The 121,896-nt window shown below is 42.6% G+C and overlaps 2 protein-coding genes across 12 annotated transcripts; both read left to right on the top strand.

Moving 5' to 3' along the window:
- Window positions 1-15,741: 15,741 nt before the first annotated feature.
- On the top strand, window positions 15,742-53,296 carry ARFGAP1 (ARF GTPase activating protein 1). 11 transcript variants are annotated; one of them, XM_078392002.1, is made up of 14 exons: window positions 15,742-15,878; window positions 26,891-26,954; window positions 30,635-30,744; window positions 32,151-32,322; window positions 32,941-33,041; window positions 34,354-34,440; window positions 35,219-35,315; window positions 37,496-37,552; window positions 38,951-38,983; window positions 40,320-40,349; window positions 42,134-42,190; window positions 44,667-44,726; window positions 46,626-46,702; window positions 48,415-53,296. In XM_078392002.1, exons 2-14 carry the CDS (start codon window positions 26,895-26,897, stop codon window positions 48,773-48,775), a joined length of 1,302 nt encoding a protein of 433 aa, XP_078248128.1. In that variant the 5' UTR covers window positions 15,742-15,878; window positions 26,891-26,894; the 3' UTR covers window positions 48,776-53,296. The 11 variants fall into 11 exon arrangements, with proteins under 11 accessions (XP_078248128.1, XP_020665042.1, XP_078248130.1 ...); XM_020809383.3 differs by having other exon boundaries at window positions 34,351-34,440; XM_072996743.2 differs by lacking the exon at window positions 15,742-15,878 and adding an exon at window positions 26,196-26,767 and having other exon boundaries at window positions 34,351-34,440.
- An 8,127-nt stretch (window positions 53,297-61,423) lies between these two features.
- LOC110087581 (DEP domain-containing mTOR-interacting protein) lies at window positions 61,424-107,138 on the top strand. The gene is made up of 9 exons (XM_020809382.3): window positions 61,424-61,784; window positions 71,030-71,208; window positions 85,508-85,631; window positions 89,342-89,520; window positions 91,143-91,328; window positions 94,006-94,146; window positions 97,972-98,042; window positions 101,575-101,679; window positions 105,989-107,138. The coding sequence occupies exons 1-9, from the start codon at window positions 61,699-61,701 to the stop codon at window positions 106,112-106,114; spliced, it is 1,197 nt and encodes a 398-aa protein (XP_020665041.2). The 5' UTR covers window positions 61,424-61,698; the 3' UTR covers window positions 106,115-107,138.
- Window positions 107,139-121,896: the final 14,758 nt, after the last annotated feature.

Below are 121,896 nucleotides of genomic sequence, written 5' to 3'. Positions count from 1 at the left end.
AAGAGATGTACAGGAAATGGAAAGAATGCCAGGCCACCAAGGAAGAGTATACACAAGTAGCAAGAAAATGCAGGGATGGCATTAGGAGGGCAAAAGCTGAGAATGAGCTGAGGTTATCTAGGGACGCTAAAAGCAATTAAAAAGCATTACTCAGGTATGTGAGTAGTAAAAGACAAACAAAAGGCATAGCAGCACAGCTCCGCAATGGAGATGGAAAAAATGATAACAGAGGACAAAGAAAAGGCAGAGGTTCTCTATTCCCGTTTTAGTTCCATCTTTTCCGATAAGACAGGCTATGAACTTCCAAACAAATTGGAAGTACAAGTGGTGGGGGACAGGATTGCACCTGGAGATAGATAAACAAATAGTCAAGGAATACCTTACCACGAGTTCAAATCTCCAGGGCCGGATGAACTGCATCCGAGAGTATTGAAGGAATTGGCTGAAGAACTCTCAGAACCGCTATCCATTATTTTCTTGAAATCATGGGCAACGGGGGAAATGCCAGGGGATTGGAGAAGGACTAATGTTGTCCCTATCTTCAAAAAAGGGCAAAAAAGAGGAACCTGGGAACTACTGGCCAGTCAGCCTGACATCAATTCCAGGCAAGATTCTGGAACAGATCGTAAATCTCATGATTCTATGAGATTTCAGCTGGAATTTTGAGAGCTAGCAATTGTAGCTAATTGACACTGAAGATCTACCCAGAATTTCTCAATCCCTGATGTAGGTCACCATTAATATTCATGAGTGCTGAATATTCCCATGTGAAACAATGCTTTGTTCTTGTTTCTGACTGCTCTCTTGTGCTTACTTCCCTATCGCCTGCTCTCAGTTCCCGCTGCTAGCAGCTGGTCCTCATCACAAGCTGTTTCCTTGCTTGCTTTTACCAATCTTGGAAACAGTGTGTGTTCGTGGATCTAAAGATAGCAAAAGCAGGAGGTACCACTGTATTGTTTTGTTCGATTTCTTTTCCAAATCTTTCCTGGAGGTGAATATGACCGAATGATTTCGATCCCCACATCTTATCCTAGGCACAAAGACAGTTACCTTTAAAAGCAATTAATTAGAGTTATCTTCCCAAAAAAGAGTGAGTTACCCATGTAGATATAATTTTTTAAAAGTCACTTTTCAACTTCCAGGGTCTCAAAGATAACTAAAACAGTCACCTTTGAGTTGCTTAAAGACAGACATAGAAACACACACACACACACACACACAAGTGGTCTCTTAAATATTACAAGGTACTGACTGATGGTATAAATGCATTCTGCCCCTCTGTCCACTTCTTGTCACCTCATCACCCATAACACAGCATGAGATAGCGGCACCAGCCAGCACTTGAACCATGTAATCTTCCTCCTCCGCCATTTGGTGAAGCCACTCCCCAGAACAGTGTCATTTATAGGCACAGATACACTACAAAAGGAATAAGGTTAGTTCCCATTAAGTTAGGATAGTAGTTATAACTTAAGGATAAACCTTCGCTGGGAAAATGAATTAAAACATGAGTGACTATTCTCCCCCTTCCCCCCCCCCACTGCCACCTTAGAGCCCTAGTCTACCACTTCATGATGGCATGGAGGTAGTCCTAGAGCACATTTTACCAATCCTGTAATGGGTTAAGTGCACCTTTGGTGACAGACTGAACACCTGCCCCCTGTTGCCCACCAGGTGAGAAAGTGGGCATCACAACTATGACCCAAGTGATGGTATGAAAAAGTTCTGATTTGTCTCTTCTTCTTCTTCTTCTTCTTCTTCTTCTTCTTCTTCTTCTTTTATTATTATTATTATTATTATTATTATTATTATTATTATTATTATTATTATTATTATTATTATTATTATTATTATTATCATTATTATTATCATTATTATTATTATTATTATTATTATTATTATTATTATTATTATTATTATTATTATTATTATTATTACTAGTGCTGCTGCTACTACTACTATTGCTATTACTATTACTATTATTATTTGCCGTCAAGTTAATTCCAGCTTAGGATAACTCTTAAAGGTTTTTCATTTAAAAGTTATGTGAGATGGTCAAGGAAGGGTTTGTCAGTGTACCGTCTCCCATGACTGAGCTGGATTTGAACCCACAACTCCTGAGTCATGGTCTGACACTTATCCACTACATCAACTCACCTGAGTCCTGGAGTAATTGCTCTTCTTCAATAAGCTGAGCAACAGCTGGATTCATTCCACTAGCCTAATATTAAATACGAAATATTCTTGCAGGTTTGAAATCTCAAACCTTCAATGTATTTACAATCATAGGAAGAAGTTGCTTGCAACTGGTTACTTCCAAGCTAAGTAAAGCTAGCCTTTATGACCATCATCTTAAAACTTTCAGCTCACGCAGCAGAAGGATCCTGTATTAATTTAGCGCTATTGCTAGCTGTAACCAAAATGTTGAGTGTGACCAATAGGTAATTCAACACAGATGACAAGTCTCATAGAGTACTAACATAAAATTATTGTTCCACAGCTCCATGAAACTGTGACCATTTCCCATTTGTGATATATAATCCCCAGCTAAAAGTGTTTGGGTGAAGACAGAGAAAAGAATCATGTTTTTAACAAGCTATCAGTTCTGGGAGACTGGGATGTTGGCTACCTTATAAAATTGTGCTTGTGTGCTTCCAGGTCATTCTGACCAGGTGAGAATCTGGAGGTGTGTGATCTTGTGAATTAGATGAACTGAAGAAGCTAGAAAGCTAATAAAATGGTACAGTAGGTTCTCCGATGTTTACTGTAATTAAAATGCTTAGAGTTTTCCAACGGAGTCATCTCAAAAATGATAGCCTTGAGGTGTGACAGGTAAGGCTTGTCAAGGGGAATTTAAAAGATTTCTGCCATAATCTCAGGCAACAGGTGGAAAGAAGAATGTGCTCCTAATGTCCACCCCTTAAATGTTTTCTTTGGAGTGATTCTGATTGCTCATGAAACATGTCACATGAATAAGCATGGATTCCACTTTCATGCATGGAGAGAAGTGGGTGGGAAACTATCTTCACATCCTTACAGCGCAGTTTTTCTGAATAGCCTTGGGTATGTTCCGTCTTTAAAAGGGTGGAAATAAACGTGTGATTCTCCTGCATCAGGCATGGTTGCAGAGTTCTGAATTTCTGATAAAATTCAATTTCATTACACAACAGAAGTACAGAGATTCACAGAGGAGAATAGCGACAAGCTCCCCAGATAGTCCACCCCTTTCTTATTAACTGGCACTTATAGGTGTCAGTAACTCACTCTGAGACATGTGTTGGAGAAAGAATAAAAAACTGTTTCATTGCTTTCCGATCAAGAGCAAACAAACAAACAGGTTCCAAAAGACTAAGAAGAGGGGAAGGAACACTCAGCAAAGGGCTTTCTTTAAATTCAGATTGATTAGTGCTGGATAGACTGACAGTAATTCCAGCTGAGAAACGTCCCTCCTAGTCAGAGGCAGCATGCGAGGTTGCAAATAAAACTCCAACAAGCATCTTACAAGGTAATCATGGATTTTAGTCTAGATTTCTGTCAGCGGGCCCAAGCTATCTTGCACCCTAAATTATCACTCCATGCAACGCTGCAGGCTGTCAGGACAGAGTGTCTTCTTCCCTTTCAGGAGGAGGGACAAGCCCTCTGTTTTCTGGCATCATCAAATTTGGCCAGTGCATTTGCATCATGATCACTGGTAAGAGGGATTCATGGGGGAAAGGGCAAAATGGCTGTGGGTTATCCACCCTTCTGTAGGGGGTCACCTAAGCCTCATGAAACTGCAGGGTGTTGTCTAGTTCATTGTAGAGTGCCAAGAGCCATCGACTCCAAAAGGACCTTAAGGTCATCAAGTCCAACCCCTGTATTCTTGCCAAATGTCTGCTTAGATACCCCCAGCAAAGCAAGGCCTGTCACCTCCTGGGTTCTCCTTGAAACATATCTTCCCATTGGCTAAAATCTCTTACCATTAGACAAAATCTGACTTCCCATAAATTCAGTCCACAAGTTCTAGTCCAACTGCCGTCTTCTGGGGAAAAGAGATCAAGTCTTCTCCAGCGTTCATCTGGCACTCTTTATTTGAAATGTGTTATGTTTCGGTCCACTCTGCAGGTAAGCTAATTTCTCCTCCTCCCTGATACACTTCCCACCAGACCACCAGTTCTACTTCTAACCTGAGTTCAAGTCTCATTTCAGACTCTGGGTCAAACTACACATCACAGCACATAATTGCATCTAATTGTGGTTGCTCTTTTGAATGTAAAGAACGACTCCCTCTGCAAATCTTGTTCCTCAGATGTGAAAGTGTGTTGGAATTACTTGTCTGAAGCGCTAATATGGTTTCATCTAAAGTGCTGTCTTATCCATAAGGTATGAATTGTCCCTTGATAGAAGTTGTAATTGTATCCAGAGCTTTGGAACAGATGGAACAAGGATATTTCTTGCTGCAGATATAGTGAGAATGATAGGTGTGCATCTAGAAATACCTGCACCCAGGTGTCATAGAATGACTCATCAAGGTTCCCTGAGAGGTGTTTAAGGGTGCACACCGGCTGTACACACTTAAATTCATCTGTTTCTTTTGTTGTCCATAGTATTAATCTCTTTTCTGCTTGCCAGGGATCCAAAAAGCCATGTTGAATAATATTGGTCAAAAAACCCCCCACATCTTTAACAACAAATGAAAAACTATTTGAAAAGGAGAATTTAAAAAATTTAAGGAATGACATTTGGAACAATATCATCTTTGCTGCCTACCAGAAGCTGAACAAGGATGGATCTAGTCAGATTTCCCTTTCAGGGCAGCTCCACAGCTGACGTGCCACTATAGAGAAAATTCTGGCTCCTATATTTACCCAGCTATCCTCTTGGTGGTTGTTGTTTTTTTCCAGGCACACATCAGGTTTTCCATCTCTCAGGTTCTATTGAAGGATAGTCCTTCAGACATCCTGCTCCCAAGTAATGGGTTAGGTAAAGGTTCCCCTTGACATTTAGTCCAGTCGTGTCCGACTCTAGGAGGCGATGCTCATCCCTGTCTCCAAGCTGTAGAGCCAGCCTTTGTCCATAGACCGTTTCCGTGGTCACGTGGCCAGTGCGACTAGACATGAAACACCGTGACCTTCCCACCGTGGTGGTACCTGTTCATCTACTCGCATTTACATACTTTCAAACTACTAGGTTGGCAGGAGCTGGGACAAGCGACGGGAGCTCCCTCTGTCACATGGATTCGATCTGATGACGGCTGGTCTTCCAACCTTGCAGCACAGAGGCTTCTGCAGTTTAACCCTCAGCGGCACCACGTCCCTTCTGTAATGGGTTGCTGAACTACAAATTCCATCATTGTTTACCAGCACAGAAAGTAAGGAGAAATGCAGAAAGCATAACCAACTTTAGGAGGGCTCTAGTTTGCCTATTCCTGACATACAGCAGGGAGCCACAATTCTGTTGGCATATTGCAAGATATAACATTCTACCCATTGTGTGTTAATATCCTTAAAGACCTCACCGGTCCCTTGTAATCAATGAGGCTCTATAAAGCTTTGTCTCTCTCCCTCCCTTTCACTGGTGCTGACTGAGTGAGCGAGGCAGGGACCGTGTGTGCTTGCCTGAGTTTGTGGGCATTGCCTGAGCTTCCGTCTCCACCTGAATTCCTTTTACTGTTTGGTATGTTTATGACCACACTCCGGGAGGCGGTGGAAGACAGGAGAGCCTGGCTTGCTCTGGTCCACGGAGTCACAAAGAGTCGGACACGACTTAACGACTAAACAACAAAAATGTTTTTGTTATGTAGTTTTAGAAGTTTTATTTTCTTAGGATGTCCTGTTGACCCTTTTCCTAAGAGACCTAGATAAAGATTATTATTTATATTTTGTCTCAGTGTCTCAAATCATTTTTCCAACAAATTCAAAGAGATTTAATTTGTCCCACTGGAAAAAAATCAGTACAGTATTTGTTTGAGTGGGTGGCATGAAAGATAGCAGTGAAATACAATTTACTGTGTTATAGTTACTTGCAACTTTATACTTGACCTAGGATAGTCAAAGAGTGGCTGTCTATATTTATTTATTTATTTATTTATTTACAATATTTTTTTAGCCGCACCATTGCAGTTTTTGTGGTCTGCTGGAACACTGTTACATTGATTTTTTTAAAAATCACAGCCAAAATTGATCCATCACTGAAAATCAGTAGAAACTAAAAAGTGACCACTAGAGAGCTATGATTGTCTCTCAGTGCTCTTGCAGTTGTTGTTCTTTAAGTCAGTTCTAAGCCCGTGGCAATCCAGATGTTTCATTTTTCTGCCCTGGCCCTGTTATTGTGGAACAAGTTATTGTTGGGGATTCAAAAAGGACCATCCCTTCTTACCTGCAGAAATATGCTAAAAGCTGAACTCTGGAGGCCAGCTTTTAATGGTCGAACACCTGTGAACACTTCTCCACAGGGATATCGGCAAGTCTTTGGGACCAAGTCCCGAGTCTCAAGTCCAAGGAAAAACAAGTTTTTTCACCCCAAGAAAAAAGTGGAAGGGGTGGATGGGCTCCAAGTCACAAGTCAAGTCTGAGTCATTAAAACAAAACAACCAAGTCAAGTCCCAGTCGAGTTGCTGGTGCAACGTAACTCCAGCTTGACCGTTTGTCCTGCTAGTCATAGCATTCATCGTATTATTCTAGAGTTAGGTGGTTAGGATGTTAGTTTGAGGTTTCCATATTTAAATTAGTTACTTTCACTTCAGCAGAGGAGATTATTCCACTTGTTTATTACAGTCTTCTACCTATTTGTTGATTATTAATATACTTAATCTTTGAGTTTGTTGCTATTCTTTGTAACAGGATGCCCTGGCTATTGGCATACCAGCCAGAGACTGCTTGTTCACTACGTTATGCGCCATCAAATCAGAAATGATTTATTACAACCCTCATAGGCTTTCAGGTTAACTGAGATCTTTGAGAAATGGCTTTACCATTTCAACTCCCCCAATGAGCTTTACCAAGTGGTAATTTGAACCCTGGTCTCCACTCTGTCCAGCACATCACACTGGGTACTATGTGGTATTAAACGATAGATAGATAGATAGATAGATAGATAGATAGATAGATAGATAGATAGATAGATAGATAGATAGATAGATAGATAGATAGATAGATAGATAGATAGATAGATAGATAGATAGATAGATAGATAGATAGATAGATAGATAGATCTATGTGGTATTAAATGATAGACAGACAGACAGACAGACAGACAGACAGACAGATAGATGTGTGTGCTCTACATGCTTAGACTCAGAAAACAGCTTCCTGCTTCATCTGCTCCCATCAGTCCTTGCTACTAAAAGTAACCACTCCAAGAGAGGCCAAAAAGATGACAGCCAAGAATCAGGTCTTCTCGGTAGTGGCCCCCAATCTTTGAGACAAGTTTCCAGTTGATGTAGGCCAAGCTCCTTCCCTCCTGATGTTCACGAAATCAATGAAGTCAGAATTATAGAAAGCTGTCTTCAATAACATATCCCTGGATGCTGTTAATACTAATTTTTAATTTTGTTTTTTTCTTCTTGTGTTTTCTTTTCCTTCTTGCATTGATTTTAGATCTGGATCAATGAACAATAAATTTAGTGTTACACATTTAAACAAATGTGTAAATGTATAAAAATCAATTAAATGAACAAGCAAATAATAAGTCTTTAGTTTCTGAATAGTACTAATGGTAAATAGAGTTTAGAATCCTTCAGTCTCGAGAGACTATGGTAATGTGCTCTGAATAGAGGTCTTGGAACAATGTCTAGTGTGGCTGAGAAGGCCAATTCGAGAGTGACCATCCATTCAACACTGAAGACAAATAAAATCTGTCCCCTGCCCAGCTCCCTGATTTTGCTGGTTTTGGGACAGCCTCTTTGCCTGGGCCTGCTGGACAAGGGTCTCTTCAAATTGGGAGAGGCCATGCTGCACCACCTGCCTCCAGGCTGAATGCTCAGATATCAGGGTTTCCCATCTGTTGAGATCCATTTCCAAGGCCTTCAGAACCCATTTGCAGATATCCTTGTATCGCAGCTGTGGCCTCCCTCTGGGGCGATTTCCCTGCACTAATTCTCCGGACAGGAGATCTTTTGGAATCTGACCGTCAGCCATTCCCACAACATGCCCGAGCCAACGTAGACGTCGCTGTTTCAGTTTGGAGTTGGTGAACTGAAAAAAAAAAAAGAATTTCATTTTCAGAGAATGAATAATGTTTCAGAATTAAAAATAGAGTTGTTTTTTTAAAGAATTTATATTTATCTTTTGTTTTCAGTGTTAGCAACATCTTATGTCTGTGTGCATCTTTTCCAGACAATTTGTTAAAAGAAATACTAAGACTTGTGGGCTAGCAGTGCCAATACTGGCCAAGGGGAGCTAATTCTGTTTTAGTGGTCCAGGCTGCATGGGAATATCCCTGGCAGATGGAGAGAGAAAAGTGATGCTCAGAGAGAGGAATGAGAACAGCTGCCCAGCACTGCTCTCTTGAGGCTACTCAGACGAACTGTGCCATTTAAAGCTCACTCGACAACGTGGCTTGTCTGCGCAGCGAATCTGGGAAATTTCTTCAGGCCATGGTAGATAGGAAATTCTGGAGCTGCATCCGTTCAAAAAGTAGCTTTCCTGGGTCATCATAAATCACAATCACAATCAAACTAAAACTTGATAGGTTCTCATGTTGGTATACCCAAAACAGGAATAACAGCAGCAAAATCCAAATATAACCATTGTAACATTATTGAATGAGTCAACCTCATAATTAAACTCTGCAACTCACAGCTATGTAGCATAGCTAATATGCCTTTATTTGTGCATAGTACAAAAGGAGACACTTATTCAAGCCCAGAGGTAGCACATTTCATGCCCACCTTGCATTTCATTGCTCCCTCCAAAGCAGAAATGTTTAGCAATCCATTATCTTTTCCATGTAGGAAGGAGACACCTGCATGTGTAAATGTTATCTAGGATGACAGCAGTCTCCTTCGAAGCTGAAAGAGAAAAACAGGCTATTGCCACATGTAATATCTAGGAGGTAAGGCGTTTGATGACCTGACAACAAACCAATTATTTGTCTGTGCATGTGTGTGATGCAAATGGTTAACGCAGTACCAATTCCATGTGAAGATGATTTCAGAGAGGCTGCTTTTTTATATAAAAAATGAGTTTTTTTTAAAAAAAAGCTAAATATTGAACTCTGAACCTACTGTTGGCTCCTGAACCTCCTGGAGTTTGGTCAAAGTCCTGTTGGTTGCTTTGATGACCCTGTCCATCCATTGCGTCCTCTGTCGTCCCCTTCTCCTCTTGCCTTCACACTTTCCCAACATCAAGGTCTTTTCCAAGGAGTCTTCTCTTCTCATGAGATGGCCAAAGTATTGGAGCCTCCGCTTCAGGATCTGTCCTTCCAGTGAGCACTCAGGGTTGATTTCCTTCACAATGGATAGGTTTGTTCTCCTTGCAGTCCAGGGGACTCTCAAGAGTCTCCTCTGGCACCACAGTTCAAAAGCATCAATTCTTTGTCGGTCAGCCTTTGGAAACACCATAGCTTTGACTATGCAGACCTTTGTTGGCAAGGTGAAGTCTATGCTTTTTAAGATGCTGTCAAGGTTTGTCATTGCTTTTCTCCCAAGAAGCAGGCGTCTTTTTAGTTTCGTGGCTGCTGTCTCCATCTGCAGTGATTATGGAGCCCAAGAAGGTAAAATCTGTCACTGCCTCCATATCTTCCCCTTCTATTTGTCAGGATGTGATGGGGTCAGTGGCCATGATCTTAGTTTTTTTGATGTTGCGTTTAAGACCGTTTTTTGCACTCTCCTCTTTCACCCTCATTACAAGGTTCTTTAGTTCCTCCTCACTTTCTGCCATCAGAGTGGTATCATCTGCATATCGGAAATTGTTGATATTTCTTCCGACAATCTTAATTCCGCCTTGGGATTCATCCAGTCCTGCCTTTCGCATGATGTATTCTGCATATAAGTTAAATAAGTCAGGAGACAATATACAATCTTGTCGTACTCCTTTCCCAATTTTGAACCAATCAGTTGTTCCATATCCAGTTCTAACTGTTGCTTCCTGTCCTACATACAGATTTCTCAGGAAATAGATAAGGTGATCAGGCACTCCCATGTCTTTAAGGACTTGCCATGAAGCAGATGTTTTTCTGGAACTCTCTGGCTTTCTCCATAATCCAGAACATATTAGCAATTTGGACTCTAGTTCCTCTGCCCCTTCAAAATCCAGCTTGTACTTCTGGGAGTTCTCGGTCCACATACTGCTGAAGTCTACCTTGTAGGAGTTTGAGCATAACCTTGCTAGCGTGTGAAATGAACCTTGATATCTAACACCAATTCACCCTTCCATTTTACAGCAGTGTAATTAACCAACAACTGGTTGGATAGCTCAGTGAGAGGCTGCAGAACCAGAGGTTGGGAGTTTGATTCCCCCACTGGACCTCCAGCCTGGACAGCCCTGGGCAAGCTGCACAGTCCCAGGGCACCCCCCCCCCAAAAGAAAGAAATGGTGAACCACTTCTGAGTACTCTCTGCCTGGAAAACCCTGAGAAGGGTCACCAAAAGTCAGAATAGATTTGATATAATTATTAAAAAATAATAACTAGCAAACAGGATTTTGGCTGCTCAATATTAACTGCAGAAAAAGAAGAAGAGTAGGAAATATATGTTCAAAGTACTATCTGTATTTGTTTCTATACTGTGGTAACTATAGCAACATTATGAATGCAGGTGAAAGAATTATTCTCCCCCCTCTGCTTTTTTAATCTGGAAAAAGATTTTTGTTTTTGCAATGATGTGCGTGTGGGGGTATTGACTGTATCTCTTCACATTTTTTTGAAGTGTCTCATTAATTCCATATAATATTGGTACTGTGTGTCCGTGTATCAAGGAGACAATGGGGAATATCCACAGACATCTCCAGGTATTACAGGCTGACAGACGGCATTCTTTTCCGCAGAACAAACTGGAAATAGCATCTAGTTTGAACTCTGCAGAGCTTATGGTTGTTGTGGGTTTTTCAGGCTCTTTGGCCGTGTTCTGAAGGTCGTTCTTCCTGACGTTTCGCCAGTCTCTGCACACGGCCAAAGAGCCTGAAAAACCCACAATAATCATTAGATCCCAGCCGTGAAAGCCTTCGTGAATACATCTGCAGAGCTTATTTCTGAGCAGATGTGCTTAGTATTGCATGGTTAATCAAATGTTTGGTTTTGATCTTTTTCAAAAACGGAGATGATGAATCAACGATTGACGTCCAGATGCTGAATAGCATTTCCATCTACCTAAAGGTGATGCCTTTTTAGGAGGGAGGGAGGGACGTGGTGGCGCCGCAGAAGCCTCTGTCCTGTAATGCCTGGAGATCTTCAGCTGTAAGATCGAATCCACATGTCGGAGTGAGCACCTGTCACTTGTCCCAGCTCCCGCCAACCTAGCGGTTCAAAAGCAATGCAAAGTAGATAAATAGGTACCACCTCGGTGGGAAGTTAAACGGCGTTCCATGCCTAGTCGCGTTGGCCATGTGACCACAGAAGATTGTCTTCGGACAAAACGCTGGCTCTATGGCTTGGAAACGGGGATGAGCACCACCGTATAGAGTCAGACACGACTGGACAAAAATTGTCAAGGGGAACCTTTACCTTTACCTAAAGGTGATGCCAGATTCTAAATACGTTTACAGTTTCTAGAGTGGTCGTAATTGACCAGATCGTTTCGTTTAGTCGTGTCCGACTCTTCATGACCCCATGGACCAGAGCACGCCAGGCCCTCCTATCTTCCACTGCCCCCCGGAGCTGGGTCAAATTCATTTTGGTTGCTTCGATGACAATGTCCAACCATCTCATCCTCTGTGGTCCCCTTCTCCTCTTGCCCTCACACTTTCCTAACATCAAGGTCTTTTCCAAGGAGTCTTCTCTTCTCATGAGATGGCCAAAGTATTGGAGCCTCAGCTTCAGGATCTGTCCTTCCAGTGACCACTCAGGGTTGATTTCCTTTAGAATTGATAGGTTTGTTCTCCTTGCAGTCCAGGGGACTCTCAAGAGCCTCCTCCAGCACCACAATTCAAAAGCATCAATTTTTTGGCAGTCAGCCTTCTTTATGGTCCAGCTCTCACTTCCATACATCATTACAGGGAAAACCATAGCTTTGACTATGCGGACTTTTGTTGGCAAGGTGATGTCTCTGCTTTTTAAGATGCTGTCAAGGTTTGTCATCGCTTTCCTCCCAAGAAGCAGGCATCTTTTAATTTCATGGCTGCTGTCTCCATCTGCAGTGATCATGGATCCCAAGAAAGTAAAATCTGTCACTGCCTCCATATCTTCCCCTTCTATTTCCCAGGAGGTGATGGGACCAGTGGCCATGATCTTAGTTTTTTTGATGTTGAGCTTCAGACCATTTTTCGCACTCTCCTCTTTCACCCTCATTGCAAGGTTCCGTAATTCCTCCTCACTTTCTGCCATCAGAGTGGTATCATCTGCATATCGGAGGTTGTTGATATTTCTTCCGGCAATCTTGATTCCGGCTTGGGATTCCTCCAGTCCAGCCTTCCGCATGATGTATTCTGCATATAAGTTAGATAAGCCGGGGGACAATATATAGCCTTTTCGTACTCCTTTCCCAATTTTGAACCAATCAGTTGTTCCATATCTAGTTCTGACTGTTGCTTCCTGTCCCACGTATAGGTTTCTCAGGAGACAGATACAGTGGTGAGGCACTCCCATTTCTTTAAGGACTTGCCATAGTTTGCTGTGGTCCACACAGTCAAAGGCTTTTGTATAGTCAATGAAGCAGAAGTAGATGTTTTTCTGGAACTCTCTGCCTTTCTCTACAATCCACCGCATGTTAGCAATTTGGTCTCTAGTTCCTCTGCCCCTTCGAAATCCAGCTTGTACTTCTGGGAGTTCTCGGTCCACATACTGCTGAAGCCTGCCTTGGAGGAATTTGAGCATAACCTTGCTAGCGTGTGAAATGAGTGCAATTGTATGGTAGTTTGAGCATTCTTTGGCACTGCCCTTCTTTGGGATTGGAATGTAGACAGATCTTTTCCAGTCCTCTGGCCACTGTTGGGTTTTCCAAACTTGCTGTCATATTGAGTGTAGCACCTTAACAGCATCGTCTTTTAAGATTTTGAATAGTTCCACTGGAATGCCAAAACTTCCACTGGCCTTGTTGTTAGACAAGCTTTCTAAGGCCCACTTGACTTCACTCTCCAGGATGTCTGGCTCAAGGTCAGCAACCACATTGTCTGGGTTGTCCGGGATATCCAAATCTTTCTGGTATAATTCGTGTATTCTTGTCACCTCTTCTTGATGTCTTCTGCTTCTGTTAGGTCCCTCCTATTTTTGTCCTTTATCATGTCCATCTTTGCACAAAATGTTCCTGTAATATCTCCAATTTTCCTGAACAGATCTCTGGTTTTTCCTTTTCTATTATTTTCCTCTGTTTCTTTACATTGTTCATTTAAGAAGGCCCTCTTGTCTCTCCTTGCTATTCTTTGGAAGTCTGCATTCAATTTTCTGTAACTTTCCCTATCTCCCTTGCAGCCACTTTGCTTTCTTGCATTTCCTTTTCTTTGGGATGGTTTTTGTTGCTGCCTCCTGTACAATGTTACGAGCCTCTGTCTAAAGTTAGGCTGGATATAATTCCTGTTTTACGATTATTTAATCGATTGCTGTCCTGCATTTCCTTCAGTGACCTCAAAAGAATATAGATACAGTGGGGTCTTGACTTAAGAACGTCTCGAGTTAAGAACATTTTGACTTAAGAACCACTCTCACAGGAAAATATTGACTTGACTTACATACTTAGATTTGAGTTAAGAACTGAAAAAAAACCACGTGGGAGGCTAGGAAAGTGCAAAATGTGAACTTTCAGTTAACTGTTGGCCAGTGAAAAGGGTGCCTGTCTGCTTCCTCACTCCTCTCAGTGTTTAGAGAGTGGATTGGGAGACAGTCTTCAGACTGCCTGGTACTGTACTGCCTGGACTGTATCTTCCCTGCCTTCCCTGAACCTTTCTGGACCTAAGAAAAAAAGAAACAAAATATCCCCCTCTAGTGGTCGAAGGCGGAATAGCAGCTTCCCATTAGTTTCTATGGACGGAAAAGAGCAGATACGGATCAAATGGTTTTCAATGCATTCCTATGGGAAATGCAGATTTGACCTAACATTTTGACTTGAGAACCGCCTTCCAATACGGATTGAGTTCTCAAGTCAAGACCCCACTGTACTATACCTCTACTTTACCCTCACAACTCTCTTAGACTGAGAGGAGACAAGAGACCCATCACTTACTGACATCCATGGCTCTGTGGGATTTGCTACTCAGGTCTCTGGTTCCAGGCCTGTTAAGTACTATACAACATCGGATCTCACAAAGATTTATCCAAAAGTTTTAAAAACCAGTATAGTTCCATACCGCCTACAGTGGTCGCAATGACTAGATAGGCGGGGTATAAATGGAATTAAATAAATAAATAAATAAATAAATAAATAAATAAATAAATAAATAAATAAATAAATAAATACATAAATACATACATACATACATACATACATACATACATACATACATACATACATACATGCTTTATCACAAAGCTTAGATTGATCACCAGTTGTTGATGGCAATATAACAGCGGTTCCCAACCTTGGGCAAACCAGGTGTTAATGGACTGCAACTTCCAAAAGCCTTCACCACTAGCTGTGCTGGCCAGGATTTGTGTAAATGTTATCAATGGATAGATCTCCTTCAGACCTATGGGTTTAGTTGTTTTTAAAGCGGGGACAGGGTGCCAAAACACTAGAAAGTAATTAAATTTCAGATAAAGTTGACTTCAACTAGTGGTCCTGAAAGACCATGGGGAAGGGGTTAAGACGGAGAGAGGCAACTCCCAGAAATGGTATAGGATGCAAAATTGCACAGGCTGAAAGCCACGTCTTTATAAAAGTGCAAAAATGACTACTTAGTCCTGTCACTGAAACAGTCTGAGATTGTGCAAAATATTGGATCATTGTGAAGTTAAGACGTTCAAGCTCTCGAGTCGTCCAGAAAAAAATGACTTAAAATGTGGAATGAAGGGAAATAATTTTAAATCAACCCTGGCAAAATGGAGTTTAGATGCCACATGAGGGTGAGATGACACAAAATACAGTATAACTCTTGTTGGGTGAATATCTGCGGACAAAAGGCTCGTTTGCTTCACGTGCCCATGGCAGAACCAGTTTTGACCCAATTTTTGCCTTCACCCCAACTTTTGTACCATCGTCACCTAATAAATGACGTTTTGAGAAGTCGAACTGTGAGATTTCCTATAAACCGCACTGTAATATAAACCACATAAATAAAGCCCGTCTATGCGTTCACACGAATAGTGGGAGAGCACGTGAACTATAAGCCCGCTGTTCCCTCCAGCCTCCCGCGTCGTAGCCAATCAGCAGCCGTTCCGGCTTCCCCTGCCCTCCCCCTCTCCTGCTGTCCATCACCCACCGCCCCCCCATCCTCCTGCTCTGCGTATCGTCGTCACTCTAAGAGGGAGACGCGTCAAGAAGACGCCCCTCAAGGCAGAGGGGGAAGATGTGCGCAGCCGCAAGCCCCGCCCCCGCCCGCTGGGAGGAGGCCAGGCGCGTGCTGCTGTACTGTAGCCTGCATCAGCCTCCTCTCGTATTGCCCACAATGCTTTGCGAAGTGGCAACGTAGCCGGCTATGGCGGAGGCGGTGTCCGCGCATGCGCTTTGAGGGGAATAAGCGTGTTAAAAAAAAAAACCCTGAGAGCGAAAGAAGCCGGTGCCGGTGAGGGGCTGATTGACGGGTTCATTGACGGCAACCGCGCCGCGCCCGCCGGTTCCGGACCAGCCGCTGCTCCCCCTCCTCCTCCCTCAGGTACGCCTCAAACTAAAACCGGCTGAGGAACCGTGGCCGTGCCTTGGCTTTGTTTTGAGGGAAGGGGCCGGAAGCCGGGCGCTCCTCCCACCCCCACCCCTGCTGGTACCTCAGGCCACATCACCACCCCTCCCCCACCCACATATTTGTTGGGGGAGATGGCGGCCCCTCTCCCCCCACCCAGGGCCCTGAATTGGAATTCTGGTTTTCCTCAGGTTTTTGACCGGGGGGGGGTCGAATTCCGGTTTCCCCGTGTGTGTGTGTGTGGGGGGGGTGGCATTGGTGGTTGAGGCAACCCCCCATGAAAAGTGGGGGTGGGGTGGGCAACTTGCGGCCTTCTCCAGAGGTTGTTGCGCTGCGGACACCCCCCCCCCCAAATATCACCCTAACCATCCCAGTGCTTTACACTTCTTCCCTTTAGCTCAAGAATGCTGTAAGAATTCGTTTGGTTGTATTTCTTCATTATAGTCCTTGCCTGCCTTTCTTTCTTTCCTCTCCCCTTCTTCCTAAACAATTGCACCTGATTTTGTCTCGTTTTTACCTGTACTTGTTTTGTGATAAGCCCCCTGAAGTGCCAGTCCTTGGGAGAAAAGGAGAGATACAGGTGCAGCTGCTAAATGAATGAATGATGGGAGTTGCAGTCTAACAAAATTAGGATGTGTTATGGACTACATCTTTGTCTCTGTAATTTTAAGCCAGGAATGGGCAAAGTGCAGCCTCCCCCATCACAGTTTTTATTGGATTGCAATTTACATTATTCCCCTCCATTGGTAAATCTCACTGAGGTGTCTTCATTTCAGTTACAGTTCAACAAAAGCTGGAGGGCCAAACTTTGCTTGCTTATATTTTAGCCAACTTGCAAGTAAAGGGCTGATTCTTTATCACTTGGGAGCTGTTTGGTTGCAGGATCTACCATTAAGACTTATTCTGCTTAATAAGAGTATACTATATCTAAATGGACCCCATATAAATGCAATCAATCAATCAATTTCACTTTCATTCTCTCTTTTCTTCTCTGCCCCTTCCATGTTCACAGCATCCCATTGTGGCAAATGGAGGGCGGAAGGTGATTTAAAAATTCATTGGGGTCTCTGATCTCTGTATCATGTTGGTTTGTTAAGGCATCATCTTCCTCCATCCCCCCCCTTCTCCATTCAGAAATTCACAGATAGTTTTTTTTACAGGAGAAGCAGATAAATTAGGACTTACCCCCAAGTTTTCTACTTGGGAGTAAGACCTGTTGAAATTATTGGGATGTTTGAAGAAACATGTATGGAGATGGGTTCCATTGTAGTTTTAATTATTGTGAGGTACCTTGGGTTGCCTGCAGTCTATTTTGATTACATTTTACTTCCTGGCTACTGCTTTCATTTGATAGATTTATTCACTGTCTTTATATCCCATTTTCTATGCTTTTCTTTCTTTCTTTCTGTCTTTCTGTCTTTCTTTCTGTCTTTCTTTCTGTCTGTCTTTGAACAAGGTTCAGAGTTGGGAATCTCCCTTATAGGCATTTTTACTCTCTCCTGCTGGTTAATTACAGTCATACTTTGATGCTCTATCATTGTTCTCTTCTCAGGCTAAGGCTTCTCTGGCTGTATATAAAGTAGTTGTTTCTAATAAACATATAGCAGAATCCCTAATGTGAAATGTAGCAAAACACTATATTTCTTGTTCAAATAAGTCTCAGCATGTTTTCTTCTTTACCTTTGCCAACTATTTTTTCTTCCTTTTGCTTATATTGATAAGAATCTACACAGAGGCTGTGTCATACACCTTGATTCAAGGCTGTTCCATTTCCAAATCTTTTAAAAATATGTATAGAGTTGGAAACTATATTCAAACCATTAACATCAAATCGATAGCATCCTGATGAACAGGTATCAGTGATTCTTTGAGATTTTCTTTTTTTATTGAAATCACTCCGTTGCCTAACTGCATACAGCATATTTCCAAGAGGAATATTGAAACCTTACAGAAAAATTAACCAACTCATGGTAATTTCCATAAAGTCAGCTGTCAAGAAGTGATTTTACTTGGCTGAGGCTCTGAAGAAGAGGGGGAAATAATGCTTCCAGTATTCAGAACCTTCCCTGTCTGCTGACTGATGATGTTTACTTTGTCCTATAAAAAGTCAAAGTTCTTGAGAAACTATCATTCTCCGGGTTCTGTTTGTTGATTGTGCTAGAATTTTACCAAGAGCAACTCTGGGCCTTAAAAAGGGTCATGTGGCAGACTTCTCCCTATCCTTCTGAATCTTTTAAGGTCAGACATATACATTGGTGCCCCGCTTGATGATAATGCATTCCAGCAAAATGGCTGTACAGCGAAATCGTCAAGTGGAAAAAAACCCATTTAAAACCCATTGAAATACATTGAAAACTGGTCAATGCGTTCCAATGGGGGAAATACCTGGTTGTGCAGCGAAGATCCTCCATAGGGCAGCCACTTTCCGATGTCTGTAAAGCGAAATGAGGTTAGCAAAACAGCGGGGAGCCATTTTGAGAGCCGCCGACCAGCTGTTTGGAAATCATCGTTAAGCGAAAAATCAGTTCCCGAAGGAGGGAACCGATCGTCGTAAAGCGAAAAAACCCCATTGGAATCATCGTTTTGCGATCGCTGTAGCGATTGCAAAAAACTAGTCATCAAGTGATTTCGTTTAACGGGGTAATCGTCAAGGGGGGCACCACTGTATTTCTGATATAGAAAACTATTAAGTTATAATTCTGTTCTATTGCATATCTCCATCACTGTTTGCTTCGCTAATTCAGTTTGTCAACTTGTTGTGGTGCTTTTTCATCTACCTAGCATGCAGAATATTCTGTCTGAGGAGGTGGATAAGACAGAGCATTCTTGAGTAGCACATACAAGTGTGAGTGATGTGTAGCTATATATGTGACTAGTCATTGACTTAATGCTTCAAAGCAAATGATGCTCTGGGCACTTAAAATTAGTAAGTTAGCTTCTCTCAGCCTGTAGATCCGTTGTTGTTGACAATCAGTCTTTTGAACTTTGGCAACAAATAGCATCCTTGTAGCTGACTCCAGAAGAGAAGCATCCAGGCTAGAAACATTTGGACCATTCCAGACATTTATTGTTTTGACTATTGCTTCCTGAACCAGGCAGCATGGTGATCTGGAGCTTTGATTAGTTTTTAAGAATAGGTCAATTTAGAAAGACTCTGATCATGACAGGGGATGAGCTACCATATTTTCCTGAAAATAAGATAGGGTCTTATATTAATTTTTCCTCCAAAAAATGCGTTAGGGCTTATTTTCAGGGGATGTTTTATTTTTTTTCATATACAACCATCTAGGTAAGATAAAGGTTTCCCTTGACAATTTTGTCCAGTTGTGTCCAACTCTAGGCGGCGGTGCTGTTCTCTGTTTCCAACCCATAGAGCTAGTGTTTGTCCGCAGACAATCCTCCGTGGTCACGTGGCCAGTGTGACTAGACACGGAACGCCATTTACCTTCCCACCGAGGTGATACCTATTTATCTACTCACATTTTTTGCATGCTACATTTATTCAAATACAGTCATGCCATCTTCTTCTGGTTGCTGCAAAGTGGTGAAGGGCAGGTTTCACTTAACTGCAGCTTATTTTGGGGGGTAGGGCTTATTTGATGAGCATCCTGAAAAATCATACTAGGGCTTATTTTCATGTCTTATTTTTGGGAAAACAGGGTATATGGAATAGTGTCTAATTTAACATACTGAGTAGTGACCTCTGAACTATGTGAGGGAGACCCATAGGATCTTAGAACAGAGTTGTATAGATTATTTGTTCTGTGGCTTTTGGAGTGGGAATACTATAGTCAACATCACCTTCAGTATATGGTCAATTATATCATTAAGGGAGGCAGGATTAACTTGCTAGATTTACTAATGCATTGGCTGAAATCCTGTTGCTTATTGTAGTAAGTCTAGTAAGTCACAATAGAGTTAGGCCAATTTACTCAGTGGGGATTTAGTCGGTCAAATCCTCCATACATTCTGTTGATTCAAATGAAAGTCTTTTGGTTGCTACTTACTATATTAAAGTAAGCCACAATTAGAATGGGCCCATTTGAAGCAATGGAACTTACAGAGGGCCTGATTTAGTCAACCTGTTCTAATGCAAGTTACTTTACTAAGCAACAGAATTTTAGTTGTTTTTCTCAGATAAAAGCATTGTAGGAAGGTTGTACTTCCTTCATACAGCACGTTTTTCATGTACAAGACTCCAGGTTCACTCCATGACGTCTCCAGGTAAGGCTGGGAAAGAGTCATCTCTGGAACCATGGAGAGCTCCCGTCAGTTAATGTTAACAGTACTGAGTTAGATGCATCAGTAGCTGAGCCAAGTATAAAGCATGTTCTCAAATTCCTAGTGTCATAGGCCCCTTTGCTTGCTCAGAAAGCACAGTCCCAGTGTTGGCTCCTGTTGAATGACCAAAGAGAATGAGAAACACTATCTTGGCTATTTTACAGTTGTATTTTGGAGATGGGATTATTTGTCTCTTTTTTCTGGAAGCTGATACAACTTACCTGAAGCCAGTTTACCTAAAACTGGTAAACAGAAGCTTTATAAGAAAAGCCATTATTTCTTCTATAATACAGTATTATCAAAACTTTACAGTTTGTAGATTCATCCTCACTGCCACAAACCACTTCCAATGATTCTTCACTTTGTTTAGAATTTTTCTTTTAAACTTATTATCAAATGCACACATTCCTTTCTTGTTATTCTTTTGTGTTTCACTGTCCTAGACACCCACTGAGAGCTTAGCAACCCACCCACAAAGCTGCTTCAGACTATCATTCGGAAATCACCAGTTGATAATTTGTAATATCAGTGCCTACCCCGAACCTAATAGATGTGAATATATTTTTATATATTGGGTCCTTTGGGAGAGAAAGATAGGATAGAAATATTTTAAATAAATAAATAATAAATATTCTATTAATTTATTAAGGAAAGTTTGTCTTAATTTTTGTTTTATTTGTTAAAGTTTGTTACAAAATTTAAATTTAATGAGAAATATGCTTAACCTAGCATCCTATTTTCTTGAAACATCATGTATTTTTTTTTACTGTGTACTATAATTATGGGATACTGAAGCTGTACTTAAAAATTCAGGAAATAACTAAACTGAACTCAATTGAGGTTCAAGGTTGACTCAGCCTTCTATCCTTCCAAGGTCAGTAAAATGAGTACCCAGCTTCCTGGGAGTGGGCAATGTGTAGCCTGTATAACTAGTAAACTGCCCAGAGAGTGCTTTAAGCACACTTTGCTACAACAAAGTATAAGTTGAACAGTTGATAGGGTCAGTCAGCAGAATAGCAAAATATTTCATTGTATTTCTGCCTAGTTTTGCCCATATCACCTGTTCCAGGTGGCTGAGGGTCCTAACGGCGAGACAAAGGAAAAAACTAAAAATTGGGCCTTCTCGGCAATGGCCCTTCATCTCTGGAACAACTTACCTGTAGAGATCAGCCTGGCCCCCTTGCTGAGGCCCTTTAAGACCAATCCGAAGACATGGCTATACAGGCAGGCCTTCCCTACAGCCATCACTTAGCCTATCTCTTTTTTCCCTTTTCCTTTCCATTTTCCATCTTGAATTCTGCTGTTAATTTGGGTCTTATTCTTAGTACATATATACTTTCATAGTTTATTTTTATATTTTGTGTAAATTGCCCAGAGTAGACACATTCTATTTGGGTGCTCTATAAGTTTAAATGAATAAATAAACTACAATTGAATGTAGAGAAAATAGCTTTGCTTGGTTCCACAAATGGATCATGTCCACCTATGTTTCTTCTCAAGCTTGCAGACTCCTTGGCAGTAGCATTGTTGTCAACCTCTGGTTTGCACACTACATGTGACATGAGGAAGCATGCCACACTTTGGGGGGGAAGTGGGAACCAGCGCCTACGAGGCAGGGAGGAAGCCCCACACTTGCCAAGTAGGTACCACCGCTGCTGCTCCTGCTCCCGGTTGGGCTGAAATTAGAAGCCAGGCAGATTTTCACAGTGGGTGGGTGTGTCGCGCTTGCGGGTAGGTGTGTTGTGCTTGTGCACATGCGCGCATGCTTGACATGCCCCTCCACAAGCACAACACACCCATCCACGAGCGAAACACACCCATCCATGAGCATGACACGGCCCTCTGTGAGTGCGACACGCCCACCCATGAGCACGATGGTGCCCACGCCCCCCCAAATGGTCCACGGTCCCAAAAAGGTTGGTACCACTGCTTTAGACCAGTGGTCCCCAACCTTTTCCAAACTGCGGATTGGTTGGGCGGGGCAGGGTCCATGTGCGGGGGGCAGGGCACCCCTGCGCTCGTGCATGGTTGGGGCTTATGCATGCAAGGGTGGGCAGGGAATGCTCATGGGTGGCTGGGGCGCACACATGCGTGGGTGGCTGGGGGACCCTGTACGTGCGGGTGGGCATGCATGGGGGAGTGCGTGTGGGGAGCGGGAGATCTCTCTCTGCAGCCTAGTCCTGCCAAGGCCACGCCCCAGTATCGGGCCGCAGACTGGGGATTGGGGACCCCTGGTTTAAACCACACATTCTCAATGGGGGCCATATGACCCCTTGGGGGGCCCTGACATGTTTGAAGGAGGCCACGGACTGGAAACAATTCTTCACACACTACCATATAAAGTTAATTATGTGACTTAAACAATTCTGTTTCTGCATATATTTCTTTCATAATTTTATTTATAGCCATGGGCGAAAAAGGTTGAGAATGGCTGCTTTAGACACACCAATAACAGTTATTCTCAATATGCTGCTGTATTTTTAAATTATTGTTTGTTTGTTTATTTTATAGTTACTTTAACTATAAAACCTAACCAATGTGTTACAATTCTCAGCTGCTAATAGAATTCTTATTTTTGTAATGCTGCGATTTTTCAGCCCCCAAAAAGGTGAATTTTTTGTTTCCATCAGGATGGAATTGGTGGGATATATAAGAAGTGTACTCTTGAGGAACAGTGATCAAAATCATGTTGGTGTAAATTAAGCTGGCAGAAGCTGATGATGTCATCAGTTGGGGCTGGTAAAAATTAAATTGATTAAAACTTTGTACAGGTCCTTTAGGTTTTGAGGCAACCTTGGGTTTCCTTTTGGCCTGGGAAAGCCTTTGGGGCCATCAGAATTAGAGGGGGAAGCCTTTAATAGCCAAAAATCATCACTGGATCCTAGCAGTGGTAATCTGGTCGCAAATTTTATTGATTAAAGGCTCCGCATCCCAAGGCTTCCCCAGGGCAAAAGGGGCACCCTTTTAGTTACTTTTAGATTTTATCAGAGCTAGTTGATGACACCAACAGCTTCCACCAGCATAAATTTACACAATGCAGTTTTGCACTGTGATATCTAAATTTTTAGCCAGCTCTTACATATGGACGAGAGAAGTTGGTTGATAATGTTATATATCATGTATGGTTAAAATGAAAGGAAGTGGAGATGCTCCATGATAGAAAATGGCAGAAATATTGTTTAAACAGCTATTTTGTGTAAGGTTGATGACATCATCCCATCATCAGCTGCGATAATTTTTTGGAAATACCCCTCTCAAAGAGTGTCTCTTTTTTAAAAAATTCTTGCTGTGGATTTAATAATGACAAGATTCTCCCTAATGCTTCTGACTTTATTCTGCAATTGAGTAATTTCTTCCTATTTCTTTTCAAAGGCTCCAGTCCTATTTCGTCCTTGTTCTGCTAGCTGCCTATGATTCAAAGACATAACTAGTACAGTGGTGCCTCGCTTAGCGATTGCCTAGTTTAACGATGTATTCGCTTAGCAATGAGGTTTTTGGAGTGATCTTGCACTCCGTTTAGTGATGTTTCCAATGTGGAAATTTCGCATAGCGATGTTCGGGACCTTGCTTCGCTTAGCGATGACAGTTTAGGTCCCCCTGTTTCGCTTAGCATTGTTTTTGACAGCTCTGTTTTCGCTATTTTTAAAAGGTGTTAAATTGTTTAAAAGGGGTTTAGAGTGCATGAAATCGTTAGTGCACTTAATAAACCCTTTGTTAACCAGACATGGCTTAATTCTGACTCTTTTTGAATTTTTGGTGATTTTTTTCTCCCCCATTGAAATGCATTGAAAAGGTTTCAATGCATTCCAATGGGGGAACCGTGTTTCGCTTAGCGATGTTTCTTATGGCGATTTTCGCTTAAGGACGGTAATCCGTTCCCATTGGAATGGATTACAGTGGTGCCTCGCTTAACGGGCGCCCCGTTTAACGACAAATCCGCATATTTGGGCTCTCCCACCGTCCTTCTCAAGCTCCCGCCGGTCAGCTGGGGGAAAATGCAGGTGGGAGCTTAAGAAAGACCACGGGGGAGCTCTCTTCCTCTGAGGAGGCGGCGGTGGCCGCTCATCTGAAGGCCGGCAGCGAGCGGCGCTTCGGCCGGCTCTCTCCTCCCGGGCCGTGCAGGGGGAAGAGGGAAGAGAAAGAGCCCCGGGCCGGACGCCTGGCTCCACCTCCCCTTCACCACCTCCTCTTCAAGCCGGCACCCGGCCGGCTTGTGGCTTGTTCCTTCCTGGGGCTGTGCAGGGGGAAGAGGCTTCCCTCTTCCCCTTGCACGGCCCCGGGAAGGAACAAGCCCCGGCGCGACTGGGCGCCTGGCTCCGCCTCCCCTTCACCACCTCCTCTTCTTCAAGCCGGCACCCGGCCAGCTTGTGGCTTGTTCCTTCCCGGGGCTGTGCAGGGGGAAGAGGCTTCCCTCTTCCCCCTGCACGGCCCCGGGAAGGAACAAGCCACAAGCCGGCCGGGTGCCTGGCTCCACCTCCCCCTTCACCTCCTCCTCTTCTTCTTCAAGCCGGCACCCGGCCGGCTTGTTCCTCCCAGGGCTGCGGCGGCGGCGGCAGGGGAAGGGAAAGGGCCGGGCGCCTGACTCCCCATCTCCCGCTTCACCTCCTCCTCTTCCTCCTTTTCCTGGGGGGGGAATGCCAGCTGATCGGCGGTTGCAAAATGGCACCCCCTGTTTTCTGGATGGATTCCTCGCTTACCGAGGCGGGGAAAATGGCCGCCCCTTTGGAGGATCCTCGCTGAACGGTGAGTTTTTGCCCCATAGGAACGAATTAAACAGGGTTTAATTCGTTCCTGTGGGGGTTTTCTTTCCGTTTAGCGATGTTTTCGTATAGCGACGTTAATCCTGGAACGGATTAACGTCGCTATGTGGGGCACCACTGTATCTGGTTTTCAATACATCTCTATGGGAAAACATGTTTCGCTTAGCGATGTTTTCCCATAGCAATGAATTTTTTGGAACCAATTAAAATCGTTAAGCAAGGCACCACTGTAGTTGGTTTCTTCTGTAATTCTAGTGGTTAAAACCACTGTACTGCAGCCAAAACTGTGCTCACGACCTGGGGTTCAATCCCGGGTAGCGGCTCACGGTTGACTCAGCCTTCTATCCTTCCGAGGTCGGTAAAATGAGTACCCAGCTCGCTTGGGGGGGCAATGTGTAGCCTGCATAATTAACTTGTAAGCCCAGAGAGTGCTTGAAGTGTTGTTGGGCAGTATATAAGTAGCACACTTTGCTTTTGCTTTCCTTTTCCTCTTCCCCACCTTCCTGCTATGAAAGGGCAAACTGAATGTCTAGCTTAAAATCTTGTTTCAAAAGTATTGTCTGGTAGAGCAATAGTTATCTTTTGATCTCCATCTATGATCCCAAATATTCTCTTTCAGGGTGGATTTGATGTAAATCCATTAAAATAATGATTTATTTATTTCAATTTTACACTTCACATCTACTATCCAGGCCACTAATCTGGGCGGCTTAAGGTTAGGAAAGAAACATAAACATAGAGTAAAATTAAATAAGAGTATAAATTATTAAGTAGAAAAGCTCTCCCCCCCCCCAAAAAAAATTTGATTTTAAAAAAATTCAAATCAGTTTCATTTAAAAAAATCATTGATTTTTATCCACCCTAATTGTTTGTTTGTTTTTAACTTTGAATAATGGTTTGGAAGAACTATTCCTACTTGAAAATTTTGCTTATCTGATAATTTGCTATAATTTATATTGTCCATGTTGCTTAATTCAGTGCTAATTCAATTAATTTGTGTAACAAATTACAACAGCTAACAGCAGTATATTGTGGTATTTGTCCTTACTGAATGTAAATGATGCTTTAAGAATCACCGCTTTGCATATGTTTATTTGACAGGTGGAAAAAAGAAGTTTTAGATCTTTGTTTCAAGGATAGGGAATGCTCCATCAATTTTTATAATTGTTCTTGTAAATAACTTGCCAGTAGGACATTAATTTCTGGTTTTCGCTTAAGGACGGTAATCCGTTCCCATTGGAATGGATTACAGTGGTGCCGGCAACACTTTATATTGCTGCTGATTTTAAAGTAAAATAAGGTAGAAACTAGAGCATTACCTAAAACTATAATATAATAGTATTATAGGCAATACAAATAAACAGTTTTATTGTATAAAGGCAATAGCTAAAATTTACATTTTTGATACACACATGCACACCCAGTTGAGAACATGCTTCACTTCAGAAGGGATTGTGTCAGGTAAAATATCTATTGTCTTGGGAATACTAAAAGGTACGTTCTATTGATAACTGTAATGGCTTTGCTTAAAGAATTGTTTTGGTTGACCAGTTAACCACCATTGTTCTTTAATAACTGATACTCTTTTGTTCAAAGTTCTATAACATTTTTGATCCATGTTGTACAAGTGAAACATTGACTCTATTAACACAACAGAGGTCCAGTACAGATGTAATACCATTGCCCTGTTAAAATGCTATTTAAACATTGCAATCCATTCCTGAGAATCTGCCCTCCTTTTCCTTCTCTGCCTCACCATTATCAATGATTTGGAACTGCGACACCTATCTATGCTTAACATCAATGGTCCTGTTGGGGTAGGGGGTAAGTAATGTTTTTCCAGCTGCCTTCTGGTTGGCAAACTGTACTTAACCAGGTCCCACTGCTGGAGTGCTATATACATAGTTTGATGCTGGTCTCTTTATTTGTCTTTTCTTTCTGTTCTAGAATCATGGCAAGTCCAAGAACAAGGAAGGTCCTTAAAGAAGTGAGAGTGCAAGATGAGAATAATGTAAGCAGTTCTGTGTGTACTCTTAGAAGCATATGATTCGGCAGCAGCGAGTCATCTTCAGCTCATATTAGAAAATCCCCTTTACTTCTTACATTAGGGTAGTGCAAGAATACACAGCCTCTGGCTGGTGGGCCTAATCCAAGTTCCCCATCTGGTCAGTCTTCTTCCCCAGCACCCACCAACCCTGTTACTGAGGATAGGATGGGTTCCCTAACATGCCAGCCTGTTCCCTTCCAAATGGGAAAATAGCTGATGTACTAAAAGGTCTCCTCATCATTACCTTCAGTCACAGATAACAGTTGGGACTACCCTTAAAGTGCCACTCATTGTCTTGCATGTCCCAACCATGGTCCCAGTTTGGACAACGAGTGGCATGTGAAACAATGAGTGTGCGCAGCTAGTACTCCTAGAAGGTCCTGCAATTCTGAGGTCTGCGCTCGCTTGGCTTCTGGAAAGGCTGAGCAGGTGAGCTGTCTTCCTCTGCTATTTCCCCAGAGTTTCCTGAATCTACCCTTGTACAGTATGAAATAAAAGCCTGTTTCATGTTAGCCAGTTTCTAATCATAAGGGAGGGTGGAGATGTTGACACAATGTAGATAATACAGGAATTAAGAGGCCACTATATTTAAACTCTTCATAAAGAGCACAGCTTACTAGTGTGTATAATTCTGTTTTTCCCCATCACTGGGTTTTCCTTTCAGTATTCTGTTTTCCAAATTTATAACAAAACAAAAAATCTGAGAAGTTTTAGCATTTCTGTGACGCACTTGGGCAGTCTTCTCATTTGTATATGTGTCTGCACATGCAGCCTTTGTTCTGTTCATTTTCTTCTATTAAACAGATTGATATTATGCAACTCCACAAGGTATCATAGATAGCTTTCTTAAATCTTTTACTATGATTTGATCCTGTGCAGAGCTGCCTACTTTGAACTCCCACAAAATTTCTATGTTCCCTAAGCCTGTTTTTTTCTGAGCAGTGGAAATTACAATTTTTTGCCCATCTGATTATTAGATATATACAAAACTATTTTGGAACGTTAGGACTCTGAGGCCAAAATTCCAAAAGGAGGACTTTTGATTTGATTGGCCAGAATCCTGCTATATCTTCAGACCAGCAAAAGTGTAATGACATGTCATGGCAGAAACTTGCTGCTAATTAGCTGACTGTTGCTTGCATTCCCAAGGGTATGCCATTGCTAGGAGTATCAACAACAGCCTGGTAATTAGCAGCAACTTGTGACGGTGATTTATGACACTGCATTTATGCTGACAGAAATCCACAATAGGAGTCTGTCCATTGAATTTAAGTGCTTGATACCTTCCATGACACTGTGATCCCCAGAGTGATGTGCAGTTCAGAATTCAAAACAAATAATGAGAAAACAAAATGAGAAAGACAGTTTGTAGCCACAGGAAAAGCAGCTAAAACGAAGTTGGAAAATATCCAAATTGAAGGGGCTGATACAATAAAAATATCTTCACCTAGTAAAAATTAATTCAGTCCTGACCAAACTACTTAGAGATTTTATGATGTTAAGCAATGTGCACCCAGTGTGTTGTATTGGATAGAATGACAGACTAGGACTCTAGGGTTTGAATCCCCGCTCAGCTGTGGAAACTCACTGGGGGAGTGGAACTGCTAAGACCACTCTTTAAAAATCTCACTTATCTTGAAAGCTCAATTAGGGTCACAATAAGTCAGTTCTGACTTGATTGCACAGAAGAACAACAACAAACAATGTGCAAATGCCATGAAGAAATACAGCTCAGATTCCAATTGGACAAAGTCCTGCTGCTAGCAGAATACACGTATGCAGCAGGTAATGTCTGTGCTGACTTGGTAACTTTCACTACAAAATTCCCATGGTTCACCATTTATGTTATGCCAGCAATAGGATTTTGTTCATGGGTTGCTTATGGCAGCGTAAGAGCAATTGCATAAATCACAGGGATAAGTTTCTGCGAATTAATTACCATATTTTTCCATATATAAGAAGCTCCCCACTTTTCTAACCCAAAATTAAGTAACCTAAATGGGGCTTAGCAAATGTAGGGTAAAAAGGATCAAAATGCTGCATGATGGCTTTGATCCCTGCTTTCTCCCTTTGTGCTAAGCCCCGCCTGGCTTAGCAAAAGGAAGGGGAAAGGGATCAAAGCAATTCCACTACTGCACAATCATTTTGATCCCTTTCCCCCTTATACAGCATTGGGATTGCTTTGAACCTTCCCCCCTCCTTTTGCTAAGCACCATGGAAAGCAGGGATCAAAGCGATCCTGCAGCACTTTGATCCCGGCTTTCCTTTTGCTGAGGCTTAGCAAGTGGAGGGGAAAGCAAGGATCAAAACCCTGCAGGATCACTTTGATCCCTGCTTTCTCTTCCATTTGTTTTTTCTCTCCTCAGCTTACTTCTGTATATAAGACAACCCTCAATTTTTAGTCTAAAGATTTTAGAGAAAAGTATAGTCTTATACATGGAAAAATGTGGTATCAATATTTGTGTTCCTCATATCTCACCAAGGCATACTGCTGGTGTAAAACAACTTGTTGACTATTATGAATTCATCACTATTTTTGCCGTTGCACTTGTGCCATCTTAAAAAGCCAGTAGGATTTTAGCCACACAACACTTATAGGAATAAGAATTCAGTAGTTATGGGATTTCTCGTGATGGATGCTGAAGGATCTTATTTGGGTGTGGTATTTATATGGGTAAGGACAAAATTACTACTTGGGGCATTTTAACATATCATTATGTAAAAAATTGTTAGAATCTGTGACAACCCCAGACCTACTGGAGTGTGCCACACTTTAATTAAGCTGCCACCAACCATTCCCTATAAGAAGTCACACAGACCAGGAATGGATTTTAACAAACAAAAGAACAAGGTTTATTTAAATAACAAACAGGGTAAATAAAATGATCAGGTAAATAAGATACTGTAACGTGGCGTAGTCTCAATCATGTACATACAACAGTTTGGTTCACACAGAACCCTTTAAAGTAAAGCACAGACCCTGAACCTATCAGTTCTGGCTACCTAGATAGAAACCTGAACCTATCAGGTAGGTACTAACTGACACACAGTTGTACTCAGTCTGACACACAGACTCCAACTCCTCACTCTCCACACGAGCTCCAAATATATATACAGTACAGCTCCTCCCCCTGATGTCCCGCCTTCCACTCCCCATAGGATGGAACTTTCCCTCCAAACCCATGACAGACAGGTACCATCAGTGCTGTATGTGACAGAATCTCCTTGAGAATTTCCATATATGCAAGAGTAGTAGCAGAAGCAATTCTTCTCACCTTTGGGCTGTCTTGATTGTGCATATTATTTTGCAGTCAGTACATAACTGGATTGATTAAAGATAGCTTTTGGAGTAGGAAAAGTTCCACTTCGTGTTTCCTCAAGAGGCTTTTGGCAAACGAGTTTATTTTATAGTTTTATAGAAACTAACAGGAAAAACCTCACATATGAACTTTATTTACTCTTTCTCCAGACTTCTAATGAAATGCTCTTCAACCTACGTTGATGTGGCAATTCTAAGCTTGCTTTCCACACATAGTATATTAATATCCTTTCGTAGGTGCTGTGTGGTTGGTGTCACCTAGAATAATTGTTCATTTGAAAGTGGAAAGAATTCCAATTGCCCTTTCCCCCATTTCTCTTTGTAGGTCTGTTTTGAATGTGGTGCGTTTAACCCCCAGTGGGTGAGTGTGACCTATGGAATTTGGATCTGTCTGGAATGCTCAGGAAAACACAGAGGCTTGGGTGTTCATCTCAGGTTAGTCATAGAAAAGGCACATCTCTTAATTTTTGGCTTTAAAAATATTTATACCATGCTGTTGTTTTTTAAAAAAGTAATATCACTGGATTTCTTGATGATTTTCTTCATTTGCTTTACAATAGGTATCCACTGTTTTGTGGTATAGAAATATTAATGTTAAATAATTTTGGGGTTGATAAAACAAGGAGGTTAAAAGGCCCGATTACCTGAATCCAGGGTGGATAAAAGTAAATGATTTTTAAAATCATATCAATTTAGATCACAATTAAAAATTTTAAAAAATGATTTTTTAATTTAAATTGTCAAAAATATCCAATTTTTGAATTTAATTTGTGATTTAAGTTAAATCCACCCTACATGATTCTAATGTAAGGATTGCCTCTCTGTGCTTCAAAAAAGAAAGAGTGGTAAAAAGTAATCTTTAAGATGTTGGTCACCTGAAGTGTCAATTCATTTGAGGTGTCCAGTATGAAATACCCGTGGAAGGAAAGTAAGTGCAAAACTGCTAAAAAATGTCTGGAAAATGTCTGTAATTTTTCCCATTTAACAGTAACACTAAGTTGTTCGAAAGCAGAGTTATATATTTAATTTTGGCACAAGCTGTTAGTTGTTCAGAAGGCATTCCAGGAGCTACAGGTTTTTGTGGACCTCCTCCTTTGTTGGTGAAGAGAGAGGTTCGTTTGCAGAAGACATGGTCTTCTCAGAGGCAACTTCATTATGAAGAGGGAGACCATTGTTTCTAAGCTGTTGGTCCTCCAGCAGAAGTAGAGTAAAAGACATAATGCCAAGAGCAGAACTAGGAAGACCTTGAGACCTACAGAACCAAAGCTGTCCTACCCCCTCAATGCTGCCACAAAGAAGTCAATCTGGAGCTGGCGTAATTTTCCCATCCCAGCGGAAGCAAGGAGGGGGAGATAGGAGGACGAAAAAGAGGCTTGTAAAAAGCTGCCCAGCACCACATGGCTCCCTACCTGGTGTGAAACCAGTCAGGCACTAGCTCTGCCACAGATTCTCCTCTACAAAGACTTTAGAATAATTCTGCCCAGAGCTGCGTATGTATGGCTGTTTTGTTTTCATTATCTAGGCAATGGTTCCCTTTTTATAATATACAAGTAACTTGTAATTCCCCTACCGTATTTGCATTAAAAGGCATTTTTAATGAGTTAACCATTCTCAGAAAGTAGTGACTTCTTCTCCTAAAGGGCTACAACACATATAAAGTGACCTGCAATCCCCCAGAAAACAGTCTGTTGACCCCCTTGGGGGTCCTGGCCTCCGGGCTGGTAAACATTGATCTAGGACGTGTTTGGAAAATCTTCTGGTGTGGTGTATTGACAGTAAGCTTAATTACATGGATAATGTAATAATTGAAGACAGTTTTTGTGTGTGTTTGGATTTTTCAGTTTTGTGCGCTCTGTTACTATGGATAAATGGAAGGACATTGAGTTGGAGAAAATGAAAGCTGGTGGTAATCTTAAATTTCGAGAGTTTTTAGAATCTCAAGAAGATTATGATCCTTGCTGGTCACTGCAAGAGAAATACAACAGCAGAGCTGCAGCACTTTTCAGAGACAAGGTAAATAAAATATATTTAAACACTATAGCATTAATAGCCTTAGAACCTTATTGTGAACCTGGGAAGCAATGAATGAAAGGAACTTGACCAGTGAGACTGAAGCTCTATCCAGTACAGAATTCTTTTTCAAAAAGTGCCGAAGTCAAGTGGATGCTTCTGGGGAGCATTTACAGAAGATGTAGGCAAAGTGGGGCCATCCACAGACATTGTTATACTACAGATCCCAGCGTGTAAGCCAGAATTATCAATAGTGAGTAATGTTGGGAGTTGCAGTCCAGAAACTGCAACTGGGGAGGCACGCTCAGCATACTCCTCTCTTTAAATAGTGTGCAAAGTCATCAGCTTTTCACAGTTGGGCTGGGTATCTCCTGTGCCTTGGGCTCAGTGCATTGAGTATTGAGATTCTATTAGTTCTCATGGCTAATACCTCATGACAGATTCTGTCATTCATCAACTTGTCTAGTCCATTGTTTTTAACCACCGCCTTGTGTCATGATATCAGGACATTAATTAGTCTTTTGAATATATAGTTGCTTTCCCAGATGGTAATATAAGGTTTTGGGGATTGCTGTGCAGAAGCAAATAGAATGGGGATCTGTTAAGTCTCTTTCCTTTTAGGTGGCAACATTGGCTGAAGGTAAAGAATGGTCAATTGAAACATCACCTGCAAAAAATTGGACACCACCTCAGCCCAAGGTTTCTCTGTCCTCAGCTCATCGGTAGGTGTTGTCTTATACATAATTGCTTTATTTTAAAATGGCCATTCTGATCACCAGAAGATGCATATTGTAAGGATGCTGGAGAATCTTGTGAGCACACATGGCTGTTGTAGTAAGCTGAGGCAACATACTTCCATATATTGTGTTATCTATATAAAGCGTAGTATGACATCACTGCACTCGGGTTGTTTATCAGTTATGTTAAGTGATGTGCGCATGTGATAGAAAACCTCAACAGCCATGTTACATTTCCATTTCACTGCACCTTTGGCAGGGATGGAAGGACATGTGGGGCTACTGCTTTTTGTTTACATGTAACGTGTGCAAGTCATGAATAACATCTGACTCCAGTGTATGGTATGAAGATTTTACTGGAGACTAATTCTGTCAGAAAAGAATGCCATAGATAAGTCTAAAATGGTTTCCTGCCAAGGTTTTAGTTATTTAAATTTTTTGTCTATTTTTTTCTTAATTTCTAAGAATCTGACTACATTTCTGCAGTGTGAAAAGCGAATTCACATTGAATTTTTCTGAAAGTCCATTTCTTATATTACACACACACACAATTCATTGAAGTAGAGTTAAACCTTTAGAATATAACCCCTCCCCACACAAAAAAGTTTGCTGTTTTACTTGTACAGATGTGACATGCTTTTTTCTCTGTGAAATAAATTGTGTCATCAGCATGGCTTTGTAACCGTTTGAGTGTTCTTCAAAGTAAATCTTCAATGGTGTTTGTGATATAATGGCAGGGATAGGAGCTCAAGTCGCAAGACTCTCTTCTCAAGTCAGACTTAAGTCACACTAGTGACTGCACTCAAGATTCCCCCCCCCCCCCAATGATTGAGACTCAACTCGTGACTTGGAAACCACCCCCACTCTCCCTTTTTTTCTGGGGTGGAGGGTAAAGCTTGCTTTTAATAAGAACTCGAACTTGAACCCAAGACTTGCTAACACCCCTGACTAATGCTTGTTGCAAGTGATGCATTTATGATGGCATAATATTTTGATGTAAAGGTAATATATGCAACTTCAGTTCCATTGCTTTGTATGTCATAAAAGTTTGTTTATGTTTTTAAAAATCCTAAATACGTAACACACTCCTAACTGTGTTTCAGAACTTACAAACCTCGGGCCAGCTTATACTGATTCTGTGATTACTGAAAGTGATTATGTCTATAAATAAGGAGAAGATCTTGGGGAAGTGATTTCCTGTGTTGCATGCACAGGACAATATCTGTTTGTGGAAGTGCATAATTGTTTGTAAAAGGTAATAATATTTTTGTTTTCTGTTTTTTTCCCATTTCAGAAGCTCTGCTGGACAGCAGCAAAATACTGGTGCTACATCTGACAAAGCATTTGAAGACTGGCTAAATGATGACATTGGTTCCTATCAAAGGTAAAAAAAAAAGAGACATTATATTTCAGTTAGATACAAAATTCTATAAAGATGGCTAACGAGAGTGATTATTCTTTCCCCTTATTGTGCCTTCTGTGTACCCTGTGCAACAATCTCTGCCACTGAATTATCCACTCATTGTCGGGGGGAAGGAAAGTTGCTTCTTATTGGACTTCTCTAGCAGCACAATTCTCTTACTGGATCTAGTCTTATTTATCTAATCCATACATACAGCAGTTAAAATACCTGAAAGGATCATCTGCAAAGGTTTATAATGTGTGAGAGACTTTCTGTCACTTGAATACTTTGCTATGCAAAAGACTCAAAAGGGTAAGGGTTAAGATTCTTAATTGTGTAAGCCTAACCAGTATTAATCAGATTTTGCTTAGAAAACTATACATTGCTTTGTATTATTGTCCTATAGATCAGCCTCCCTCAGTCTGGTGCACTCCGGTTGTGTTAGATTGCAGATGTCTCTGAATTATTGTCAACTCCATAGTCTGACCTAGCTGTTTAGTTGAACATTAATAGAATAGAAGGGCTCATTTGTGAAGGCAGCTGATCTTAAGGAAAGAGCTTATATTGTAGACCACTAGAAATGTTTGTGAAAACTATAAACCATACAAAGAATAAAATAAAACTCAGCAAGGGGCTGTCTGCTGCTGGTAATTTATTCCGTGTACTAAATGATGTATACTTTAGTTTAGATTATGTTAATTTCATAGAAATATGTTTTGATCATATATACCATTTCTTCATATTGAATGTTTTGTTTCAGTGGTCAAGAGAATCGTTATGTTGGGTTTGGAAATACAGTTACTCCTCCAAAGAAAGAAGATGATTTCCTTAATAATGCCATGTCCTCGCTCTATTCTGTAAGTAGACACTTTTAGTTATATCTGTTCTTGAAAGGTGTGGTCTTACTGTTCCGTTAGATTGTAATTAGAGATGGGCATGAACCAGTTCGTCCCGGTTCATAAAGGTAGCAGCACAGGTCCTACTGCTCCCATCCCCAGCCTCTGTCTCAGCCAATCAGCCACTCACCAGGCCCAGCTTGCTTGCTTTTTCCATCTGCTTAGATAATCTCCTAGTCATGAGCTAGAACACAGACTTCTTTGCCCTATCCTTTTGTTTGAGTGGGAGATCAGCCAAGGGGACAGGGCAGAGAAGCCTGAACTGTTTCTGGGACTGGAAGATCAGTTCAGAAGGTGCTGGAAGCTAGCACGCTGGGCCTGATGAGTGTCTGATTGAGGCAGGGGAGGGTGGGGAGGGGAGCATCAGTACCTGTGCTGCCACCTTTATGAACCGGGACAAACTGGAATGAACCACTTTGTGCCGATTCTAGTTGTAATAGTTAAAAGCTGAAAAACAGGGGAAAACATGCGGTTTTGGAATGATTGTGTTAATCTTGCAAGTGCAATGTTCAAAGGGGAAGACCTGCCCAATGCAGACAAAGGGGGATTTTTAAATATTCTTAATGATGGACCAGATTGTTAGAACAATAAATAACAAATTCTTGCTCACACTCCTATTGAAAGTTTATCTAATTGCTCTGTTTCACTTGCCAGTATGATTACTTGTAACTACTGTGCCTCTTTTTGCTGACTAAGCTGATGGTTGTCTATGCCAATCTATCTTGCCCTTAGGCTAGTATTTCAAGAAATGTTGAGTCAGTATTCAAAAGTCAAATTGTGTAGGATTATTTTCATTCTTGATTTCTCCCCACAAATCATCTCTCTCTCTCTCTCTCTCTCTCTCTCTCTCTCTCTCTCTCTCTCTCTCTCTCTCTCTGACTTCTGCCTAACTCTTTCTCATACTCAAGGTATCTAACAGCCTACATACAAACACTAAATAAAAAAAAATTATAGAATAATCAAGTTGGAATAGCACGCTTTGAAAGACTTGAAAGACTTACAATATGGTGTCTAAAATTGCAAAGTCTGCTAACATATTTTAAAAAGCAGTGCAAACCAGCAGCAAAAACAAGTCACATGCTTGCTTATTCCACTGATGTATGTTTTTAAAATTCGTACCTGAGAGACAAATAGGTAAGGAAAGTGGGATCCCTGACAAGAGAATCCCTGATAGACGAGAGTTACATCACCAAGAATGGACAAAGATCTATTCTTTCTCTTTCCAAATCCATGTTTTTAAAGTCATTTTGAAAATGAAAATATTTTCTGATTAGAGGTATTTTTCAAATAAAATTGGCTCATCTCACATATGGACTTCAGAAAAGGGATAAGGTATCTGGAAATTTCACTGCCACAAGCTGATCTTGGTCATTTGAAAAAAAAGCAATAGTGAAAAGAGGATTTTCCCTTTGATTTTATTTCGCATGAGAATTTTTTTTCCATTCTTCATTACTGGTAATAATAATGGTAGTAAATATGGAACTAGTCGAGAGGGAGTGGCTTTAAAATGAGATATTAAAGTTATAGATAATATCTGTAAAGTAGCAAATCTCATGTAAAATCTCACAAATTAAGTAACAGACATTTCACATTTTCAGTCCCGCTTCCCTACCACCATGGTTAAGCCCATTGTTTTTGTTAGGTATTGTCAAGTCACCAGTGACTTACCAGAACCCTATGAATAAGAGACCTGCACAATGTCCTGTCAGCTGTTGTCAGTTCTTGCAAATTCAAGACTGTAGTTTTTCTTTGGTTGACTCCATCCGTCTCATATTTGGCCTTTTCTTTTCTACTGCCTTTGACTTATCCCTAGCATTACTGTCTTCTCATGATAAGCCTAATGTATGGTGGCCTCAATTTAGTCATTTTTTTGCTTCAAAAGAGAGTCGATCTAGGCTTGCCTTTCTGGTGGTCTGTGGTACCCACAAAGGCCTTCTCTAGCACCATGTTCCAAATGAACTGATTTTTTTTCTTGTCAATTTTCTTCACTTTCTGGCTTTTACATTTGTACATACTGATCACGCCAATGCTAACTGATCAACAGTGATGTGAGGGTCTCTCTCATTTTGGCCCTTTGTGGATGTTCAAATAAAGAAACCGAATACATCATGCATTAAAACTGAGTTTGCCTTTACTTGCAGGGATGGAGCAGTTTTACCACTGGAGCAAGCAAGATTGCTTCTGCAGCTAAAGAAGGTGTAAGTTAACACTATAATCTATAACATAACATGGTAAGCAATCTATTTCTGATTAGTTTGGCTGTGTGTGCCTCGCTTGGGGAAGGAGCCAAGTAACATAGACAATCTTATATGTGCGAACACAGCTCTTATTTCCTGGAAACCAAGATTCTCCAGAATCTGAGGTTACTCTTCTTTCAAATCCAGCCACTGCATGATGGAATAATTACTGCATTATTACACAAATAATAATGATGATCATTATGATAACCAAGATGTATGAGTCCTCCTGAGAGACGAAGGCTTTGAAATGTGGCTTTCTAAGAGATCTGCGCTGCAGGCTATAAACATTGGTAGCCAGGACTATTTACAGTATTTGCCCAAAATGGAACTTCCTCATATTCAGAGCTGGGAATTCTTGCATCTTGATGAACTTCTCCTGTATCATTCAACTACCAGTTCCTGCCTCCTTTCCCTCCTCTTTGTGGAACAGGTTGTTGCTTCTGTTAGATTTTAAACAAAGGTTGGTTCTGAGTACAAAACAAAATATAAGATCAGATGACATGTATAGTATGTAAATGCACTAAAGATACTTTTATGCTAAGCATTTACTGTGAAAATGATATGACACCCTTGTCACAAGGCATCCAAACAACATTTTTATCCAACCCCTGTCATTCTCTGTTTTCCTTGTAATTATTCCATTTCATCTTTTATAAGAACTGAAGAGTAGTGCAGCTTCACTATTACACCACTATTGAGTGTAATATTATCATACCTTGGGTGAAGATGTTATTTTTTTGAAAAAAGAAAATGTCTTCTGGCTATATATTTTTTAATTAATTAGATCTAAATAAAACAGATTATAATGCTGATTTAAACAAAACATTAAAATGCCTAGTACGTTTCCACTTCATGACTTTTTTACATATAAAGTAGAGGTGGACCAAAGGGAACCAACACTCAGGGAAATAGTTCCTGGGGAAGCTGATTAACATTGCTCCTGACCAGTAGGTTTCAGCAGATTTTTAGCAGTGTAGTCTTTCTTTCCTCCATATATGGGGGTTGAGGGATGTGTTTAGAAATGGCTATTTTAGTGTCCTGACTCTTCCGTGCTCATATGGCCATGTAACACCTAAATATGTGAGAACTGCTTAATGCAGTTATAAAGTGAATACCTCTGTATTACAGAAGGTTAATTGTGGCATAGCTCAACTAAAACAATGCTTGTACATTGTCCTGCCTCTCAAGCAAGGCAAGTTTTGAAATTATTTGTCTTTAAATATCCTTAAGATTGGCAAAGGTTGTCCATCATTTTAAAGCATGGGAGAGTGTTAAGAGCTGCAGAGTGTTCTGTAATTTTGAATCTTGAGGCAGAAATATGATTGTGAAACAAGCAGTTTTTCCCTTTGTCAACAGGCTACCAAATTTGGATCCCAGGCAACTCAAAAGGTAATTATCACATATTCCTTTCTGTGGTTTATGCAACACTGAAATTCTTCACTGACTCTTTTCCTCAGTTCAAATTTTCTTGGAATGTTTGCAGTCTCGTGGATCTTCTTTGAAAGTCGACATATTAGATTCCAATTTTAGAGATATAGTGATGAAACCATCATGGGCATTAAACTTTTCTTTTTCCTGAAACAATGGTTAAAGTAATTTGCAAGAAGTAAATAGATTTGTGTCGTGAAACAGTCCGATGTAACATCAGAACAGACATTAAGATTATCTACTCTTTTGATGAAAGATCATGTTCATACAAACCTAAATTTCTCCATGTTTTTGTTATGGAATAGCCCCATTACATTAGAGCAGCAGGGGATAACCCAAAGTTCTTGGCCCACAACTCCTAGAAAGCCCAGCCAACGAAGTTGGTAGTGAAGGATTCTGGGAATTGCAGTCCAAGAACACCTGGGTTACCCTGGGAGCCTCTGCGTTAGCGTATCCCTTGGTCATAAGATCTGCGATGACCCTGTGTACTGTTTGATGCTTCTGCTCCCGTGAAGGCTATAAGCTTAGTGCAGCCCAGCTTCTGGAAATGATGTTTGCACTCAAACATCTTGTGACCTTTCTTCTAGGATTCAGTTTAACTGTCAGAGGAGCTGCCTGCATGAATATCACGTTATAGCAAACTGTGCAAAACAAAGGTTTAGCACGCTTTGGTGCATAACATTTACTGCACATGGTTGTTCATGGAGAATAACATTAATTGTAACCATTTTAGAAGCTAAAAATCTATGTTCTCAAAAGAAAAATGCAGTAAACATTCCTTGGCAGATCCTGAGTCTACATCTGAATACTGTATAAGGGCTGCAGATATTTATCCCTTAGGTAGGATAGCAAAAACTTTGATATCACCCCCTTTTTACCCCTTTGCTGCGTCCTACAGAAGCCAGAGCTACCTATTTCTGATGTTAAGTGTCATGTTAGTATCAACATGCATATCTATCCAGAACGCTGTATTAATAAGCCATCAGCATCAATGCTCGCTTGCTCTCAGCCATAGTTATTAAAAATGTCATCAAGTTGCCCCAGTTAGAAATGAGAACTGTTGCTTCCCAGCTTATGCTTACTCTGGCTTACCTTTCAGCCATGTCTGTAATATATTTAATTTAGCAGTTCAGTTTGCCTGCTAAATGGCAGACCTGGCCTTTTGCTTGTCAGTAAGGTACTGGTGTGGGAATAAATATGCATTCTTGCCTAGGAAGAAAGAGTGCTTTAGATCTTTTGCTAAAAGCTGCTTCTTCTACCTTCCTTGCTCTCTTCTCTTTGCTGCCTGGGTGTAAAGTTTTGGGGCCACAAACAGCAGGCAGAGCCGGTAAAGCCCTCTATTCTCATGCATGGGTGCTTTGCTACTGTGCTGATTTTGTACATGCTGTTGCTAGCTATCTTCTTTTGTTCACCTATCCCCTCCTTGAAACCAAGTCATTTTTGTTAAACAGTGTTGTCTGCATTTTTCTGTAATGTCTTCTATGGCTTGTTAAAAATAGGCTGCCTCAAGCAAATGTCCTCAGTTTTGCAATCCATGCTATTTTATAAATGTTCACCTTAACGACTTATTTGCTATGAGGATGTGGAGGGGTGCATTCAGAAATGAGATATATCCAGAACTATATTTGCATCAGGGAAGCATTTGGAATTGGGATCAATGACAAGTGTTTCACAGAAGACTTCATTAGTGGGGTAAAAATGGTTTGTAACATTCAGACCTCAGTGCTGTGTCTCTTTTAGTATCCGCTGGCAATCAGAAAGCCATATCAAGAAATGATGCACATCTGCTCTCACAGAAGAAAGATATTGATAAGATGGACTTGGTTAAACTGTCAACAGAGTCTTGATCTCACAGCCTCAGTAGGCATGATGAGAGTTAAAGTTGTAACTATGTCCCCACTAGATACTTGCGATACAGTGAGAGTTGTCAACCAAGGAAAGATGAGAAGAAATGTTCAGAAGGTTTTCTTCTTGGTCTTGGGTATTCATTGAAAGGACCATTGGTCATGTCCTCTAATCATTGTCCCTGGTGCCAGGTCTAAGCACATAGGCAATTATTACAACCAAGTGTAGCAATCTGGATCTCAGTATCATAAAGAAGAAATCAGATGCCCAAAGATAAAACAGCTCCACATTACTTTACTAAAAGAACCAAGCCAAAAGTATATTCCTTTATTACTCTGTGTGCACGTCTGGCTAGTAATATACTCCTCCCCCCCCCAGCAATTTGTTGGGCATAACTTCATGCAATTTAGCATAAAGTTCAAAGAGCAACTGTTCCTACAGGTCTAAAGAAACAGAAAAGGGTGAGAGGAGACATATCCTCCATTCCCAGCTAATAGGCCACCACCGATCCATGAAAAAACGGAATCATAAGAGAGATTCCTTTTGTTAATTTTGCCTGTCAAAAATATTAAGTGATCTTTTGCTAATGGCAAACCTTGACTCTAGAATAGAAGCTTTTTTTTTAATCTCTTCCAATAAAGTGGTTCTGTCAGGTTTTTTTTTTACTGCGTTTTTACATATTGGTGAAGAGCATCAGTTTTCAGCTGTGGAACCATTTTTGGATCCTGAATTCAGCCATATTTCCTAGAGAAAGAGATTCTTACCAAGATGGGTAAGAATGCCAGTTGTGTATTAGATCATATTTTATGTAATTGTTGTATATCACTTCCTTAAAGAGCTTTTTGGTTACATATTACTGTATTTTGCCATTTGGGGACTCACCCCCCTCCCCAAAAAGAATGGGTAGCCACTTGCAACCATGGGGTGCACATTTTGCCCGCATCTACTTTAATAGTCTCTTAGACTGCTCCTTTCTCAGTCTCTTCCTAGTGCAGAGGCTTGCTCTAATAGTCAGTTCAGGGATGCGAGATAGCTCTCTTGTCTTGTGTATCTCAGTGTGTTTTTCTTTTCTTTGTTATTTTGCATCTTGTATGCTTTAAGCTCACTGTGTTGCTTGTTTTGGGCAAAGCATAGGTCTCTTCTGTCCTGCTTTGCCCTGCCTCCTCTTTTGAAAGTCTAGCTACTAGCTACTTTCCGTGGCAATTCATGTTAGATGTGTCCTCCGAAGAAAAGTATAACTGACATTTTTGTTTTGCTTTTAACTAGGCTTCAGAGTTAGGTCAGAGTTTAAATGAAAATGTTCTCAAACCTGCGCAGGAAAAGGTAACTTCAGAAATGAGTATATGACTGATGATTTTGAATGTCATGTCCTTCCTCTGCCTATAGCGGGTTATCCTTCTTAAGCACTCATAAATTAGAATATATATAGTGTGTAGATAATATTATGTGCCCCCCAATGCAATCTAAAAATTAGTCCTTGTCAGTATTGTCAAAGCCATGCTGGCATATTACCCTTCAGGATACTTGCAGCTAAAGTTCTAGCTGGGTAAGTCAGTCAGTGTAATACTGTACTCCTCTTCTCCATGTAATCATCTTTTCCTCTATAGTCCATCTCTCTGAAACTCCTAGCCAGAAACCTCTTGATAGTCCCAACTAGAGTAGACGCACTGAATCAGTGAGATTTAAAGTGTTGACTTACCTTTCAATAATTGATTCAACTATTTGTGACTCTGGTATAATCTTAGATTCTTAGAACTGCAGAGCTGAAAGAGACACTAGATTAATTACTCCAGCTCCTGTCAAAGAGGCACAGTGGGGTATTGAACTCCCAACCTCTGACTCTAGAGCCAGAGACCTAAACCGTTGAGCTATCCAGCAGTTTTTCACATTTTATTGATATCTCCCCCCCCCTTCCTAGGTGCCGTGTGTCAATTTTATTTTGTCAGTCTGTGATGTAGGCCAGACTAATGATGAGCCTAAGTAAAAGGGGAGTTTCATGGCTACATGATTCAGACGTGGGTCTTGCACATCCTAGTCTGGAATTTTAACTACTGTACCCCACTGGGGAATTCCCCCCAGGCCTTTGATGCATAAACTGCCACCTCTTAATACCAGTAAGCAAACTTATTTGATCGTTTGCATGGAGGGAGATCTGGGGTGGTCCTGGAGGATGCAGAAGTCCCCCGAGAGATTCATGAAGTTGTGGGCTGCATGCTGTCTCCCCAGCCCTCACTAGCTTTATAAGAAAAGCTTGGAGTAGTTAATCCATGAAATCTTTATGTATTGGAATAATACAAATATCGCATAAAGTATGTTTGGGGGAGGGGGTCCAACCCCAAAGCAAAAGTGTGCAAAGCCATTCCACTGTACTGAGGGTTACTGTAGGAGTATATGTAGGATTATCTTTAGGGTTAAATTTATATTTCTTGAGCCTTCTGACAATTCCAGAACCTAGTGACCAACTGTTGCATTGGCTAGAGCAAAGTACTCCAGTGAAAAACTCAGGAGATGCATTGGAACAATATTCACTTTAGCCTGTCTTTAAAAAAAACATAACGTGCTACGTGGCCAGTGGCTGGGATGCAGAGAAGTTTGGTACTGCTGTTCTGATTATAGTGCTGTAGAATGCATAGGCTGTGGGTCTGTTTCTGGGTGGATTGGGAACAGAACAAGACTTTGGGAGATTAAAAAATCCTCTTCTGGTGCATGAGGCTTGACCACAGTGAAATCCACTGAACATTACCCCAGAATATGTGTGTGAATTTGCTTTGTTTGAAAGGATCCTTATATTGAAAAGAGATGGGCACAAACTGCAGTTCGGCCGGGTTTGGCGCAATGCCTGCACAGGTGTTCTGTGGGTGTTGTACGCTTCTCTGCCCCCTTTTCTGTGTGATCGGCCACTCACTGGTAACAGAGCACTCCTCTCCTCCTTCCTCCGTGTGATTGCCCATTCACTGGCAGCAGAGCTCCCCTCTCTGCCTTTTCTGTGCAATTATTCACTCAGGCAAGGAAGCAGGGCAGGGAAGCCGAAAATACTGCTTGTGAGTGAGCAGTCCAGCCGGGGAGGGAAGTGTGCGGTTCCCGCAAAACATGAGCTGAACCAGGCTGAACTGCAAGACAGCAGTCCATGCCCCTTTCTAATGTTGGCATTTGCCTCCATATTGAAACCATGGGAGAGGCATATTGAAGTTTTTTTAATCCACCTTGGGATGTTTTCAATGTAGCATTTTTCCTTTCTGCATTCTTACAAGGCTCTGTGAAAAAGCTACGTGGGACTTTAAGTCTCTTGGCAATCCAGGGCAAATGCTCTACGGAGACACCATGTTGCAAAACTAGGAGCAGGAAGAATTATTAATTACATTAGTCTGTGCATTCAGGAATCAAGATCTATGATAATAACAAGTAACTTCTTCTCAATTGAGGTACATAATATTTTTAGATAGTTTTAAAAGTCTTAGAAAAGGCTAAGCTTTGCATAAAAATTGAATGTAGTTGAATTTTTTGGTTATAAGCAAAAAGCACCTCAAACCTTAGTTTATGCTTGCCTCTTACTTGCCTGATAAGCATTCTTTGGAACACCTTGCATTATTTGCTTCTTGACCATGAAGTTGCTCCAAAATCTTTGCATTCCCTAAGGAAGCTTTCTCCCAAATTTTAACAGCTTGTAGGAGCAGATTTAGTGCATTCTCTCTTCTTCACTTCATTATTTACAGATGAAAAGATCAGGTTTTACTTTTGGTGTAACAAGCTTTTCTCACAGGCTGTTGTGATCTAATTATGGACATCTTGATTCATGTAGGTGAAAGAAGGAAAAATATTTGATGACGTTTCCCAGGGAGTCTCACATTTGGCTTCCAAGGTATGACGTGGCCTTCTAGGAGGCCATACCTTAAGCCAGTCTCCACATTCCTTTTGCATAAAGAGCTGAAGCACAATGAATCAGATTTCTTACAAAAGTAGGAGCCTTGGAAAATCTCTCTCTCTCTTCCTTTTGCCTGTGTATGTCCAACGACACACTATCAAGACCAAGGTCATTTTGAAATTGACTTAATTATAGTTTTGCATGGCAAATTAGGGAGAAGCATGATCTCACATGGGCATTTATTCCATGACTGAGGTAATGTGTGGATCAGGCCTTCCCTGATACTTGTCATTATCAGTATCTAGTAAAGAAATTGATATTTCAAAACATCTGTACCATTGATGTGACACAAGATTTAGAAAGAAATTCTAATTGCAACTTAATAAAGATGACATTAAAGCATTTTTAACTACAGCAACATGTTGAGACCAGTTGGCCACCGCTGGGCTTGTAAAGGAATGTGGAAACAGCTTAAGTTGAATACAAATCCTTCTAAACCTTGTTAATATATGTACCCTCTTCTTCTCCTTCTGTTCTTGCTGCCACCGCTCAATAAAACTGGTAAGTGCTAATGCATCATAATTTGTAAGTGATATTTTGCTTTAAAACTGTTCAGATACAGTGTTTTCAGAACAGTGGTAAACATATTTTTCTAGTATTATCTGTGCTTATTCTGAAGAATATATTGCATCTACATGATTGTTCTCAACATGTCCTAGCTATTGCCATCTTCGTTCTTAATTTCTGTTCTATGGAAGCTGAGATGAGCAGAAATAGTTCAAGGCTTTGCTCAGGCAAACTGAGGCCTTAGCAGCTCCTACCTGAATATTTTCTAGTTTTTTAAAATCATGCTTTTGTTTTGTCTCCCTGCTCCCCCAATATGTTTTCTATAACATAAAAAGAATGAAGACATAGGACAAGATGCATGTAGTGTCAGATACTGCTGTGTAGAATTTGCTGATTGCATAGAATGCTGCAGTCATCCTTAACAAATAGTTGTTTCCATGTATCTTTTGGACTCCCCTCTTCCCTCTTAGTGCATGAAACTGTGCACATGGCCCTTTGGAGTTTGCCTGCACTTTTTATTGTGAAATGTTAACACATACTTTTTGAAAGGAGTAACCAGTGAAGACATACAGAAAAAGACATAGTAAGCAAATATATATATATATTGTAATCTGGCTTGACTTATTAACCAGAGTGTGATACTCTGAATAAAGATGAGTGTCAATTTTGTCTTCCTTCCATAGACAAAATTTGTTGCGTGGCACCACAGATGTCGCATGACCGTTCTTCCCAGCTCCCAGGCCAGCAGGGGGCACTTATCGGTCATTGCGTGTTGTCTAAGTCCTTCTGCTCCAGTGGCGTGCTAGTCGGGGCAGGACCCCAGCCCGACCAGGCCAGTCGCCTCTGGCAACTGACCACTCCATCAAGGAGGCAGGACAGGGATTCTCCCTGCATAGCTGATGAGTGGTCAGCTGTCGGAGGATGTGGGGCAGAGCCATTGAGGCTCCTGCTCGGATTGGTGCGCTGCTAGAGCAGAAGGACCCTGGCAATGCGCAACAACCAACAAGTGGCTCAGCCAGCCAAGGGGGCTGGGAGAAGGGTGCCGTGTGATGAATTTCATCTGTGGGGGGGGAGGGGATGAAATTCATGCCCATCTCTACCTCTGAAGTTCTCAGAAATCTAAACGTGTGTACCAACATTTTTCATGTTACCAATTAAGCTAACCATAAGTTGTGTGTAATTGTGTGTAACTGTGTTCAATTGACTTGGGAGGCAGGTAGAGAGGTATGTGTGCATGTTGTGTTCTGGTCATTTGCTATAATGTATATATTTGATCTCTGTAACCTGCCTTTGGGTTCTCCCCCCCCCCAATCTCATTCTGTTCCACAGGTCCAGGGAGTAAGTGGTAAGGGATGGCGAGATGTGACCACTTTTTTTTCTGGAAAATCAGATGGGCCTTCTGAAAGGTATCTTCTTTGCTCTCTTTAACTAGATGTGACCGCTCTAATTCTTCTAGTTGGCTGCTGTTGTGACCAAAGGGGATTGGCATATATATCTGTCCACTTACAAACTTGTGGTTATAGCATCGTTCAGTGGAAATCAGCCCCTTTTATATACAGTGGTGCCTTGCATAGCGAGGTTAATCCGTTCTGGATTAACCCTCGCTATGTGAAAACATCGCTAAACGGAACATAAAAACCCATCGTTTAATGTGTTCCAATGGGCCCTAAACTTACCGTTCAGCGAAGTTTCCTCCATAGCGGCAGCCATTTTCGCGCCCTCGGTAAGCGAGGGAAGGGTGCGAAAACGCTGCGCGCGGCCATTTCAGGCGTACGGCGGCCATTGACTGTGCTTGAGTCTGCCCTTTTCCAAGTGCTCAGAAGCAGCAGGCAACATTTTACTAACCCTAAGTACAACCATGGAAACCAGGTGCTGCATATACATTTATAGCATTTATACTTAGAGTAGCAGTGATTCCCAACCTTGGGTCTCCAGCTGTTCTTGGACTAAAACTCCCAGAAACCTTCACCACTAGTTATGCTGACCAGGAATGCTGGGTGTTGTAGGCCAAAATGCTCTTCAAAACTGGACATTGCATTCCTTAGATCTTACAGCATTCTAAACTTTGTTGCTAGAATTGAATGGAAGCAGTACCTCAAAGCTTTCACCCCAAATTCCACTTTTCCATCTGTTCCTTTTCTGTTGGAAAGGTTTCCCTCATCACCTAAATAAACTTGATGTATTTGCATTTCCCTGTCGTGATCAGAAACCTATTCCTTAAGTCCCCTGAAGCAAATTGTCACAAGTTAGTGGAGCCTCAATGTCGTAACTAGTGGCAACTAGTAGGCCTTTGGTCTAGATGGGTGTAAATAAATAAATAAATAAATTTGTGAAGGTGGGGGACTTCTTGTGGCTTACAAATCACATGATTTGGTGTGGGATGGAAAATACACACAACGACCTCCTAACTAATAATTTGCTTGGTTTTCTTACACCAGTAGGCATAAGTAATATGATTCTGGCCACAGTGGGACTTTGTGTTCCTGAAAACCATTATTAATTTTGTTGCTTAAAAGGTTTATATCCCAGTTGGACAGCATTTACTATTTCTGTCAGGCCTCATCTCCAGTTCTGCCTCAAAAGAGAATAAAACATTCTCCAAAGTATTTCTAGTTCCATCCCATTATGGCCCTTCTTGTTTTATGAGGGAACCTGTCTCTCTACTTTCTCTACCGACCAGGTTTCTAGGCAGCCATTTCCTTGTGAATCCCCAAGATAGGGTAGAGCTCCTCCACCTTCTCTTCCCCCCACCGCTGTTTCTGTGGCTTCCAAGGTAGAGATGAAATAACAGCAGAACCTAAGAAAAGGCATGCTGGATTATATCAGAGGCTTATTTATCCCTGCCTAATAAATTCCCTGTAAGAGTCACATGGATAGAACAGGAGAGCAATCACAGTCTCTTGCTCATGTCCCTGAGCAACTGGCTTTGAGAGACAAACTGAAAGTAATATGAAGCCAAGATGACTAGTATTGATAACTTAAACCTCCATGAATCTTGCTAGTCTCCTTTTTAATGCCATCCAAGTCAAGATGGCTAAATACAGTAGCAGCTGTTGTGTTTCATTCCTACTGTGAACTCAGCTAGTCATTGTTGTTTTGTTATTTCCCTTCTCAAAAGGCCAACTGAGGGGGAGAGCTACCAGAACAGCGGAGGTGAAGGCTACCAGAACAATGCAGTTGACCACAGCTTTTGGGAGACCTTTGGCAACTCAGAGCCACCCAAAACACATAAGTCCCCAAGCAATGACAGCTGGACCTACGTGGACAATTCAACAGAGAAGAAGAGCTCCGATAGCTGGGATGTCTGGGGGTCAGGGACAGTTTCCAATAACAAGAACAGTAACAGTGACAGCTGGGAAAACTGGGAGACCAGCTGGGAGAATGCCGCTGGGGAGGGCAAGACCAGCAAAGCTCCTAAGAAGACAGCAAAAGAATCTTCTTCAGCTGCTGAAGAAGGCTGGGATAACCAGAACTGGTAGGACTCTGTCCCTGTCCAGCAAGTCAGAGGAAGAGTCATATCTCTGGAAAGATTTCCTAGGTGACTGGATTCATGTCCTTCTCATTTTGGGGCCTCTTTAAACCTCATGCTTACAAGTTCCATTCTTCCTCTCCTGTTTACAACTACAATAAAAAACATATTCATGTGCAGACTATTATACTTACCATATGAAGACACATCTCTCCCATGGAAATGACCTTGTGCATAAGATATATTCTCACTGTGCTGCTGTTGTACGTGGAGCATGCCACAACTTCCCTAAAGCGAGAGTTTGGAGGAAGCAAGCCCATGTGAACATACTTTCATAGCACAACGTTGCATGTGCAGTCTTACAGGATTGTCCAGCTTCTCTTTGAAGCTTATGCTGAAGTTCTTGAGAACTGAGGAGTATGACATAGAGATATCTTCAACTGATCAGTGAACTGTGACTGAAGCTGCTGGGATAGCTTTGAGTAGAGCCAAAATAATAATAAAAAGACTCCACTGGAGCAGTTCTTAGATTGATCAAGGTTTAATATTTTAAAAGAAACCCTCACTTCCATTTTAATTATATCATGACAAAGAACCATCTTGAGCTTCTTCTCTAAAACAGCTGGAAAATCAAGTAAGAGATATTTCCTGTTTCTGCCTTGGGCAATTTTCAGCAGGTGTGTAACAGATCCCGCCCCTTTTTTAAATTAAAGGACATGTTCCACCAACCTTCTCTTATACCTAAGATTCCATATGCTGTTTAGTATGTTTGTAGCAGATCTGTGTGATACAAGAAGTGGGGAATTTCAAAGGATTCGACAAGATAGGCGCAAGATGTGTTGAAGCAGAATCTCCAAATGGCAAAAGCAAAATTCTGATATACATCATTCTAATTAAGCATCAGTGTTATTTATGTTTAAATAACATTTTATTTCAATCAAACATTTATTTTAAACATTAAGCTAATTAAATAAAAAAACATTAATTTGATCCTTTGAATGCACTTATGAATGAAATCAGTTGGAAAAATTCTGTAATAGGATTTTGCACTTCCTTTCCCCCCCCCCCCCCTTCTCACAAGCAGAAGAATGTTAAACAAGAATGGTTAGGCTGCAGCTTTCATCATGTTGGGCTGTTCTGCATGGTATTTGAGAAGAATTCAGGTATTTCTTTCCACAGGGTCTTGTGTAAAGTATATTCCTAGTGCCTGTAGTCAGTAGTCTCTTCTGTCATTTCTGTATGTTTACAGCACAGTATGTCTGCCAGGATGCGGGAAATTTTGAATCACGCTATGACTGACTGAAGCCCAATAGGAATGCCAGTATAGATTCTTCAGGTACTAATGTTTTGCTTGCAAACTTCCACTTCAAAGGTTTGGTTCTCTGTCTAAGAAGGCTTTTGTCTGGTCAGCTCAGCTCATTGGCTTCTGGCCTGGCTCTTCTTGGGTGAGATTTGCCGCAGTTGTAAACATCCAAGTGCTCATGATTCAGTGAACAATGTCTGCTGTATATAAAGGTCTATACACATGTGCGAACTACCCACTAAGTATTAATAGTATCCTAGGATTTGTGTGTATTGTTCAATATGTCAGTATCTGCCTTGTAAAGAAATATGATCTTGCCGGCTTGTTCTGATGTACTTCTGCACTAGTCTTTAAGACATCCAATTAAAATGTTCCTTTAGGTTTTCCCATTATTGTTTTGGCTCCACTATTCTGGTCAGACCATCCTCTCGGGCCCTTTCAGTCTATGGTGGTAGCAATGAGGTGATCCATACCTTTTCTTTAAGATCCCTTAGAAGTGCTTTTCTCATGCCAGATGGACTCCTCTGTCTTATTTTGAGAACTCTAACCTTGTACAGCTCTTCCTTGCAAAAATAAATCTGGACATAGTTAAATGCTTTTTCTAATGCTGGTGGTTCCATCTTTGCCAACACTTTGAATCTTTCCATGTTGTCTGTTTTTCCCTTATCTCAACCCTTTCTGTTCTGCAGATGGGAACATGAGAAAATAACTGCATGTAATTCTGTAGTGCCTAGCATTAACTTATACCTGTCTTTCTTTATCAGCTCTTTCAAGGACACTTTATTGCCTGGGTTTGAAACCAATGCATGTGCTCTGCAGATCTTCCACCTACTTAAGTGTGAATTATTATCTCCAGCTTATAACTTGGCAGTAAATCTTTCAGAAACCTTTGCAAGGAACAAGGATGGGAAAATATACTTGAGCTGCTTTCTGAAGCAGCCTGTCTGAATTAATGTGATCTCTATGTTGTCAAAATATTTTGCTACTCCATGTACTGTCACTTTATAAAACATTCATGTGGCCTCAGTTTGTTTGAACAAATGAATTTGATGTATGTAAACATCCACCTTTTTTCTTCTCTTTCTTAGTTCTCAGTTTAACCAAACCTAACCTCGTATTCCAACCCCCAGGCTACATGAGATCTTGTCATTTGAAACTAAATCCTCTTTGAGACCAGATCTTTGCTTTCCATATTCTTAAATGGGATCATGGTGATGCTGCTGTCTTAGTAAAAATACACATCATAAAATCGGGAAATCATGATCAGTGTGTGAGGCGAGAAGGGTCATATAAGCGTGGCAGAAAAGTGATAATGTAACCGTTTCCCCTTGAATTTAGGTTAATATCTCAAACTAAGAGGACAGTTAATTCCCCACACATGTACATTGGGGGTAGGTGGGGGAAGAGGGCAGAGCAGATCCTGATTGCCTATGGCAGGCAAACTTTTGCAAACTGAAAGGTTTTCTTTCTGGTATATAATGGGTATACAGGTATATGAGCCAGTGGGTTGCTATTCAGGGGGCTTAATGCTTTGGACTTCACCCAAGGTCTAGGAAACCTAGCAGTTAATGAAACTGCACAATGGCCAGTTGGCAAAGTTAAATCAACAAAGAGCCTGCAATCTTAACCACAGATCTTTCGATTTTTTGCATCATTTTTCTGTTGGGAGGAGGGCAGATTCTTCATTGAAACATTATTTTCTGTGTCTAAACTGAACCGCAAATTTCTTTACACACCAGGCGAAAGATAAAAGCAGAAAGAACAAAGCTACTGCATTTTTTTAAAAAAGAGCTTAATTGTTTTTGTTTTAAAATCAATTGAAAGGGCCACTCATGGCATGTATATGAAGTAAACTAGGAAACCAATAGACATTTTAATGCTGTGCTCAATTTCAGTAACTGGTGCTTACTTAACTTTTCTAGAGATCACTATTTAAGCACTTTCAAAAGGGATCTGACACTTTCAGTACCTCATTTTTTGCTACTTTCACAACAGTGTTTGGCATTTTTGATGTGGGGCAATTTGAAGGCATACCCATGGGTCCTGCATCTCTTTGGACATTCTGACTCCCAGTACACCCAGCTGGGAACACTACAAATAACAGATGCATGGTTCTTATTTGATACAGTGCTTTAGATTAGGAAATTAGCCTATAGTGTAGTACTCAAATCTCATTGCTACAGATTAGTTGTGGTAGTGGAACTGGAAGCCCGAACTATCCAACAGTTCTAAACTTTTTATACACACTCTTCACTACAACCTGTCCTTCCCTCTTTGGACAGTCTATTGGGACTTCATTGTATCCATACTTCATAGTTTTTCTTCTTGAGTTGCGATCCAGCCACCACTTCTTCCTCTTCTCTTATTTCCAGTTCAGGCCTGACTTTCTTCCCTCTGTGAAAAGGCTTTGGAAAACATGTCTTGAAAGGAAAATATCCAGTTATTGTTCTGGAAAGATCCATGAAGATCCAAGCGATTTCCTTAGGAAGTGTCTGGGGTGGGGTGGGGTGGCATCGGGCTCAAACAGAGCCAGCTCTGTGAGATGTCAGAAAATGTTTGCCAGATGGGCTGCAGAGCTGTAGCCTAGAAAAACCAGCATCATTTTTGGGATGTTTTGAGAGCCATTCATCAAAGCTGAAGATTTTAAAGTACACAGCCATATATGTGTGTGCTAATAGGGGACATAACAGCAAACATCTTGCTGTATAAATTTGCTGGAATATCAATTTGATTCTTCAAGAATCTAGCAATTCCTCACTTGCTCTAACATTCCATTAATAGATTTTTTTTTAAAGTCTTACTGTAGTAATTTGTGCAATAACTTAAACTGTCAGGTGAACTGCTTTTAGTCAAAAAAGTGAGATCTAGAGGTTCAAGATTCTTGCACTAAAATTGGCAGAAATATAGTCAGTGCTAGTTGAAGGATTCTTCCAGGAGCCATGAATACTACAGGATGGCTTCAAGAAGCTTAACTAGATATTAACCCTCCTTTTCTGAATTCAAAGTCGGAATAAGTCATCTTAGGAACTCATTTTTTAAAAAAGAAATATTATTTTGGAAATGGAGGAGGGCTATGGATTAATCTTTCAATTTTCCTGCTGTGTGTTTGTGAAGTTCACAGGAGCTGTGAATGACGTTTCTTGTTCTGTAAAGCAGTACTGTACTGTATTTGAACCTACAGTGTCATCTTAAATAAAATAATAAAGCAAGAAAAATGGAACAAAATAACTCGCGATGCTTTGAAGGCTGATTTTGCTTTGCTTTAGAAACAAATGAAGAGAAAACAAAAGAGCTGGGCATCCTGTGGGCAAAAACACGAACCCCATGGGCCCCTCTGCTATCTTGTGTTTTGTTATGTGGAATGGTGTATGTGCATCTCCGCTGTAAATCTGTGGCTTGAGTCTAATCAAAATGTTATCACTAGCTGGGGAATGCCTCTCCTTACTAGAGGTGGGAGGTCAGCATTAAACTCCACTGGAGAGGAAATTGTGAGCTCAGGTGTTTTGTTTTGTTTTCTTTAACAAAATGCAACACCTTTTATAGGTGAAGGAAGAAGGACAATTCTACAACTTGACACATTGGAGCATTGTAGAGAAGACACAATACACTTTGCCCTTGAATTGCATGTGTCTGAACAGCACAGTTTTGGTTATACATGGATTTTTCCTAATAAATAAATAGAGATTCAGTAAATAAATATTCAATAAATACTGTGCCTCTGGCCACCCAAGACACATCAAAGGCATCAAAGTGGTCTTCTTGCCCCCAAATACAATATCTCTAATTCAGCCTCTGGGTCAAGGGGTTAATAAGGACTTCTATGTTTCATTATGCATGATACTGTATGGAAAGGATTGTCAATGCTATGGAAAGAAACCCCACCAGAGAGAACTGTACTTTGTGCATGTGTAAATCAACTGTTAAGGTTTATAGTTACGCTTTTGGGGGCGTAAAGGTTATACATGGATTTTGAACATGTCCACTAATCCTAACACCAGCATTGTTGAAGGGAGAAATGTGTAAGAAAAACAAAAAAAGTAAATCTGCTAAGAGCATGCAGGGTGGACAAGGACTGTTCCTAGTTTGATTAGACCAAAGAGATTATGTGCCTTGGAACAGTCACAAAAACTCCATGGAGGGAATCTTTGTTCATTCAAGTCTGTGCAAAATAGGCCAAAAAAAGCAATGGTTTGAATTGAGAGTGCAGTGGTCAGGTTGCTGAACCTGGACATGGGAGATCTAGGCTTTGCTTCCACTAAGCCACAGAATTTGTTGGGTGACCTAGGGCCAATCTGAATCTGATTGATCTCACATCAGTTTGGGGAGGATACACTGGAGATAACACATTTAAAAGAGGGCAACAAGGATGATCAGGGGCTGGAAACCAAGCCCTATGAGGTTAGATTGAAAGAACTGGGCATGTTTAGCCTTGAGGAAAGAAGAATGAGAGGAGATATGTTGTTGTTTAGTCATTAAGTCATGTCCGACTCTTCGTGAACCCATGGACCAGAGCACGCCAGGCCCTCCTATCTTCCACTGCCTCCTGGAGTTGGGTCAAATTCATGTTGGTTGCTTCGCAGACACTGTCCAGCCATTTCATCCTGTGTCATCCCCTTCTCCTCTTCCCGTCACACTTTCCTAACATCAAGGTCTTTTCCAAGGAATCTTCTCTTCTCATGAGATGGCCAAAGTATTGGAGCCTCAGCTTCAGGATCTGTCCTTCCAGTGAGCACTCAGGGTTGATTTCCTTCACAATGGATAGGTTTGTTCTCGTTGCAGTCCAGGGGACTCTCAAGAGTCTCCTCCAGCACCACAGTTCAAAAGCATCAATTCTTTGGCGGTCAGCCTTTATGGTCCAGCTCTCACTTCCATACATCGCTAATTTCAGAAATGCAATGCATGACTGAAACCATGATTAAGCAGAAGGGGAAATCAGGTTTTTGACAGAGGGCTAATTTGGGTAATATTTAGACCCAGAACCAGTTTTTGAAAAGAAAAAGCAGAGATTATATTCCCTACTAGACGTTTTAGGGTTGTACTGAAACAATTAGCACTGCTTTCCCCTTCTGGGCCACCAGAGGGAGAATTTTTACTATCAGAAATGTGCCAGTGCTGTATTGAAGAGAGGCTAGCTTTAACAGGTTTAAAATTGTTAAACCAGCAACAATCGTACACACATCTTAAAGGCTAACAATTGTTTTTAGGACATAAATTTCAGGTGAAATGAACTCTAATCCCCAAAACCAAAATGTGGCAGTTGATTACACCAACAAAGAACAAATACAGTTTGTACGGGGGCTAAATTTTATAGCAGTTTAAACCCAGAATTTGCAAGACCAACAAGTTAGAGATCGGCACAGATCTCATTTTGGAGGTTCATGCCAGTTCATCAGAGTGGCACCACATTCCCTTCTCCCGTTCTCCTAGCTGGCTCCCCCACTCACCAGCTGGCATTCACTGCTATTCTCCTACTCTTTGCACAATTGTCTAGTTACACAGACAGTGACGTCTACGTTGGCTTGTTCATGTCGTGAGAATGGCTGACAGTTGGATTCCAAAAGATCTCCTGTATGGAGAAATAGTGCAGGGAAAGCGCCCCAGAGGGAGACCAGAGCTGTGATACAAGGAGATCTGCCAGCAGGATCTGAAGGCTTTAAGAATGGACCTCAATGGATGGGAAACCCTGACATCTGAACGTTCAGCCTGGAGGCAGGCGGTGTATCACGGCCTCTCCCAATTTGAAGAGTCCCTTATCCAGCAGGCCAAGGCAAAGGGGCATTCCCAATAGCACCAAAATCAGGGAGCTGGAAAGGGGACAGATTGTATTTGTCTTCAGTGTGGAAGGGATGGTCACTCTCGAATTGGCCTTCTCAGCCACAGTAGATGCTGTTCTGAGACCTCTATTCAGAGCACGTTACTATAGTTTCTTGAGACTGAAGGATGCCATTGCCAGTTACATGGATTTCCCTTTTCCACCTCCTCTAGCAGCTACCCACTCAGATGAGGAAGCAGGTCACAGATTCCTGCAGCACTGCTTTTGAGTGGATAGTTGCTGGACGAGGTGGAGAAAGGAAGTCCATGTTCCTGCTATGATTGGACAATCACGTGAAGAGCAGGAGAAAAGCAGCACACACCATCTCATGAGTGTCCATCTCTACTACAAGTATTTGTGACGTGTCATCCAGCCCTGCTGTGTCCTTTATTGCAGCCTCTTAAGCTAACAGTTTGCTCAGTGCATAAGAAGGCATCATAAGCAGAATCTGCAAGAGTTCATTTTTTGCACCACCCATTCCCTCAGCCATCATATCCTTGATTGACCTTAGATCAGTGGTTCCCAACCTTTTTCAAGTCACAACACCTTTTATTCATAGCCAAGTAACCTGTGGTCCATTTCCGGCCATATTTGCATAAATAGACTGTTGATGTTCTCCAACATGGCGGCACCATCACTGCTGCTGCTGACCCTCCCACTGCTCTGACCACCAGCTCCACAACACCACTTCAAAACCTGGGAGGGAAAAGGCTGGGGAAAAATTAAAGGTGGGGAGAAAGCAAAGGCCTTCAAAGATGGTGGAAGGACATTGTACCCCATGGAGAGGGCAAAACCTTCACGCAGAGAGGATCCGTCTCAGAAACCAGCACAATGCTTTCCTTGCACCTGCTGCAGAAGAGGTGGGTTGTTTGTTTTTGTGTGTCCTTCCTAGAGTTTTGTTCTGTGTAGGGTTTCTTCTTCTTCTGGAAGAAGGTTATCTGCAAGTAATGTGCCATGGCTAAAATTCCTTTCTTGCAGAAGCGGTAGCAAATACATCTTTAGTCTGACATTTCTTTTTTGTAAAGATAATAATAATAGTAATCCAGGTCACCCCTTCTCAGAAAGTAGAGGCCTCTTGCTCTCCCAAAGGAACTCTTTCTCATACTTATACATACACACTAAATTTAATATCCCAGTTTCAAAAGGTCAAGGGAGAAATTACATGACAAGGACATGGCTGGGACCTCCTTGGAGGCCATGGTTCCTGGGTTGGGAAACATTACTTGGCAGCTAGAAGATTCAAAGGGTTAGAATCCAAAAAGGACTTTAGTAAGGTGTAGTGTTGACTGGATCATATACATGAAGAGCTGCTACTTTCCTTTCACCTTCTGTGAAGGTGTTTCATGATAACTTGGTCTACCCCCACCCCCACCCCCTGGCCATGCCATTGCTATCTCTTTATATTTTTTTAACAATGTAAGAGGCATGTTTAAAGGAGTTACACAAATTGTAACGCCTGAGAACTGCAATGCAGTATGATCATCATAGAATTGTCGTAGGGTTGGAAGAGACCTTGGAGGTTTTCTAGTGCAACCCCCTCCCCCAGGCAGGAGACCTCCTACCATCCTGGACCTCCTACTATCCCAGACAGATGGCTGTCCAATTTTTTTCTGAAAACCTCCAGCGATGGGGCACCCACAACATTGGGAGGCAAGCTGTTCCACTGCTTAATGGTTCTCACCGACAGGAAACTTATTTCCAGGTTGGATCTCTCTCTGACGAATTTCCACCCATTGGCTCTTGTCCTACCCTCAGGAGCAATGGAGAATAAATCAATGCCCTCTTCCCTGTGATAAAGGGCATTGCTGATCATTGACATGACACCTTGGTCAAAGAGTATGAACGCTCATCCAAGCAGACATGACATCTTAGAACTAAAACAGTGCCTCTAATTCTAAATGCCAACATGCTAGTGAAGAAGGCTCAGAAGAGGCTGTATTTCCTGAGAATGCTTGGGAAGTGAAATTTATCTCAGCATTTACTTCTGTCCTACTATCGTAGCATCATTGAGAGTGTCCTAACATGGCATTCTCGTATGGTTTGGGAGCAGCTCTGTAGTGGACAAAAAAAAAAAAAGTACAGAGAACCATTAAAATTGTCCAGAATATCATTGGGCTCCAGCTATCAACCCTGGATGACATCTTCACATCCCACGGTCTGAGGAAGTCACACAACATCCTTAGAGACTTTTCCCATCCTGTTCACAACTTCTTTGAACTGTTGCCGTCTGGCAGAAGATACAGAACAATTAAGATTCGGACCACACATTTTCTGAATAGTTTTCTGAATAATCCCAGAGCTGTAATCGCACTTAATTATGAACTTAAAGACCATTGGCCATGAACAGTTGGACAGTGTGACTTAGCCTGTGGTGCAAATGTTTGTGTTCCTAGTGGGGGATTTTTAGTGGGTGGGGAGTGTTTGGGGATTTTTTTTAATGTGTGCGTGTGGGTCTGGGCTCTGGGTGACTGTGCGAATTTTGGTGTATGGGTATACTATGTATATACTTATAATGGCAATATAATAAACAAATAAACATAAATAAATAAATAAATAAATAAATAAATAAATAAATAAATAAATAAATAAATAAATAAATAAATAAATAAATAAATAAATAAATACTGTAAATAAATAAAAAATTGCAGCTTTTTACCTTGAAAGGAGGTTTTCCTTACAAGCCCTAACTAGCTAACTAACTAACTTTCTTTTGGGGCAAGAATTATTTCCTGCCCCCCACCCCACCCCAGACAATGTATGATATAGCAGGGGAAGGAAATATGCACAGCTATGTGTGAATTCTTCCAGCTGCTTTGGGATTGATAGGGTCGTCTGTATACTTCCACTGCTCAGCAAAATAAATTTTACTAGAAATTCAAATCTTTGCAACATTTTACCAGTTCCACGCCCAGCCATCACCATGAGTATCCATGGCCAAGGAAGCATTCACACCCAGGTCTCCTGAGTCCTTGTCTGTCACTTTATCTGCTCCACCACACTGGGTATGTTGCGATAGAACAAATACCTTTTCAAAGTTGTGCTACTGGTCTTCCAGTAGCAGAAATGGAAGAGCAGAAGCACAAACCCACACCTGCTCTTCCATTTCTTTTTACATCAAGAGTGTAGTTTTGCCTTCTTTTTCCTTTTGATTTCTCATCCTTTTGCTTCTCTTGCTCTGGTCTAGTTCATGCGTGGTTTCCTGTATTGTGTGGATCAGGTTTTATGGTTGCTGCAGTTTGATGTTTTTATGTTTTTCCAAATTGGTTGTAACAATACCCATGTCTAGCAACTTTGTTCACTTTGAAAGGCAGAGTATTTTTTTTTTAAATAAACAAACATTGGAGTCCTTTTGAAGATTTTGTTTGCTGATCTTCTTGATGCATATGCTGACGTGGGCTAACTAGACCTCCTTCGTTTGTTGTTGCTGATGGATACCACTTAGCGTTTCAGAGCTACAAGGCAGTCAGGGTCTGGTGGGCATTAGTTGCTACTGGAGTTAATGCAATTAAGCCAGGCATCTGGTTTATAGCTTCTATATTTGTGTGCTAATTGAGAACAGTGTACCCAGCTAACATGACGTACAGACACACAATAAACACACACATAGACATACCCTCCTCTGCCTTGGGTTGTATTTCATCTTTATGCAAAAGATTTTTTTCTTTCTGTTTTTCCTGAACTTCTTTGTATTTTGTTTTGCCACCTAGAAATATAAAGGATGAAATTCTGGGAATTTTTATTTATGCATCCAAGCACCTAGGTTTTTCTGACCATTTGCCTGCAATGGGTGATAAGGACTTGCAGAGTCATAGGGATAAGGAAATATTCTGCCCTATTTATGCTTTATACCTGAGGTGAGACATTGGTGTTTTTAGGCCAGTAGGATCAATGGGTGGCTCTCCAGGATTCTTTCCCTGCTCCATCCAAAAAATTCTTGTGGTTGTTGTGGGGTTTTCAGGCTCTTTGGCTGTGTTCTGAAGGTTGTTCTTCCTGTTTCGCCAGTCTCTGTGGCCGGCATCTTCAGAGGACAGCACAGACTGCTGTCCTCTGAAGATGCCGGCCACAGAGACTGGTGAAACGTTAGGAAGAACAACCTTCAGAACACGGCCAAAGAGCCCGAAAAACCCACAACAACCATTAGATCCTGGCAGTGAAAGCCTTCGCAAATATACAAAAATTCTTGGTCATTTCCCATCCAAAGTATTAACCAGGCCTGACCCTCCTTAGCTTCTAAAAACGAGTCAAGGTTGTGTTTATTCATGGTGATCTGATCAGACAAAAAGGTGGCATCTCCATAGTGATATGATTTTGATCCAGGTGTATGCACAGTTCTTGCATTGTAGTATAAATTATGTTTTATTTTATATCTGTATGTTCAGATCCAGTGAACTGAAGACTAGTGAAAAGGAAGGGAATATTGAACATGGAGGATTCTACAGGGAATGTCTGGTTGGAAGGACTGAATTGTTACCGTTCTCTTCATCATTTCTACTAAAGAGGAGCAGAAGAACTCAGTAGAAGAATTATATAAATCTGCACTAGTTCATCCTACATCTGTGTAGGAACTGATGCAGTGGCCATATTACAGTAAGCAGCAGCAACAACAACAACATAAAGCCACCGGGACATCCATTGTAGCATAGAATAAATGAAATAATAAATAATAATTATTGTTGTCCTAGATCAGAAATGCAGTAAGACTGCAAAGACCAAAAGCCAGATGTAACCTAGGTTTTAGAATAGGGACTCTAACCTAATCTGTTTATTTCTACTACAGCTGCCCAGTCAACAGCTTCCTGCCAAACAGAGAGACTGGGAATACACTGCTAATTTACATGGACATGGCAAGAAATGAAGAATTTTGGCTTCCTTACATCCAGAATTGATGCTTTGAATTGTGGTGCTGGAGGAGACTCTTGAGAGTCCCCTGGACTGCAAGGAGAACAAACCTATCCATTCTGAAGGAAATCAACCCTGAGTACTCACTGGAAGGACAGATCCTGAAGCTGAGGCTCCAATACTTTGGCCATCTCATGAGAAGAGAAGACTCCCTGGAAAAGACCCAGATGTTGGGAAAATGTGAAGGCAAGAGGAGAAGGGGACGACAGAGGATGAGATGGTTGGACAGGGTCACTGAAGCGACCAACATGGATCTGATCCAACTCCGGGAGGCAGCGGAAGACAGGAGGGCCTGGCGTGCTTTGGTCCATGGGGTCACGAAGAGTCGGACATGACTTAACGACTAAAAACAACAACATCCAGCCATCCCTTAGAAAAGTGTTCAACCTTGTCAAACTTATTTTAGGTGTGTTTGCATCAGGAGGAAACCAACAGGACTTCTCTTATTAACATCCTTCTGCAATTTGCAGACATCTACGTTTTACCTCTGTTTACCTATTAGGCATGGGTTGGTTGTTTTTTTTTTAATTAATAGGCTACAGCCCCCAGAACCCTGCAGGAACTCCCCCAGCCAGACTTGGGGGGGGGGGCCTGTAGTCTATGAATTCTGAAAATCCCATGTTAGTTATCTACCTGCTCTCAGTGAAGGCGGAACAGACTCCGGGGAAAAGTAAAAAGCAGACCTTGTCCAGCCTCTTTCCTTTGGGCCCGCCTCTCTCTCACTCTCTCCCCCCCCCTCTGCTAGGGAAAGTGTAAGCAGGCTGCACTGGCTCTCCTAAAGAAGTAGGAACAAGATGATTCTGGCAGGAAGCTGCTCCATATACAGAAAGGCAAGGAAGTGCTGGGGAAGCTGCCAGGAAACCTGTGAGGCTCAGCGGTCCTTTCGCTCCTCCAGAGCTGCGTTCCCTGATGGGCCAGGATGGAGAGTCCCAGCTGCATCCTGAAGCAAAAAGCAACCGAGAGGCATCACAGAGCTGAGGTCATGATTGCAGGGGAACAACTGAGGTATGCTTTATCAACGGATCCTCTCTCTCTCTCTCTCTCTCTCTCTGCATGTCTCAGTTTCTTCCCCTCTCTCTGTCTTTCTGGACAGAGTTGTCCTCTTCCCTTTTGAAAAACGTCCAGAGGCCACTCTGCAAGATTTGATTGCTTTATATAGAAAAAGCAAAGGAGAGTCAAACTCCTAGCTTAAAACTGTTCTTGTTTCTGCTCTTGGAAAAGCTTAATAGAACGGAGAAATGCAATGCATAGCATTGGTCTCTTAAGAATTAATGTTACAGCTGTTCTGCATCTTACTTTGGTCATTTTTTAATCCACTGCTTTACAGACAGACGCTCCTCCCCGTTTTGATCTCCGCAGGACTTTAAAAAGTAGTTTGAAACTTGCAAAACTAGCTTGGTCTCATGTGGTTCAGTGGACAGCGTGCCAGATTAGAACTCAGGAGACCAGGGTTCAAATCCCCGTTCAGCTATGGAACGCCAGGGTGTGATGACATGGGGAGATGCAATTTGAACCACTGGTGCAATCTGTTTCCTGATGAAATGACACTTCATCCTGCCCTCTCACCCCAATCCATACCCAGGCTGGACCATTTTGGTGCAGCTGTAGGGCGACTACCTTTCGGTCTGATCTCCCAGCAGACAGAAGGCTCACTTTAAGGAAGATCACTCCTATTAAAATGGTATTTTCCAATGCGATCAGGTGTGTGCTTTACAGCAGCCATGTGATCTCACCTTCATTTGGGTGCGTGGCAAAAGTAAACCATTCCTTAAACATGGGACCAAGTGACAGCTCATAAGTGTAACCAGCTCTTAGACAATTTTTGAGTGGGGACTGATGCTCATTTTGGTGGAGGTGCTGATAGTGGTGTTGGATCGCACCCCAGAGCCAGAGGTGACAGGCAGAGTCTTTGAAAGGCAGTCTTACTCTGCACAGGGGTAGGGTAGCATTCACACCTACACACAGCAGGAGGGAGATGCTACAGGTGAGACTCTGACCCTCTGTATCTGGTAAGGGGGCAGGCAGGAGGGACTGCTTCAGGGGGGTAACCCCAGCATCCCATTCTCTCTAGTGGACAACCGCTACTGTGATCCACCCCTGAAGATGTCGCTTTAGTCTTGGCATCCTCAAAAAAAAATGGTTCCAGAAGGCAGAAGAGCAGCCAGAAATGCACAATATCATCAATACATTTCCAAATTGTTCTTCTCTCTGTTAGTAGACATGTTCAGTTGGCTGGAGGTAGACAGAGAGACATAGCACAGGTAGGTCCTTAGAGTGGGGGCAGAACTGACCTCTAGACCTTAAGGGACCCACTGATCAGGAGTTGCCTGCTCTCAAAATGCAATAATAGTCACCTAACAGAGTTATATATATATATATATATATTATAAAAACCTGGTTTTGATCCCACACCATAGTTTGAAATTAAATATGGGTCCCAATGCCAAAAAGACTGCAGATCTAGCAAGATCTGGCCCCCTGTCACTGCAGTTATGAGTTCAAATTCTACATTCCTTCATAGTAGCATGACCAAGACCATACAGTCACTCCCTGTCATCTTTGCAAAGTGCTGTTCCTCATCCTTGAAACCCTCACATCACCTGATTAAGAGCATCTCATTCTGAATGTCTTTTTCATGCTTAATTGTAATATTATGACCATTTGAAGGACTTTTCAGCCTTCCTGCTCCCACTGGTCTCACCGTGGCCTAGCAAAGAGATCTGTAGATCTAAAAAGCTTGCCTATTTATGTTAAACCTGAGCTGACCTAATAAAGATATGGTGGTAATCTAGGTTTGTGGATCCCTCACAGTGTTCTGGTGACAAATGAGATGTAAAAATAGCAGCTGTACAGTTCAAGGACCTGCCTGATAAATGTCTAATAATAATATATAACTCCGAGGGTCAATGACAGGGACAGTAAGTAATTACACAGAACCCCACTCCCTTGCTTTAGAGGTCTTTAACAATATATACATAAGGGAACAGCGAGGTCTCTGAGACTTGAAGCAGTTCTTGAACCATGTCACCTTCACTGCCTCTGTGTTAGCCTCTTTTCCTCTACCTCGTAAGAATGGTTGGAGGATGAGTTGCTGATGACCTCTTATCCATTTGTTTCTTTTCCATGCAAAGGGAAGCAGCTTTGATGATAAATTTCGTGGAACTTCATTTCCAAAGAGCAAAACACCGTATTTTTCAGTGTATAAGACTATACTTTGTCTAAAATCTTTAGACTAAAAATTGAGGGTTGTCTTATACACGGAAGGAAGCTGAGGAGAGAACAAAAACAAGTGGAGGGGAAAGCAGGGATCAAAGCGATTTTATTCATTTCCCGCTACACTTGCTAAGCCCCACTTAGATTTCTTAATTTTGGATTAGAAAAGTGGGGGGCGTCTTTTACATGGGGCTGTCTTATACACGAAAAAATATGGCAATTCTTCATGAAGGAAGAAAACAGGTCCTACCCTAAGCCTGTTGCAGATCATATAAGAGGTTGTTTGTTGTGAGTCCCCGAGTCGTGCTAAACAGGGCAGGGCAGCAGGCATCATTTGAAAGTGGCAGCTTTTGATTCATGTAGGAAAGTATTTTGGCTGAATTGGGCTTACTTCTTGAGTAAACATACCTCTTGGCTATAAGGAACAACTTTGCTGGATGATATAAGAATAATCATGCATCATCAAGTCAATTCTGACTTATTGTGCAACCTTTTCAAGATTTTCCAGGTAGAGAGTACTCAGAAGTGGTTTACCCTTCCCTTCCTCTAGGGGGAGACCTGGGACTGTGCAGCTTGCCCAAGGCCACCCAGGCTGGCTCTTCTCTCAGGGGACACTGTGGGGAATTGAATTCCCAAACTCTGGCTCCACAGCCAGATACCTGAACCACTGATATTTGGTGCTGCGTGGATCCTGTCCCTCAACCTCTTTTTTCCAGACGCTGGCCTGCAAGAATGAAGTCTTCCCTTTTAATATACCCAATAGAAGCCTGCTCTCTCTCTCTCTCTCTCTCTCGCCTGGTCTCTCCCCCTCCCTCCTCCCCCTCAAGCGATAGCAACAATTAAAAAAATTATTTAAGGATATTTTTATCTCACCTTTCTCCTCAAAAGGACCCAAGGTGGCTTACAACATTTAAAAAAACTTTATTTAAAAGCTAAAAACAGTATGTATACAAATATTAAAATAGAATTAAACAAGTATTGTATTGAAATCAATATTAGAACATATTTAAAATAACAGGACACAACAATCCATTTAAAAAAAAACCCTCAGACCACCTGTCATTAAGGAAAAGTCTGCCATAAGAGAAAGGTTGCAGAAGGACAGCAAAGATAGGGCCGGCGTAGCAATACACTGCAAACTTTATGCCAGACTCTCTTGTAAAATGTCATTTGAATAGACTTGGTGGAAATAACCAGGGCTTTTACTATAAGCCTGAAAAAGTTGGTCAGATTTCTATCTGATTGCTGTCCCAGAACTTAGAGCCCTAGGCAGGTCATCATGTTATTTTTTAAAAAGGATAAGTAGTATTAAAAATATAAATTGAAACAAAAGAAGATGTAATACTCCTCAAATACTGTGTTGGAAGTGTCTTAAAAGCACCTCAATTAAAAAAAATATATATGAATGACTGAAATCGTATTGTGAATGTATTATTGTGATGCAGTTTTTTTTTCAGTTTAACTGCTATCACTCACACACTTGATGGGTTGTGTGCCCCACCGCACAATCAGAGTACTATGGGTTGTGCAACCGGCAACTGGCAGACTCTCTGCTATTGTTTGTTTGATTGCTGTTATGACTTAACGCTCTCCAGTTCTAAGAGGATGGTGATGAAATTGGGTTAGCACAATAGAATTCTGGCCAGTATTATTTATTTTTTTCAAAGAAAACAGTAAGACAAAACTCCTGTCCTTAGAAGTCAGGCAGCTGCTGAATAGAATGTTCTTTGCCTGCTTGAGGAAAGACCATGTGATGGGAGCCTGCGAAACCATCCTGGGTTAGGGAGTCTTGTAGTCTAGACACAACCACCAGGAAGGTCTATGCCCTATCTTCCAAATAAAGATCCTGAAAGAATTCCAGAACCTTTCAAGGAGAAATACCTGTGGATTTTCTGAACTATAGGGGCTTTTCATAATGAATTCTCCCCTGCCCGAGGCTGCCATGAGCAGGGTGGCATTCAAAGGTGCATGGAAGGTATGCATGCAAGAATGACCACCGCCTGCTGTGGAATGGAGCAAGCGAGTCTGGTCTATAATTTTGTGGCAGGAGGGAATGAAAGTTCAACAGAACTTGCATAAAACCGTGTTTTGCAAGATTTGGCTGGAAAAAGTGACTAGTGATGAAAGGGCGTAGCAAGGATGATTTCTGTGTGATTTCAATGGGGAACAAATATAAGATATATAGTTATACCATCTTTTGGGGAGGAAAAGGCTGCTAATAGAAATAGTGGTTGTTTACAGAGCTCTATAAAACTGATTACTATACACCATGAGAGAGAGAGAGAGAGAGAGAGAGGGAGGGAGGGAGGGAGGGAGGCTACTATTTGCTTTTAAAAAGATAGTAAGAGAAGATCTTATACTATGTTATTGCAATGAAAGAGGAGGGCAAAAAAATTTCAAAGAATGGAAGAATGTTTCTAAAACTGAAGATTTTAAATTATGAGATTCTCTCTCTCTCTCTCTCTCTCTCTCTCTCTCTCTGTGTGTGTGTGTGTGTGTGTGTTCCTTTGGTTAAATCCAAGAAATATTGGGAAGTACAGCTTAATCACATGAAACCAAAAGATCTGTCCATTCCAACCTCTGTTTCAAATATTGACTGCTCAGATGCTTTAAAATAATAGTAAATTTCAAGAATATAATAAATTATAATTATTAATATGATATGTGTGGAAGACAGGAGGGCCTGGCTTGCTCTGGTCCGTGGGGTCACGAAGAGTCAGACACGACTTAACGACTAAACAACAACAACGATATGATATGTTCTATTCAAGGCTCGTCATCAGAAGAATTCTGCAATTTTTTTTTAAAAGGTGGGGGCCCAGACCCATCTGGGGACTCATAGTTATTGCACTGGGGATACTGGGAAGCCTGCTGCAGGTGCTCTACCTTCCTATCAGCTCCTTATTGGCTGGCTGGAGAGAGAGAGAGAGAGAGAGAGAGAGAGAGGGAGAGGGAGAGAGGTCCTGCGGGTGAGAGGACTGGACTTCACTCAAACTCTTCACCCAAGCCTACCTCACTTGTCTGGTCTTCCCACCAACTGCCTCTGACTCCGATCGGTTGAGGAAGTCTGAATATTGTGCTATAGGCACCTTTTTCTTTGGAGCATCTGCTTGGTCGGGGTGTGGTTTCTCCATCTAATGGAAGGGTACATTCTTGCCGATGATTGTACTTTAGGTGGCTTTTCTTTGGGGTGTCTTACTTCTAGAGTGCCACATTTTGGGAGACCTACATGGTTTAATGCAGCGATTCCCAACCTTGGGGCCCAGAGAAGTGTGTGTATCGTTTATTGCTCCCACAGCTTGGACCCAACTCAGCTTTAGGCATGCAAATCATTTGCTTGATTTAGTTGGTCCCCTCTTCCCACCCATCACCTTTTCCTCTTCTGCCACGTCATTTAGATTTTTAGAGGGCAGATAGGGACTGCATTTCCCCCTGAGCCGTTCCTGCCCATCTCACTTGTTGGTTGTGCGTCCCAGAGACCTGTATGTAACGTGCAAGAAAACACCCATTTGTGCACCTACATAGGGTAATCTCCACATAGACTCTGTACTTAGAGAACTCTGCTTTTGCTCCACTTAAATAGTTTTCTAATAAATGGGCATAGGAGCTCTCTGACGTGACATAAGCTGAAATACCTCAGAGGTGCCGGTATGTAACTGTTTATCTGAGTTATGTACAGAGAAGGTCTGAGGACAATATTTCTGACTGGAATGCCTGTTTTTAATGACTGATCTCCCTCAGTAAGCTTTGGTTCCCTGTTTCACTTTGTGTGTGTGTGTTTGTGTGTATCTGTCTCCCTGCCATGCCCTTCCATTGGCTTTGGCAGGTGGAAGCCTAATTGGAACTTCATTTATGTTCCCAGCCAGTTCTAGTTTAGACTGCCTGCTAAGGAGAAACCAGTTCTCTGTCATACTGAATTTCTTGGCCAGCAAGAACTGTCTACGATATCTTAAGAAACGCCTTCAGACTTCCTGCTGAGGCACAAAATTACTTCAGAAGGTATTTCAATGTCAGAAAGTGTTTTTCATGCTTCCTCCAAAGCAGGGCAATCGAAGGTATAAGACCCTCATGTCCTTTGGGTCTAACTGGTTGGGTAACGCTGTCACACTGTCAAAGCCAGCGTCCATGTAAAATTGGTAACAACAGCAACAATAATCACATGACATCAAGTCAATCTGGGGACCCTTTTCAGGGTTTTCGAGTAGAGAATACTCAGAATTAGTTTGCTATTCCTTTCTTCTGGACTGAGCAGCTTGCCCAAGGCTACACAGGCGGGTAGCAAGGACATAACAAAGTGACATTCCAAAGCTACCGGCTTCACTTCTAAGCACTGGCCACTACTAGGGATGTGAATATATTTTGTTAAGCTTCTTTACTTCTCACTGGTGTTTTCTTCCTGTCCTGAAGTTATGAGACTTAATTTTCCCCTTCCTTCCTAACCTGAAATTTAACCATGTTTACTCCCCTTCAAGACACCTGACATGATGAACAAATTTATTTGAGCCTGTTCGCTATTGTACTCATTTATCTATGCTATTTATGTATTGCACATTTTGGTATTATTTCATTTACATAATTTCCCATTGATTAAAGTGAGTTTGTACCCTCCCCCCTCAATTTTGCACATTTCGATCATTTCCATATCCTAAAATGTGTGCATAGCTTGGGTTCGTTTCTCTGATGACTTGCAAATGTCCAAATTCTCAAAATAACTTTGGCTGGTCGTTTTTAAAAAGTTCCATGTTTCTAAGACTTGGCTGCAGCACCTGCAATTCAAGCACTAAGCTGTCTTATGTTCTCCACTTCTTCTAGTGGTAGGCAGTTCCGCCAGCAGTTGCTGCAGCTTCTACTGTTTTGTAAAGACAGAGTAACAGACGTTTCAGGAGTTTTGTAGTACTGGTTAATTTTAAAATAAAGAAGAAATGAGAACCCAGGCAGCGCTGGCCTGTCTAGGAACATCAGTTCTCCTTAAGAGCAAGCAGCCTTCATGCCCTTGGAGTCCTCCTTACAAGCTGCAAAAAAGTCACACTGATTGATGGATTTTTATGCTGCCATTTTCCCAGTTACAAGACCCAAAGCAGCTTGCAAATTATTTGTTCATTCGTTTATTCGTTTGTTCATTCGTTTGTTCATTCATTATTTCATTCATTCATATACTACCCATCTAGTAAATCATTACTCTGGATGGTGTACAACAAATTAAACTTACATTATATAATAATACAGGCAATAGGCTATCCAAGACATAAACGATAGCCCAAGACGGGTGGCGAAACCATTTCCAGAACATGCTTCAACACTCCATCCTTCTTCTCCCCCTTCCTCTAGTGTCCCACCTATCTGGGGAGATTCTTTCCAAAGGCTTCTCTGGATAGTTCTGGTTTTAGGAGCTTTTTAAACAAATGAAGGAAGGGCTGCCTTTTGTATTTCCTGCAGGAGAGCATTCCCTAGAGAAGGGCCCACTAAGGAGAAGGCCTGGTTTCTGGTTACCCATTTCCAAGCTTCTCTGGGAGTTCACACCAGCAGGTGTGAGGTCTGTGAGGACCAGATCAGACGGGCAGACGAACGTAGCAGACGACGACGTTCAGACAAGTAGTGAGGTCCGAAACCATTTATTAAATGATTGAGAAACAACAACAAATTAGCTAAAAACTTATTTTCTTTCTTTCCTGGCTTTCTCTGGTTCTCTCCATCATAGCTTCCTCCACTTTCTTCAGCGTCCACTCCCCAAACAGGTGCTGGTAGCGAAATGAACCTTTTAGCTTGGTTTTAGTGGGTGTCTACGATAGCTGGTGATATCGTTGCCGTGTTTGTTTTAGAAATCAGCTCCTCATATCGGTGGAAACACTGAGTAATCAGCAGTGCCCGTTACAGGGAAAACGTAAGGTACGAGTTCCTGCCCAAGGTTTAGAGACTGGTGTTTCTTCATGTGGTGCCAAAGAGCAGTGCTCCATGACACTGAACTTCACAGGCACCCCTGTTACAGAGTGCGTTTGCGCACGGACAGAATAAACAGTGAACAGGGAATGGAGCAAGAGGTTGGAACATTGTCAAAAATATCTGGAACCCAAGCTTTAAGCTCAGCGTCAGTGAAGTGCTTTGCTGTGTGCATAGGCTTTCTTTGTTTAAAGAAAAACAAGATTTGAAACCGCTCCGGGGGCTATTTGGTTGGCACCCAATAGCTTGAGATTTATTTTTGTTTAATGTGCCGAGACCTTGCCTTTGAGCAAGACCATGGAGACTAGTTCTGCCCTTCTTCTGACATTGATAAAAGGAACACTGTTGCCCAGGCTGTTCCATTGCCAGTTTTTTGATGTTGTTGTTTTTTGAGAGGTGTTGTGCAAGAGACAATAAGGTCCTGCTTTCTCCTACCATGTGCTGATTTTTGCTTTTTGGGGCTTTTTGGTTCTGTCTCTGGTAGGGTGGCTGTGCTTCCGACTTTTACGGGAATCACTCCATTCTTAGAAGCTATCCTCTCTTGACAGAGTGATAATTAGATTATATGCCACAGAATCCCCCAGCCAGCATAGTCAGCTGTGACGTTGTCTGGAGGATTCTGAACACGACACTCCAAAATTGGAATCGCTAGTCCAACATTATAATGCCCAGACTCTAGATGTTCTGTTTCAGGTACTCCAGTAATCTGGTTATAACATAACATGGTTGGCTATGTACCTTGACGTGGGGTGGAGCAGACTATGGTTTGCTGTGGTTTGCCTTGATGAAAAAGACCAAGGACAGAAAAGAACATTGACGAGTGAGGAATGTCTAGGGCTGACGAAACCTTCAGAAACCATCATTGTTTTTCTTTGTTCGGAGCCGCTGACCTTGTGATGAAGCTTCATTCAGCACTAGTGATTGCTGTAGTCATTAAGTCCACAGACTAATTACAAACACTGGCCAGTTACTGTAGGTTTCCTCTATGCAGCAGGGAAGAGACTCTCGTGCCCAGACTTGACCTAGAGAGTCTTCCTATGCATGTTGTTGCCACCAGTTCATCTCTGTTTTTTTTCTCTCCATCTCATTTTACATTTTAGACTTCGTCTACATGATGGCAAGCTTATTAAGGACAGGCGCTATCACCTTCGCACCTACCCCAATTGTTTTGTGGCCAAGGAACTCATCGATTGGCTAATCGACCACAAAGAGGCACCGGATCGAGAAACGGGCATTCGGCTGATGCAGAAGCTCATGGACCATTACATTATCCACCACGGTTTGTGTGCTCCTCAGTTCTGGTACCACTTGAGGGCTCTTGCCTCAATCACATGGGATCACTTTAAGCTGCTTGCTCAAAAAGCCCAGCCAAGGAACAGGCACCTTGTGGCAGATTTTGCAGCATTTCTGGGTCAGATTAACTCTTTAAGACAGGGATGGTCAACTTGTGACTCTCAAAAATCTTGTTGAAACCTCCAGTAGCGTTGCTGGGTAGCCAACATTGACAGATGGTAGAAGCTGCAATCCAGCAGCACTTGGAGAGAACCACTCCTGCTCTATACAAGAGTCAGAATATGTAGTGGGGGCTAAGAAGACCTCGGTTCAAAGGCCTGTTCAACCCTGGAAGTTCACTGGAGTTAACAGTGATACGTAAAACCAGTCCTTAAATATATCTTGAGGGTCATTGTTACAGTCATGGCATATTAAACATGACTTGACAGCACATTGTACATACACACGTTACACAAAGTTCGTACAGTGGACCCTTGACTTACAGACGGCTTGACTTACAGACTTTTTGAGTTACAGACTTCTCTGGCCACAAAATTTAGGTTTGACTTGCAGCCTGAGAATTGACTTACAGACCAGAAAAAAACCAAAATGGAACAAAAATGGCCTGTTACAGGATTAATCGGTTTTCAATGCACTGTAGGTCAATGGAGACTTGACTTACAGACTTTTTGACTTGAGAACCGCCTTCCAATACGGATTAAGTTCTCAAGTCAAGACCCCACTTGTACAATTAATACAAACAGACCCAGGTGGGCTTCACAGAAAATGAATTTCCCTCGCTGTGTAGTCGCACCCCTAGTGTCAACTTAGCCAGCCCTCGGGCACCTTGGACAGTTAGAATGGTATTCTCAGAACCTAAAGGGAATGGAAAAAGCTGAGATGTGTGAGGAATGCTTGAAGGAACTGGTTGCATCCATTTCCATGGATGACAGCTGGACCGTATGACTCTCGGGAACCCTCCGCATGCAACAGGTTGAGGGGGAGGGAAAGGTGGAAGAGGGGAAAAGAAACTAAAGCAAAATCCTTATTTACCCTTATCCTACCGTCCCTTTAAAAAAACCCATTCATTTATTTAGTTAAATGTTACAAAAGTAGAAGACTTTTTGTAAAATTACCAAAAGATAATGCAAATCTATAACTTTATCCCATTAAATATGTTACTCATAAGCATACACATATGTGTCTTTCATTAGAACAAACATCTATGAGCAAGAACTAAAGTCTGGCAAGAGAGTTCCAAAATTCCTAATGTATAGACTAAATTTATTATTTCCTGTATTAGGTTTCCAAGGTTGAAATCCTGTTGCTTAGAGTAGTTAAGTTGCAACTGGAGTAGGCCCATTGAATGAGTAGGAATCTGATGTGTCGACTCATATATACATTTCATTCAATGGGACAACGGTAGTTGCCAATTACTAAGCTAAGCAACAGGATTTCAGCCTGAGTGTCTGTGATATAATAGTGTGATGGGCTGAGCATGTTTATGTTGGGTGAGAATCGGTGAGTGTTCCAAGCTCACTCGTTCTTATCAGAGTGTTTGGGATAGTGTGGTGGACACGCACCTCCTGCATCACAGTAAGATAACTATAAGCTAATGGGGCTTTGCTAGTGTTCCCTCCAAGGGGCACATGCACATGCATGCACAGAGCCCCATTGGCGCCACACAGCGGCAGCCGGTGTTGATGCCTGTTTATATCCGGATGAAACTCTGCCCTCCAAACGCAGACAGAAGAGGCTTGCATGCAACAGCAGGGATGAAAATTAGAGGGAACACTGGGCTCTGCCATGACGTTTCATTGTTTCTGGGCTACTTAATTTTCCCCAGTGCTTGGACAGAGATTTGGTCCAGGGGTATCATTCCGTTGCTCAGAGACAGCCAGTGACTCTGTTTGGGCTACCGGATAAGATGCCGCAGAAGCATTTACATTATTTCTGGCATTATCTGCAAATGGCATGCCCATTTCGGATTGAGCTACTGTGCTCCCCTCTCTCTTGCAAACTGCAGGAGAGAAGAGATTTGAATCTGGATTGCTTTGATTAAAGTGTCTCACTGTACCCACTAGGCAATACTGGTTTTTATTGTTGCTTAGAGTGGTGCCTATGGGACATGGTGGCGCTGCGGGCTAAACTGCAGAAGCCTCTGTGCTGCAGGGTCAGAAGACCAGCAGTCGTAAGATCGAATCCACGGGACGGAGTGAGCTCCCATCGCTTGTCCCAGCTCCCGCCAACCTAGCGGTTTGAAAGCATGCAAATGCAAGTAGATAAATAGGAACCACCTGGTGGGAAGGTAACAGCGTTCCGTGTCTAAGTCGCACTGGCCATGTGACCATGGAAGATTGTCTTCGGACAAACGCTGGCTCTATGGCTTGGAAACGGGGATGAGCACTGCCCCCTAGAGTCGAACACGACTGGACAAGAACTTGTCAAGGGGAACCTTTACCTTTACCTAGAGTGGTGCCTGCCGTGCTCTGGTCCATGGGGTCACAAAGAGTCGGACACGACTAAATGACTAAACAACAAGAAGAGTGGTGCAGTTGAGAATAGAGATCCACAACACTATTTCCCAAAGCAAGTCACTTCCACATTTTATGCTTTGTGTGTGTCCCATTATCAACAGAGAATGTCAAAGGAGAAGAAAAGCAATGGAAAGGCCAAAAGATGGATGCTTCTTTCATTTCCTTCTCTTTACAAGATGTCCTGTTTAATGCTGCTTCTAGATCCTGCACGGTGCTAGTCCCCCTCTATTCATCACGGGTTCGGCCTCGCCTTGAGTCTTGTGTCCAGTTCTGGACACCACACTTGAAGAAGGATGCTAAAAAATTGGAACAAGTTCAAAGGAGGGTGACAAGGATGATCAGGGGGCTGGAAACCAAGCCTTATGAGGAAAGGCTGACAGAATTGGGCAGGTTTAGCCTTGAGAAAAGAAGACTGAGGGGAGACAGGATAGCACTTTTCAAATATTTGAAAAGCTGTCATACAGAGGAGGGGCAAGATCTGTTCTCCATTCACCAGAGTGCAGGACATGCAACAATAGGCTCAAGTTACAGGAAACCAGATTTTGACTGAATATCAGGAAAAACTTCTTAACTGTTGGAGCAGTCCGACAGTGGAACCAATTACCTCGAGAGGTGGTGATTGCTCCAACACTGGAGGCATTCAAGAAAAACTTAGATAATCCCCTGGCAGATATGCTTTGATTGTATTCTTGCCTTGAGCAGGGGGTTGGACTTGATGGCCTTGTAGGCCCCTTCCAACTTCACTTTTCCATGATTCTGTGCTAGGTGTTCTAGCAGCCAAGCTGGGGCTGCTGGGAGTTGTAGCTGAAAATGTTTCCCAGTTCTGGCATATTACCAACTGTTAATCATAATCATATAACTTAGCAAGGTCAATGCTGGGTTATAGTTAATTGGGCACACTGTGAACCAAAATGTAAGATATGAATTTGCTGCTTTTTAAAAAAATTGAAGTCCCTTCACATTTTGTGAAGGCTGAACTTTGTTCAAGGGCAGCTCAGCGTTCTTGACAGAAAGGGCATGCTTTCTTTCTTTTTTTAAACAGTGGCCGTACTTGGATTCTCCAAAAGCGTCCATGGCTGTTATGAAGCGTGCCATTGAGAAGGAGATGGTCATGTGAGACATTGCGGGGAGTCTCGTGTGGCATGAATGCTCCCCTTTCAGATTTATCTGGCAGAGCCCCCTCCAAGCCTTCATTCTTCCTGAGTCACTGCACAAGGCCTGGGTCTGTGTCAGTCTTGTGCACAGCCCGAGGCTGCCAGAAATTAAAATATACGGAGGCTTAAGGGGTGCTTTCCGTAGATAGAGTGAAGCAAAGCTGGGGAATGAAAGAAGGAAACTTTGAGAACTACCCTGGGAACATGGACACAGGAGGAGTATTCCATGCCTTTGTAGTGTATCTTGGAGGAGAATTCCCTTGTCTATGTGATGGACATGTGTCCCGTTCTGAAAATACAGCCTATAGAGATTGAAGCATGGTTTTACTGATTTTCTTCCATGTACATATAGAAAAATCGGAGATAGGCAAGTCTGTCAAAACTACATCAGTGGATATCTTCCTTTTCCCACCTCTGTGTCCATTCCAGTGCCTACTGGCCCTCATCTGGCATTTGTGTTTATGTATGTTGTCTATATAAGGGAATGTGGTGGTTCTGATGTTACTTCTGCCAGTTTCTTTAATATCCTTGAATGTAATTCGTCGGGCCCAGGAGACTTAAATTCACCCAAGGTAGCCAGGTAATCCTGTACTACTTTCCCACCTATTCTGTGCTGCATCTCCCACACTATTTCACCTGCTCTTCCTCCCTCAGTTGAGCACTCTTTTCCTTTTTGGAAAAAACTGAGGCAAAGAAGGTGTTGAGTAGCTCTGCCTTCCCCTGTTTCCTGTTTGGCCATCATCTCCACGCAGAGATCCTATTGTTTCCTTCTCTTTCCTTTTACTGCTGACATAACTAAAAAATCCCTTTTTAGTATCTTTAATCTCTCTAGCAAGCCTAAGTTTGTGCTGTGCTTTAGCTTTTCTTACCATCCCCCCTACATGTACTGGCTATTGGCTTGCATTCCTTTTCGGTGCATTCCCCGTTTTTTTATGTTTTGTACATTTTTTTACACTTAGCTAAGTTGAAAGCTCTTTAGTCAACCATTCTGGTTTCTTTAGACATCTCCCATTTTTCCTTCTTGTTGGAATAGTTTTAGATTGTGCCTTTAGTATCTCCCTTTTAAGAAAATCCCATCCATCCTGAACTCCCTTCTCCTTTAGTGCCTGTGTCCACGGAATTTTAACCAATAATTCCCTACATTTACAAAAGTTGGCTTTCTTAAAATCTAGAATGTGTGTGTGATTACACTTGGCTTCCCCTTCTCACTGTATAACAAATTCTAAGAGAGCGTGGTCACTCCCACCTAAGGCTCCCACCACTTCAACCTCATTAACAAGGTCCTCCCTGTTGGTTAAGATTAGATCTAAAATAGCTGTTTCCCCTTGTTGCCTCTTCCACCTTCTGGACCATGAAATTGTCTGCAAGGCCAGTAAGGAATTTGTTGGACTTTGTGTTCTTGGCAGAGTTTAACTGCCAACATATATCAGGATAGTTGAAATCTTCCATTATTACTGCATCTTTCCCTTTTGAATGTGTGGCCATCTGGTCCAGGAAGGCTTCATCCAACTCTTCAAACTGGCTTGAGGGTCTCCGACAATGACATCCCTCTCATTTTTCTCCCCTTGAATTCTTATCCAGATGTTCTCAACCTGGCTTCCTAGATTTATACCCTGGATTTCTTCACCAGTGTAAGCGCTCTTAACTATAAAGCTCCTCCTCCTCCTTTTTTTTACTAGGTCTGCTTCTCTGAAATAGGTTATGCCCTCCAGTAACTACATTCCAATCATGAGTCTCACCCCACCAGGTTTCAGTGATACCTATTATGTCATATTTATTTTGCAGTGTTAGGGGTTCCAGTTCATCTTGTTTGTTTCCCATGCTCTGTGCATTGGTGTAGAGACATTTAAGACAATGTGTTTTTCCTGCAAGCCCTTTACTAAAGTTGTTTTTCCTCCCACTGTTGGGCTGCCATACTACTTGCCCTACTCTTTCTACAACGTTTTGGCTGTTCACCACAGCCCTTTCTGGGTTCCTGTCCTCAAGAAAATGGCCATCCTCCCCTTGAGAACTCAGTTTAAAGCCCTCTTTATCAGATTAGTGAGCCGGTGAGCTAAAACATTCCTTCCAGCAGTAGTAAGGTGCACCCCATCCCTTCCCAGTAGACCATCCGTATGGAAACGCAAACCATGGTCGAAGAAACTGAACCATTCCTGGTGGCACCATCTGCAGAGCCAGGTATTCACCTCTGTTATTCTTTTCTGCTTTCGTGGGCTACATCCTTCAACAGGAAGGACATGAAATAATGACCTGCATCCTTCAGGTCCTTCAGTTTCCTACCCATATCTTCATAATCCTTTGTGATATTCTGAAAGGTGTGCTTTGCAGTATCATTGGTTCCCACATGGACCAAAAGGAAGGAATAAGAGTCAGTGGGCTCATGAGTCTTGTCAATCTCTCTGTTATATCGTGAATTTTGGCTCCAGGTAGACAGTACACCTCTCGGTTCATCTTGTCAGGGTTGCAGATTGTTGTTTCTCTTCCTCTGAGCAAGGAGTCCCCCACCACCACTTTCCTCCTACAAGGCTTGGTAGGGGCCCCTCGCTGTGCAGATGGTTCCTGGGTCCTCTGGATATTCTCTTCAGGCTGACAATACTGCTCTCGCTTCTGGTCCATTTCCTGATTAATAAGGGAGAGAGGCTGGTATCTGTTCTGTAGCTGCAAGCTCTCTGTATGGTTTTTGCTCCTTCTATTTCTATGTGACTCCCGAAGAATTGATGCTTTTGAATTGTGATGCTGGAAGATACTCTTGAGGGTCCCCTGGACTGCAAGGAAAACAAACCTCTCTATTCTGAAGGATATCCACTCTGAGTGCTCACTGGAAGGACAGATCCTGAAGCGGAGGCTCCAATATTTTGGCCACCTCATGAGAAGAGAAGACTCCCTGGAAAAGACCCTGATGTTGGGAAAGTGTGATGGCAAGAGGAGAGAAGGAGACGACCAAGGATGAGATGGCTGGACAGGGTCATTGAAGTGACCAACATGAATTTGACACAACTCCGGGAGGCAATGGAAGACAGGAGGGCCTGGCGTACTCTGGTCCATGGGGTCACAAAGAGTCGGACATGACTTAAGGACTAAAAACCAACAAATTTCTATGTGTGACATTTCTCCAAGCATTCATCTCTTGGGTTTGTGAACTGCCTTCTTCCTCAGTGAGATTTTCCTTGTGTTCTGAATTTAAGTTGGGATTCTCTGCCCTCTCCAAGAAAACCTCCTGCTCCCTAATAGTGCGAAACACAGGCCTCCAGCTTGCCGTCCAAGAGGACCACCGATGTACGGTTAGAGCATTTGTACCCAGGCACCTCATTGGGCAAGAAAACAAACATGTCACAGCTGTTACAAGTGACTGCAGCAGATCCTGCACTCTCCATCTCGACTGATGGGTCACTGAATTAAAAAGGGAGGAAGTCTGATCCTCCCCATAAAATGTCCCTGCTACCCCAGATGTATGCACTCCTATTTGTCTTTCCTATTTACCAAGTTAGAGTCTAAAAAATAAGATCTTCTCTACAATTCCTCCAAGTTTGGTGAACATTGGGTTTCCCCAAGCGACTGCTATAGGGCAGTCACTTGGGTGTATAACTTGGATACTGTATCTGAAATCCAGTCTTCACCAAACTTGGAGGGATTTTATAGGAGCGTCGATAGAAGCTTCACTGTGATTTTGGTGTCTCTAGGTGCTGGGGGGAACACTTTCTTTGGGGCTGGCTTGTGAGTGTATAGCTCCGACCTCCAGATCCTTAAACTTCACCAATCTTGTAGGGCTTGTAGAGGAATGTCAAGGGAAGCTTCTCTGCCAATTTGGTGTCTCTGGGTGCTTGGAGGGACGTTTTATAGGTAAAAGTAAACAGTGAATTCAATTTGTCGATTCATCGGAAAAAAAATTGTAATTCATGATTCGTCAACCTTGACAAATCACAAATCAAAACAAATCACCATTTAAAAAAAATTCATGCCATCTCTAGTACCCAATCTTGAGGAATGGTGCAAGTTGCAGCCCAACAATATCTGGAGCTCCCCTTTGCCCCCCCAATACTAAAGCAGTGGGGGCTGTGTTTTTGTGCACACTTAAAGTGCACATACTTTTCCTACCTGTACTTTTCAGATGCATTTATTTTATTGAATGTGCCTGCAGCTGTTGGTACAGTGTATCTGGTTTGCAATCAGTCTGGACACTGCAAGCCAGGAAAATCCCAGTAAGAATTCCACTGCAACAGTTACTTTGCACATCTCTAAGGAAGAACGTGCACTTGTATGTGTACAGATCTGTATGGCTGTACGCCTCGATTGTGCTGGGTTCGTGTGATAGCTGGCAAGCTCTGTGGCCAAGACTTTGACTTTGTTTAGTTTTTAATGCTATTTGAAGCATCAAATAGAAGATGAATGAATGATACAGGTATATAAAAAGTCAAGGGAAAACAACATGAGCAGGCTTCCATCGCTTTCGTAGCTTTACGTAATTACTCATAATTTTCCAGGGACATAAATAAGTCAGGTGAACTACAGGTTTTGTGGGTGTACCAATAGGTTAAAAAGCACCTTGGAAGCTCATTTAAGCACCTGAGTATCTTGACAGTTGTTAATCAGGGCTCTCTATGAGCATCTGTGTGATTTCTCTAGTTCGAAACATGTTAATATATAAACCGTATTTTCTTAAACAACTTTGCTCCTTTCTGATCCTTTGGTGATTGGATGATGTAAATATATGTCTTGGCAGTCAGGTTCTTGCTGTCCTCCAGAGTTATTCATGCCATTTGTTAAAGAGAAATCCATTTTGGCCAGCATAGTTAAACAAAAAGTAAGCAATCTTTATAAATGTGTTTTTAAGGCGCCTCGTGTGTAGGTAGGCAGAACAAGCATGGTCTAGTGAAAAGTCAACCTGTCCTGATTTGGTGGAGCAGCACTGGCCCCAAGCCCCTCCCTCCTCTTGCCCTAGGTACAAAATAAAAGCTTTTTCTGTACAATATGTGAGCTGTGGAAAACGTGCCGTGCATGTAGCAGACACACTCTGGCTTCTGTCCATTGAACAGAATCCATCATTTTGTTTGGAAATGCTACGAACAGTGCTTTCCAACAAGGCCCCCAGTAGATGCGCCGTTATAGCTCGCTGTAATGGCCAGCGATGGTGGATCTGTAATCCCATATCCTCAGAGGAAAGCAGTATACAAACCAAGGAGGAAACTCGCTGGATTCAATGCTTGGGAAAGTTCATGGGCTTTAAATATATATACTTTACTCCCCTAAGATATATATACATATCTCCCCTATGAGTTGGACTTCCAGGAATTGCTAACTTAGCCAGACTCTGGTTGGAACTGACCAGAAGCTTGTTGAGCCAAACTCTCCAACACTGGAGACATTCAAGAGAAAATAGAACAACCATCTGTGAGATCTGCTTTGATTTACTTACTTACTTACTTACTTACTTACTTACTTACTTACTTACTTACTTACTTACTTACTTACTTACTTACTTACTTACTTACTTACTTACTTGCTTGCTTGCTTACTTACTTACTTACTTACTTACTTACTTACTTACTTACTTACTTACTTACTTACTTACTTACTTACTTACTTACTTACTTTATTGAAATTATACCCTGCCCCTCTAGACAAAGTCTACTCGGGGCAGCTTACATGAGCAATAAAATACAATAATACAATAAAATACAATAAAATAACACATATTTAGATTCCTGCACTGAGCTTGGGGGCTGGACTTGATGGCCTTAATGGCCCCATCCAACTTCATGATTCTAGGATTCTATGCTGCTTCCCACAGTAGCCAACTTGAAGTTCTCCCAGATGGAACATTTATTTTCCTTACACTACCAGGTTCTGTATGGCTGTTGTCAGTGCTTTTGCTCCCATCCATACGATGTTTCCTTTATTTCACTTTGGTCCGTGCTTTTTCCTGTGACTTTCTACTTCTTTCTGTTTCCTCCTAAATGCATGGTTGGTCTTTTAAGATCACTTTGTGCCAGGGGCGAACAAAGTGATATTTGCGAGGGATGGCTGTAATGAGCGCCTTTGATAAGAAGCTTTCAATTAGCATTAGGCTGACACTTTCTTTATGGACCATAAAGAAAGCAGACTGCCGAAGAATTGATTTCTTTGAATTGTGGTGCTGGAGGAGGCTCTTGAGAATCCCCTGGATTGCAAGGAGAACAAACCTATCAGTTCTAAAGGAAATCAACCCCGAGTGCTCCCTGGAAGGACAGATCCTGAAGCTGTGGCTCCAATACTTTGGCCATCTCACAAGAAGAGAAGACCTCCTGGAAAAGACCCTGATGTTGGGAAAGTGTGAAGGCAAGAGGAGAAGGGGACGACAGAGGATGAGATGGCTGGACAGTGTCTGCGAAGCAACCAACATGAATTTGACCCAACTCCGGGAGGACGTGGAAGACAGGAGGGCCTGGCGTGCTCTGGTCCATGGGGCCACGAAGAGTCGGACACGACTTAACGACAACGAACACTTTAAAAACAACAGCAACAAAAACCCATGGAGGGAATGTATATTTCCTAACAATTTCATAAAGATTTCTTAAAGAAAAGAAGAGTAGATTTTTAAAGAGAAGTTTGGACGTAGATCCTAGTGTATCTCATACATTTTTAGGCACCAAGCAACAGAACAAATGTTCTGTCTTGATGAGCTATTATGAAGTCTCTGAGAATCTGAGAAGTAAGGTGTGTAGGAGGCAATAACCTTGTCAGTGTTCCCTACGTAGTGGCATTCTGTGCCATACAAGTTGAGAGCAGTCGTTCCCGACCTTGGGTAACCAAGGCGTTTTTGGACTGCATCTCCCAGAAACCCCAGCTAACAAAAGCTGGCGGTGAAAGCTTCTGGGAGTTTTAGTCCAGGAGCACCTGAGTTACCCAAGTTGGGAACAGAAATAGTTTAGAATGGGAGAGCCAAGCAATCTACAGGCGCTAGGAAGAGTCTGTTAACAGAATTTACCGAACAGTGTAAGAAATCGACACTAAATCTAATCACACCTTTGAGGCTAATTGAAATGATGTGATGATTATTTTCCTGCAGTGGGACTCATTAAATGGCACATTTTCCTTGCAAAAATCACCAATATTGCTGTGAGATCTACAAGAGCGGTTGAGATCTGAATAAGCATGTCGGCGCAATTGATTTAGCGGCTCCTATCCTGCACATCCAGCTGTGCCTCCCCACCCCACCCCATTTATCTGACAGAAATATTTGGAAACTGGCCTGCCCCTTGGGATACGTATTAGAAGGGGAAAGAAGTGGGATTTGGCTTGGAAATGGAGAATTACCAACATTAATGACATCCCTCTTAATCTGTAATCATCTGGGTCAGGATGATACGGGGATAGATGAAATTTCCGAAAGAGGAGTAAGTGCATCTGGAGTTTTTCAGATCACTATCTCTCATCTGCAGCAATAATATTTGTTGTTTATCCTAGTCTTTTCGAATTAAATGACGAGGTAAACATAACTGCTCACTGCCATCTGCTGCCTCATGTCAAGACTGGTGTACCTTGAAAGGAATGAAACTTTGCTGTGGAGCTGTGATTAGTTCTGAGCTAATTATTAACATCTCTGATTTCTCCTCTTTCCCCATCAAACACACAAAGCTATTAATTTTTTTACAGCCAGGAAGGCAGTTATACAAGCATCCTGATATTTTGAACTTAAATAACAGGTCACGGGCAAGAAATTAAATTTATTTGGCCACTTATCAAGGACTTTGTCAGATAATCCTTAGTAAAATGTGCGGTGCTGGGCTCTTTTTTTCCTTTGTTTGTGTGTGTGTGTGTGTGTGTGTGTGTGTGTGTGTGTGTGTGTGTGTGTGTGTGTGTGTGTGTGTGTGTGTGTGAGTGTGTGAGGAACAGTTGGTGCCATTTTGGTCGGCCAGATCCAGTCATTTCCTCCTGATTCCACCTGTAAGGAAGGCATTGTAATGAAAGACTCCGATGCGCTTTGAACTTACAGTAATCTGTTTTTCTCCTTCCAGATGCGGTCTTAGGTGTAGCCACCAACCACAAAGAGTTCCCCTGAATCGGAGCCTCTAAAAAGCAATTCCCAGAATCACCTGCCCGCTCTGAGGGTTGTAATCGAAAAAGTAGCCCGTCCATATTCTGAAACATAAATCACTAAATAACTGTTGCTTGTTACAAGAATAGAGGAACTTCATTACCACTCATTAGGTTATTTTTTTTAAATAACATCATTTTTCTCTCTCTCTCTATATATATGTATTCTTAAAGGAAGCTTGTTGCCTGTAAGTATGTCATTTATATTCCTTCCAAACAATAACCTGGGTAACTGAATAATAAATAGCAGCCGCGTTGAGCAGAGAGGCAAAACTCTTTGGGGTTATTTAAATTGAGGCACAGAGCTTAAGCAAATCGCTTTGTGAGGGAGACCAAAAAGTGGTCCCAGGACCACCATCACCTGAGTCCCATAGTGATCCTGCCTGTGGTAGGGAAGTGGTGATCCGTGTCTGAGGACATTGACTTGGTCCATGAAAGTGCACATTAAAATATAGAGTTAGTCTTTAATGTGCCACAAAAAAGTTGTCTCTTTTTCTTTTTTCTTTTCTTTTTTCTGATATCCTTGCCCAGGCTAAAAACTGAGGCCTTTCTCTTGGTCCCACCACCCTCTAAGAGTCGTTTGGTCGGAACACAGGAGAGGACCTGCTCTGTGGCTGCTCCCAGACTTTGGAACTCCCTCCCACTGGAGGCCTGGCGGGCCCCATCTTGGCTGTCCTTCCACAAGCAGGCCAAAACCTTTCTCTTCAGGAAAACTTTCCCTCAATGACTGGCTGTTTGAATGGATTTTCAATGGATGGTTGTCATCATGATGGGATATGTAATCAGAGATGTGTCGTGATGATGAGATATGTAGTCAGAGAAATTTTGTGGCTTTTACTGCTTTGAATATGTTTTGGTGTCGCTTTTGTTTACCATTTTTTAAATATAGTATTTGCTTGATTCACTTTAGTATTTTTATACTTATTGTTTATGGATTCAAATATTGTCTTTTAGTGATGTAAGTCACCTTGGGTCCTTGTTAAGGAGAAAAATGGGGTAAAGACATTTAAAATAAAATAAAATAAAGTCAGTAAGGCTACTCTTTAGAATACAGTACTATCTGCATGTGGACTGGTGTGGTCCCTGAAAAGTAACATTATCAACCTTGGCCAGAATATCATAGCAAAGAATGCACAGTGCAAGGGCAATCATTCTTTGAGGTAGTCCTTTTGAGTAGTTTCCTAAGTGGAAAATACATTAGACAAGAGCCCTTGACTGTGATGGTTGGGGATTATGGGAGTTGTAGTTCAGGCTATCTAAACGGCATCCATTTGGGAATGAGCAATTGTATTGGCCCACTAAAGAACTCCAGCCCATTATGTATTTCGTGGGTGCCTCCACATCTGTGGAACTCAGTGCCACAAGAATCTAGCTGTGTCATATCGTTCCTTGCCTCTCCGGGCCAAGCTAAAGCTGGCTCTTTATTACCTACAGGAATGAACAAGACCCAGCCTTGAACTTGTTTGATTGTGATGTTTGATTATACAGTATATGTTTGTCCTTTCTACCAAGAGGCTTCCCCAAGCAAACCAGTGACGTTTTGTGGCGAGAAGTTGCATACGAACACCTGGGAATGAGTTTCCAAGGCGAGAACAGCTTTATAAATGTATAGGCAGTGAAGATACATGAGTTACATGTTCTAATTGCATTAACATCCTCGAATAAAGTGTCATTATGTGCTGTCAAGTGGCTTGCGACCTTTGGCAGCCCAAAAGGGTTTTTTGAGGTTTGTGGACACTTCATGGAATGGTTTTACCAGTGTTGCTCCCCAATATGTTTCTGCAACCAAGCAGGGATTTGAACCCAGGTCCCTAGAGCCCTAATTCAGGAATCTTATCTCCTGCACTACACTGGCAATAGAAAGATACCCATGGTATGAGTTCTAAAGATATTAGTTTTAGAACTAATATCAACAAAACCATTGTCATTCCATATTGTCCCACATTTTTCATCACCCCCCCACACACACACTTGATCCCACTCCTGTTCCCACGCACTGTATATGCACTATAATGTGCTCTCTGCATCTGAAGGTGTGAGTTGCAACCACAAAAGCCCAGATAGGAATATACTTATTAGTCTCAAAGATGCTACTAAAATTTTAGTTTTAGTTTTCTTGTGAAAACAGACTAACATAAGTTGTCAAGTTGGTTCCAACCTACAGCAACCCTATGAATGAGTTATCTCCAAGAGGTCATGTCGTGAACATCCCTGCTCAATGTTGTGAACATCTCTGGGAAGGTGAAGCCTGTGGGTTCCTTTAGGGACTCAGTCGATCTCGTATTTGGTCTTCCTCTTTTCCAACCGCCTGCAGCTTTTCCTAGCGTTATTGTCCTTTCTAGCCAATCTTGCCCACTCATGATGTAGGGCACACTTAGAAAGGAGAGCTGTTTTAAGCAATAAATAAAACATAAAGATCTAACCTTTTTAGGTTAGATGTTTATATTTTAGGCATGCCCCTTGTCTGTAAACTTCAAGGCAGAACGTCTAGGTTGGATGCCTTCCCCAGAGAATGCTGATATTTACCTTGATCTCTTTTCAGTTTGCGATGAACATTTTGACTACAAGGACGCCAAGCTGCTGTATCGCTTCCGCAAGGACGATGGGACCTTCCCCCTCAACAAAGATGTCAAGGTGTTCATGAGGGGTCAGAGCCTGTATGAAAAGTACGTGAGTCCTCCTTTTGGGCAAAGTCTCGGACAGCTAGATTTATAACTCTCAGAACCGTTCCTCTACATGTTTGGATTCTTTATATTTTTTATTTTCTGAGGGATTTGAGAAAAGAGATATCCCTCCCCAAGCTTTCGCAGTCCTAAGAATTGAGAATCTCTTCAGGCTTGATGGTAACTGCTGATACGCAGATTCTGTTTTAATACTTGTACATATATGGGTATAAGGACTTCACCATAATTTTTAAAGAGACTTTTTAAAAACTTGGATGTAGCCCAGCCTGATGGCAGACTTTCTTACATGTAGAAAGAACAAGGAAAGGAGCACTGTGGCCCCAAAGATTACACAAATGCAGGAGTACACAAATTTGGACCACTGAAAAATGTAAACCGATAGCAAGCTTTCATGGATGGAATCCCCTTCCTCAGGCTCTGAGCACCCCTCCCCTTCATGGATGGTGCAGAAAAAATGTCCAGAGATTGATGTTACATATCTGGGAACGATTGTCAGTTTTCCTGTGAGGCAGGGCCTCTTACTGTTTCGGTAGCAAGGTTTTTAATATCTATATTTTTACATTTTGGATTTTTACATGTTATTGGTTTTATTATTTTTAAATTTGGTCATGCCACCCAGAGTAGATTATCTGTCTAGATGGGTGGGGTAGAAATATAATAAATAAATAAATAAATAAATAAATAAATAAATAAATAAATAAATAAATAAATAAATAAATAAATAAATAAATAAATAAATAAATAAATAAATTTTACACTTTGGCTCTTGAGACCAAAAGGCTGCAAACCTATCATTTTATAATGTGATCAAGAGAAGAAAAATCTTCTCATTCTCAGACTTGAAATATTGGTCCAAATTTTGGAGATGACTTTCCCCAACTTAAAAAATAAATAAATCACTATACAATGGTGCCTCGCAAGACGAGCGACCCGTTTAACGACGAAATCGCATTATGATGAAGTTTTTGCGATTACAAAAGCGATCGCAAAATGATGTTTCCTATGGGGGAATTTCGCTTTGCGATGATCGGTTCCCTGCTTTAGGAACCAATTCTCACAAACGATGATTTTCGGTCAGCTGATCGGCGGTTTCAAAATGGCCACCGGGTAAAAAAAATGGCTCCCTGCTCTTTTCTGGGACAGTTTCCTCATTGCACGGGCAGCAAAAATGGCCACGCTATGGAGGATCTTAGCTGAACGGTGAGTTTCAAGCCCATAGGAACGCATTAATCGGGTTTTAATGCGTTTCTATGGGCTTTTTAATTTTGCATTACGATGTTTTCGTTCTACAGCGATTTCACTGGAACAAATTAACATCGTAATGCGAGGCACCACTGTACACATTATCAGTTGCCTACTGAGTTGTAAGATTCAGCATGCAACTGATAATGTCCTTGATAATTTGTCTCCTAGAGTTATGCTATTTGCATAGCTACATAAGAGGGTTTATAGACTGTGGCTTTGTCAGTTTTACTATTTTCTTGATTATCCTCAGATCTGGCAAAATACTAGTTTGGGCACTAAAATCCAACTTTCTTGAATCCAACCCTTTTTGAATGGGGGTGTGTGCAGAAAGGGGCAACCAAGAAGGTCAGCCTGACAACGGCAGGGCGTAGGTGCTTCCATGTGCCATGAAAGGCTATATATTTCAGGGGGGGAGGTTAGTTTCCAGAAAAAGAGGACTAATTGAAAACATGAGGGAAAAAGCTAAAAGAGACAATTTTCTCTCCTCTTATCATACTGAAAATCATCTAATGAAGCTGTTTGGCAAGAGGTTTAGAATGAATGAAAAGGAGTCCTTTTATTTGATAGCACTTTTCAAATATATGAAAGGCTGTCATACAGAGGAGGGGCAGGATCCGTTCTTGATCATCCCAGAGTGCAGGACACAAACAAAGGGCTCAAGTTGAAGGAAGCCTGAATATCAGGAAAAAAAAAGAGAGCATGGACAGAGTTCCTACTCCAGTCCTCTGAAGATGCCGGCCACAGAGACTGGCGAAACATCAGGAAGAACAACCTTCAGAATACGGCCAAAGAGCCCGAAAAATCCACAACAACCAAAACACACACACACCTTCCTAACTGTTAGAGCAGTACAACAGTGGAACCAGTTGCCTCAGGAGTTGGTGAGCGCGCCAACACTGGAGGCATTCAAGAAAAACTTGGATAATCCCCTGGCAGAGATGCTTTGATGGTATTCCTGCCTTGAGTAAGGGGTTGGACTTGATGGCCTCGTAGGCCCCTTCCATCTTCACTTTCCTATAAATTCTGTGATTTGCACCGTACATCATGAATTTCTGAAATTCTTTACCTGGTAAAGTACTGAAGACCTGCACTTTTGATGAACCTGGGGCCTGCTGGAGGACAGCATGACTCTTGTGTTTACACGCAAGTAGCTGGAAAAGGAAGGGAGAACGATTCCCAGCGAAGGCTAGGTTCAGACGTGACCGTGACATGCTTCAGGGTGGCTCAGAAGATGTTACACTAAAACTAGGAGATTGTCATATTGATTAGCCAGGAATTGAAAAGTCGGATCTTCCATCCATCCAAAATACATCCTATTTTCACCTTCCCAAGGAGGCTCATTCAAATGCATGAGCACAAACCTTCAAGGAAGAATAAGGGACTGTGTTGGTTGAATCCAGTAGGCTTGGCTCGCCCTCTTGTGGTTAAACATCAGACCTGAGAAAAGCAGCACATTTCCCAGGCCTGGGGCGGTGTGCTCAAGCTCTCCCTTCTTTTATATCTACAGTATTTGCAAACCCTATCAGATTTTATTTTCCTTTATTTTATTTTATTTCCTCCTATATAAAGGACTCAAGGCAGCTTGCAGTGTTTAAAAACAGCATATTAAAACATAATAAATACATCATTTAAAATGATTCAATAAACAAGAATCAAAACATTATTTAAAACGTTGATAAATATTAAAGCACACCATCATATTCAGTATTTCTGACAGTTTTTGCAGACTGTCACATAAATAAGCTAGTGTAAATGTTTTTTATCCCAAGCTGTGGCTGATGGGGGCAAGCCGTCCTGCCTAGATGTGGCCGTTACTAATTGTAAGCCTTTGTATGATAAGCCACTGGAACATAAGAAACTGGCTGGTCCATGTAGCCCACCATCATCAGCTCTGAACAGCAGTGATGGCCCTCCAACATTTCTTTCTTAGCTCTACCAGAAGATCCATGATATTCCCCTTCAAGTACAAGCCAGGTGTAACCTTGCTTAGCTTCCAGAATTGCTGTTGTTGTTTGTTGTTTAGTCATTGTTTCCGACTCTTTGTGGCCCCACGGACCAGAGCACGCCAGGCCCTCCTGTCTTCCACTGCCTCCCAGAGTTGGGTCAAATTCATGTTGGTTGCTTCGATGACATTGTCCAGCCGTCTCGTCCTCTGTCATCCCCTTCTCCTTTTGCCTTCACACTTTCCCAACATCAGGGTCTTTTCCAGGGAGTCTTCTCATGAGATGGCCAGAGTATTGGAGTCTCAGCTTCAGGATCTGTCCTTTTTCTCTGCAATTGATTTAACCTGCAAAGCAGAGCTTCATTGTTCAGTCAATACAGTCCCCTTCTGATGCGTCACCAGTGATCTACAGATGACTGGTTGGGAATGTTTGATCTAGGGACTTGCAGTGATAGAGCCTTTCCAACGGGAATAGCCTGAATGTCCTCTCTTGCCTTGACCCTAGGTTGATCAGTGTGGAAGACACCTTCTTGAAAGCCAGAGAGGAGAATTCGGTGAAATACCAAAGGACCTTTCTCGGTTGTGAAATGGTCGATTGGATGGTCCAGGAAGGGGAAGCAGCCAACCGGAAAGAAGCCGTGGAGCTCTGCCAGACTCTCCTTGAACATGGGATTATCCAGCATGGTATGAGGAAGGAAGGAAGTCTTATAAAGCAATGGGGGAAGGGAGTGTTATTAGTCGCCAGTATATCCAGGGCAGCTTGCAGATAGTTGAAGGGCAGTGGGATGTAATGGATAGAGCATATCAGCTCCAAGTGAGCTGTCTGCTGTTTGGATCTAACAGCGTGAACGTTGAGATCAGAGCTCAGGGAAGCTTTTAAGCCTTCTCCGATTTCAAATCTGAAATAGAACGCAGGAATTTGTGTTTGTGCAAAACTAGAGTTAGTGAGAAGGAAAGGGGGTTGGTTCAAGTATGGTGGGGAATGGCAGGTGGCAGAGGTGGAGAAAGAGAATGAGAGAGAGAGAGAGAGAGAGAGAGAGAAGCCACACGTCACAATGCAAGGGAAGAAAACGCAGCTGATCTGTGGCCAGAAGCAGACACCTGTCTGCCCTGTGTGCTCCCCTTTGACTATAGAGTGATGCCTCGCAAGACGAATGCCACACGCAACGAAAAACTCACAAGACGAAAGCATTTTGCAATTTTTTTTGGCGACTTGCAAGATTAATTTTTCTATGGCCGTGCTTCGCAAGATGAATTTTCCCCTTTATTTTAAATTGCACAACCGTTAGTACTGCGCTTTGCAAGATGAAAATTTTGCAATACGATATGACTCGCAGAACAAATTAATTTTGCCTTGTGAGGCATCACTGTACCAAGTTTGGGGAGGGGGAGGCAGAGAGAAAGGATTGGGACATATGGAGAAGGAGGGTCCCAGTCTCCAACCACCCCCTTGATCTCACCAGTACAGATGAAAGCAAGAAATCCTTTCGTACCTTGTACGGTATTGTATAAGCTCATTTGACAACTGAGGTAAGCCTTGGAACACCATTAGAAAGAATTGAAATTAACATTAGCAAGGTAACAGCAAATAAAGGTTATGTCAAGCCAGTTATATCAGGGTTCAGAACCAGTAAAAAGTGCGAGGATTTCCTTAGCAACGTAAGACACTGCCGGGTCATAGGCTCCATAGTCTAGGGGCCAAACTGAGAAGGCTCACTCTCGTTCCTGTGTCACTCAGATGATAGTCACCTTAGATGGCTGGAGATAAGGCACTGCTGATAGTTTTATGAAACAGGCCCCCCTACAAAGACAGGCAGTCCTGACCTTAACCCAAGATGGTCAGATTTTTTAAGACACTGCTTGGAAACCGTTTTTGGACCCGCAACACTCAGAATCCCTCCACCAGACGATTCTGGAAGTTGTAGTTGTAGTCTCTCTCTCTCTCTCTCTCTCTCTCTCTCTCTCTCTCTCTCACACACACACACACACACACACACACACACACACACACACACACACACACACACACACACACACACACACACACACACAGACACACACCCCAAGCTCTGGTTGCAAAAAAAACCCTACTGTAACTTCCAGGTTTGCCCACAAATGAACCTGAAAGGCATATAGCAAGAGAGAGAGAGGTCCTTGAAAATAATGGTCCTCAACCTCCACGTGGCTGGTTCAGGCTTCTCAAATCGTCTTGCCTGGCAATCGTTCATACATTTTGGGATGGGGTGCTTGAGAGTCCAAAAACCCTCTGCTGTCATTGTCTCCTTCCGCCTCTTGTCTCCTCGCAGTCTCTGTCCGGCAGCATTTCTCCGACAGCGACCTCCTCTACCAGTTTCGCATCAATTTCCGCCGGAGGAGGCGTCTCACGGAGCTACTCAACGAGAACTCCTCCAGGGCCCTCTTGGACAGCCCAGACAGCCCCTTCTGCCTCCGGAAGCTCAATCCTGAGCCGAACAGTTCTAGCTTCCTATCAGGTGATTTCAGACTGGCTTGGCTTTTGTGGAGAGGGAAGAGGATGCTATTGTGGAAACACCTCCTATCTTCAAATCTGGGTGGCTGCTGTTTTTCACCAAATTGGGCTCCGAGGGGGTGAAACTTATAATGGAGGGACCTAGACCGTGCTTAGCCGCTTCCTCCACTCTTTCGTCTGACACTTTCGGCACAGAGAAGGTGCTTAACTCCGTCCCTCACCTACTAGTTTCCAGCTGACCCTACATTTTGTTCCATGAAGGGAATCCTTAAGGGTTTTCCTCACTTACTTCTTGGCCTACAATTTGAGCGAGAGGAAAGTTGATCCTTTCCCATCATCCGCTGCTCTAACACTTACCCAGACGAAGGGGAAAACGGCCACAAGCATATATTTTTCAAAGAAGTGGCTGTGATTGTGCAGGCAAATCAAGACAAAATTAAAAGCAAGCAAGCAAATCAAACCAAACCAAACTGAAAAAACCTCCCAACTGTTAGAGAAGTACAACAATGACGTCAGGAGGTGGTGAGCCCTCCAACACTGGAGGCATTTGAGAGAAAATTGGACCGCCATCTGTCAGATCTGCTGTGATTTGGATTCCTTCCTTGAGCAGGGGGTTGGACTTGATGGTCTTATAGGCCCCTTCCAGTTTCATTATTCTATGAAATATAGAAAACAAAAATATTGTAGCACTTTAAAGACTGTTATATTTCAATGTAAACTTCATGAATACATCCACTTCTTCGGAGTGAAGCTGTAACTTGTGTTTTTGCATCACTAAAATGTCTAAAGTAGATGCATCTATGAACGCTCACATTGAAATAAATACAGTGGTGCCTCGCTTAACGATGATAATCCGTTCCAGGAAAATCGCTGTTAAGCGAAAACATCGTAAAGTGAAATTAAAAACACAATTGAAATGCATTGAAACCCATTCAATGCGTTCCAGTTGGGTAAAAACTCACCGTCCAGCGAAGATCCTCCATATGGTGGCTATTTTCGCTGCCTGTATAGCGAGGAATCTGTCCCTAAACACAGCGGGGAGCCATTTTAATTACCTGGAAGCCATTTTGAAACCACAGATCAGCTGTTAGAAAAACATTTTGCGAAGAATTGGTTCCCAAAGCAGGGAACCGATCATCATAAAGTGGAATTCCCCCATTTAGACCATCGTTTTGCGATCGCAGTTGCGATCGCAAAAAGACCATCGTAAAGCGGATTCATCGTAATGTGGGGCAATCGTAAAGCGAGGCACCACTGTACATTTTTAATGTGCCACAACATTGTTGTTTTCTGTAATTTTTAAAATACACAAGAATATATACTTAAACCCTTCCTTTACCTGGTAGGTATTTTTTTTCTGTTTGCTATAACCTTTTCTTTTCTCCCCTCTCTGGGGAAAAAACACCACAAAGATGAAACTAAAATGTTGTATATAGCGGGAGAAGGTGAAGGAGCAACAGCTAAGAGAAGCAAAGGACCGATTTGCAAGAGGGAAGTAGTAGGTGGGTGAAACATTAAGGGGCCACCTTCCAGCCCTGAATTCTTCCTTGCAAATTAGAGCCAGGCAGTGAGACATAAGGATGAGGAAGAATGTGTAAATAGATTATTTTGTGCTGCTGCTATTACTGTAACAAATAAGATGGAATATCTTCATATATAGTAGGAACCCTTTATCCATAGAATCAGTATCTACTGATTCACTTGTCTACAGTCTGAAAGTGTTAAAAATGTTAAAAGAAAATTTCCCGGAAATATATATTTCTAACCATGAAGTTACCAGAACTGGCCACTAGAAGGAGCCAGAGACCATGCTATGTATACTATTTGCTGTTAAAGTTGTTTTCACTATAATCTGCATTATTCAGCATCCATGGGGTGGTCTTGAAACCAATCCCCCATGGATATGGAGGTTCTACTGTGTTTAAAAGGAGTGACCTTGGCTTGAATCAAGCCAAGGAAAACTCAACTTTCACATACAGGATTCAGATACAGCAGTGTCAAAAAGCTCTCAACTTTCTCCTTGAGGGATGAAACAATGCCTGGAACCCATCTGGTTATGTATACCAGCCTACATGCAATGGCATAAAGCACAAGAGTAAATTCCCACCTGTAACCTGTCAAGTGCTTGCACTCTCTTTGTGTGCCAGTCCCATGATGCAGCATGGCAAAAGGAATACAAGTTGTGATATAATTTGTTGTTTAGTCATTAAGTGGTGTCCGACTCTTCATGACCCCATGGACCAGAGCACTCCAGGCCCTCCTGTCTTCCACTGCCTCCCGGAGTTGGGTTAAATTCATGTTGGTAGCTTCAAGGACACTGTCCAACCCTCTCGTCCTCTGTCGTCCCCTTCTCCTCTTGCCCTCACACTTTCCCAACATCAGGGTCTTTTCCAGGGAGTCTTCTCTTCTCATGAGACGGCCAAAGTACTGGAGCCTTAGCTTCAGGATCTGTCCTTCCAGGGAGCACTCAGGGTTGATTTCCTTCAGAACGGATAGGTTTGTTCTCCTTGCAGTCCGGGGGACTCTCAAGATTCACCACAGCGACACATTAATTAGTAGCAATTCACTGCTGCGCTTAACATGCCAGCATTAACAACCAATAGGATTATGGCCTGTGTTGGGGGGGGGTGTTTCAGTGTTGTTGTTTTTTGTTTGTTTCAGCTGATCTTTGTCCCTTTCAGTTCAACCCAATAAGGAAATCAAAATCATCTCAGCGGTTCGAAGGAGCAGCGTGACCTCGCTTGCTGGGGGGTCTAGTTCCTACTTTGGTATCTCTCCAAGTCCGGGGTTCCCGCCCACCGTGGAGTGCAACCCCAAATCTGGTGAGGAAATCTTCTCTGTGCTTCCTTTTGCTTCTATGTAATGTCAGAGGTATCATCAGAGGTGACTAGGAGCTAGTTATGGTGATGAAAATTCAGAATCAAGACTATGGACGAAAATATATGTGCATTGAATATTACCTACATCTGCATTTGTTTATTTCATTTACACCCTACAACAAATAGTGTTTCAGGCATGGCAGATCATGACTCAGGAAAAGTGATAGCCCTGGCAAAAAGTTTAGGATAAGCCACCCCAAACACACACACACCACGGTTCACAAACCACCCCTGTCAGGCTGATAAAGCATTGATTGCTAAACACGCATAACTGAAACAGGATAAAAACAAAATGCAAGCCGATGAAAAAGAGAGAAAAGCAGATTAAGTACTCAACCGAGAAAATCACCAAAAATCAAAGCTACAAAAATAAACACCCATGAAGGAAAAAAAAGTTACAATGAAGGTTTAAGGAGAATTCTGACCTTGAAATAACATCTCAAAAGGTTTCCCTGGGGGACCGCAGCTGCTGGAGAAACATTCAGCTATCTGAAGATCATCCCCTCATCGGTTGACCGGGTTCCAGGGCAATGTGTAACAGCAGCTTTTTCCTCAATACACGTAGTTCTATCCTACTTTTCACCCTGTATTTAATTGCAAAATAATTATAATAATGCTCAGCCCTCTTATTTTGCCTTGTGAGGGTTTCAAACACCTTCACGTATGGGATATCTGCAGTCAGGGCTATTGCAGGGAGTTAATCCAATTCAATTTATGTACCACCAGTAAGATCTGGTGTTTGGAGGTTGTTTGTCAAGGTCCACATCCTCGTTAAGGGGTCCCTTGTCACCATGGAGCCCCTCCCCCCATGCCTGTTCTTTTCTTGCCTGTTTGTTTATTACATTTCTACCTTGCCCATTTATTTATTTATTTATTTATTTATTTATTTATTTATTTATTTATTTATTTATTTATTTATTTATTTATTTATTTATACCCCGCCCATCTGGCCTATAAGACCACTCTAGTCACACAGGACGACCCTGGGCAACAATGAAAAAAAATAATATTAACCCACCCACCAACACCATCACACAGGTAATAAAACACTGTCCTTAAGTAGGCAATTGCCAGCAATAGCAAAGGGGGGGGGGGAATGGAACAGGAACATCTGCGTAAGTAGTCCTTTTCTTTGAAAAAGGGAAAAAAAAGTATATGGTCCTTGTGCAATGTCCCCAAAGAAGGATGGGTGGTATTTTTTTAGACCAGTTGAAATCTCACAAGCAGGCTAGTTTTCAAGTCCAACCGCATTCCTCATCAGGCTGGGCATTACAAATCAGGGGAAAGGCAAAAATAGCAAAGTCCCACCAATTGTCTCAGCCAGATGTTGAGTGCAGATGCTCTTGCAGCCAGATGTTGACACACCTCTTTCTCTCTTTAAGCAAAAAAAAAGTCTGGCCTCAATATTTGACCAAGGTGGTATTCGGGGAATTTTCTGTTTCTTCCCCTAGCTTAATGAAAAAGAGCCCATGCTCGATTTGAAAGCTAGCCTCTCTGTGAGACTTCATTGGGCTCGTAATAAGGCAATCACCCACCCTTTGTGTGGGGCCTTTTCATCTGGTCATGAGAACCAGGATCCGAGAAAAAGGACAAGCAAGGAAGCAGGAAGAACCTTAGAGAGAAGAATTTTGTTCCAAGGGTGCTCCAAAACGTGATCTAAAATCCATCACAACTCAACCCCCTGAGGGTGGACAGACTAGATCTAAAGCGGTCCAGTGGTTAGAGTTTTGGGTAAGCTTTGGGAGACCTGAGTTTGAGCTGGAATTCAGCCATGGAAGTGGCTTAGCACCCCCTCTCCCCAGGCCAGTCGACGTAACCCACCTCACGGGACACTTGTGAGGATGCGGTGGGGGAAGAAGAGCAAGATATATGATTTTATTTTATGTACAGTATTTATGTATTTGTTAAATTTATGCGCTGTCCCATTAGAGTGAAGTCCTGGGCAGTTTGCAACAAGCTAAAGAGACCTTTGGGTAGAGTGGGCGGCATATAAATTAAATAAATAAATAAATATTAATAAACATAGACATTGAAACAACTGACAGCAAAAAAACCCCCTAAAAAACCAAAAACAAATGGTAGTTTCCCCTATCATGGCAGGACAAGAGGCCAGGGTCAATGGGAAAGGCCTCCTTGAAAAGCCATGTTTTAAGTTGCCTCCTAAATGGCAACAGAGAGGGAGCAAGGTGTCACTCCTCTGGGAGCTGGTTCCAGAAGGCTTGGTGCCACTGCAAAGAAGGCCCCGCCTCTTGTGGATGACTTTTGGTCCTCCTTTTGGGGGGAGCTACACAGAGGAAGCCGAGCCCAGGACGATTCGGTGGATTGGCCAGATGCCACTGAGGAGAGACGCTCCGACAAGCAACGCGGTCCCAAACGGTGGAGGGCTTTCTATGTAAGCCTCAAAAACCTTGGACCTCATCTGGGAGACCACAGTGGAGACGAGCCAGGGCTGGGGTCAGGTGATCAAACTTATAAAGGAAATAAATAAATAATCTCATGTGTACACGTGGGGCAGAGAGAAAGTGGTACAATTATATTTCCTATGGAGTAGATGGCGAACCTATGGCATGCATGCCACAGCTGGCACGCGAAGCCATTTCTTCTGGCACACGAGAAACCTTTTGAAGTGGCTGCAGCTGGGATTCCCCCTTTCTCTTCCTGTTCCGGGTCCTTTTAACTTCCTATCCATCTGCATGATTTCCCCTTTAACTTCCTGTCCGTCCCCTTGATTCCCCTTTTAACTTCCTGTCCATCCCCATGATTCCCCCTGAAACTACCACTTCCTGTTCCGGTTCTGGTCTTCTGGGCGGCACATCAGCCACTGGTTTCTTCCCCATCCCCTCATTTTGGGCACTCTAGCTGAAAAAGGTTTGCCTCCACTGGAGTAGAAGTACGTTGACTCGCAGAGGAGAATAACCCCAAGTTCCCCAGATGGAGTCACGGAGCTGTAAAGGTTGAGGGGCCTCAGCAGAAATGAATGCCCACCGTTATTCAGCGCAAACATGGTTGAAGAGACACAAGGATTCAAATCCAGGTTGTTAAGAGTTCAGCACTTCCAGGTGACAAGTAGATCGGGTTCTGCTTTCCCTCGCTTTCCATTGTACTAATCCCAAACACCACTTGTGATTAGTGGTGAAAAGTGGTGAACAATAGCTTTCCATCAGCTTGGCCCCTGGCCGGGGAAACTCGGTGAGTTGTACTATGAAAAGTTTATCCACACCCCAGTTTCGATCCGAAGTCCATGCTGAATAGAAAGAAAAGTGTGCATTCCGATCTATTTTGATTAATTTGTTTTAAGAAGGAACTAAACTGAAATTCTCAGCTATCCTTCAGGTACTCCCACTTCCCTTTTCGTGCTTGAGCAGCTTTTCTATAATCCCTGCCCACTGCATTTGATGGTCAGAGGCAAGAAGGTCATCTTTTGATCATCCTAGTTGCCATGGGATTCCCCTTCATCCTTCTTCCAAAGAGCCATCTGCACTAAATCTTTTCTGCTGCACTTGGATGTCTTTTTAACATCTCCGAGGCCAAGGTCGGCCCCGCTGAGATACATTTCTGTCTCTGTAAAATGTCTTTGACCTTGACTCAGGTGTGCGCAGGCATGCATGCCTTTTCCTCCCCACCGAGAACCACCTGTGCACAGGGAAAAGGCGTCTGTCTTACCTGGTTAGTGTTTCTGGTTCATTGCTCTTTTAGCTCTGCTATGTGGGTCTTTTGCATACTTGACTCTCACATTAGATCTGTCATTTTTCTCCCTCTCTGTGCAAGTGTTAAAGAGACATGTCACCAATGAGGAGCTTCTGGCCCCTGGAGCTCCATATATCAAGAAAACGCTCACGGTAAGTGACCCCGGTCATCAGAATGTTACATTAACATTATTGCTACCGTCATTCCCTTTGACTGCTCAGTGTAGATTATGGCCCCACTTAAATCCAGTATGTTCAAGTAGAAGAATCAAGTGATAACCCTCCCCCTCTTTCTTCTAGATTGTATAGGAAAGCAGCTGGCAGAGTAATCAATGGTAGAATCCATTATGGTGGATTCCATTAGTCATGGAATCCACAATGACTAATCTTTTGGGAAGCTCACAAACAGGACACATGGCAATAGATCATCCATGATGTTTGATCGCAACTGCTCTCATGGTTTTTTTTATTTATTTTATTTATAGGCCACCTATCTCTCAGTAAGGGGACCCAAGGAAGCCCACAATATTAAAAAGAATAGAATTAAAAACATAGCAATCATAGAATCATTGAGTTGGAAGGTGCCTATAAAGCCTTTGAGCCCGACTCCCTGCTCGATTCAGGAAGACAAATCAAAGCAGGTCTGACAGATGATTGTCCAATTTTCTCTTGAATGCTTCCAGCGTTGGAGAGCTCAACAGTTCCATTGTCGTACTGCTCTAACAGTTAAGACATTTTTCCTGATATTCAGTCTAAATCTGGCTTCCTGTAACTTGAGCCCAGTATTACGTATCTGGCACTCTGGGATGATCGAGAACAGATCCTGGCCCTTCTCTGTATGACTACCTTATGACTTGCTTAATCGGTTCCTATCCACACAGTGGTTTAACATAATAAGTTAAAAATTTAAAAAACAATTGACAATTGAACTATACACTAATAATATATAACTGAATAATTAAAAGCAAGAAGACGTTAAAAACAATCTTAATTCAGGAACTCAATCATGATCGTTTAAATCTTACCTAAAAAGGTGGCTCTTCAACTGTTGGTGGAAGGATAAAAAAGGAGGGAGCCAGCCCGATATCCTGAGGGAGAGCATTCCACCGCCTGGGAGCTGCCACCGAAAAGTGACTTTTCCAGACTTTGCTTATTAGTACAGTAGAAAAAGGCCTCATGGGGTCAAAGGACTGCGATCCTTTGCTTTGTTTGGACACGGACGCACAGTATAAACCTTCCTTGCCTAAGACTTCCCTGTTCTAATGCAGACTGTCCCACATGGACCCCAGGCCAATGGAAAGAGTTCAGGTTGACCTTACTTGAGGGCATGCTATGGGATAGACTAACGGGGGCTATATGGGCCCCTGGCACATTTGAAGGGGGCCACAGACTGGAAACAATTCTTCAAATACAGTGGGGTCTCTACTTAAGAACGTCCCTACTTAAGAACAATTCCACTTAAGAACAGCTCCATTTGCTAAATTTTGCTTCTACTTGAGAACAAAAATCCAGATAAGAACAGAAAAAAAAAAACCTTTCCTGCTCTTTTTTTAACCTTAGGTCATCTTAGGTTAAAAAAAGTTTCCCCCTAGTGGTAGAGTACGTATTAACCAGCTTTGCATTAGTTCCTATGGGAACTAATGCTTCAATGTACGAACGCACCTCTACATAAAAAAAACAGCCAGAACAGATTAATTGGTTTTCAGTCCATTGCTTCAAAATTAGCTTCGTCAGAAGTGCTTTTAACACTGTTCCCTGACCTAAGGGGAAAAGAAAAAGAAAAAATCGCCCTCTAGTGGTAGAAGGCGGAATAGCAGCTTCCCATTAGTTTCTATGGACAGAAAAGAGCAGATACGGATTAAATGGTTTTCAATGCATTCCTATGGGAAATGCAGATTCTACATAAGAACTTTTCCACTTGAGAACCACCTTCCAATACCGATTAAGTTCTTAAGTAGAGACCCCACTGTATAAGGTCCGTTGTGTGCCTTATACCAGAGGTCTGCAACCCCTAGTCCACAACCCAACAGCAATCCGCGGCCTGTCCAGGACAGGGCCACAGACACAGATCTCGTACCCCCCTGCGAGTGCCCCAAAACTAGTGCCGTCACACGCATGGGTGCGAGCACATTCCACCCCCTGCAAGCATCGTCGCATGCATGCATGCAAGTGCGTTCCGCCCCGTGAGTGTGCCATGCGCATCTGCGTGAGCACATTCCATGCCCTGTTTGTGCACAGTGTGCATGTGAGCGAGCCCCACACCTCTGTGGGTGTGCCACACCCCCCAACTAGTCCAGGCTTGGGAAAAGGTTGGGGACCGCTGCCTTATACAATCCTGATTCTGCCTGTATTCCTTCCATATTGTGTTTGTGGCCTTGGCCAAAACACACAGCCGCACACACACACTCACACACAAAAGACTGAGAATGGATTCGAGGACTACTGGATTCGAGGACCACCGGGCCCTTTTCAACCATGTAGCTCTACAATTCTGTGCCAGTTTTGAATGTGGTGGTGGTAAGGGCATTTCATAGGCAGTGGGAGAGAGGTGTACGAGATATTTAAATTGTCCTCCGGGCTTTGATTAATGATTTTCATCCTGCTTTTCTTCCTGAACATTGGTTGTTCTCACCTTGTTCGTTGCTAGGTCTATTCTGCTTTTTTTATTTTAATATTTTTGCAGATAGTGCCATGATAGATATTATGAACAGTTCCCTTAAAAAAATACCAGCTCTAATGTAGGGAAGCATTCCCCCCCCCCCCGTGCATGTGTGTTTTGGGTGCATTTATCCATTCGCTCATGTTTGTTTGCACAGAACTAAACCCGAAAACTTCCCACTGTGCGTCTAGGAGGGCATTTGAACAGGGGCTACAGAAAGAAGTCACTTTTTCAGGTTTCTTGCAGCTGTATTCATTAGATTAAGCTCTATCAGAATTTCTGAAAAGTGTTATGTGTTGGTGTACATGCGAAGGTCATGGGAAGATGCTGGATGCTCTGCCAAGTGACTTGTGGGTCCTCAGAACGAGTCTTTACTAGTATACTTGCTATGTACCTCCTCACCTAGAGCTTCTGGGTCTTACATCTGGAACCATCCTCACTCTAAAGAGATGTCTCAGCCTTCTCTGGTCCCACCGGAATATGTTGTATGGCCTTAAAAAAGAATGAGTCAATAAGAACGAAGTTCTACTCTGTGTTTTATGTTTCTCTCCCTCTCTGGCATGCCATTTTTTCCGTTTTTGAACTTGGCCTGCCCTTCAACTCCCTCAGTCTTGGGGGTACATGTTTTGTTCTTTTCATGGCTTGTTGGCTTTCCTTCCTGAAGCTGCTGCTGCTTTCAGTCTGTTGTTTCAGATCAGGTGAAGTCTTTAGAGAGTTACCCTTTCCTGCTCAGAGAGGAGCCTCCAGTAGCTTTCCGTCCCTGGGCACAAAAGTCCTGTTTCTTTTTTCAAGGGGGTACAGGAAGACAGAAGGAGTACCTTGTGTGTGTGTGTGTGTGTGTGTGTGTGTGTGTGTGCGTGTGTGTGTGCGCGCACACACCTGTGTCCTGTGATGTCTGTGAAGATTCTTAGTCCTCCAGGTGACGTTATCTGGAAGTTGAGTCATGGCAACGGAATGATATGGGCAGTCCCAGAAAAGAGAAAGACTGAGAAAGCCATTGTTGCTGTTTTCCCTTTCTGTTTGCAGATTGTGGGGGATGCGGTCGGTTGGGGCTTTGTGGTCCGTGGAGGCCGGCCTTGCCACATCCAAGCGGTGGATCCTGGAGGACCAGCGGCGGCGGCTGGCATGAAGGTATTTTACACAGAAAGTCCACGCAGTTTGCCAAACGTGGACTGTTGATAGTCTCCAAAGCATTTTAGATTAGAACCATCTCTCTCTGGAGAAAGGACCAGCCATGCACCACCTACCTACAGATGAGCAGAGCCAGGAAAAGGTCAGCAGTAGAGATGGACACGAATCTTGGTTTGGAGATTCATGTCGGTTTGCAAGTATGGCGCCGCAGGTGCTGAACATTCCCTTACTCCACCTCCCTGGCCATTGCTCCACTCACCAGCCAGTGTGGATTGCTCTCCTCCTCCTTCGTTGATCGCCCACTCAGACAAGAAGGCAGGACAGGCAACCCCGTGCTCCTTCCGAGGACTGGTGCTGCGCTTACAAACCGGCAGGAATCTGTGAACTGAGGTTCATGCCCATCTTTGCTCAGAACATGGAAAAATTGGCTTTTTCAATGACAGTTCCCAGAATGTCTCAACCAGCATGTGGGGAGAAAAAATGTAAAAAAAGGAACTTTTCCAAGGTTAGGCTAGGGTGACCTATCCATGTATAAAAATCCTGGCTCAAACAGGGAGTCTTTATTGCTCCTCCTGTCAATGTGAGCTTAGATGGAGAGAATGGTTTCAGTTCCTGGGAACCATATACAGTGGTGCCTCACATTGTGAAGTTAATTTGTTCCGAAAAAATCGCTGTTGAACGAAAACGTCGCAATGCGATATTTAAAAGCCCATAGAAACGCATTAAAACCTGCTTAATGCGTTCCTATGGGCTTAAAACTCATCGTTCAGCGAAGATCCTCCATAGCGCGGCCTTTTTCTGTGGCTGTAGAGCGAGGAATCCGTCCCAGAAAACAGCAGGCGACCATTTTGTTTACCCGGTGGCCATTTTGAACCCGCCGATCAGCTGTTTTAAAATCGTTGCTTTGCGATGCTCGGTTCCCGAAGCAGGGAACTGATCATCACAAAGGGAAATTCTCCCATAGGGAACATTGTTTTGCGGTCGCTTTTGCAATCGCAAAAAATGCGTTGTAAAGTGATTTCATCGCAAAACAGAGCACTCACTAAGCGAGGCACCACTGTACTGCCAAGGGCAGGAGTAAGAAGAATGTGGCTCCCCAGATGGGCTGCTTCTCAGCTGGACTACAACTTCCACCAAGAAGGGAAGCTGGCCTGCCTGTCAGATGGGTGATGGGTGCATGTGCAGAGGCATTAGTTCCCTCTGCCTCCTCCTGCAGCCGCTCACTCAGCTGAGGAGATGGAGCAGGGATTCCTGCAGTGTTTTCTTTGAGTGGCGGCTGCCAGAGGAGGCAGAGGAGGGAACCACACACACCTGCTGCGACCCAATGATCTCACAAAGAGGAGGCAAAGAGCAGTGCATGCCGGCTGGTGAGTGGGGGAACTGGCCGGGGGGGGGTACGGGAAGAGATCACGCGGCACCTGTGGTATTGTGCCAACAAACTGGTGCAAACCTCTGAACCGAGCGTTGTGCCCACCTCCACTCGCAAGGTTGTCAAGAGGATACAATAAGGAAGAGGAAAGTGATAAACCCTTCCTTGAACTCTCTGGAGGAAAGCCTCCTGTAAAAGTGACGATCTAAGAAATGAGAGCTGCCTAACAAATTGGAATGATTTTTTTGACTTCTGCAAAGCTGGATGGAATGCCTCCCGGTAGCACCTGGAAGCTGATGGGCTGATAATGGTATAAAAGTGTATGGCTTAATTCAACAAGCGAAACCTCTCCGTTAGCTGCTCAAGCGTGAAAGGCAATGAGCACCACCTGAGACCAGTGAACCAAACCAAAACGGGTTTTGCACCCCTTGTTAAAGATCAGTTTCTTAGGAATGCTGGCAGGTTTGATGGTTTTGCTGCTTGAAGGCTTTCCAGAAGAAACGGCTTGAAGACAGAAGGAAAAAAAGAAGCATTTAAATTAATCCAGTTTTGTAATCTTTCTTCTAACTTTGTTGGCATTTTTAAACAATGGGGTCCCCTACACTTCTTCTAGTAAAACCACATACAAGGCAGCGTCAGAGAAAGTCTCCTTCAGCTTCTTCTGAGTCTGGAATTTTTAAAAAAACCACAGATGGGAAAAAATATATTTAAACTGAATATTATTCTTCTAAAATATGCATTTATCAAAAAAAACCCATTTCCCTATGTATGCGTTTGAAGTCATGTGTCCTAAGCTATGCTTTCCTAAATGTATATGTTTTGTATGATTGTTTTGAGCCATGAAGTGTATCATGATATTGCTGCAGTGAAGTGTTGCAGTGCCAAAAAAAATAATAAAATAAAAAGGAGAACATTTCAATCTACATACAAGTCTTGACATGGCAAATGAAGTTGGATTCCTTAGCAAAATGGACTGAGTAAAATCCTAGCGTGTTCAAATCTATTCCCCCCCCCCAATTTTTTAAAAACTGCCATCAAAATTTTTTATAATCCGCATTCTTAGAGAACTTCCATGGACTGAGATTTGAATTTTATGCCTGATGAAATTGGGTGGCTTCTCCAGAGAAGTATGAAAGTCCTGCTCCTAACCCTTGCCAACATTTTTTTTAATTCAATGGTTCCCAAACCGTGTTCTGTGGTGTCCTGGGGCACTGCCAAACCCAGCCGGGGATGCTGGGAAACCAATCATCCTTCCTCCCTTCTCCACCCCTCTTCACCTAAAGTTTCATATTGGCCATTGGCCAGTAAGTCAAGGGAGTCATGAGTCAAAAAAGTTTGGGAACCTTTATTTGGATCAGGTTCCTCCCAAGTTTCACTTTCTGGAACCTTTACTGACACGCTAGATGCAACTTTTCTTTTCCTCTTCTCCTTTTTTAAATTTTATTTTATTTAACAAGGGGTGACAAAAAGGAAAAGGGGAATTGAGGTTAAATGGGAAGAGTAGAAACAATATGATGGGCTTCAGTTTGCTTATAAAGAAAATAGATCAACTGAGGATGCGATTAGTACTGTGCTTCATATGGCTTTATCCCACTTGGGAACACAAGGGAATTATGTAAGAATGCTGTTTGCGGACTTTAGTTCTGCTTTTAATACCATTATACCCCACAGATTAATAGTCAAACTTAAAGATCTAGATTTTCCAGATTCTATCTGTCTGTGGATTTTGGATTTTTTAACAAATCGTCCACAAAGGGTTAAACTGAATGACTACATCTCTACTGACAAGATACTCAGCACTGGCACTTCACAAGGTTGTGTCCTCAGTCCACTACTGTTCTCCAATTATTCATTGGATTGCACCAATAACCATCCCAGTAATAGGATTATTATCAAATTCGCAGACGACACTACACAAGTAGGACTTATTTCCGGGGATGATGAGTCTGCGTATCGGGATGAGGTATTACAGCTATCCCGCTGGTGCAAAAAAAACAATCTTCTATTTAACATCCAAAAAACCAAGGAATTTATAGTGGACTATAGGAAAAAAAGAGCAGACATTCAGCCACTGTATATAGATGGCGTTTGTGTGGAACAGGTGGTTGAATGTAAGTTTCTTGGGACCATCATAACAAATGACCTGACTTGGAGTGCAAACACCGCTGCGTTAATCAGGAAGGCGCAACAACGGTTGTATTTTCTAAGGACTCTTAGAAAACAACAATTGACTGAGAGTTTGTTCATCACCTTCTATCGGAGTTCAATTGAGAGCATATTATCCTACTGTCTCTGTGTATGGTTTACGAGCTGCACAGTGGCAGAGAAAAAGGCAATTCAAGGGGTGATCAAGACGGCCCAAAACATCATTGGCTGTTCACTCCCCTCTTTGGAAGAATTGTATAAGAACAGATGTAAGAGGAAGATATCTAATATACTGAAGGACTCCTCTCATCCGGGATATCAGCTCTTTGAACTATTGCCATCGAGAAGGAGATTCAGGGTATTGAAAGCAAGGACAAGCAGATTCAAGAACAGCTTTTACCCAAGTGCAGTATTGAGTTTAAATGCGGGGTCATAAGTTTTTGGTGGAATTTTAATTGCTGGGAGAAATGGGGTATCTATATTGGTATGGTGAGTTTTGTGTATATTTTAACTTTTTTTTTTTTTGTAGTGGTGTTGTCCAGTTTTACCTTGGGGAAGAGCACCTCATTTCGTTGCACCCACTTGTGAGTGCAATGACAATAAATTTCTTATGTCTTATGTCTTAAACTATTAACGTCCATTCTATACATATTGCCATATCAAAATTCCAAATTACTCTTTTTAGTATTTTGTGCCTTCCAGATTTAAATTCTCATTTCAATATATGCTCTTCATACGCTGCCTGTTGACTCAATCCATTTGTAGAATAAGTCTTTTCTTTTCCTCTTCTTCCAGGTATGCCAGTTTGTGTATTCTGTGAACGGGTTGTATGTTTTACACTTGGATTACCAAACCATCAGTAGCCTCATTATGACGGGACCACGAACTCTTGTGCTGGAAGTTATGGAAGGTGTTGAATGACTGTAAAGGCATATGTTCCTTCTAACAGTTTCATGAGACCAAGCAGACACTTGGGGACGGACACAATTGTACTGTCATGCATTGCTTTTCTTTGTTCCACTGGGTCCTGAAAAGTGTGGAATACATCAGCATCTGTGTCCACACGTGCTCAGAAGATCCAGAGATGAAGTGAAACGAAAGGATTCTCCTGAATGTCTTTGTCATTTGTCAAATAGTGTTGGGTTGTGTGGCTCAATCCAGGCAGTTACCACCTCTCTTCCTTGATAGGTCTCTTGCTTCCATATTCTCATGAAAGGGAGTGTCAGGAAGAGGAAGTGCACCCCCTCATCACTTCCTCTTCTCTTGCTTCCTCGGATTCTTCCTCACCCCAAATCCACTTTTGAAGGTTGGCATGGTCATGCTAAAAAAGAAAGGAAAGGGGGGAGGGAGAACATCTCAAAAGGAAACAGCTTAAACACTCTTAGATGGCCAACGGAAGAGTCACACAATGAAACAGAACAAAGAGGTCCAAAAATAAACCAGGTTGGCAAAGCAATGAAAAGGTTCAGAAAATGGAGAAAAAGAAATAATATGAAGTATACAAGGGGAGCGTTGTCTATATGGTTAAGGGAACTGCCTTATGACTCATTTCTCAAAGGGGAACTTAAAGGGGTACAAATGCCCTCTCCAGAAGGGCCCTCGCTTGAAACTTGTGGACGAAGGACTCTGCGTTATGATTCCTTTATGATTCAGAAGGCATTGAGCCATTTTCTTCATTGACTCGTTAGGAAGTGGAAGATGTCTTACAGATCCTGAGAAGATTTTTGATCTCGAAAAGATCTTTCCATAGGGAGAAAGGGAGTCAAAGAATATGACAAAACTCTGTAGTATTGCTGATTTGAATATCTCTATAACCCTAAGAATGACTTGTTTTCTCTTTCAGATGAGATCAAAAAGATAATCATTATTTATAGACTTGGCTTCAAACTTTAATAAAATGTGATTTCCCTCTTCTCTCCCCCCCCCAATAAATATAGAGAACTCATTCGTGTGTTCTGCATAGAGAGAGTGTTTCTTCCTAGTAATTCACATCTTGAAATAGGTATCCATTTGAAATTCCAGTGTTTTGCGACTGGGAAAATACCATTTTCTCCCAATATATCCTGAGAAAAATGCAATTCCTTTCTCCCCATCTCTTTCTTTTTCTCTTGGAGACACATGCACACACCTTCACAAAATATGACTACCAGCTAGTTATCTAAGCAGCCAGGAGTTCCACTTCAGTACAATTACCCTTGTTGGTTAGAGTTATTTTAATTTGTCTATCAAGTCTGGAAGGTTTGCGAGTTGATTTCCACCCTTGAATCTCAGATACCAGAAGTATATGTGGTATAAATGTGCGGGTTACAGTTATATATCCATGCACCCATTTTTGCTTTGAAATGCATAATAATACGATACTTGCCTCCAGGACCCAGTTATGTATTTCAAGTCAGAACATCAGCTTGGCCGTAAATTATCTTTGGGGGACACCGGAGAGATTAAAATACTCTGCAACGAGATACATCCTTACAATCCTGAGAATATAACAAAATCAGGCATGCATGTTTATGACTTAATCATCCCTTGAAATATAACTGGCAGTTCAACCCACATAGTTGTTTTTAAAGGGAAGAAGGTGGGGAAAATGCAAAATATTTTGTTGCACAAAGTCTCGCCCATATTACGTTTCAATATTACGCTCTTTGTACATTGTCTGATCGCTGTGTCTTACATTCCACTCTTCCATTGGGACCTCTCTGCTGAGAACATTGGAAAACCCCACCGGATTAGACCAAAGGCCGAATCCTGCAGGATCCTGTCCCCGCAGTGCTCAACAAAATATCAATGGAAAACTCAGCGCAGGACCTGAGAGCAGCAGCACAATCCTGCTTACACCCACAGTGCCTCCTTGACAGATGATCCGTAAAGGTCTTTTCTGGCTCTGCAGTTCTATGATTATTATTTCCTGACACATCTAGTGGCCATCCATTCTCTGTTTCTAATTTCAGTGCCCAATGGGGAGGGCAATCCTTCATGAAGGAGTGTCAGAATTCGGTGCTATGGGCTTCCAATTCCTAAGAATAGCACTTACAGAAAGTGGTGACGTTTTAGGCCCCTTGGGCAAAAATCATATTCACTGCCTGTCGGATCACTGTTTTCTTCACTCCCTTGCTCTCCCGGCCTCCTGCTTCTTAATGCTTCTGTGTGACCAAATCTTTTGCTGCCTTTAGCTCCGTCTGCCTGCCGTATAGCCATGAATAGAACATTCCACCAAGCGCCAGCCACTCAAAGCCAGTGACCCTTCCCTGCCACTCAGAGTCTGGGTCCCGCTGAATTTTCATGAAGGGGCTTTTCAGAAACTTGAAAGGAGCACTTGTTTTAAAAACATCCATTCCCCAAAGAACCTCTACTGCATCATGATCAAGCCTTCCTGTTTGAGGATGATGTCATGGCTGCATAGTGAGGTGGGTGGGGTGGTTTAGGGAGAGCATGATGGGCTGTAACAAAGAAAGAAGAGAGTTTGAAGATGGGCATGAAATAACAAGAGTGAATTACAGCAAGGTCTTGGCCAGAGAGAAAAATTTCTTGGTTCAACAATGTCAACGCTGAACCTGGTTCAGGGGGCCAGCCCCACCCTTCCCTCTCCTCTGTTCTGTGAGAAGGCTTTCTGCCTTTTAAGTTCCAAGTGTAACATGGAGTATAATGATTGAATCATTTTTCATATATGCATAGATTTTTTAAAAATGCCAATTGTCATGGCATGCAAGGAGAGTTTCTTTGTGACGTCATTGGTACAAGCCAGTAGGTACTGTCCGAGCCAGGTTCTATGGATAACTATGTAGCAGTGGGTTAGAGCTTCTTACGGTGAGCGCAGTTAAATTGGGCAATACTTTGAAGACATTTCCGAATGGGAAATTTGTCTCTGCCATGAGTATGCCAGTGAGTGTTACATAAACCCCAGCAATGTGTGATGTGTATGCCATGTGTGATGCCCCCATTACTCCTGGAGCATTATTCTGGGCAGTTTACAAGCAGTTGAAACCAAACTCAACAGACAATAACACAAAATAACAACACAAAGAGCAATAACATAGCACAAAACATAAAATGCAAGCCTTCACAGGATTGGCAGCAGTTGGTGAAATCTCTGGAAATATTTTCTATCTGAGTGTCAAAAAAGTACCCCCTACCTCAGACTTGGGCAAAGTGCAGCCCGAGGGCCACATACGGCCTGCAAGCCACTCCTGTCTGGCTCGCGGACAGTTTTGAACATCAAAACCATTTATAGCTTTTCGTCTAAAGTTGTTCAGTTGCTTATCTTTAACAAACCACAAAAAACCTTTTCAGTATTTGTGAAGATTAACAAGTTTAAAATAAAAACAATCATAACATCACTGTTTCATTTTATTTTTAAGTAAAGTTGGTTCTGCCCCCAAACACAGTTCAAATTTTTCATGTGGCCCCCCCATAGAAATTAATTGCCCACCCCTGCCCTACCTGCTCTTGATTACCAGCCACATTAGCTATTGTGCATCATAATAGGTAAAGGTTCCCCTTGACAATTTGTCTAGTCGTGTCCGACTCTAGCGCACGGTGCTCATCCCCGTTTCCAACCCATAGAGCCAGGATTTGTCCGTAGACAGTTTCTGTGGTCACGTGGCCAGCGCGACTAGACACGGAACGCCATGACCTTCTGTTACATACAGCACTGATGGTACCTGTCTGTCATGGGTTTGGAGGGAAAGTTCCATCCTATGGGGAGTGGAAGGTGGGACATCAGGGGGAGGAGCTGTACTGTATATATATTTGGAGCTTGTGTGGAGAAGCTAGAGTGGGAGTCTGTGTGTCAGACTGAGTACAACTGTGTGTCAGTTAGTACCTACCTGATAGGTTCAGGTTTCTTTATAGGTAGCCAGAACTGATAGGTTCAGGGTCTGTGCTTTACTTTAAAGGGTTCTGTGGGAACCAAACTGTTATATGTATATGTTTGGGACTTTGCCACGTTACAGTATCTTATTTACTTGATCTTTTTATTTACCCTGTTTGTTATTTAAATAAACCTTGTTCTTTTATTTGTTAAAATCCATTCCTGGTCTGTGTGACTCCTTATAGGGAATGGTTGGTGGCAGCTTAGTTAAAGGGTGGTATACTCCAGTAGGTCTGGGGATGTCACATTGATTGGTGTCCAGCGTGTGGGATACGACTGGTCCAGTTGTCCAGTGGTCCAGCAAAGCCTTGGCAAGTGTGCCCAGAGCAAGGGGGGTCTAGTCAGGGACAATCTGAGGGCACGTAGGTAATCTTCTAGGCTTACCTCACGGGGAGGTGCGCTAGTGGAAGAACGTGCACACTCAGATTGGGGACTAGATTAGGGAGCTCTGAGGCAACCCGTTTTGGCGGGAAAGAGCTGAGGCAAAGCTGTGTGAAGTAACAGTGATCTAGCCTGTCTGCTGAGAGGCCTAGCAGAGGGGGGTGGATTCTGCCTGGCAACAGTTGCAAGTTGGTGCTGAAGGAACAGCAGCAATCTATAGAAGGCTGTTTCTGAGGCAAAAAGGAAAAAAGTCGTCGCTTTATTTTGAGGCTTGACTTTTGAAGGCAGCCTGTTCTGGGGGGGATTATGCCCTTGACTCGAAGCCAAATGGCAGAAATGGGTGAAGTGAGAGATCCACAGGTAGACCAAGGTTCTGAGGAAGAATTTGGCTCAGTGCAGGATGAGAGCACGGGAGAACAGAACCCAGAACTCAGAAAAATGCTCCTAGCCCAACAGCATGAACTGAGGGTGAGGGAAATGGAGGAAAGGGAAAGAGAGAAACAAAGGCAATTTGAAATAGAAAGGGAAGAGAAACAAAGACAATTTGAATTAGAGAGAGAGAGAGAGAGAATGGAAAGAGAAGAAAGATTGGAGAGAGAGAAAATGGCGTTTGAGTTAAGAAAATTGGAAATGATGAATCAGAACAATAATAACAATAGAGATTCTGAGGTGGGCCAATTGTCTAAAACTGACTTGAAGAAATTCCCTGTGTACCACAAGGGAGATTGCCCTGAGGTGTTCTTTTCCCTCGTGGAAAGAGCGTTTGTGGACTTCTCAGTAAGGGAAACTGAGAAGATGACCATTATGTGATCTTTAATCAGTGGCAGCCTGGCAGAAGTCTATGCAGAGATGCCAGAGGAACTGCTGAAAGACTTCGCTGAGTTTAAAAAACTGGTGTTTGCCAGACATGGGATAAATGCGGAACAGCTGAGGCAAAGATTCAGGTCACTCACAAAGAAACCAGAGCAGACTTTTACCCAAGTGGGGGCCCAACTGGTGAGGCTGCTAGAGAAATGGCTGTCTCAGGAGGGGACAGAGACCTTCCAGCAGCTCAAAGACCTGATAGTGCTGGAACAGTTTTATTCAGTCCTGCATGGGGAACTGAAGTTCCATGTGAGGGAAAGGAAACCTAAATCTGTGGCAGAAGCGGCAGAGATCGCAGATTTTATTTCCCAAATAAGAAAGCCCTTAGGTGCTGAGGGGAAATCTGTAGGTAAACCCAAAGAAACCTACAGCAAGTACTCTCAGGGACCAGGGAAAAACCAGCCAGGGGGAGGGGCCCATGTTGAAGGGAAGCCCTCAGACATGAAACCACAAAGACCTCAGATTTTGGAGGGAAAACCAAAACCAGATGAGAAAGACTCAAAATACAGCAGAAAATGTTATTTCTGTCAAGGAAAGGGCCATCTAATCTCAGAGTGTGAGAAATTAAAGCAGCTAAAGGGAAATTTGCCTCATGATTTGAGTGGAACCAAGCCAAAAGCTGTGTTCTGTGTCCAGACAGAGCAAAGCTCCTTGCCATTGAGGGAGCCTGTTACCATGGCTACTCAATCTGGAACAGTTACATCTGCTGATCAGGCTGGGGAAAATGGTCCTCTTGTGGAGGTCAAGCGCTGCTTACTAGTGAGGACAGATTCGCAGTTGTTTGAGACCGCAGGGGTGGACGTAGGAATACTTGACCACCAGTATAGGGGGCTAAGGGATACTTGTTCCCAGGTGACCCTGTGCCATCCAGACATTATTCCTAGGGAGTATATAATCCCAAATGAGAGCCTGAAGGTGGCAGGGATTGAGGGACAGGTGATCTCACTGCCAGTAGCTAAGGTACCTGTGAGCTTTCAAGGCTGGAGGGGAGTTTGGCGGCTAGCAATTTCATCGACTCTGCCAGCAGCCGTGCTCGTGGGAAATGACCTGGCTGAACATGTGAAACGGGTGCTAGTGATTACACACTCACAAGCTACCACGGGGACAGTTCAGGGGGGTACTGGAGAGCCCGAGACGGAAGCAGGTGTGGGTAGCTCCGAAGATGTGGTGGAAACCTTAACCACAGACAGCAAATTTGGCCAAGAGCAAAAGGCAGACGCCACTCTCCAAAAGTGTTTTGAACAGGTGACAGACACCCAGCTAACACCTGAAACAGCAGCGAGATTTCACGAGAAGAAGGGAATTTTATATAGAGAGACCCTGATGAATATCTCAAAAGGGGGAGATGGGATCAGAAGTCAGCTAGTGGTACCTGAAAAGTATCGCCCCATGATCTTACAAAGGGGGCACTCTGACATGTTTGCTGCGCACTTAGGGGTGAACAAAACCCAGCAGAGAATCACACAAAATTTTTACTGGCCTGAAATAGGGAAGCAGATCAAGGAGTTCTGTAAACAATGTGATGTGTGTCAGAGGCAGGGGAATAACCGTGACAGGACCAAAGCGAAGTTGTGCCCTTTGACACCCCGTTCAAATGTATAGGAGTGGATATTGTGGGACCTTTGCCCAAGGCCACAAAGAGGGGGAACCGGTTCATTCTCACCATTGTGGACCATGCCACGAGGTACCCCGAAGCCATTCCCTTGACTAACATTGAAACTAACACAGTGGCAGATGCCTTGGTGGGGTATATGTCCAGGATGGGATTTGCCTCAGAAATAATCACAGATTTGGGCACATCGCTTACATCAAAGCTCATGAAACGGTTATGGCAAATCTGTGGAATTAAACACAAGGAAACCACTGCCTATCACCTTGAAAGTAATGGGTTAACGGAGAAGTTCAATGGGACTCTGATGCGCATGATTAGGGCTTACTTGGCAGAGAATCCAAACAATTGGGACCAGAAGCTGCAACCCCTTTTGTTTGCTTATCGATCAGTGCCCCAAGCCAGTACCGGGTTCAGTCCATTTGAACTTTTGTTTGGGAGAAGGGTGAAAGGTCCACTTGATTTAATCAAACAAAATTGGGAGCAGATCACCCAGGATGACCCACAAGACGTTGTGACATATATAGACTCTTTAATGAATGACCTAAAGAGAAACCTAGAGCTAGCAGCAGAAAACCTGCAACCTCAGAAGGTCAGACAGAAAACCTGGTATGACCAGAAAGCCAGGGAGAGGCACTTTAACCCAGGGGAGGAAGTGCTTTGGCTTAGGCCCTGCAAAGAGAACAAACTGCAGCTCAAATGGGCAGGACCATACAGGGTCATTTCCAAGATGTCGGATCTGAACTACCTTATAGAGCAGGAGGAACACCAAGCACGAAGGGTGGTACATGTGAATGCCCTGAAACCCTACTACAGAGGGGAACAGAGGGTTTTATTTGCAATAAAAGCAGCTGAGAGTGAGGAAGCTGAATTACCCTTCTGGGAGGGTAGAGGGGAAGTAAAATACAACCCAGATGAGGTAAAGATCAATCCTGCACTCACCCAAGACCAGCAGCAAGAACTAAAAGTGCTGCTCACCAAATATCAAAAGGTGTTTTCAAATAAGCCGGGGATAGTGAAGGGAGTGATGCATCGGATCCATACAGGGGATGCAACCCCACAAGCAGTATCCCCATACCGAGTGACGGGACCCTATAGGGACAAGGTGCGGAAGGAGCTGGACGAGATGCTTAGGGAGAACATAATCGTCCCATCTTCTAGTCCTTGGTCCTCTCCGATAGTCCTGGTGGACAAGCCTGATGGGAGCATTAGGTTTTGTGTAGATTACCGGAAATTAAACCGCGTAACCACTCCTGATGCCTACCCAATGCCCAGGCTAGACAACCTGATTGAAACCATAGGGGGTTGTCGGTTCATTTCATCATTGGACCTAGTAAAGGGATACTGGCAATTAAGGATTGATCCCAGGGATCAAGAAAAGACCGCATTTTGCAGCCCTTTTGGTCTCTATGAGTTTAGAGTCCTGAGTTTTGGTCTCAGAAATGCACCAGCCACATTCCAAAGGATGATGGACCAGACCTTAGCAGGTCTCAGTGACTTTACTGTGGCCTACATTGACGATATAGGGATCTTCAGTAATACCTGGGAAGATCACCTGAAACACCTGGAGATAGTGCTGCAGAGGTTAAGTGCAGCAGGGCTAACAGTAAAGGCAAGCAAGTGTCAGCTGGGTAGCCCAGAAATAAAATACTTGGGTCACATAGTAGGGGGAGGAGTGAACAAACCCCTAGAGGCCAAGATAGAAGCAGTTCGTGATTGGCCCAGGCCCAACACCAAGAAAAAAAGTCAAATCATTTCTTGGGTTGGTGGGCTACTACAGAAAGTTCATCCCGAGGTTTAGCGAGATGGCGACTCCGCTGACCGATCTGACGCGGAAGAAGACTGATGACTGCATCCCGTGGACCAGCGACTGTGAGGAGGCGTTCCGGAGGTTGAAGCAGGCGCTCATCAACTATCCAGTGCTGCGGGCTCCAGACTTCGACCGGGAGTTCATCATCTACACCGATGCGTCTAACAGCGGGGTAGGAGCAGTTCTTTGCCAGGAGGATGAAAATGGTGACCAGCATCCAGTGTCCTACCTGAGTAGGAAACTCCAGAAAGGTGAGAGACATCTGGCAACCGTGGAAAAGGAGTGCCTGGCCATAGTATATGCGATTCAGAAGGCCAAACCTTACATCTGGGGAAGACATTTTGTTCTGTGCACTGACCACTCACCACTGCAGTGGTTAAAGACAATGAAAACCCATAATAGTAAGCTTATGAGGTGGGCTTTAAACCTGCAAGATTATGACTTTGAAGTGAAGGTGGTCAGAGGGTCAATGAACTGTGTTGCTGACGCCTTGTCAAGAAGACCCGAAGAGTGAAGACGGCGAAGAAACCATGGACTATGTGTATATTTTGGTGACCAAAAGTTAAATGTATCTGTTTATTGAACAGGCTTGGTTTGTATTAATAAAGGTGACTTAATGTATTGTAAATGTTAATGTTTAAATGCCTAATTGATATGTTTAACCTAGAGTGTAAGTATGGGATTGTATGTTATTGTATAACTGTTTTTGTGTGTTTTGATCCTGGTTGTTTTTTGGAGAAAAGCACTTTAGCTTTCCCCCTGCAAAACAACTTATAAAGAGGGGAGGTGTTACATACAGCACTGATGGTACCTGTCTGTCATGGGTTTGGAGGGAAAGTTCCATCCTATGGGGAGTGGAAGGCGGGACATCAGGGGGAGGAGCTGTACTGTATATATATTTGGAGCTTGTGTGGAGAAGCTAGAGTGGGAGTCTGTGTGTCAGACTGAGTACAACTGTGTGTCAGTTAGTACCTACCTGATAGGTTCAGGTTTCTTTATAGGTAGCCAGAACTGATAGGTTCAGAGTCTGTGCTTTACTTTAAAGGGTTCTGTGGGAACCAAACTGTTATATGTATATGTTTGGGACTTTGCCACGTTACAGTATCTTATTTACTTGATCTTTTTATTTACCCTGTTTGTTATTTAAATAAACCTTGTTCTTTTATTTGTTAAAATCCATTCCTGGTCTGTGTGACTCCTTATAGGGAATGGTTGGTGGCAGCTTAGTTAAAGGGTGGTATACTCCAGTAGGTCTGGGGATGTCACACCTTCCCACTGAGGTGGTACCTATTTATCTACTCGCATTTTTACATGCTTTCGAATGGCTAGGTTGGCAGGAGCTGGGACAAGTGATGGGAGCTCACTCCGTCGCATGGATTCGATCTTACGACGGCTGGTCTTCTGACCTTGCAGCACAGAGGCTTCTGCGGTTTAAGCCGCAGCGCCACCCACGTCTCTTTGCATCATAATAGCTTTGGCCAAACAATGTGCTTTGGGCCTCCACCTTTTATTCCTCTTGGTTCTCGCACAGCGAGGTTAATCCATTCCGGATTAACCCTCACTGTGTGAAAACATCATTGAACGGGGCAGAAAGGCTCCTTTACGCACCGTTCAGCGATGTTCCTCTATGGCCGGCAGCCATTTTCACGCCCTCCTCTCGCTTAACGAGGGCGCGAAAATGCTGCGTGTGGTCATTTTGGGGCTTCTGGCGGCCATTTTGTAGTCGCCAAACAGCTGATCGGCGGGTCGCAAAGCGAAGGTCGGTAAGCGAACTGCTTACTGCCCTTCGCTCTGCGATTTTCACCCTATGCAGGCACCGTTTTGCGATCGCATTTGCGATCGCAAAACCAGCCTTGTAGAGCTAATTCATCGCTCTACGAGGCACCCGTTGTGTGAGGCACCACTGTATTTCTTTTCCATCACCACAACAACATTTGAAAGGGAATAAAGGAATGTTTGTCTGTTTGGGTAGATGTTGGTGGAATCCCGTTTTACGTGTATCAAGCTGACTGTATCGAGTCTTTTATTCCCTTTAGCATTGCTGTGATGGTTGTATCCTTGCTGTAAAGACCCTATTAAAGTCAATTAGAAGTTCATGGAAGATGTCCAGAAACGTTTGGATCAAATGTCGGTTGCCTGATCGCTGGATGATGGCATGGTATGGGCTCTGTTTTCCTGCACCCAACAGATTACCATCATACTGTGGTTAACTCTTTATACCTCTTTTGTGGGCTTTTTTGTGTGAATGCTTCTTTGAAAGTTATTCTTCTCAATCTGCTTTCTCAAATGTGTTGGGTTCTTCAAGCCTTGGAACTTGGAAAAGTTACTTTCTTTTGAGGAGAGCTCCTCAATTCCTCTGCCAGCTTGACCAAGCTTGTTGATTCCTTTCTTTCATGTAGAGCTGATATTCCAGTATCATAAACCTCAAAGTGTTTGTCTACTTCCACCGCTGTCGTTTCTAACTTCTTTGACTACAACAGGCTCAGTGAATACACACATACACTTTCCAACAAATATAAGGCATTGATCTCATTTTAAAAATAAAGATACCAAGTCTTTTCATTTCCGTGAGACTGATACACCAGTCTGCCAAGAAAATCTGATTATTATTATTACCCATAGCGATTTTTGTTATAAGAAGTTCAAAGCAATCCACTTGCAACTTGTTGGTGCTTGAGTTGGAGGCAGATGTAAGTCAGCTCCAGACTGCATCAAAACGAAGTTATTCTGACCGAGATAACTCATTATGGAGGCACCCCATTCCCCTTGATGCCCTTAAGGTATTGCACCAGCTAATGAGAGCAATTAAAGTTAATTAGGTGAAGAGTTCAGAGCAGGCCCCCATAAACCAGTTCCACTTGCCACTCATATTAAAGAATCTACCATGATCTGGCACATGGGTACAGTGGTCCTTGGAAGGACAGAAATGTGGGGGGAAGAGCCTGGGTGGGAGCAGCTGATTGAGTGACTGTTGGTCTCCCTAGTTTAGTCGCGTTTCCTTTAACTGGTGGGGAGACTACATTGGCCATTGAGAATCTAGCAAGAATTCTTGACATCACCAGGCCTGCTCTCATTGTTCAAACCTCCAGGCTGGATTACAGAAATGCTAGGATGATGTTTGAAACCAAAAGATCAGATTATATTACAATATAGCGGGATCCCCATAATCTGTGGGGGAATCAGTTCCAAGCCCCCCCTCCCTATGAATGTTGAAAAACGTGAATTATACTGTAGCAAATGCAATTACAGTGGTGCCTTGCTAGACGATGAGAATCTGTTCCACTGAAATCGCTGTTTAGCGAAATCATTGTCTAGCGAAAAGCATTTCCCTATTGGAATGCATTGAAACCTGTTTAATGCCTTCAAATGGGGAAGAATCGTCTTTGTCTAGCGAAGATTGGCTATAGGAAAGCCGCTTTGTGAACTGCCAATCAGCTGTTTAAATCGCTGTCTTGCGAAGCTTAGGTCCCGAAAACACCCATTTTGTGAGCGTGGAGGGAGCTGTCAAAATCGTTGTCTAGCGAAAATCGGTTTGCGAAGCAGGGACCAAACATTGTCTAGAAAAATTCCCCCATAGGAATCACTGTATTGCGAATCGCTATAGCAATCACAAAAAGTCAATGTATAGCGAAAAAACTGTCATGCGGGGTAACTGCCTAGCGAGGCACCACTGTACAATGGCAGTCGCTATACATAGCATGATCTCTGGTTCCCTCTAGTGGTCAGTTCTCGTCACTTCATCGTTAGAAATATATAGTTTTGGGATTTTTCTTTTAATATTTTTAATATTTTCAGATCATGGATAAGTGAATTAGCAGATACTGATCCATCCTTGACCAACTTGTTCAATTTCATCTTTTACAATTTAAACAGCCCAGACCTGACCCACCTTTAATGATACTAAGCAATGACCCTTTCCTACGCATCCCCATTGAGGGTGGTAGAGCAGGCACACATTAGAGACAGCAGACCAGTCTAGGGGGTGCAAGCCCAACTTTGTCAGTCAAGAAAGCAAAATGGCCAGGTGAGTGAAGAAGCAGTGGTTGGTGGAGTTCCAGTGCTGGCCCGAACATCTTCTGCTTAGGTAGTTGCCTCATTCTTCTGAATGACGGGGCTCATCCTGATCAGGAGCAAAGCCTTTCCAGGGGTGCCTTTGTTATAGGGCAAATTCCCAAGAAAAGTTGGGCAGTCAAACCAGAGTGCCCTTCGGCAAGCTTTTAAGTCACCGTTGCCCGATAGAGCTCTTCTTAATCTGATGCTGGTTTTGCTGAGATGACTTTTTTTTTTTAATTATTGGGTATCGGCTTCATGGAAGGATGTAGTAGACATCGCAATCAATAAATCTAATAAATTCTTGAGAGCTCAGGAACAAACACGTCAGCTGAAATGCATGTGAATCTATCTCTGTGCATTATATCATGCTTTCTGAACAGCGCAAGCAGGTAATTCTAGTCTCTGAGCAAAGGTATTCCAGGATCCCTTTGCTGGATTATAATATGTGTTCTTTCACTTACTTGAAAATGGAAGCTAACTCTGCAGTACTATGCAGTAGGTCTCTTGATCGTTTTGTGAGCAAAGCTCTAGACACACATCTCTACCTGGCCCCAATGTCTACTCCCCCCACAAAGGATTGGGTCCACAGTAGAGAAGGGGGTATTCATATTTGTATACAAATACCCCCACACAGCTGGAGTTAGCAAGGGTCCGGCCTTCTAGGGCCAGACCATCCATTCACGCATCCACGGCCAGCCCCGGCCCCTTTCAATCGCTCCAGAATGCCTGGTTGGCTATCCACTCCTGGCAGAAGGAGGGAAGATGAGTCTCCCTGCAAGGCTGACAAGTGGCTAGCTGACCGGGTGCTCCCGTTGGAAGGAAGAGCACAGCGGGCAGTGGCAGTGGATGTATGAGTAGATGGTCCAGCTCCAGGGGCCGGACCCTTCATTAACTTCTCTATTTCACAGCCTGGAGGTCTTCTTAGACCTGCTCTCTCTAGCATGGCCAGAGGATGCACACATCTTCAGGTTGTCCCAGCTGAAATGGACCCAATAGAATCTGACTAGACAGTGCCTTGGAATCATCTCCATATCTACTGGTATCAAAAAAAGAGAGACAAAATTATCTGCTGTACCCAAGAGTGCCTTTTATCAGCGTTGGTTGATTGCCCAGCTGCACCCCCACCTGGAGAACAAATGTCTAACAGCAGTGGTTCATATGTTGGCAAGCTCTAAAATAGACTACTGTAACACTCTCTACGTAGGGCTGCCCTTGAAGTCAGTATGGAAACTTCAGCTTGTCCGAAATGTGACTGTTAGACTGATTACAGTTTCCAGCAGATGTGAACCCATATCCTCAGCCTGGGGACATCTTCACCAGCTCCCTGGTATCATCTGTGCTCAGTTCAAGGTGTTGTTTATAGCCTATAAAGCTCTCATCTAAGCCTCAATATTTTTTGGAACATCTCTCCCACAAAATAGCTACCCACCCTGTTTTTTTTTCTTCCTTGGCACTAAAAATTGTGACACTCAAGGAAGCCAAAAGAGCTTACACCTAGAACTGTGCTTTCTTAGTCTTTTCGGACCCTTCTCTCTCTAATACACTGGTTCTTAACCTTGGGTTACTCATGAGTTTTGGACTGCAACTCCCAGAAGCCTTCACCACCAGCTGTCCTGACTGGGGTTTCTGGGAGTTGCAGTTCAAAAGCATCTGAGTAACAAAGGTTAAGAACCACTGCTCTAATATGTCTCCTACCGAGGTTCCTCAAGCACCAGCCCCTTCAGTTTTTTAGGCAGGTAATTAAAAAAGGAATTATATAAAGCTGCCTTTAGCTTTATCTATTGACCCAAGATTTATGTGTGAAAGAATGTCATCGTGTATTCAATAGATTTACAGGTCATGCCCTCTGCCTACCAAGCGCTTGTGGTGACAGCACTATGAAATAAGTAAAATCTGCAATAAAACTAGATGTAAATGTTTACATTTATTAAAAACCAACAAACATTGGAATACAAACATCTAATACCATAAAATTGGAGAGTGGCTGTAAATAGCAGGATAGACATTAATAATGTTCAGTTCCACCCTTTGGTTTGATTGCTCTAAAATGCAGCTGTCTAATATATTCACAGCCCTGTTGAGCTGCCATCTGGATGAACACGGATAGAGACGGGACAGATAGGGATGGACGTGAACCACAAAAGGTGGTGGTTCGTGGCTACCCACGAACCACGAACCATCCAAACTTTTTTTTTTAAAAAAAGAACTACAAAATGAACTACCAACCGTTTTCTCTCAAGATGGCCGCAGCCGTGAAAAATGAAGACTGTTATCCTATCAGTTACTTTGTGCGCCCAAACAACGGGTTGTCTGGGGTTGGTAAGGTGTTTTGGTTTTGTAACACAAACTTATATCCCCAGCAGTATTTTTTTCAAAATGTTCACTTTTACTTTCACATTAAAAATATTTAAACTTTAAAAAAAGCACAAAGTAAAAAAAGCACTACTTAGCTCTAAGCATGTTATTAACAGAGAGAAAATATATTTTCTTACCAAGCCTTTAAGCCAGTTGGTATCAACAGCTAAGTTATGTCCACGTTATCTCTTGACCGTCTGTGTCTTCAGCTCCCTTCAGATAGAATGTCTCTCCGTTATATAAGGCTGCGAGAGAGCTTTCTTTATAAAGCCTAGTGGTGCATCATTAATTTAGACTTTTCAACCAATTAAATGTTTAAGGTGGGGGGGCCCTCTCATCTCTTTCCTCCCAGTTTCCTGCCTCCCAAAGGCTTGGCTTGGCAAACATTTGGCCTCGCTTTGCTCCTGGCTGTCAAGGTCAGAGTTAAATCTCCCTTCCCTTCAGCTAGTGTTTGCTGGAATGATGTAATACTCTGACAGTGCAGTACATAGGCACATTTCATTCATAAATATTAAAGAATATATACTAATTTATACTTCCTTCAAAGCTTCTTGTTGTTTAGTCGTTAAGTCATGTCCGACTCTTCGTGACCCCATGGACCAGAGCATGCCAGGCCCTCCTGTCTTCCACTGCCTCCCGGAGTTGGGTCAAATTCATGTTGGTCGCTTCCATGACCCTGTCCAACCATCTTGTCCTCTGTCGTCCCCTTCTCCTCTTGCCTTCACACTTTCCCAACTTCAGGGTCTTTTCCAGGGAGTCCT

Source organism: Pogona vitticeps, chromosome 4 (genome assembly GCF_051106095.1).
Source record: "Pogona vitticeps strain Pit_001003342236 chromosome 4, PviZW2.1, whole genome shotgun sequence".
Taxonomy (NCBI): domain Eukaryota; kingdom Metazoa; phylum Chordata; class Lepidosauria; order Squamata; family Agamidae; genus Pogona; species Pogona vitticeps.
This window is presented reverse-complemented; position numbering and strand designations above follow the sequence as displayed.

Excerpts from the sequence above, each read along its gene's own strand:
- ARFGAP1 (XM_020809383.3), top strand. The coding sequence starts at position 26,895 with ATGGCAAGTCCAAGAACAAGGAAGGTCCTTAAAGAAGTGAGAGTGCAA. Across the intron at positions 26,955-30,634 it reads GAGTGCAAGATGAGAATAAT|GTCTGTTTTGAATGTGGTGC; the intron begins GTAAGCAGTTCT and ends TTCTCTTTGTAG. Across the intron at positions 40,350-42,133 it reads ACAAACAGCAGGCAGAGCCG|GCTTCAGAGTTAGGTCAGAG; the intron begins GTAAAGCCCTCT and ends GCTTTTAACTAG.
- LOC110087581 (XM_020809382.3), top strand. The coding sequence starts at position 61,699 with ATGGAGAGTCCCAGCTGCATCCTGAAGCAAAAAGCAACCGAGAGGCAT. Across the intron at positions 91,329-94,005 it reads CAGTTCTAGCTTCCTATCAG|TTCAACCCAATAAGGAAATC; the intron begins GTGATTTCAGAC and ends TGTCCCTTTCAG. Across the intron at positions 101,680-105,988 it reads CGGCGGCGGCTGGCATGAAG|GTATGCCAGTTTGTGTATTC; the intron begins GTATTTTACACA and ends CTCTTCTTCCAG.